The 127373-nt window shown below is 43.1% G+C and overlaps 2 protein-coding genes across 4 annotated transcripts; both read left to right on the top strand.

Annotated features, from left to right (window-relative positions):
* Positions 1 to 33119: 33119 nt before the first annotated feature.
* On the top strand, positions 33120 to 52629 carry ndufs8a (NADH:ubiquinone oxidoreductase core subunit S8a). The gene is made up of 8 exons (XM_006806791.3): positions 33120 to 33220; positions 33809 to 33863; positions 34988 to 35053; positions 36399 to 36488; positions 38041 to 38149; positions 40393 to 40456; positions 41933 to 42061; positions 52026 to 52629. Exons 2-8 carry the CDS (start codon positions 33821 to 33823, stop codon positions 52155 to 52157), a joined length of 633 nt encoding a protein of 210 aa, XP_006806854.1. The 5' UTR covers positions 33120 to 33220; positions 33809 to 33820; the 3' UTR covers positions 52158 to 52629.
* A 2701-nt stretch (positions 52630 to 55330) lies between these two features.
* Positions 55331 to 116542, top strand: LOC102782793 (glycine receptor subunit beta-like). Of its 3 annotated transcripts, none has more exons than XM_087841409.1 (11): positions 55331 to 56389; positions 66355 to 66484; positions 75358 to 75464; positions 90173 to 90240; positions 90664 to 90890; positions 93451 to 93533; positions 98073 to 98210; positions 99168 to 99320; positions 101193 to 101341; positions 110054 to 110227; positions 113972 to 116542. In XM_087841409.1, the coding sequence occupies exons 2-11, from the start codon at positions 66360 to 66362 to the stop codon at positions 114263 to 114265; spliced, it is 1518 nt and encodes a 505-aa protein (XP_087697535.1). In that variant the 5' UTR covers positions 55331 to 56389; positions 66355 to 66359; the 3' UTR covers positions 114266 to 116542. The 3 variants fall into 3 exon arrangements, with proteins under 3 accessions (XP_087697535.1, XP_087697533.1, XP_087697534.1); XM_087841407.1 differs by lacking the exon at positions 55331 to 56389 and adding an exon at positions 60322 to 60450; XM_087841408.1 differs by lacking the exon at positions 55331 to 56389 and adding an exon at positions 60322 to 60450 and having other exon boundaries at positions 110054 to 110212.
* The last annotated feature ends 10831 nt before the right edge of the window (positions 116543 to 127373 follow it).

Raw genomic sequence — 127373 nt, forward strand, 5'->3', positions numbered from 1 at the left:
AATTAGCAGCAGATGCCCTGTTGGGGTGAAGATGGCCTCACAGGAAGCACTGTCCCTGGTGTAATGTGGATGGTAGAAGCAGGCATCACAGTCCATGGTGAAATGTGGATGGCCTCAGCCAACAATAGTGGCCCTGGTGAAATGTGCATGATATCAGCCAGCACCACAGGCCCTAATGTGGATGGCATCAATGAGCAGCGGATGCCCTGGTGGGGTGAAGATGGCCTCACAGGAAGCACTGTCCCTCGTGTAATGTGGATTATATTAGCCAGCACCACAGGCCCTGGTGTAATGTGCTCTGTGCTGGTGCCTCAGGCCATCTTCAAAAATACAGAGCATGTGCTGCTAGTTAAAGTCTTATCTGAGTCTTTGGGTTAGGGTATTAGGCAAGCATGCAGGTATCGTTAACTCTGTAGTTCAATTGTAGGGTTGTGTTCGGATCTTCAGGTACTGGCCATCACACCAGGGCCTGTGCTGCTTGCTTCTTCCAAGTACAACACACCAGGGCTTGTGCTACCTTCTGAGGCCATCTCCACCACACCAGGGCTTGTACTGCTAGGAAAAACCAATTGAGCCACACCAGGCCTTCTGCTCCTGACATAGGCAAACTACAACACACTAGGGCTTTTGCTTCTGGCTGACGCAAACTAGAACACACCAGGGCCTGTGCTGGTGGCTGAAGCCATCTATAACACACCAGGGCCTGTGCTGTTGGCTGAGGCCATCTACAACACACCAGGTCTAGCCACAATAAATGGCTTATGCCAATCTACATTTCACCACCACAGGCCCTGGTGAAATGTAGATGGCCTTAGCCAGCAACATACACCCTGGTAAAATGTAGTTGGCCTCAGCCAGTAACACAGGTTCTGGTGAAATGTAATTGGCCTCAGACAGCTGAGGCCTCTCCACCACACCAGGGCTTGTACTGCTAGCAAAAACCAATTGAGCCACACCAGGCCTTCTGCTCGTGACATAGGCAAACTACAAAACACTAGGGCTTTTGCTTCTGGCTGATGCCAACTAGAACACACCAGGGCCTGTGCTGGTGGCTGAAGCCATCTATAACACACCAGGGCTTGTGCTACCTTCTGAGGCCATCTCCACCACACCAGGGCTTGTACTGCTAGGAAAAAACAATTGAGCCACACCAGGCATTCTGCTCCTGGCATAGGCCAACTACAACACATGAGGGCTTTTGCTTCTGGCGGGTGCCAACTAGAACACACCAGGGCCTGTGCTGTCGGCTGAGGCCATCTACAACACACCATGTCTAGCCACAATAAATGGCTTATGCCCACCTACATTTCACCACCACAGGCCCTGGTGAAATATAGATGGTCTTAGCCAGTAACACAGGTTCTGGTGAAATGTAGTTGGCCTCAGACTGTTGTACAGGCCCTGGTGTGGTGAAGATGGCCTCACAGGGAGCACAGGCCCTGGTGTAATGTGTATGGCATCAGCCAGCAACATACGCACTGGTGAAATGTAGCACAGGCCCTTTGGATGGGCTAATCGAACAACACTGGCCATGGTGAAATACGGATGGTATTAGTAAGCACCACAGGCACTGGTGTAATGTGAATGTCCTCAGCCAACACCACAGGCCCTGGTGTAATGTGGATGGGCCTTAGCTAACACCACTGGCTCTGGTGAAATGTGCATATCGGCCAGCACCACAGGCCCTAATGTGGATGGCATCAATTAGCAGCAGATGCCCTGGTGGGGTGAAGATGGCCTCACAGGAAGCACTGTCCCTGGTGTAATGTGGATGGTAGAAGCAGGCATCACAGTCCCTGGTGAAATGTGGATGGCCTCAGCCAACAACAGTGGCCCTGGTGAAATGTGCATGATATCGGCCAGCAACACAGGCCCTAATGTGGATGGCATCAATAAGCAGCAGATGCCCTGGTGGGGTTAAGATGGCCTCACAGGAAGTACTGTCCCTGGTGTAATGTGGTTGGTAGAAGCAGGCATCACAGTCCCTGGTGAAATGAGGATGGCCTCAGCCAACAACAGTGGCCCTGGTGAAATGTGCATGATATCGTCCAGCACCACAGGTAATGTGGATGGCATCAATGAGCAGCAGATGCCCTGGTGGGGTGAAGATGGCCTCACAGGAAGCACTGTCCCTCGTGTAATGTGGATTGTATTAGCCAGCACCACAGGCCCTGGTGTAATGTGAATGTCCTCAGCCAACACCACTGGCAGTGGTGTAATGTGAATGTCCTCAGCCAACACCACTGGCAGTGGTGTAATGTGGTTGGCCTCAGCCAACAACAGTGGCCCTGGTGAAATGTGGATGGTATTGGCCAGCACCACAGGCCCTGGTGTAATGTGCCCTGTGCTGGTGCCTGAGGCCATCTTCAAAAATACAGAGCATGTGCTGCTAGTTAAAGTCTTATCTGAGTCTTTGGGTTAGGGTATTAGGCAAGCATGCAGGTATCGTTAACTCTGTAGTTCAATTGTAGGGTTGTGTTCTGATCTTCAGGTAGTGGCCTCCACACCAGGGCCTGTGCTGCTTGCTTTTTCCAAGTACAACACACCAGGGCTTGTGCTACCTTCTGAGGCCATCTCCACCACACCAGGGCTTGTACTGCTAGGAAAAACCAATTGAGCCACACCAGGCCTTCTGCTCCTGGCATAGGCCAACTAGAACACACCAGGGCCTGTGCTGTTGGCTGAGGCTATCTACAACACACCAGGTCTAGCTACAATAAATGGATTATGCCCATCTACATTTCACCACCACAGGCCCTGGTGAAATGTAGAAGGCCTTTGCCAGCAACATACACCCTGGTAAAATGTAGTTGGCCTCAACCAGTAACACAGGTTCTAGTGAAAAGTAGTTGGCCTCAGACAGCTGAGGCCATCTTCACCACACCAGGGCTTGTACTGCTAGCAAAAACAAATTGAGCCACACCAGGCCTTCTGCTCCTGACATAGGCAAACTACAACACACTAGGGCTTTTGCTTCTGGCTGAAGCCAACTAGAACACACCAGGGCCTGTGCTGGTGGCTGAAGCCATCTATAACACACCAGGGCTTGTGCTACCTTCTTGAGCCATCTCTACCACACCAGGGCTTGTACTGCTAGGAAAAACCAATTGAGCCACACCAGGCATTCTGCTCCTAGCATAGGCCAACTACAACACACCACGGCTTTTGCTTCTGGCGGGTGCCAACTAGAACACACCAGGGCCTGTGCTGGTGACTGAGGCCATCTACAACACACCAGGACCTATGCTGGTGTCTGAGGCCATCTACATTACACCAGGTCTATCCACAATAAATGGCTTGTGCCCATCTACATTTCACCACCACAGGCCCTGGTGAAATATAGATGGCCTTAGCCAGCAACATACACCCTGGAAAAATTTAGTTGGCCTCAGCCAGTAACACAGGTTCTGGTGAAATGTAGTTGGCCTCAGACTGCTGTACAGGCCCTGGTGTGGTGAAGATGGCCTCACAGGGAGCACAGGCCCTGGTGTAGTGTGTATGGCATCAGCCAGAAATGCAGGCTCTGGTGAAATGTAGATGGCATCAGCCGGCAACATACGCACTGGTGAAATGTAGCACAGGCCCTTTGGATGGGCTAATCGAACAACGCTGGCCATGGTGAAATACGGATGGTATTGGTATGCACCACAGGCACTGGTGTAATGTGAATGTCCTCAGCCAACACCACAGGCCCTGGTGTAATGTTGATGGGCCTTAGCTAACACCACTGGCCCTGGTGAAATGTGCATGATATCGGCCAGCACCACAGGCCCTAATGTGGATGGCATCAATGAGCAGCAGATGCCCTGTTGGGGTGAAGATGGCCTCACAGGAAGCACTGTCCCTGGTGTAATGTGGATGGTAGAAGCAGGCATCACAGTCCATGGTGAAATGTGGATGGCCTCAGTCAATAATAGTGGCCCTGGTGAAATGTGCATGATATCAGCCAGCACCACAGGCCCTAATGTGGATGGCATCAATGAGCAGCGGATGCCCTGGTGGGGTGAAGATGGCCTCACAGGAAGCACTGTCCCTCGTGTAATGTGGATTATATTAGCCAGCACCACAGGCCCTGGTGTAATGTGCTCTGTGCTGGTGCCTCAGGCCATCTTCAAAAATACAGAGCATGTGCTGCTAGTTAAAGTCTTATCTGAGTCTTTGGGTTAGGGTATTAGGCAAGCATGCAGGTATCGTTAACTCTGTAGTTCAATTGTAGGGTTGTGTTCGGATCTTCAGGTACTGGCCATCACACCAGGGCCTGTGCTGCTTGCTTCTTCCAAGTACAACACACCAGGGCTTGTGCTACCTTCTGAGGCCATCTCCACCACACCAGGGCTTGTACTGCTAGGAAAAACCAATTGAGCCACACCAGGCCTTCTGCTCCTGACATAGGCAAACTACAACACACTAGGGCTTTTGCTTCTGGCTGACGCAAACTAGAACACACCAGGGCCTGTGCTGGTGGCTGAAGCCATCTATAACACACCAGGGCCTGTGCTGTTGGCTGAGGCCATCTACAACACACCAGGTCTAGCCACAATAAATGGCTTATGCCAATCTACATTTCACCACCACAGGCCCTGGTGAAATGTAGATGGCCTTAGCCAGCAACATACACCCTGGTAAAATGTAGTTGGCCTCAGCCAGTAACACAGGTTCTGGTGAAATGTAATTGGCCTCAGACAGCTGAGGCCTCTCCACCACACCAGGGCTTGTACTGCTAGCAAAAACCAATTGAGCCACACCAGGCCTTCTGCTCGTGACATAGGCAAACTACAAAACACTAGGGCTTTTGCTTCTGGCTGATGCCAACTAGAACACACCAGGGCCTGTGCTGGTGGCTGAAGCCATCTATAACACACCAGGGCTTGTGCTACCTTCTGAGGCCATCTCCACCACACCAGGGCTTGTACTGCTAGGAAAAAACAATTGAGCCACACCAGGCATTCTGCTCCTGGCATAGGCCAACTACAACACATGAGGGCTTTTGCTTCTGGCGGGTGCCAACTAGAACACACCAGGGCCTGTGCTGTCGGCTGAGGCCATCTACAACACACCATGTCTAGCCACAATAAATGGCTTATGCCCACCTACATTTCACCACCACAGGCCCTGGTGAAATATAGATGGTCTTAGCCAGTAACACAGGTTCTGGTGAAATGTAGTTGGCCTCAGACTGTTGTACAGGCCCTGGTGTGGTGAAGATGGCCTCACAGGGAGCACAGGCCCTGGTGTAATGTGTATGGCATCAGCCAGCAACATACGCACTGGTGAAATGTAGCACAGGCCCTTTGGATGGGCTAATCGAACAACACTGGCCATGGTGAAATACGGATGGTATTAGTAAGCACCACAGGCACTGGTGTAATGTGAATGTCCTCAGCCAACACCACAGGCCCTGGTGTAATGTGGATGGGCCTTAGCTAACACCACTGGCTCTGGTGAAATGTGCATATCGGCCAGCACCACAGGCCCTAATGTGGATGGCATCAATTAGCAGCAGATGCCCTGGTGGGGTGAAGATGGCCTCACAGGAAGCACTGTCCCTGGTGTAATGTGGATGGTAGAAGCAGGCATCACAGTCCCTGGTGAAATGTGGATGGCCTCAGCCAACAACAGTGGCCCTGGTGAAATGTGCATGATATCGGCCAGCAACACAGGCCCTAATGTGGATGGCATCAATAAGCAGCAGATGCCCTGGTGGGGTTAAGATGGCCTCACAGGAAGTACTGTCCCTGGTGTAATGTGGTTGGTAGAAGCAGGCATCACAGTCCCTGGTGAAATGAGGATGGCCTCAGCCAACAACAGTGGCCCTGGTGAAATGTGCATGATATCGTCCAGCACCACAGGTAATGTGGATGGCATCAATGAGCAGCAGATGCCCTGGTGGGGTGAAGATGGCCTCACAGGAAGCACTGTCCCTCGTGTAATGTGGATTGTATTAGCCAGCACCACAGGCCCTGGTGTAATGTGAATGTCCTCAGCCAACACCACTGGCAGTGGTGTAATGTGGTTGGCCTCAGCCAACAACAGTGGCCCTGGTGAAATGTGGATGGTATTGGCCAGCACCACAGGCCCTGGTGTAATGTGCCCTGTGCTGGTGCCTGAGGCCATCTTCAAAAATACAGAGCATGTGCTGCTAGTTAAAGTCTTATCTGAGTCTTTGGGTTAGGGTATTAGGCAAGCATGCAGGTATCGTTAACTCTGTAGTTCAATTGTAGGGTTGTGTTCTGATCTTCAGGTAGTGGCCTCCACACCAGGGCCTGTGCTGCTTGCTTTTTCCAAGTACAACACACCAGGGCTTGTGCTACCTTCTGAGGCCATCTCCACCACACCAGGGCTTGTACTGCTAGGAAAAACCAATTGAGCCACACCAGGCCTTCTGCTCCTGGCATAGGCCAACTAGAACACACCAGGGCCTGTGCTGTTGGCTGAGGCTATCTACAACACACCAGGTCTAGCTACAATAAATGGATTATGCCCATCTACATTTCACCACCACAGGCCCTGGTGAAATGTAGAAGGCCTTTGCCAGCAACATACACCCTGGTAAAATGTAGTTGGCCTCAACCAGTAACACAGGTTCTAGTGAAAAGTAGTTGGCCTCAGACAGCTGAGGCCATCTTCACCACACCAGGGCTTGTACTGCTAGCAAAAACAAATTGAGCCACACCAGGCCTTCTGCTCCTGACATAGGCAAACTACAACACACTAGGGCTTTTGCTTCTGGCTGATGCCAACTAGAACACACCAGGGCCTGTGCTGGTGGCTGAAGCCATCTATAACACACCAGGGCTTGTGCTACCTTCTTGAGCCATCTCTACCACACCAGGGCTTGTACTGCTAGGAAAAACCAATTGAGCCACACCAGGCATTCTGCTCCTAGCATAGGCCAACTACAACACACCACGGCTTTTGCTTCTGGCGGGTGCCAACTAGAACACACCAGGGCCTGTGCTGGTGACTGAGGCCATCTACAACACACCAGGACCTATGCTGGTGTCTGAGGCCATCTACATTACACCAGGTCTATCCACAATAAATGGCTTATGCCCATCTACATTTCACCACCACAGGCCCTGGTGAAATATAGATGGCCTTAGCCAGCAACATACACCCTGGAAAAATTTAGTTGGCCTCAGCCAGTAACACAGGTTCTGGTGAAATGTAGTTGGCCTCAGACTGCTGTACAGGCCCTGGTGTGGTGAAGATGGCCTCACAGGGAGCACAGGCCCTGGTGTAGTGTGTATGGCATCAGCCAGAAATGCAGGCTCTGGTGAAATGTAGATGGCATCAGCCGGCAACATACGCACTGGTGAAATGTAGCACAGGCCCTTTGGATGGGCTAATCGAACAACGCTGGCCATGGTGAAATACGGATGGTATTGGTATGCACCACAGGCACTGGTGTAATGTGAATGTCCTCAGCCAACACCACAGGCCCTGGTGTAATGTTGATGGGCCTTAGCTAACACCACTGGCCCTGGTGAAATGTGCATGATATCGGCCAGCACCACAGGCCCTAATGTGGATGGCATCAATGAGCAGCAGATGCCCTGTTGGGGTGAAGATGGCCTCACAGGAAGCACTGTCCCTGGTGTAATGTGGATGGTAGAAGCAGGCATCACAGTCCATGGTGAAATGTGGATGGCCTCAGCCAACAATAGTGGCCCTGGTGAAATGTGCATGATATCAGCCAGCACCACAGGCCCTAATGTGGATGGCATCAATGAGCAGCGGATGCCCTGGTGGGGTGAAGATGGCCTCACAGGAAGCACTGTCCCTCGTGTAATGTGGATTATATTAGCCAGCACCACAGGCCCTGGTGTAATGTGCTCTGTGCTGGTGCCTCAGGCCATCTTCAAAAATACAGAGCATGTGCTGCTAGTTAAAGTCTTATCTGAGTCTTTGGGTTAGGGTATTAGGCAAGCATGCAGGTATCGTTAACTCTGTAGTTCAATTGTAGGGTTGTGTTCGGATCTTCAGGTACTGGCCATCACACCAGGGCCTGTGCTGCTTGCTTCTTCCAAGTACAACACACCAGGGCTTGTGCTACCTTCTGAGGCCATCTCCACCACACCAGGGCTTGTACTGCTAGGAAAAACCAATTGAGCCACACCAGGCATTCTGCTCCTGACATAGGCAAACTACAACACACTAGGGCTTTTGCTTCTGGCTGACGCAAACTAGAACACACCAGGGCCTGTGCTGGTGGCTGAAGCCATCTATAACACACCAGGGCCTGTGCTGTTGGCTGAGGCCATCTACAACACACCAGGTCTAGCCACAATAAATGGCTTATGCCAATCTACATTTCACCACCACAGGCCCTGGTGAAATGTAGATGGCCTTAGCCAGCAACATACACCCTGGTAAAATGTAGTTGGCCTCAGCCAGTAACACAGGTTCTGGTGAAATGTAATTGGCCTCAGACAGCTGAGGCCTCTCCACCACACCAGGGCTTGTACTGCTAGCAAAAACCAATTGAGCCACACCAGGCCTTCTGCTCGTGACATAGGCAAACTACAAAACACTAGGGCTTTTGCTTCTGGCTGATGCCAACTAGAACACACCAGGGCCTGTGCTGGTGGCTGAAGCCATCTATAACACACCAGGGCTTGTGCTACCTTCTGAGGCCATCTCCACCACACCAGGGCTTGTACTGCTAGGAAAAAACAATTGAGCCACACCAGGCATTCTGCTCCTGGCATAGGCCAACTACAACACATGAGGGCTTTTGCTTCTGGCGGGTGCCAACTAGAACACACCAGGGCCTGTGCTGTCGGCTGAGGCCATCTACAACACACCATGTCTAGCCACAATAAATGGCTTATGCCCACCTACATTTCACCACCACAGGCCCTGGTGAAATATAGATGGTCTTAGCCAGTAACACAGGTTCTGGTGAAATGTAGTTGGCCTCAGACTGTTGTACAGGCCCTGGTGTGGTGAAGATGGCCTCACAGGGAGCACAGGCCCTGGTGTAATGTGTATGGCATCAGCCAGCAATGCAGGCTCTGGTGAAATGTAGATGGCATCAGCCGGCAACATACGCACTGGTGAAATGTAGCACCGGCCCTTTGGATGGGCTAATCGAACAACACTGGCCATGGTGAAATACGGATGGTATTGGTAAGCACCACAGGCACTGGTGTAATGTGAATGTCCTCAGCCAACACCACAGACCCTGGTGTAATGTGGATGGGCCTTAGCTAACACCACTGGCCCTGGTGAAATGTGCATGATATCGGCCAGCACCACAGGCCCTAATGTGGATTGCATCAATGAGCAGCAGATGCCCTGGTGGGGTGAAGATGGCCTCACAGGAAGCACTGTCCCTGGTGTAATGTGGATGGTAGAAGCAGGCATCACAGTCCCTGGTGAAATGTGGATGGCCTCAGCCAACAACAGTGGCCCTGGTGAAATGTGCATGATATCGTCCACCACCACAGGTAATGTGGATGGCATCAATGAGCAGCAGATGCCCTTGTGGGGTGAAGATGGCCTCACAGGAAGCACTGTCCCTCGTGTAATGTGGATTGTATTAGCCAGCACCACAGGCCCTGGTGTAATGTGAATGTCCTCAGCCAACACCACTGGCAGTGGTGTAATGTGGATGGCCTCAGCCAACAACAATGGCCCTGGTGAAATGTGGATGGTATTGGCCAGCACCACAGGCCCTGGTGTAATCTGCCCTGTGCTGGTGCCTGAGGCCATCTTCAAAAATACAGAGCATGTGCTGCTAGTTAAAGTCTTATCTGAGTCTTTGGGTTAGGGTATTAGGCAAGCATGCAGGTATCGTTAACTCTGTAGTTTAATTGTAGGTTTTTTTTTGGATCTTCAGGTACTGGCCACCACACCAGGGCCTGTGCTGCTTGCTTTTTCCAAGTACAACACACCAGGGCTTGTGCTACCTTCTGAGGCCATCTCCACCACACCAGGGCTTGTACTGCTAGGAAAAACCAATTGAGCCACACCAGGCCTTCTGCTCCTGACATAGGCAAACTACAAAACACTAGGGCTTTTGCTTCTGGCTGATGCCAACTAGAACACACCAGGGCCTGTGCTGGTGGCTGAAGCCATCTATAACACACCAGGGCCTGTGCTGACTGCTGACGCCTCTCCACCACACCAGGGCTTGTACTGCTAGGAAAAACCAATTGAGCCACACCAGGCATTCTTTTCCTGGCATAGGCCAACCACAACACACGAGGGCTCTTGCTTCTGGCGGGTGCCAACTAGAACACACCAGGGCCTGTGCTGTTGGCTGAGGCCATCTACAACACGCTACGTCTAGCCACAATAAATGGCTTATGCCTGTTATGGTAAGGACTAATTCAATGGTTCATGCAGCACCCTCTGGTGGTTGTGCCGTGTGTATTTGTTATTGCAGCTTGGCAACAAACAGAGTCGCCACGTTAAGACAGAGCTGTCCCAGTCTCGTTAATGGTGCTGCTAATATAAACCCGAGATCTACCAAAACATGGTGTCAGAAGTACTCTGGAGGGAAGGAGAACGTCACGAAAACGGAAGCTTTCTCACCGGAGAGAACTCGCCCTGCAAGTTTGCATTAACAGCCACAGTAAGAGCTAAGCTAACAAATTAGCAAACGCTAACTAGCATCTCGTGACTAGCAGCATGGCAGCCGCGCCGGCAGCCTTCCAAGTATCACCGCCGCCGAAGTTTGACTTTTCAAAGCCAGAAGAGTGGCCGAAATGGATCCGACGCTTTGAGAGGTTCAGGATAGCATCCGGACTCGAGCTACAATCGGACGAAAACCAGGTTAACACTCTGATATATACAATGGGCGATGAAGCTGAAGACGTGATCATTTCGTTGAACCTGACCGAAGAGGAGGCGAGTGAGTACCACACTCTCAAAGACAAACTTGAGGCACACTTTGTAGTCAGAAGAAATGTTATCTTCGAACGTGCAAAGTTCAACCAAAGGCAGCAAGAAGCAGGAGAGACTGCAGACAGTTTTATTACATCCCTATATGCCTTGGCTGAGCATTGTGGCTACGGGGCGCTGCACAGTGAAATGATAAGAGACAGACTCGTTGTCGGAATAAGAGACAAGAGGCAACTGCAAATGGACGCAGAGCTCACGTTAGAAAAAGCAGTGATACGGATTCGCCAAAGTGAGCTTGTTAAGAAGCAGCAGGATCTTCTTAAAAACAACTTCAAGCAAGAAAATCTTTGTAACGTGGACATCATTAAAGCAAAAATAAAACACTTTAAACCAAGAAAGACTGTGCCACAAACCACAGAGAGGAATGGGAAAAGCCAATGCAACCGATGTGGAAAGACACCCTTTCACAGCAAGAACATGTGCCCAGCCAAAGAGGTACTCTGCAATCAGTGTAAAAAGAAAGGTCACTATGCAAGAGTGTGCAGGTCTGGGGCAGTGGGAGAAATACGTGCAGCAGGTGGTGACAGTGAAGAAAGGGAGGTAGCATTTTTGGGAACAGTAGCCTCAGAGAGAAATGAGGATGCGTGGTTGACTAAAATAAAAGTTAACAATGTAGACTGCTGGCTCAAAATTGACACAGGAGCGGACGTAACCGTCTTGCCTGAAAAAGAGTACAACACTCTAGCACAAAAACCACAGCTGCAACCCACAGATCTGAAACTGTATGGGGCGGGAATGTCTCCATTAGCAGTCAGAGGGAAATTTACTGCTAACCTGAGCACTCCAAGCAAAACTACAGTACAGCCTGTGTATGTAGTGGCAGACCTGACGCAAGGGTTACTTAGCCGCTCAGCAAGTATAGCACTTGGGTTAGTGGCCAGAGTAGAAGCAGTGTCACTCACTTCGGTAGAGGCAGTAAAGCAGCAGTTTCCAAAACTATTCAGTGGGTTAGGCCGAATGGAGGGGGAATACAAAATTGAGCTTAAAGCAGACGCTAAACCATTTGCCCTGTCAACCCCAAGAAGGGTCCCACTTCCCCTGTTGCCCAAAGTCAAAAGAGAGCTTACTCATATGGAAGAGTTAGGGGTAATCTCCAGAGTAGAGCAGCCTACTGACTGGTGTGCAGGAATGGTTCCAGTACCCAAACCAAACAGAGATGAAGTGTGTGTGTGTGGACTTGACCAAACTGAACAGTTCAGTGAAAAGAGAAAGACACGTTGCCATCAGTTGAGCACACCCTAGGACAGCTAGAGGGCGCAAAGTTGTTCTCAAAACTCGATGCTAACTCAGGGTTTTGGCAAATACCTTTGTCCAAGCAGTCAGCTCTTCTCACAACCTTCATCACACCATTCGGAAGGTACTGTTTCAATAGACTCTGTTTCGGCATATCCTCAGCCCCTGAGCATTTTCAAAAACGAATGTCTCAGCTTTTGGAGGGGCTGGACAGAGTTGTCTGCCAGATGGATGACATTCTGGTTTATGCTGACACACAGGCCCAGCACGACAAGAGACTGGTCGCAGTCCTCGAACGGCTCACAAAAGCAGGGGTGACATTGAAAAGTGAGAAATGTGACTTTGCAAAGACCTCAATCAAGTTCCTCGGACAGATCATTGACACTACAGGAGTCAAAGCAGACCCAAAAAAAGTGAAAGCGGTCAGCAACATGGAGGCACCCACCGATGTGGGTGGAGTGAGACGATTCCTAGGAATGGTTAATCATCTAGGCAAGTACCTTCCCCACTTAGCAGAGAAAACACAGCCGTTGAGAGAGCTACTCAGTACCAAAAACATGTGGTGTTGGAGTGAGGCTCAACAAACAGCGTTTGACAACATTAAGACAGAACTGAGTAAACCACCCAACTTGGCACTCTACAACCCCAAAGCACAAACAACAGTATCAGCTGATGCATCCTCCTATGGACTAGGAGCGGTGCTACTTCAGAAACAAGAGGATGACACAACCAAGCCAGTGGCCTTCGCTTCAAGAGCATTAACCCCCACAGAACAAAGGTATGCTCAAATAGAGAAGGAAGCGTTAGCCATAACCTGGGCATGCGAGCGATTCTCTGATTTTCTTATAGGCATTGAGTTCCATGTTGAGACAGATCATAAGCCTTTAGTACCACTTTTGGGCTCCAAGAACTTAGACGAACTGCCACCACGAGTACAAAGACTGAGAATGAGATTAATGCGGTACTCTTTCACCATCTCACATGTCCCAGGCAAACACATCGCAACTGCAGACGTGCTGTCCAGAGCACCAGAAAGAACTGTTTGTGACGAGACATTAAGAGACGAAATGGATCTGTATGCACATCAGGTGATTTCAGGCCTTCCTGCAACAGAGGAGAGACTACAACAAATAAGAGAGCAGCAAGACAAAGACGAAACACTAAAACAAATCAAACTCTACTGCAAGAACGGCTGGCCGGACAAACTCAAAATACCAGGTCCATGTTTCCCATACCACCAGCATGCAGGGGACGTGACTGTTGAAAATGAACTTCTCCTAAAAGGTATGCGTATAGTTATTCCAAAGATATTACAAAAAGATGTTTTGACACGACTGCACACAGGTCACCAGGGCATTGTAAAGTCCAGGGAACGAGCCAAGCAGTCGGTATGGTGACCAGGACTGAGCTCTCAACTACAACAGCTGGTAGCAGAATGTGAGACCTGTGCAAATGTGAGACAGCAAACCAGAGAAACACTCATGCCAACTGAGTTTCCTACACGGCCGTGGGAGTTAGTTGGTGCTGATCTTTTTGGAGTGGAGTAACAGCCAGTACTTGGTTGCAGTGGACTATTTCTCACGATACATAGAAATAGCTAAGCTGTCCTCTACCACATCAGCAGCAGTGATTGACCACTTAAAGTCCATATTCGCACGCCACGGCATACCAACAGAGTTAAGGTCGGATAATGGCCCACAATTCTCCTCAGAACACTTCCAAAAGTTTGCTTCAGAGTGGGGCTTTGCCCACACCACTTCCAGCCCGAGATTCCCTCAGAGCAACGGTGAGGCTGAAAGAGCAGTGAGAACAGTAAAGAGCCTTCTACAGAAAGAAGGAGACCCATATCTCGCTCTCATGGCATATCGTGCCACACCACTTGCCAATGGACATAGCCCTGCCGAGCTTCTGATGGGGAGGAAACTTCGTACCGCAGTTCCCATACTTCCATCCTGCCTCAACCCAGGCTGGAAAAACATCACTAAACTGAGAGAGAGAGAAGGGAAGGAGAGAGAAAAACAGTGGAAATGGTTCAACAACAGACACAGAGCACAAGACCTCACTGGACTACACCCAGGAGATCAAGTTTGGATCACAGACATGAAAACAAATGGGACTATATCAGGCACAGCAGATACGCCACGGTCTTACCTTGTTGAGACCCCGAGGGGGCTTCTACGTCGAAACAGGAGCCATCTCATCACACTAAAAGGGACCAAGACTGAACCAACTGAACAACAAATCCCTGTCCTGCCAGAGAACAGCAGCCCTGTTTCAAACCAGGTTCAGCAGTGTCTTATACCACCAAGTAACCAGACTACTGAAAGAAGATATCCTAAAAGAGACAGAATCCCACCGAGGTACCTTAAGGACTTTGATTTAGGTAGAAGGTACTCTCAAGCACCTGAGTGACCAGCCCGGGGCAGAATAATGCCCTCACTCAGTTGAAGGACTGGGTTGTCTACCCCACCTTCATAGTTAGAATAAGTTCACACAGTTAAATAAAATAATTGTTATAAATAAAGGCAATAAATGTTTGTTACAGATTTGAGTTAATGTAACAGCCTTGGAGTATCCAGCTACAAGTTAAGTTGCAGTGATTGCAGTATTGACATAAAAGTGATTAATACAGAAAACATTATAGTTTACAATGTACTCAGAAGGGGGGATGTTATGGTAAGGACTAATTCAATGGTTCATGCAGCACCCTCTGGTGGTTGTGCCGTGTGTATTTGTTGTTGCAGCTTGGCAATAAACAGAGTCGCCACATTAAGACAGAGCTGTCCCAGTCTCGTTAATGGTGCTGCTAATATAAACCCGAGATCTACCAAAACAATGCCCATCTACATTTCACCACCACAGGCCCTGGTGAAATGTAGATGGCCTTAGCCAGCAACATACACCCTGGTAAAATGTAGTTGGCCTCAGCCAGTAACACAGGTTCTGGTGAAATGTAGTTGGCCTCAGACTGCTGTACAGGCCCTGGTGTGGTGAAGATGGTCTCACAGGGAGCACAGGCCCTGGTGTAATGTGTATGGCATAGGCCAGCAATGCAGGCTCTGGTGAAATGTAGATGGCATCAGCCGGCAACATACGCACTGGTGAAATGTAGCACCGGCCCTTTGGATGGGCTAATCGAACAACACTGGCCATGGTGAAATACGGATGGTATTGGTAAGCACCACAGGCACTGGTGTAATGTGAATGTCCTCAGCCAACACCACAGACCCTGGTGTAATGTGGATGGGCCTTAGCTAACACCACTGGCCCTGGTGAAATGTGCATGATATCGGCCAGCACCACAGGCCCTAATGTGGATTGCATCAATGAGCAGCAGATGCCCTGGTGGGGTGAAGATGGCCTCACAGGAAGCACTGTCCCTGGTGTAATGTGGATGGTAGAAGCAGGCATCACAGTCCCTGGTGAAATGTGGATGGCCTCAGCCAACAACAGTGGCCCTGGTGAAATGTGCATGATATCGTCCACCACCACAGGTAATGTGGATGGCATCAATGAGCAGCAGATGCCCTTGTGGGGTGAAGATGGCCTCACAGGAAGCACTGTCCCTCGTGTAATGTGGATTGTATTAGCCAGCACCACAGGCCCTGGTGTAATGTGAATGTCCTCAGCCAACACCACTGGCAGTGGTGTAATGTGGATGGCCTCAGCCAACAACAATGGCCCTGGTGAAATGTGGATGGTATTGGCCAGCACCACAGGCCCTGGTGTAATCTGCCCTGTGCTGGTGCCTGAGGCCATCTTCAAAAATACAGAGCATGTGCTGCTAGTTAAAGTCTTATCTGAGTCTTTGGGTTAGGGTATTAGGCAAGCATGCAGGTATCGTTAACTCTGTAGTTTAATTGTAGGTTTTTTTTTGGATCTTCAGGTACTGGCCACCACACCAGGGCCTGTGCTGCTTGCTTTTTCCAAGTACAACACACCAGGGCTTGTGCTACCTTCTGAGGCCATCTCCACCACACCAGGGCTTGTACTGCTAGGAAAAACCAATTGAGCCACACCAGGCCTTCTGCTCCTGACATAGGCAAACTACAAAACACTAGGGCTTTTGCTTCTGGCTGATGCCAACTAGAACACACCAGGGCCTGTGCTGGTGGCTGAAGCCATCTATAACACACCAGGGCCTGTGCTGACTGCTGACGCCTCTCCACCACACCAGGGCTTGTACTGCTAGGAAAAACCAATTGAGCCACACCAGGCATTCTTTTCCTGGCATAGGCCAACCACAACACACGAGGGCTCTTGCTTCTGGCGGGTGCCAACTAGAACACACCAGGGCCTGTGCTGTTGGCTGAGGCCATCTACAACACGCTACGTCTAGCCACAATAAATGGCTTATGCCTGTTATGGTAAGGACTAATTCAATGGTTCATGCAGCACCCTCTGGTGGTTGTGCCGTGTGTATTTGTTATTGCAGCTTGGCAACAAACAGAGTCGCCACGTTAAGACAGAGCTGTCCCAGTCTCGTTAATGGTGCTGCTAATATAAACCCGAGATCTACCAAAACATGGTGTCAGAAGTACTCTGGAGGGAAGGAGAACGTCACGAAAACGGAAGCTTTCTCACCGGAGAGAACTCGCCCTGCAAGTTTGCATTAACAGCCACAGTAAGAGCTAAGCTAACAAATTAGCAAACGCTAACTAGCATCTCGTGACTAGCAGCATGGCAGCCGCGCCGGCAGCCTTCCAAGTATCACCGCCGCCGAAGTTTGACTTTTCAAAGCCAGAAGAGTGGCCGAAATGGATCCGACGCTTTGAGAGGTTCAGGATAGCATCCGGACTCGAGCTACAATCGGACGAAAACCAGGTTAACACTCTGATATATACAATGGGCGATGAAGCTGAAGACGTGATCATTTCGTTGAACCTGACCGAAGAGGAGGCGAGTGAGTACCACACTCTCAAAGACAAACTTGAGGCACACTTTGTAGTCAGAAGAAATGTTATCTTCGAACGTGCAAAGTTCAACCAAAGGCAGCAAGAAGCAGGAGAGACTGCAGACAGTTTTATTACATCCCTATATGCCTTGGCTGAGCATTGTGGCTACGGGGCGCTGCACAGTGAAATGATAAGAGACAGACTCGTTGTCGGAATAAGAGACAAGAGGCAACTGCAAATGGACGCAGAGCTCACGTTAGAAAAAGCAGTGATACGGATTCGCCAAAGTGAGCTTGTTAAGAAGCAGCAGGATCTTCTTAAAAACAACTTCAAGCAAGAAAATCTTTGTAACGTGGACATCATTAAAGCAAAAATAAAACACTTTAAACCAAGAAAGACTGTGCCACAAACCACAGAGAGGAATGGGAAAAGCCAATGCAACCGATGTGGAAAGACACCCTTTCACAGCAAGAACATGTGCCCAGCCAAAGAGGTACTCTGCAATCAGTGTAAAAAGAAAGGTCACTATGCAAGAGTGTGCAGGTCTGGGGCAGTGGGAGAAATACGTGCAGCAGGTGGTGACAGTGAAGAAAGGGAGGTAGCATTTTTGGGAACAGTAGCCTCAGAGAGAAATGAGGATGCGTGGTTGACTAAAATAAAAGTTAACAATGTAGACTGCTGGCTCAAAATTGACACAGGAGCGGACGTAACCGTCTTGCCTGAAAAAGAGTACAACACTCTAGCACAAAAACCACAGCTGCAACCCACAGATCTGAAACTGTATGGGGCGGGAATGTCTCCATTAGCAGTCAGAGGGAAATTTACTGCTAACCTGAGCACTCCAAGCAAAACTACAGTACAGCCTGTGTATGTAGTGGCAGACCTGACGCAAGGGTTACTTAGCCGCTCAGCAAGTATAGCACTTGGGTTAGTGGCCAGAGTAGAAGCAGTGTCACTCACTTCGGTAGAGGCAGTAAAGCAGCAGTTTCCAAAACTATTCAGTGGGTTAGGCCGAATGGAGGGGGAATACAAAATTGAGCTTAAAGCAGACGCTAAACCATTTGCCCTGTCAACCCCAAGAAGGGTCCCACTTCCCCTGTTGCCCAAAGTCAAAAGAGAGCTTACTCATATGGAAGAGTTAGGGGTAATCTCCAGAGTAGAGCAGCCTACTGACTGGTGTGCAGGAATGGTTCCAGTACCCAAACCAAACAGAGATGAAGTGTGTGTGTGTGGACTTGACCAAACTGAACAGTTCAGTGAAAAGAGAAAGACACGTTGCCATCAGTTGAGCACACCCTAGGACAGCTAGAGGGCGCAAAGTTGTTCTCAAAACTCGATGCTAACTCAGGGTTTTGGCAAATACCTTTGTCCAAGCAGTCAGCTCTTCTCACAACCTTCATCACACCATTCGGAAGGTACTGTTTCAATAGACTCTGTTTCGGCATATCCTCAGCCCCTGAGCATTTTCAAAAACGAATGTCTCAGCTTTTGGAGGGGCTGGACAGAGTTGTCTGCCAGATGGATGACATTCTGGTTTATGCTGACACACAGGCCCAGCACGACAAGAGACTGGTCGCAGTCCTCGAACGGCTCACAAAAGCAGGGGTGACATTGAAAAGTGAGAAATGTGACTTTGCAAAGACCTCAATCAAGTTCCTCGGACAGATCATTGACACTACAGGAGTCAAAGCAGACCCAAAAAAAGTGAAAGCGGTCAGCAACATGGAGGCACCCACCGATGTGGGTGGAGTGAGACGATTCCTAGGAATGGTTAATCATCTAGGCAAGTACCTTCCCCACTTAGCAGAGAAAACACAGCCGTTGAGAGAGCTACTCAGTACCAAAAACATGTGGTGTTGGAGTGAGGCTCAACAAACAGCGTTTGACAACATTAAGACAGAACTGAGTAAACCACCCAACTTGGCACTCTACAACCCCAAAGCACAAACAACAGTATCAGCTGATGCATCCTCCTATGGACTAGGAGCGGTGCTACTTCAGAAACAAGAGGATGACACAACCAAGCCAGTGGCCTTCGCTTCAAGAGCATTAACCCCCACAGAACAAAGGTATGCTCAAATAGAGAAGGAAGCGTTAGCCATAACCTGGGCATGCGAGCGATTCTCTGATTTTCTTATAGGCATTGAGTTCCATGTTGAGACAGATCATAAGCCTTTAGTACCACTTTTGGGCTCCAAGAACTTAGACGAACTGCCACCACGAGTACAAAGACTGAGAATGAGATTAATGCGGTACTCTTTCACCATCTCACATGTCCCAGGCAAACACATCGCAACTGCAGACGTGCTGTCCAGAGCACCAGAAAGAACTGTTTGTGACGAGACATTAAGAGACGAAATGGATCTGTATGCACATCAGGTGATTTCAGGCCTTCCTGCAACAGAGGAGAGACTACAACAAATAAGAGAGCAGCAAGACAAAGACGAAACACTAAAACAAATCAAACTCTACTGCAAGAACGGCTGGCCGGACAAACTCAAAATACCAGGTCCATGTTTCCCATACCACCAGCATGCAGGGGACGTGACTGTTGAAAATGAACTTCTCCTAAAAGGTATGCGTATAGTTATTCCAAAGATATTACAAAAAGATGTTTTGACACGACTGCACACAGGTCACCAGGGCATTGTAAAGTCCAGGGAACGAGCCAAGCAGTCGGTATGGTGACCAGGACTGAGCTCTCAACTACAACAGCTGGTAGCAGAATGTGAGACCTGTGCAAATGTGAGACAGCAAACCAGAGAAACACTCATGCCAACTGAGTTTCCTACACGGCCGTGGGAGTTAGTTGGTGCTGATCTTTTTGGAGTGGAGTAACAGCCAGTACTTGGTTGCAGTGGACTATTTCTCACGATACATAGAAATAGCTAAGCTGTCCTCTACCACATCAGCAGCAGTGATTGACCACTTAAAGTCCATATTCGCACGCCACGGCATACCAACAGAGTTAAGGTCGGATAATGGCCCACAATTCTCCTCAGAACACTTCCAAAAGTTTGCTTCAGAGTGGGGCTTTGCCCACACCACTTCCAGCCCGAGATTCCCTCAGAGCAACGGTGAGGCTGAAAGAGCAGTGAGAACAGTAAAGAGCCTTCTACAGAAAGAAGGAGACCCATATCTCGCTCTCATGGCATATCGTGCCACACCACTTGCCAATGGACATAGCCCTGCCGAGCTTCTGATGGGGAGGAAACTTCGTACCGCAGTTCCCATACTTCCATCCTGCCTCAACCCAGGCTGGAAAAACATCACTAAACTGAGAGAGAGAGAAGGGAAGGAGAGAGAAAAACAGTGGAAATGGTTCAACAACAGACACAGAGCACAAGACCTCACTGGACTACACCCAGGAGATCAAGTTTGGATCACAGACATGAAAACAAATGGGACTATATCAGGCACAGCAGATACGCCACGGTCTTACCTTGTTGAGACCCCGAGGGGGCTTCTACGTCGAAACAGGAGCCATCTCATCACACTAAAAGGGACCAAGACTGAACCAACTGAACAACAAATCCCTGTCCTGCCAGAGAACAGCAGCCCTGTTTCAAACCAGGTTCAGCAGTGTCTTATACCACCAAGTAACCAGACTACTGAAAGAAGATATCCTAAAAGAGACAGAATCCCACCGAGGTACCTTAAGGACTTTGATTTAGGTAGAAGGTACTCTCAAGCACCTGAGTGACCAGCCCGGGGCAGAATAATGCCCTCACTCAGTTGAAGGACTGGGTTGTCTACCCCACCTTCATAGTTAGAATAAGTTCACACAGTTAAATAAAATAATTGTTATAAATAAAGGCAATAAATGTTTGTTACAGATTTGAGTTAATGTAACAGCCTTGGAGTATCCAGCTACAAGTTAAGTTGCAGTGATTGCAGTATTGACATAAAAGTGATTAATACAGAAAACATTATAGTTTACAATGTACTCAGAAGGGGGGATGTTATGGTAAGGACTAATTCAATGGTTCATGCAGCACCCTCTGGTGGTTGTGCCGTGTGTATTTGTTGTTGCAGCTTGGCAATAAACAGAGTCGCCACATTAAGACAGAGCTGTCCCAGTCTCGTTAATGGTGCTGCTAATATAAACCCGAGATCTACCAAAACAATGCCCATCTACATTTCACCACCACAGGCCCTGGTGAAATGTAGATGGCCTTAGCCAGCAACATACACCCTGGTAAAATGTAGTTGGCCTCAGCCAGTAACACAGGTTCTGGTGAAATGTAGTTGGCCTCAGACTGCTGTACAGGCCCTGGTGTGGTGAAGATGGTCTCACAGGGAGCACAGGCCCTGGTGTAATGTGTATGGCATAGGCCAGCAATGCAGGCTCTGGTGAAATGTAGATGGCATCAGCCGGCAACATACGCACTGGTGAAATGTAGCACAGGCCCTTTGGATGGGCTAATCGAACAACACTGGCCATGGTGAAATACGGATGGTATTGGTAAGCACCACAGGCACTGGTGTAATGTGAATGTCCTGAGCCAACACCACAGGCCCTGGTGAAATGTGCATGATATCGGCCAGCACCACAAGCCATAATGTGGATGGCATCAATGAGCAGCAGATGCCCTGGTGGGGTGAAGATGGCCTCACAGGGAGCTCTGGGTCTGGTGTAATGTGGATGGCCAAAGCCAACAACACTGGCCCTGGTGAAATGTAGATGGCCTCAGCCAGCAACACAGGCCCTGGTTTGGTGAAGATGGCCTCACAGGGTGCACAGGCCCTTATGTAATGTGCATGGAATCAGCCAGTAGCACAGGCCCTGGTGTGGGGTAGATGGCCTCACAGGAAGCACTGGCTTTGGTGTAATGTGGATGGCATCAGCCAATAGCATAGACCCTTGTCTGGTGAAGATGGTCTCAGCCAGCACCACAGGCCCTGGTGTGGTGATTATGGCCTCACAAGAAGCACTGTCCGTTGTGTAATGTGGATGGCCTCAGCCAACCAAAGTGGCCCTGGTGAAATGTGGATCATATTGGCCAGCACCACAGGCCCTGGTGTAATGTGAATGTCCTCAGCCAACACCGCAGGCCCTGGTGTAATGTGGATGGCATCAGCCAGTAGAAGAAACCCTGGTGAAATGTGGATGGTATTGGCCAGCAACGCAGGCCCTGGTGAAATGTGGATGGTATTGGCCAGCACCACAGGCCCTGGTGTAATGTGCATGGCATCAACAAGTAGCACAGGCCCTGGTGTAATGTGGATGGCATCAGCCAGTAGCAGAGACCCTGGTCAAATGTGGATGGTATTGGCCAGCAACGCAGGCCCTGGTGAAATGTGGATGGTTTCGGCCAGCACCACAGGCCCTGGGGTAATGTGGATGGCCAGCAGCACAGGCCTTTGTCTAATGTGGATGGCCAAAGCCAACAACATTGGCCCTGGTGAAATGTGGATGGTACCTGGTGTGGTGGAGATGGCCTCACAGGAATCATAGGCCCTGGTCTAATGTGCATGGCATCAGCCAGCAGCACAGACCCTGGTGTGGTGAAGATGGCCTCACAAGGAGCACTGGCCGTGTTGAAATGTGGATGGCATCAGCCACCAACACAGGCCCTGGTGTATTGTGGATGGCATCAGCCACCAACACAGGCCCTGGTGTATTGTGGATGGAATCAGCCAGCAGCACATGCCCTGGTGAAATGTAGATGGACTCAGACAGCAGCACAGGCCCTGTTGTAATGTAGATGGCCTCATCTAACAACACTATCCCTGGTGAAATATGGATGGTATTGGTCAGCACCACACACCCTGGTGTAATGTGAATGGCCTTAACCAACACCACTGGCCCTGGTGAAATGTGCATGATATCGGTCAGCACCACTTGCCCTGGTGTTATGTGGATGGCATCAGCCAGTAGCACCGGCCCTTGTGTATTGTGGATCGCATCAGCCAGCAACACAAGCCCTGGTGAAATGTGGATGGTTTCGGACAGCACTACAGGCCCTGGTGTAATGTGGATGGCATCAACGAGTAGTACAGGCCCTGGTGAAATGTAGTTGGCCTCAGCCAGTAGCACAGGCCCTGGTGTAATGTGGATGGCATCAGCCAGCAACGCAGGCCCTGGTGAAATGTGGATGGTATCAGCCAGAAGCACAGGCCCTGGTGTGGTGACGATGACCTCACAGGAAGCACTGTCCCTGGTGTAATGTTGATGGCCTCAGCCAACAACACTGGCCCTGGTGAAATGTTGATGGTAGAAGCCGGCATCACAGACCCTGGTGTAATGTGGACGGCCTCAGACAGCAGCACTGGCCCTGGTGAAATGTTGATGGTATTGGCCATCACCACAGGCCCTGGTGTAATGTGAATGTCCTCAGCCAGTAGCACAGGCCCTTGTGTATTGTGGATGGCATCAGCCAGCAACACAAGCCCTGGTGAAATGTGAATGGTTTCGGACAGCACTACAGGCTCTGGTGTAATGTGGATGGCATCAACGAGTAGTACAGGCCCTGGTGAATTGTAGTTGGCCTCAGCCAGTAGCACAGGCCGTGGTGTAATGTGGATGGCATCATCGAGTAGTAGAGGCCCTGGTGAATTGTAGTTGGCCTCAGCCAGTAGCACAGGCCCTGGTTTAATGTGGATGGCATCAGCCAGCAACACAGGCCCTGGTGTGGTGAACATGGCCTCACAGGGAGCAGTGGCCCTGGTGTAATGTGCATGATATTGGTCAACACCACAGGCTTAGGTGTAATGTGGATGGCGTCAACGAGCAGCAGAGGCCCTGGTTGGGTAGCGATGGCCTCACAGGAAGCACTGTCCCTGGTGTAATGTGGATGGTAGAAGCTGGCATCACAGTCAGTGGTGTAATGTGGATGGCCTCAGACAGCAACACAGGCCCTGGTGTAATGTGGATGGCCTCAGCCAACAAAAGTGGCCCTGGTGAAATGTGGATGGTATTGACCAGCACCAAAGGCCCTGGTGTAATGTGAATGCCTTCAGCCAACACCACTGGCCGTGGTGAAATGTGGATGGCATCAGCAACTAGCAGCAACACACTCCCTTGTGTATTGTGGATGGCAACAGCCATCAACACACTCCCTTCTGTATTGTGGATGGCCTTAGCTAACACCACTGGCCCTGGTGAAATGTGCATGATATCGGCCAGCACCACAGGCCCCAATGTGGATGGCATCAACGAGCAGCAGAGGCCCTGGTGGGGTGAAGATGGCCTCACAGGGAGCACTGGCCCTGGTGTAACGTGGATGGCATCAGCCAGTAGCACAGGCCTTTGTGTATTGTGAATGGGATCAGCCAGCAACGCAAGCCCTGGTGAAATGTGGATGGTATCAACGAGTAGCACAGGCCCTGGTGTAATGTGGATGGCATCAGCCAGCAGCACAGGCCCTGGTGTCGTGAAGATGACCTAAGCCAGAAGCACAGGCCCTGGTGTTGTGAAGATGGCATCACAGGGAGCACTGGACTTGGTGTAATGTGGATGGCCACAGCCAACAACACTGGCCCTGCTGCAATGTGGATTGCATCAGCCAGTAGCACAGGCCCTTGTGTATTGTGGATGGCATCAGCCAGCAACACAGGTCCTGGTGTAATGTGCATGGCATCAACGAGTAGCACTGGCCCTGGTGTAACGTGGATGGCATCAGCCAGTAGCACAGGCCTTTGTGTATTGTGGATGGGATCAGCCACCAACAAAGGCCCTGGTGAAATGTAGTTGGCCTCAGCCAGCAACACAGGCCCTGGTGAGGTGTAGGTGGCCTCAGCCAGAGCCACAGGCCCTGGTGTGGTGTCGGTGGCCTCAGCCAGCAGCACAGGGCCTGCTGTAGTGAATATAGCCTCGGCCAGAAGCACAGGCCCTGGTGTGGTGTAGGTGGCCTCAGCTGGAAACTAAGGCCCTGGTGTGGTGTAGATGGCCTCACCAAGCAACTAAGGCCCTGGTGTTGTGTAGATGGCCTCAGCCAGAGCCTCAGGCCCTGGTGTGGTGTAAGTGGCCTAAGCCGGCTTCTCAGGCCCTGGTGTGGTGTAGATGGCCTCAGCCAGATCCACAGGCCATGGTGTGGTGTAAGTTTCCTCAGCCGGCAACTCAGGCCCTGGTGTGGTGTAGGTGGCCTCAGCCAGAGCCAGAGGCCCTGGTGTGGTGTAGGTGGCCTAAGCCCGAGCCACAGGCCCTGGTGTGGTGTAGGTGGCCTCAGCCAGCAGCACTGGCCCTGGTGTGTTGTAGGCAGTGTTGGGTAAGTTACTTTAAAATAGTAACTTAGTTACATTACTAGTTACTTCTATCAAAAGTAACTCAGTTACTTCAAGTTACTCGTTACTTTCAAAGTAACTAGTTACTAGGGAAAGTAACTTTGGTTTTACTCAGAATTATCTTGTTAATGTGTTGCTTCCATAACTTTGCCAGTCTTCTAGCTTGCTTACTTGCCACAAGTGCACTGTGCCACCTACCAATAGAAAGGAAAATATAATGTGCATATTTCCACGAGAGAAATCCCACGCCTGGACCGTCATTGACTGCTGCCATAATTCTAGCCTACGTCACAGCGTCATGTGCGCCTTTTACATCCAACACAAAAACTGCAATCGTGGTGCTTTGATTGTACTCAGAACTTGGAAATTCTGCCTCCTGAATAGGAAGATGTAGGTAACACCAGACTGCAGATGAGCTGCTTACAGGGCTGGACTGGGACAAAAAATCAGCCCGGGCATTTTGACTAGAGACCAGCCCACCATTATAGGAAAAATCATAAAGCCTTTGAATGAAAACAAACGCTGTTGTGACAGTGATGTACATTGTTTTGATGGTATATATGCATCAATCTATCAATCGTTTGTTGTAAGATTCAGATAATTATTTTTTAAAAGCTAGACATTTTAAATGAGAATAAGAAAGATAAGTATTTCTTTGTGCCCACCTCTCCCTGTTAATGCCCCACCTGCCCCCCTGGCGAAACTTTGCTAGACCCGCACCTGCACAGTTACCAGCTGTCAGCTACCTAAAAAAGGATCCTGGGGTTATCTGTCTCTCAGAAACAGTTCATAACTTCCCTTCAACTCATTTATGTCACCTAAAAGGTAAACCCGTTTCTCCATCACCTGTTCAGCTCTGATGATTCAGTAAGGACGTCTCCTGGTTTCATTTTCATGTTTCCCTCTCACCAGATAACCAAACCGACATCATGACCAGCAGCTTTTTTGCAGCTGTGGCTCCAGCAAACATCAGCTGATACTAGAAATTAATATTAAATAAATTTTAACAACAGCTGATCAAGCTTAAACGTGCTGCTGCTGTTTAACGCGACATCCGGTGGTTTCTTTCTGGCGCAAAGTGGGCGATAAACAAACAAGAGAGCCAATCAGCTGATCATTGATCAGTTTTCATGATTGAAGTAGAAACGGGAGAGGGAGGGGGGAGAATGAAAGAAGAAGAGGCAGCTGTGCAGCAAAGACACAGAATAACTCCAGCTTTGTGTCTTTTTCATTGTAGGTCCGGGACAAACTGTTCCTTTTCACCTCAATAAGAAACGCGTAATATTTTCTCTGAATACCAGACGGGATCCCGTCTGGTATTCAGAGAAAATATTACGCGAGTTATTAGAGTTGCCAACCGTCGACGGTTGGCAACTCTAATAACTTATGAACTTATGAACAAAATAAAGTTCAACATCATTAACTTCATAGCACCCACCCAGCTGTATAGAAACGCTGTCATGCTAGCTAGTACGCACTACGGAAAAAGTCAGAATAACGAAAATAAACTCCACCTAAACTTGGTTTATATCTGACCCAGATAGACTGCAGGTCATAACTTCTTACCTGAAGTTCAGTTCACACTTGGACCGGCGGCCGCCTCGGGTCTCTTTTCCTTCTGCGTCCCCTTTCCCTCCTCCCCCTGCTGGCCTCCACCACTTGCTAATGTTACAGAATCTGTGGAAGCTCCGCGATAGCCACCACACGAAGTAACGAGTAACGACCCTATCTAAATCCCAGTAACGACTAACGCGTTCCTGATTTTGGCATAATAACTAGTTACCATGCTCGTTACCACAATAATAACGTAGTTACTGTAACGCGTTACTTAATAACGCGTTAGTCCCAACACTGGTTGTAGGTGGCCTCAGCTAGCAGCACAGGGCTCTGGTGTGGTGAAGATAGCCTCGGCCAGAAGCACAGGCCCTTTTGTGGTGTAGGTGGCCTCAACTGGCAACTAAGGCCCTGGTGGTGTGTAGATGGCCTTAGCCAGAGCCACAGGCCCTGGTGTGGTGTAGATGTAGCGAAAGACCCCCGCTCTTTCGCTACTCAGGTTAAACATGATATAAGTCACTCGGATAACTTAAAAATGCAATTGTTTTATTTGTTCCTGTTGCAAAATCAGTTTTGCCCCAGTTCTTTTTAATTCCTTGAGCATCCAGAGACGGCACCGGACTCATTAGTCATTTTCACAAAACTTTTATTCATCTTTATTCATCTTCATTTAAGCATGCACTTCTAGAAGGGAAGACGAGGCCGGTGTGTCCCTCTGCAAAATCTTCACCCCTTTGTTAGTTACAGCCAGCTTTATAGAGTCGACCCCATCATAAACGCCCCCCCCACAGTGTGCTGCAAACTCTGTGTCTGTGTCTATGTGAGTGCTCGTGTGTGACTGTGTACGCATACCTGTGTGTATGTATGTGCACGTGAGTGAGTGTGCGTGACAGTTAAAACACTGTGGGTGTAGGTGACTCCCTAGAGGTCATAAAACCCATTTCCCTTCCAGACCACAGTTATCCAGTTACAAATGTTGAGACCTTTCACAGTTCAACTGGGGGAGGGGTCTTCTACAATCTACTCCTAAGTTCATGACACAGTCAGGCCTTTATTACATTGAGGGCAGTGTCAGTGTCTCTACAATAATTCTACATTCTATGTTAACACATTTCTAAACTCTAAAATAAGCTAAACATTTCTACATTCCGGAGTAAATCGGTTTGGCTGAGATCAAAGTTATTAGATTATTATATTAAATAAAACTTTATTAATCCTTCGAGTGGGTTCCTGTGGGATTTTCACACAGCTGAATAAACGTGCCAGAAGCACGTGCCCACGAGCTGTGGGTAGTGACCGAAAGGACGAGATCGCGGATACAAGCGGCGGAAATGATGGTGAGGTGAGGTGAGGAAATGAGGTGGCTGGGGAGAGGGAGGTCTGGGCCTCTTTGCTTAGGCTGCTGCCCCCGCGACCCGGCCCCGGATAAAGCGGATGAAGATGGATGGATGGATGGATGAATAAACGTTAAACAGAAAACTGATTAAACAGAAGTGTGAGACGGTCGAGAATTTACGCCAGTGTCCTGTTATATTTTAGATAGCAAAGAGCAGACGGCCGAGTTTATTAAACTCCACCGACACAGTGGTGACGCAAATCTGAAGGCTAGACCGTCCCATTTCACAGCCTCACACTTCCGGCCTTCTCGGTCTTTGAAGGACCCGGCCCACGTAGACCGCGAAGGCCGGGTCCTCCGAAGGATGCAGCCGACGTTTTGGGACACAGCTATGGTCAGCATCCTGACAGCCCAATGGACGAAGCTGTCTCTCAGTCTGTGTGTTCTGGCCCGGAGGCTCTTCAGTATCCTTCCTGATGGCAGCAAACTGAAGGGATGAGTGGAGTCACCTGTAATAGAGAGGACCTTCCAGATGAGGCAGGTGCAGTAGATCTCCTGGGGAGGGAGGCAAGAGAGGTCCCCACAATGCTCTCGGCTGCTCTCGGCTGCTCTCACTACCCGTTGTCATTTTTTCCTGCAGAACCCAGTGCAGGAGTCATACCACACAGTGATGCAGCTGGTGAGGATACTCTCAACTGTGCCTCTGTAGAAGGTGCTCATAATGGGGGTTGAATCTTTTGTGCTTCTCAGTTTGCAGAGGAAGTAGAGTTGCTGTTGGTCTTCTCCACATTGAGGGACAGGTTGTTGTTGCTGTACTACTCTACCAGATGGTTAACTTCACCCCTGTAGTAGATCTTGTCGTGGGTCAGCAGAGTGAAGAGAAGGGGGCTCAACACACATCCTTGGGGAGCCCCCGTATTCAGTGTTCTTGGGCTGGAGGTGTTGCTGTCGACCCGTACGGTCTGCTGTTTTCCTGTCAAGAAATCTAGCAGCCCGTTATACAGCAAGGTTCTGATCCCCAGCAGATCCAGTTTGTGAATGAGTTGCTGGGGAATGATGGTGTTGAATGCTGAACTGAAGTCTATGAACAGCACTCTGACATATGAGTCTCTAGTGTTCAGATGTGTGAGGGCTGAGTGAGGGGCAGTTGAAATTCCATCATCAGTTGAGCGTTTTGTACCACCACTGGTTCGTATGCGAACTCAAAGGGATCCAGGTTGGGGGAAAGCGATAATTTGATTTGATGCATGACTAACCGTTCAAAGCACTTCATAATGATGGAGGTGAGTTTGACAGGATGGTAGTCCTTAAAGCAGGAGGTAGATGACTTCTTGGGTACAGTAATGATGGTGGAGGCTTTGAGGCATGTGGGAACGACGGCCTGACCCTAGTGATGTGTTAAAGATGTCTGTGAAGACATTTGTGAGTTCCACAGCATAGTCCGTCAGTGCTCGTCCAAGGATGTTATCAGCACCTGGAGCTTTGCGTGTACTAATTTTGGCAAGGGATCTCCACACACTGTCTGGGGATTGTGTCACCACGGTCTGTAGAGTGGGCTTGTAGTCTGTGATGGTTTGTATTCCTTACCACTGCCTCCAAGTATTTCTGCTGTCGCTGAAGCTTTGCTGTAGCTTATGCCACGTGACAGGTTTGCCCTTGCTGTTCTTAGGCTCACCTAATTCCCGGCTCTGAAGGCTTGCATTTTTCAACCTTTGGAGCATTTAAACCTGACCTGTGAGCCATGGTTTCTGATTGGCCCGGACAGTGATAGTCCTGGTCTCTGTGACATCATTGATGCATTTTGGGATGTAGGCAATGACAGTTTCTGTAGTCTGAAAGTCTGTGGTGTTGTCGTGTGTGGCAGCCTGTGGTGGAAAAGCAGTCTTGCAGTGCCTCTGAGGACCCTTCTGGCCACACCTGTACCTGCTTACGAACTGGTTTGGTGACTTTGACCAGGGGCCTGGGGGAACCCATGGCACACCTAGGTTTCCGCCTGTACTGACCCTTATGCAAAATAGGTGGAATTAAGACACAGTTCCGAAAGCAAACACAACTGATCAGTGCTGAGAGTGGTCCTGTTGCTGAGGTTGGGGTGATCCTGTAATCTCTTATGAACTACCTCCAACGCTTCCGTGACTGGGATGCAAGTGAAGACAGATGTAACATCTCTCTCTCACTGTACATGTACTGTGTATAAAATTAGAGAAACATAACCTGCACAAACAAAATAATTTGCAGGACATGTCTTTGACATCAATTTTGTTCGATTTGAAGAAGGTAGGGGGGCCAACTTCACTCACATGTGTTTATAAGGTTGGGAAAACCTGCAGTCAGCTGAGACTGAAGAAGTCACTTGGATGAGTGACGAAACGTTTCTCCAACTGAAAATGTCCAGATGAACAGAATCAACCTTTTGGGACTTACTTACCTGGATGATTAAACATGCATCAAGATGTTATTTTATTAATATCTTTAAAATGATAGCAGCACAAACAAAAATTTTTGCAGCACAAACGTAGCACAAACGTTTGATACCACTTTTCTTGGATTTGGGTAATGTGGGGAGGCTGGTTGACCTGTGATGACCTCTAGAATTTTTTTATTAATATCTTTAAAATTATAGCAGCACAAACAAAAGTTTTTGCAGCACAAACCAGCACAAACGTAGCACAAACGTTTGACATCAATTTTGTTTGATTTGGGTAATGTGGGGGGGGCTGGTTGACCTTTTGACCTTTACATTTTCATTAATATCTTTAAAACAGAAGCAGCACAAACAACAATTTTAGCAGCACAAACCAGCACAAACGTAGCACAGTTGATTGACACCCATTTTGTTTGATTTAATTAATGTGGGGGGGCTGGTTGACCTCTGATGACCTCTAGAAATTTTTATTAATATCTTTAAAATTATAGCAGCACAAACGAAAATTTTTGCAGCACAAACGTAGCACAAACGTAGCACAAACGTTTGATACCACTTTTGTTGGATTTGAAGAGGGGGGGGGGGGGGGGCAACTTCACTCACATCACACCCTGGGCGCTTACCTGGGAGTATATTGATTACTCCCAGGGGGAGTCTGCTGAGGCTCCACCCCTGTCTGCCACACCTGGATTCACATGACAATATGTGAATCTTTAATCAGCATTCACAATAATAGATTTGGATGTCAATACTGTGAATATTAAATTGGCATTCACGATAAGAAACTTTTTGTCCTACAAAACATATAGTGGGACTGTTTGCTTTGCAACAACCCCATCAATAAACACTGACACTGTTGTATTAGCACCTATACATCCACACCACAACATTGCCTCCAGACAGTGATTTGGTATGCTTCGGATCATGAACTTAGCAAGTTAATGTTGTTTTCATAAGTCCAAAGAAATTATTTCCCTTTTTTTTTTCTATTCTTTTGTTTTATTGAGATTTTTCCTGAAATCGTGTTCTTGTGTAACCACTGTTTTGAATATCTTTGTAAACCCCTCTCATCATGAAGGTATCTCTTGACTGTAGACTTGACAATGATACACCGACTTACTGAACACAGTTCTTCACAAGATGTTTTGGGTTTATTATGAGTTTTGAGGTTGGAGATCCGCCTTAACGCTCCTTAACCTGCAACAATCTCATATTGAGAATTCAGTGAAAGTTCAACATTTGGAATTAAATCTTGGGCTCCAGATCTTCTCAATGATTCATGATATCACATAGGAACAGGCTTGGTTCTCTCTCAATTACATTTGAGCCTTTGAAAATGGGATACTATGCATAATCAGAACCAAAATCAGAATTATGTTTATTGCCAAGTTTTTACACAGATGAGGATTTTTTTTCTCGATGATATGGTGCAAAAAAATAGCAATACAGAAAATTGAATATTTGGTATTTACAGTATATATAATATATGCATCTTTATATAAATACAATAAGAATATATAGTAACTTCTAGTTTTCCAATATCTCTGCTGCTCACGCTACATGTTAGTCTGACATGACATTAAAATGTTAGCTTTAGATTTCCAAATTGCCTTGGTCATGAGTGGATTAACCACCACTGGAGGGAGACAGAAGACTGCATTTCATTTAGTAGTCTTTGAAATTTTCTCAAAATTTCACTGAATTATTTTCATGTAATTTTTTACACATAGCAATTAACAAATGAAATGAAATATTTAAGTCAATGATCCAAGACACTGTGTCCATGATGATGTGTTAATTGATTTTTCCAGTACATATACTCCTGTAACATGTTGAAAAACTTGATCTTGATGAGATGGCACATTTTAAGCCTGAATTCTTTTTCTTTTTCTTTTGTAAAGAACCACATATCACACAAGGTTCATTCAAAGCTCATCTGAATGTTGGTGTTTGTATACATCTCAACAGATGAGCTGTTACTTACAGAGTTCAGGGTCTTATGGTGGAAAAGTTTGTAATTATGCGAGCTGCTCTGGATAAATCCTCTGCTCCATCTGAGTCTCAGTCCACAGAACCTCACAGTATTCCCAGCAAACAGATGACTTCACCTTATAGAAACCTTTTAGAACTATTAATTTATCTTAGCTGTCATGTTTTTTTCAGTAGGTAAGTTAACCAAAGTTATTATTACTGAATCTAAACCTAATTATCACAATAGTTTTTACCACAAACTTTGTCTTTATTAGCTTTATGACATAGTCCCAAGGGAACAACAGAATTTCAACCAATCAAGCTGTAAATAATTTATTTCCTCTAAATAAATAAAATAAAGTAATGATAATAACGCTAATAACGGCAGCCAAGTGTAATCCTCTGGAACACAACTCTGTTTCCATTATTACAGGGGTGGTTGTAGCTTAGGTGGTAGAGCAAGAGCAGGTCATCTAACCGGAACGTTAGTTAATGTCAGGTGCACCGACACTCTAGCGCCTCATGAGGGCAGCAATTCGTCTTTGCGAACGTATTTGTGACGTCATCCCGTGTAACTTCCTGTAATCTCGGGTCCGTTCCTCAAATCGTCCGCTGTTGTGGTTCAGAAGGCCAAGTACCGACGTGTCGGTCATTTCAAAAACCTTAAAGGTAGAGAAACAATTTCCAAGTTATTTTATGACAGTGAATTGTTGATTTGGCGTCATGCTCGGTTTATATAGGATGGGATATAGATACAGCAATTTAGCTAAATTGAAATGTGCAAAAGTCCTTGACAATGTGCGCTCCAAATCGGCTGCTATTCAGTGCTAGCTCAGTTTAAGAAACAGGTGAGCTTAGCAAGAATCGCTTACGTTCCGTTTGGAAGGCAAACCTAAACTCTGCTAGTATTTATTGTGTATTAAATGATGGGCAGTTGGTTGTCAATTTGTCATGACGTGTGTGTTTTAGTAGTCACCGTCACTATCGAGTTCTGCCGAAGTACTTTTATTTCCAAATGTTGATATTGTTATATAATCTAGAAAGGATATGTTGTATTGTACATTACATCTAATATTAGAAAGTAACAATACAGGATTAATAAACGTTTGCATGCATATTGTTTCATATGGCATAGCTTACCTGTGGCCCCCCCCATAAAAAAAAAATAAAAATGAACTTTAATCTGTTAATATTATCCACGTTGTGTTCTCTTTCAACTATTACACTTAATGCATAAACTTTGATGTCTGGTTTCAGATTTAAGACGTGATGGCTGCAACACTGCGTGTACTTTACTCTGCATCAAGGCCAGGTATGACGGCCTTACATTCTTATACACTCAACAATTCAGAGAGCCTTGTTTGCCACATATCCTTTCTTACTTCTCACCCCTGTCATGCATTTATGTATACCAGGGGTCCCCAACTCCAGGCCTCGAGGGCCGGTGTCCGCGATCCAACACAGCTGATTCAAATGGCTAAATTACCTCCTCAACATGTCTTGCCGTTCTCCAAAGGCCTGATAATGAACTAATCATTTGATTCAGGTGTGTAGACCCAGAGTGAAATCTAAAACCTGCAGGACACCGGCCCTCGAGGCCTGGAGTTGGGGACCCTTGATGTATACAGATGTCGGTAAAGTTGCAGCCTAGCCCTAGCACAGAATGAGAGTGAGCATTATCACATTAAATGCTTTTTTAAGCTTTAGAAGTAGCAGGTAATGTCAAACACCTCAATAAGGAAACTGTAGTTTTGAAGTTTAACTCTAACACAATATTTCTGCTACCTAAAGGTAACGTTTCTGTTTTTACAAGGAAGTTATTGTGTGATAAATTCATTCTTACAAGTAGAGAGAGATGTAAGAAAGAGGTGACAGGAGAGGAAACATTATTCTGTTGCTGATGTCATCTGGGTATTTACCATAAAGAGATGTCTTGAAAAGCAAAGTGATTTATAAACATTTCATTATTCAAAGTCAGTGTTGTATGACAACAATAGGCTGTTCACTTTATTGGAATGTAGACTAAGTTGGTTTGTTTGTAGTCTTGTTGTATTATTTAATGTAAGGGATTATATTTGACTGGTGTAGATTAGGTTGTGATATCCATAACTATTGCTAGGTTCAGTGAAGAGACAATAAAAGCTAGTTAGTTGTTGTTTAATGCTGATATTTAAAGCAAACAGTACAAGCTTAAAGTGCTTTTAGTGCTCAGTAGTAAGGCAAGAATAGAAAACAGCAATATGATTAGCAGTTCATTTACCATCACAAGAGTTTTAAATTTTTCTGGACAGAAGCTAAAAGTGAGAAAGATTTATACTGTGTGTTGATGGAAAATTATATTGTATTACTCCACTCTAGACTGGTTCCTGTAGTGTCAAGTTGACTGCATTGTAGTAGGTTTACTGTTTATCTTTTCTGAAATGTTTTTACCTTCAGGTTTTTTTGTGGCCAGCCAGAATCTAGCAAGGTCCTTCAGTCTGTCGGCACAAAGGGACGGATTCAGTAAGTGCTGCTACAACACAACTCAATTCAAGGGCTTTCAGAGGCTGTACCACGATATTTTCATTCACACATGGACTTCAGACAGTTTTAGAATTTAGTTCAGGATGTTTTCCTTAGTTGGGCTTTCCTCACATTCTTACATCCTGAAGAAGGATGTACTCAGCTTCAGAAAAGCTTGGACTACTGGAAATACTCTGTGTGTTTATGTGTTCTTTCAGCAAAAGCCGACATCACACAGATTTCTTTAGTAGGGTCAGGATTAGGGCTGTTCGATATAACAATATATATCGGATGACAATATAAAAACGTCTATCGTTTCTTTTTACACTATTGTTTGTTTCATGGTATCGCAAAATAAACTGTTTACGGCAATATTTTTTTCATGGTTTTGATGGTCACTGTAGTGGCTATATTAATTTCTTAAAGTTCTCTCTTTCTCTTATATTTAATATAACCACACTACGGACAGACAAGCGCCTGTTTTTATGCGTTGTCATTAGCAACAATGACGGTAAAACCATTGTGTGTCCGCTTGTTTATTTTCTACATAAACCTTTCACAATAAAGGTCAAGATCCTGTTGAGACTTTTCAAAATAAACTGAATCACATGAAAGAGTATGTAGAGTATTTACAGATGAGAAGCAACAAAGAGCCGTCAGGTGCTAAAAAATAAACCTTAGACTCAAACGTTAGAACAGGCTTTTCCCCACAGCACGCCGTGTAATAAATACTCACAAAGAAAACGGCGTCCGTTACAACTTGTGTCTAAAAATGTATCGTTTCATGCATTGGTTAAAACACTCGACTCCAGGTACACGACACCCAGCTGGAAACACTTCACACAAGTCGAGCTGCCCAAGATTCACAGAGTTTACAGAAAATGTTAAGTTTTTGTGATTTATATCGTTATCGGGACGATAGATGTCTTATATCGGGATATGAGATTTTGGTCATATCGCACAGCCCTAGTCAGGATTAAAGAACATTTAAAGTCCAATCTCACTGAGAGGTAAATGATGTCATTCTCACAGGTACCGCTGTCATGTCAGGTCCAAAAAAAGTTCAAGCCTGCACTGCCTTTGAAAACAGCTTTGGTGACTTTTAGGAGCTTTAGTTGTTGGACCTGTCATTTTAATTTTGATATGATACCTAAAGCCCAAATATGCCACAAATTGGTATATGAGGAACAGAACAGCCTGCACTTGACAAAAAAACAAAAAAGATTTATGAATTACACTGATATTTTACAGTTTACACTCATGTAAATTGGGCGTATTACCATTATTTTGTTTCGGCTGTGTGTGTGTGTGTGTGTGTGTGTGTTCCTTTCTTTTTCTACATAAGAGTATGTGAATGCTCAGGAGATCCCTGTCGACATGAAGTCCATCACAGACAGAGCAGCACAAACACTGCTGTGGACAGAGCTCTTCAGAGGTCAGTTGAATGTTTCTCTGTCCTGTACAAATAATTGGATGTTTGTGTTTTCCTTTACCAGTGGAAGTAGTTGGGGTACTGTCACTTCATGGAAAATGTTCTTTGTATTTGTTATCTTACAGATGAAGATAACATTAGTCCCCCATGATATTTTAATGTTTTTGTCCCAGTAAGTTGATTCTGTGCATCTGGATGTTACATTTCAATGGTAAATGGTTTGAAATAAAACCTCAAGCAGTTAGCAGCAAAACTGGGTCTGGAACGTCAATTTATCTTCCAACACGTCACCGACCTAAAACATAATTCAAAATAATAATTGGCAGGAATACCAGAGGAGCGAAAAACCAGCTGCTGGTAGACAGAGCAGTCTCCCGAGACTGCAAGACAGGGCTCACCAACCTGTGCACTGGCCTGGATTGACTACAAGAAGGCCCATGACTCCATTCCCCACACTTGGATCCTGGAATGCCTCAATCTGTACAAGATCAACAGGACCCTAAGAGCCTTCATCAGGAACGCAATGGAGATGTGGTGTCTGACTGACTACGGAATGGAGCAATTGTCAGCCACCTTCTCTACATGGATGACATCAAGCTGTTTGCCAAGAGTGAGTGAGACATTGATTCACTGATTCACCACCAAGATTTACAACAGTGACATCGGAATGTCATTCGAATTGGAGAAGTGTAGTCGGATGGTAACAGAAAAGAGAGGGAAGGTAGTCAGAACTGAGGGGATCAAACTACCAGAAGGCAACTTTGCAGACATTGAGGACAGCAAGTCCTGAGGAGTGAGGTGAACGGTAATAACAAGATCCGGGTTATCAACACCTACGCCCTGCCCATGATCGGGTACCCTGCTGGGATAATAAGCTGGCCAAAGGAGGAGATGCAAACTGGACCGAAAGACAGCACAGTGTAAAGATGCCCCTGAGACAATCCAGCACATAAGTAGGGTGCAAGATGCTGGCAGGCAGGGCACACATTGAACGCCATAACCAAGTGGCCGGCATAGTATACTGTGCCGAGTATGACCTGGAAGTCCCGAGGTCAAAATGGTGGTCCTGTAGGACTTCCAGATACAAACGGATAACCTGGTGATAGCTAACCAACTGGACGTAGTAGTGGTAGGGAAGCAGAGGAAGACAGCCGTACTGATAGATGTAGTGATACCAAATGACAGCAAATCAGGAAGAAGGAACACGAGAAGCTGGGCAAATACCAAGGGCTCAGAAAAGAGCTCGAGAAGATGTGGAGGGTGAAGGTAACAGTGGTCCCAGTGGTAACTGGAGCACTCGGTGCAATGACCCCCAAACTAGGCGAGTGTCTCCAGCAGATCCCAGGAACAACATCTGAGATCTCTGTCCAGAAGAGCGCCGTCCTAGGAACAGCAAAGGTGCATGACCTTCAAGTTCCAAGGCCACTGGCAGGGGACCTGAGCTTGAGAGATAAAAGATGGGGAATTTTTTTGATACAGATGCATAAAATTTTCATGGAGGTGTTAATAATTGTAAGTGTTCTCATTTGAAAATGTGGTTTTATTGTAATGCCAGGTCTAGGCATGACAATGAGCTACCTGTTCAGAGAGCCTGCCACCATTAACTACCCGTTTGAAAAAGGACCACTGTCGCCACGCTTCAGAGGAGAACATGCGTTGCGCAGGTGAGGATGATTATTTGACAAACACCAGTCAGTGTAATATGATTCGTAGCAATGATAAGATGTCAGAATAATAAATTGATTGGTGCTTTGAGATAGAGATATATATATATGTCTGTGTGTGTGTGTGTGTGTGTGTGTTTGTGTGTATGTATATATATTAGGGGTGCAACGATACTCGATGTCGATATTGAACCGTTCGATATAGTGCTTTCGGTTCGGTACGCATATGTATCGAACAATACAAAATTGTAATTTATTTTATCAACTTTTCTTCTGACGATGCTGTCTGTGTTGAGCGCTCAGTGGATCTGCGCTCGACAGTGCAGCCTAGGCGGAGTAGTCGAACGCAGATTCACTGAGCGCAGGGCAAGCTAGCGAGACAGAAGTTAAGCTCTCCTTGCAACATGGCAAATTGAACCTCCCCCACCCTCATTCAGATCTGGCGTTTGGAACTATTTTGGTTTTCATGTGAGGTATGACCCTGAAGGTAAGCGCGTCATGGACTAAAGTAAAACAGTATGTTGGATGTGCCACGCAATGCTCAATTACATTGGTGGGAACTAGTGTGTTAGTGCAGTTAGCTCGTTAACGTGTTGGCCGTCCAGCCCCACGCACGGGGCGATCCGCGGTAGCTTGTTAACGGAGATTTGCCGTGTTGTGGTGTTAACTTCATTTCAGATTAACGCTGACAGCACTAGTGGGAACACAACGAATATGACTGCACATTTACTCCGACATCATCCTAGTGCAAAGACAAGTGGAAGCAGACAAAAACAACAAGCACGCATGCTACAAACTTTACCCGAGTCATTTAGACAGCCGTTAGCACATGATTCTCCTTATGGGGACCTGATATGTTTAATATGCTGCTGAGAATATAGCCCAGAAGAAGCGTATAGTATAGCTTTTATTTTGGAAAGAGACATTTCTCTGTAATAAACTCTCTTTTCCAAAGATGAGTGATTCCTCAATCAGACACAGGGCTCGCAAAATCGCTAGCCCGACGTCCCGGGGCTAGCGATTTTTCCAGTCGGCCTGCCCTGCCCTGCCCGTCGGCCTATCGTAGGAAGGAAAAATATATGTCAATGCTTTTGCATTCTTTCGGAAATGTAGCTGGGTAATTATGTCATTGGCATCGGTGAGCCACTGTCAATATGTGACATATTGAAATCGCGTTTGAATTTGCGCTTGTTTTTTGCTTTCACTTTGCAATCGCGCGAACTGTGTATAGAGAGCGACAGCACTGATTGGTGAGTGATGATAATTTGCGCACCAATTCCTCTGACATCATCTTATCAATCGTTAGCTTACTATGCAAACATGACAAGTGAAATCTCCCGCAGCTTAAACATGTGAGAGGTTGATCGCTGAGCGTTATGTGAGTGCGTGTGTAAAAGCAGCAGGATATATATTTTAGTTCTGCTGAGCCAAATAAGACAGGTCAGGGTGAAGAAGTGACAGCCAAAGAAAAGCTTACCACAAAACGGAAAAGTTATGACAAATCAGACTATAAGGCAAAAAGAAAGTGCAGCTTTATGGTTTCATGGACAAAAGAATTTCTGTGGCTGCAATATGACGAGCTAAATAACCAGGGCTGCACATAAGTGGTCCGCAGGTGCATATGCGCTGTCAAAATAAAAAACGCGCACATGATAAGAAGTTGCAACGCGTGTTTGCGTACATAAGATTTTCTGGAGGATGACAGACATTTGTTTAGAACTCTTAAAGATGTTGAAGAAGCAAGCTCCTTTAAGCAATTACTTTGGTGTTCCTCCACCTCCAAAGAAATGTCAGAAGGAGTTCGAACCACAAAAGAAGCACGTATTCTCGGAAAAGTGGTTGCAGGAGGTGAGCTGGCTTCAAACAAATGATGAAAGCACAGAGATGTGGTGCAGAATGTGCCGTGAAAATTTAATAAATGACAAATTAATAAAAAGGCATGAACATCGCATCGTTGCACCCCTTATATATACACACACACACACACATATACACACACACACACACACACTACAGTGTGTTTGTGTGTGTTTAACAAATTGACCAGTAACTTCTTAGGATGGATCATATGCAATGCAAGAAAAACATTGTAACTTTTTAGATTTAACTTTTTTTCTAAACTATTAGCATCTTTGAATAGTATCTGAAAACACCTCCATACATCTGCGATTTTATAGGAGGCTCTGAGATAACACTGTATTAATAATCAAACCTCACCTAGTTTTTGGAATGTGTCAAAACAGGTATCCCTCAGGAGAAGAGCGTTGCATTGCTTGCAAGCTGTGTGAAGCAATCTGTCCTGCCCAGGTATAAACAAATAGTCATACCTATGTGAACAAATATGAATGAGATAAAAACAACTTTGGCTATAGATATGTTTGCAGCATAACTGTCCTCACAGGACCTCAACTGTATAACTGAACATGTATATGATACAGTGCAAAAGTCTTGAGCCACCTATCATTTCTTTGTAGTTTGCTGGGAAATTTGGAAATATGTGCAGAGATTTATTCAAACATGTTCAAGCATAAATGGAAATACAATAGATAAGTCAAAAACATAATTTGTACAATTCTAATGAGCTTGAAAATCAGTATTTGGTAGGAACAGCTTTGAATTCTCTTTGTGTAATTTCTTTAAGCAGTCTTCAGGAATGGTTCACCAGGCTTCTTGAAGGGCATTTAAAGCTCTTCTTTGGATGCCACCCTAGACTGAGAGCAATTCTGAGGCTTTGGCGAACAGTAGATAGGTGAACCATGGGAGCCAGATGCATCTGTCAGGTCATGTGTCAGGTCTATGCTGGATTTTTTTTATATGACTTTCAGATACCTGCCACTTTTTTTTTTGTTCCCTAATTGTCCAATTTCCTCAAATTAGCCCACTTAGCTGAGATATGCCAGGTTCTTGGTTAGCAGTTCTTAGAACTAATCTTGTTGCTGTAAAAATCGTATTTCATGCCTCTCAAACTGTTGTCTTTGAAATATAGGACTAAATAATGGATTTATGTGACAGGCTGAAAGGATGCAATCTAAAATTGTTTTGTTGCTAAGTTGTCTGTTATGTGTAGACACAACACTGGTTCATCCCAGGAGTTAGGTGCCTTTTTATTGCTTGAATGATTCAAAAATCAGTGTTAAAAGTGTCTTAAAAAACCTTTGTCCTCTGAAAGTCATTTTCAGTCAAGGACTGGACTGAAAAAGCGCACCTGAATATTAGCTGCACAAACTAAAATTAGGGAAAACTCCTGTTTTGTACATAGATTAGCCGCACCTGACTAAAAGCAGCAGGTGTTTTAATGTTTACTTACCATATGTAAGAGAATATGCACAAAGGGGATTGTCAGGAAAGAGATGGCTGTTTGGGACCACATCCCTTTTATTAATATTTTGAAAAACAAGTTACCGGTACATATTTGCATAACTTTTTACGTATATGCACAAGTACCGGTAATTACAAGTACGAAACATGTACTGTGCTTTATAAACGAGCTTTTTGCATAAAAGCTTGTGCAAAAAGTAGCGGCTTATACCCCGAAACTAACGGTAATGTCCAAAGAAACCCTGGAGAACTATTACTCAAGACCACTCATTAAGGATGCAATCAGAGTAGAGCCTTGATTTGAATGTATCACTCCATGGAAGCAAAAAAACAAACAAAAGAAAAGATAGGAGGGTCAAGACGTTTGCACAGTACTGTATACTGGGGAATGAATGTTTGTATTCATTATTAGTACAAATACCAGATAGCGCTGTTGATATCATCGCTAACAATTTTCCTTTCCAGGCCATCACCATAGAGGCAGAGACGCGTGCCGATGGCAGCAGGAGGACAACTCGCTACGACATTGACATGACCAAATGTATCTACTGCGGTTTCTGTCAGGAGGCATGTCCTGTGGATGCCATTGTAGAGGTGTGTCTTTTTCCACAGCATAGCACAGTCTTGGATAGTGTGGGTAGCCCCACTGCATGTTTGATTGACTGATTGATTGATTGTTTGAATGATTGAATCTTTATTTTGAACATGTTGAAAAAGTACAACAACATAGAATTAAAAAGAGATAAATAAACAAAGCAAAACAAAAGGAAAACGAGCAACCACAACTACAAATAACTTTGATGTTCAAAAAGGAGCAGGAAGAAGCATAAACTTATTTAATCCCACCCCTTTTCCACTATCTAGTAATCAATAGACTACAGAAGTACCTCCTTGCAATTAGTCAAAGGAGCTTGCAAAGAAAAGCGTCTGGACTTCTTTAAGTTGCTTGAAGACGTTTCACCTCTCATCCGAGAAGCTTCTTCAGTTCTAAGGTCAATTACATTATATGTTACGTGTATTTTTTAAAATATATATATCTATCTGGACAGAGATCTCCGATGTTGTTCCCGGGATCTGCTGGAGCCACTCGCCTAGCTTGGGAGTCACCGCACCTAGTGCTCCGATTACCACGGGGACCACCGTTACCTTCACTCTCCACATCCTCTCGAGCTCTTCAGAATCAGAATACTTTTTTAATCCCGAAGGAAATTAGGGTTACAGCAGGCAGCACGCTAATGGCGCATGCGCACTTACAAAGGAACCTTCTGACCAACTTTACACAAACATCACATTGGGGAGACATGTCAGAAAGGTCGGCTGATAGGAAAAAAACAACGAAAATACATAACATGAGGTAAGAGGAGGAGAAAAAAAAACTCCACTCAGACTAAGCTCCTAGTGTTTGATAACAGAACAGTTTGATAACAGAAAAAACACCTCAGCACAAAAAGCACATGACTATCAATACACCATAGAAACACAAGACAAGCAACAGGGGCGGGTAAAGGGTAAGAGAGAGCCGGTATAGACAGGGCATCCGGTCCTGCAGCATGTCTGCGCTGGTCCAGTCGACTGCCATCTTCCCTGGTAGGGCACAAGCATCGAAGGCGTTTGGAAAGGGAGGGGGGATCAGCTCTGTGTGTGTGTGTGTGTGTGTGTGTGTGTGTCTCCAGACTTCAGCTGAGACAGTGTCCTTAACCCCGCCAGGCTAAGTAAACAGTCTTCCAGCCAACCCAGGTGGCCTTGCATGGAATGGGGGGAACAGTCTAAACACAGTCGTTGTCAGGGTGTTTTGTTCAGCTCCAGCCTTGAGGCCGCAGCTAGCGCCGAAGGGGTCTCCGCATGAAGTGATGATGGTTTTTACTTTAGTGCAAACAACTCATATGAATTTCAAAGCTGTTCTAACAGTCCAACACTGGTCTCTCAATCTCCCGTTGGAGAGCCGTGAGCTTTCTATGATGTTATCCAAACTTACGCTCCGTGATGTTGTCATTCTTTTTGTTAAAAAGCAGGTTCTGAGAACTCACGACCGCAGTGCACTTCCCCAAGATGTGATCGAATTTGCGCTCAAAGGTGTTATTCGAGCTAGCCCCTCCAGATGTAATCGAGTTTTTCACTCAGAGGTCTTGTTCTGAGTATTCACGGCAGCCGTGCGTTCTCCAAGATCTTCTCCGTGCAGCACTCAATGAGCCCATGGTATTTCTCCAGCTTCTCGTGTTCCTTCTTTCTGATGTTGCTGTCATTTGTAACCGCTACATCGATCACTACAGCCGTCTTCTTCTGTTTGTCTACCACCACTATGTCCGGTTGGTTAGACACCACCATTTTGTCCGTCTGTATCTGGAAGTCCCACAGGATCTTAGCTCGGTCATTCTCCACCACCCTTGGGAGCGTCTCCCATTTTGACCTCGGAACTTCCAGGCCATATTCGGCACAGATGTTTCTGTATACTATGCCGGCCACTTGGTTATGGCGTTCCATGTATGCCCTGCCTACTAGCATCTTGCACCCTGCTGTGATGTGCTGGATTGTCTCAGGGGCATCTTTACACAGCCTGCACCTGGGGTCTTGCCTGGTGTGATAGACCCCAGCCTCTATGGATCTTGTACTCCGAGCTTGTTCTTGTGCTGCCATGATTAGTGCCTCTGTGCTGTCCTTCAGTCCAGCTTTGTCCAGCCACTGGTAGGATTTCTGGATATCAGCCACCTCCTCTATCTGCCGGTGGTACATACCGTGCAGGGGCCTGTCCTTCCATGATGGTTCCTCGTCTCCCTCCTCTTTCTTGGGTTTCTGCTGCCTGAGGTATTCACTGAGCACTCGGTCAGTTGGGGCCATCTTCCCAATGTGTTCTTGGATGTTCGTTGTCTCATTCTGGACTGTGGTGCTGACACTCACCAGTCCCTGGCCTCCTTCCTTAAACTTAGCCTCAGGGTGCTGGACTTGGGGTGAAACCCTCCATGCATGGTAAGGAGCTTTCTTGTCTTTATGTCAGTGGCTTCTATCTCCTCCTTTGGCCAACTTATTATACCAGCTGGGTACCTGATCACGGGCAGGGCGTAGGTGTTGATAGCCCGGATCTTGTTCTTACCGTTCAGCTGACTCCTCAGGACTTGCCTAACCCTCTGCAGGTACTTGGTGGTTGCAGCTTTCCTAGCTGCCTCTTCATGGTTCCCATTTGCCTGCGGGATCCGCAGGTACTTGTAACTGTCTTCTATGTCTGCAATGTTGCCTTCGAGTAGCTCGATCCCCTCAGTTCTGACTACCTTCCCTCTCTTTTTTGTTACCATCCGACTACACTTCTCCAGCCCGAATGACATCCTGATGTCATTGCTGTATATCCTGGTAGTGTGGATCAGTGAATCGATGTCTCGTTCACTCTTGGCATACAGCTTGATGTCATCCATGTACAGGAGGTGGCTGAGAACTGCTCCGTTCCGTAGTCTGTTTCCGTAGTCGGTATCCGTAGCCAGTCTTGTTAATGATCTCACTGAGGGGGTTCAGGCCTATGCAGAACAGCAGTGGGGACAGAGCATCTCCTTGGTAGATCCCGCACTTGATGGTGACTTGTGCTATGGGCTTGAAGTTGGCCTCTAGTGTTGTTCGCCACATCCCCATTGAGTTCCTAATGAAGGCTCTCAGGGTCCCATTGATCTTGTACAATTCTAGGCATTCCAGTATCCAGCTGTGGGGCATTGAGTCATAGGCCTTCTTGTAATCAATCCAGGCAGTGCACAGGTTGGTCAGTCTGGTCTTGCAGTCTCGGCTGACTGTTCTGTCTACCAGTAGCTGGTGTTTTGCGCCTCTGGTATTCTTGCCAATTCCTTTCTGTGTCCCGCTCATGTATTGACCCATGTGCCTGTTCATCTTAGCCGATATGATGCCTGACAGGAGCTTCCATGTAGTACTGAGGCAGGTTATTGGTCGGTAGTTGGATGGGACCGGTCCCTTCTTGGGGTCCTTGGGGATCAGGACCGTCCGACCTTCGGTTAGTCATTCCGGGTGTCTCTCGTCAACTAGCAGCTGGTTCATTTATGCTGCCAGACGCTCGTGGAGTGCAGTCAGCTTCTTCAGCCAGTAGGCGTGAACCATGTCGGGGCCTGGTGCTGTCCAACTCTTCATACTAGAGACCCTTGCTTGGATGTCTGCCACCGTGATGGTTACTGGACCCTGTTCAGGGAGGTTGCTATGGTCTGCCCTCAGATCCACTAGCCACTGAGCATTGCCGTTATGGGTTGCATCCTTCTCCCATATGCTCTTCCAGTATTGCTCCGTCTCCAGCCTTGGTGGTGCTGTTCTCTTATTGCTCCCTTGCCACTGAGAGTACACCTTTGCTGGTTCTGTGGAGAACAGCTGGTTTATTCTCCTGCCTTCTATCTCTCTGGTGTACCTCCTCAAGCGGCTGGCCAAGGCTGTGAGTCGTTGCTTGGCAGTTTCCAAGGCCTCAGGTATGGACAGCTTCCTGTACTTCTTAGGCACCTTCCTCATCACGCCTTTTTGCAACTCCGTTAGTTGGCTAACCTCCCTCCGTGCTACCTTGATCTTAGCCTCTAGCCTCCTTCTCCATGGAGGGTACTGCCCCTTATGGCTGTTCAACTTGTAGTCAAGCATCTCACTGATCACTGCTGCCGTATTGTAGATCAGCTTGTTAGTGTCGGTAATTGTGGCTGTAGGTATCGTCCGTAGTGCTGCATTAACATCATCTAGCAGACCTTCTGAGGGTACTTCACGTAATCTTGGTAACCGGCTACGGGGGGTCCAGGTTTCAAGCTTGGCCATGATCCTATCTTTCAGGTCAGTTTCTCTCGCACTCAACGATCCTTCTCCTATCGCACTTGGGGCTTGGTACCCAATCTCGGGTGGGGGTGATGATATTTCCCCCCTGACCTGGCGTCCTGGCTCCCCCTTGCCGTAGCATTTATGTTGTACCTCGTCAATCTCTAGCTGTGAGAGCAGTCCCTTCTTTCGAATGTTGGAACACTGAGCTACTAGTTCCGTCATTGTGGATGTTGGGTATCGAAGAATCCATAGGTCCCTCATCCTATTCATGTAACCCCTTCCGCCAGGGTTACTTGCGTAGTAGCATTCCAACAACGCCCTGTTTTCGTCTCTTGCCCACCGATACCTTCTTGCTCCAGTAGTCCACTTCTCGTCAGGGTGTCCTGGTTCCTCAACACCTGACTGGTGTGTACCTTGTAGATACACACACACACACACACCAGTTTTATGGATTATCCTTATGGCCCTTTTTTTGTAATATAAAGATTAATGGTAGCAAACATTTGTAAGTATTGCCCCAAACATCTGCAGAGTAATGTAAATACGGTGCAGTCAGGGAACAATGGAGAATGTGGAGTGATTTGTGGTCCAGAATGTGAAATTTTGTTATGTATATGATTTATATGAGACTTCCAGTTTAATTTATCATCTATAATCACACCTAGAAACATATGTCCAAGTACTCTTTCAATTTCCACACCATCTATATGAATCTGCACTTGTGCATTTCTAAGGGAATTCCCAAATAAGATTATTTTAGTTTTACTAAGGTTTAGCGATACTTTGTTCCTGCTAAACCATTTTTTAATTTTGCACATTTCTGAAGTAATTGTATCCAGCAGCTCCTTTAGATTCCCCCCAGAACAAAAAACATTTGTGTTGTCTGCAAATAATACTAATTTTAATATATCAGATACCTCGCAAATATCATTTATATAAATAATAAATAATTTTGGACCCAGTACAGAGCCTTGTGGAACACCACAAGCAATGTCCAAGCATGATGAGGAATGGACACCCAGCTTCACAAATTGTTTCCTGTCACTTAAATAATTTTTCACCCAGTGCAGTACAATTTATGCCAGAGATGTTGATCTTTTTGATCTGAATCCATATTGACTGTCAGAGAGTAATTTATATTTATTTAAGAATTTGTCTAATCGTCTATACAATTTTCATATCTTACATTTCATAGGTATTTAAACATTTATTTATTAATTTTTTCTGCTCGCTAGCGAGTATAAGCTCGGGGGAATATGGCGAGCAATGTCACCATTTTGACAAAGTCAAACAGTACAAAGTGCAGTTTGCTGTGCTGTAGACAGAGATTCAACTAATTATGTTTTTATCTTTTGTCTTTTTTCAAACTACTAGGAAGTTAAATCCAAGATGTATCTATATTGTTGTATGATCATTGTCTCTAAAATAATTAAGAAACTGTATTCTACCAGAAACATTCAGGCACAGAAATATTTGATAAGGAGCACTTTTAATAAAGTCCTTTACGAATAAAAATACAACTTCCTCTGTGGGGAATGCAAGGCATTAGGTGCCCATAATGATAGTCCATTTAGACCCCCTACAACTGTGGTGAGTCAAACTTGTTCACAGTAGTTTTTGGATTCTGCAGAGGCTGCTCATTGACATCAATTCAGTCTATAATTCTTACACACCAGGTGCAGAAGGTGTTAGGTTGTGTGGTCTCAGGGTCTTTTGTCTTTTGCAAGTGATGTGGTTCTGTTGGCTTTATCAAATGATGGCTGGGATGAAATTAGGACCTCAAAATATGAGGCCGTGGTTTTCAGCCAGCAAGGCAATTAGTGCCCACTCTAGCTGGGAATGAGTTGCTGCCTCAAAAGGGGGGTGTTCAAGGATCTCAAGGTCTTGTTCTTGTTCTTATGTGAAGGAAAAAGAAAGGGAGTGTATGATGGGAACTTCAGTTAGGTAGTTAGGCTTATGTGCATGTTATTGCTGTTTTGGGCTGAGCCAAAAATGTCATTAGGCATTAGATGTGGTTAAAAAAATGGAGTACATATGGACAGTATTAACATAGGGAAAAGGATATATATATATATATATATATATATATATATACACACACACACACAAAATATGGTAATATTACGTTGGAGCACAGTACGTATCACTCCGCGTGGCTCCGGACTACGGTAGCCGTAATGCTCCGACAATCCATCAAGCGGTGCAGCTCACCAAAGTCGAACTAAAGCATTTTTTGACAGATTGCTGAGGGCTGTGTACCACATAAAATCGGTTCGCGGTCAGTAAGCACAACCAGAATTCATACATAAGGCGCACTGTCGATTTTTGAGAAAATGAAAGGATTTTAGGTCATGCAGCCCCTGTGGGCTGCATGTCGTTAGCGCGGTTAGCTCGCTAACACGTTGACGCCATCCAGCCCCATGCACGGGGTGATCCGCGGTAACTCGTTAACGGAGATTTGCCGTGTTCGTCTTGTTGTTTCCTGCAGGTGAAGCTATGGGGGAGGAGGGGGAGTTGTGTTCAGTGAAGGAGAGGCGAGGCAGAGTAACGCAGCGTAGAGACAAAAGTGGACGAAAGAGAGGCAAACTTGCGGCTCCACAAGTATAATTATAACGTAACATATGCTATATCGATATAAACGATATTGTCACATCTTATATCTCGTATGAAAATATATCAATATTTTAAAAAAACTCGATATATCGCCCAGCCCTACTCTGAAGCCTCACTCTATCCGCCTTGGTGCAGCTGCCGTACCATACCGTGATGCAGTAGGTTAGCAGGCTCTCAATGGACGAGCGGTAGAGGGTCAGCAGCAGTTAGGCAGTTTTAATTGGCATGGAGTAGCTCTAATACTGTGCTGTCTGTAATGGGACAGTAAACATACTGTTATATAAACCATGCACAAAAAATGAGGAAATTTGGTTGATTATTTCTGGGATTTAAAAATGTTTCTTGGGAATACATCATGTCTGGTTGGAAAGCCTGTTTATTTCCTCTTAAATTTGTCACATTTGTAAACAATTGCATTTGTGGGTTCAGCTGCAGAGTTGAGTATATGGGTTGTACCCATGAAAAACCAACTAGTAAGCATAGACCCTGCACATTAGTCAATTGTGTCTGCAGTATTTAAAGGGAAAAACAGGTTGTCCAATGGTATACAAGTTATTGCTGAAAAACATTGTTACAACTAAGAACTATTCAAACAAACACAAATATTATCTGTATATCTATATCTACCCATCTCTATCTATATATCTGTCTCTCTCTATCATTCATGTATAAGTAACATGAACACGTCACATATACTTCTAAAGGTACTATTGACATGAAATTCTCATCAGATGTCGATAACGATCCATCCAATCCACATATACCAAGAAACCTTAGTTGTCCATAAATTATGTGTAATAATGAGAAATGACACGGTAAAATACTGAACACAAGAAGAAAGACAATAGGGCCAAATAATGTCAGCTGGTTCGGTCCCAACTGATGGCCTAAAAAAAGTGTCTCATTACCAGTGATTTACACAAGAAATAGCTCATGATAGATCAAACCAATGAGCTTTCTCAAGACCTTCACAAGATTATTGTTGCAAAACATACTGATGTCATGTTACAGAAGAATTTCTAAAGTCCTGAAGGTTCCAGTGACCACAGGCCCATAATCCAGAAGTGGAGACAACATAATTTCACTGTAAAGCAACCACAACCAGGTGCTCACTGCAATACTTCAGACAGAGAAGTGAAAAGAATTCTCAGTAATTGTTGTGCAAGAGCCAAGGACCACTTGTGAAGAGCTACAACAAGACCTGGCATCAGCAGGTACACTTGTTTCAAAGAAAACAATAAGCAATGCACTTAACTGCCATGGCCTGTATGAATACTCACCATGCAAGTATCTATTGCTTAAGAAAATGCATGTTGGAGAGTACTTAAAGTTTGCGGAACAACATTCAGACAAGCTTGTGAAATACTGGGGGAAAACAGTCCAAAACTGAACTCTTTGGATGCCATAATACAGACCCTGTTTGGAAGTTAAAAGGTACTGCATATCACCCCCAAAACCACAGTGACGTTTGGAGATGGGAATGTCATGATGTGGGCCTGTGTTCAGCATACAGTACTGAATGGATGCAATTAATGGAAAAATGTACAGAGACATTCTTGATAAAAATCTGTTGCTATTTACCAGAATGATGAAGATGAACGTAGGGTGGAAGCTATAGCAGGACAATGATCCCAAACACACAGCCGAGCCAGTTCCACAGGAAGAAAATAAAGCTGCTAGAAAGAGAGAGCATATTTCTCCTCTATTGGCTTCCCTTCATTGGCTCCCTGTTAAATCCAGAATTGAATTCAAAAGCCTGCTCCTCACATACAAGGGCTTAAATAATCAGGCCCCATCTTATTTTAATGACCTTGTAGTACCATATCACCCTATTAGAGCACTTCCCTCTCACACTGCAGGCCTACTTGTTGTTCCTAGAGTATTTAAAAGTAGAATGGGAGGCAGAGCCTTCAGTTTTCAGGCCCCTCTTCTGTGGAACCAGCTTCCAGTTTGGATTCAGGAGACAGACACTATCTCTACTTTTAAGATTAGGCTTAAAACTTTCCTTTTTGCTAAAGCATATAGTTAGGGCTGGACCAGGTGACCCTGAATCCTCCCTTAGTTATGCTGCAATAGACGTACGCTACCGGGGGATTCCCATGATGCATTGGGTTTTTCCTTTCCAGTCACCTTTCTCACTCACCATGTGTTAACAGACCTCTCTGCACTCAATCACACTTGTTATTAATCGCTCTCTCTCTTCCACAGCATGTATTTATCCTGTTTTCCTTCTCTCACCCCAACTGATCGTAGCAGATGGCCCCGCCCCTCCCTGAGCCTGGTTCTGTTGGAGGTTACTTCCTGTTAAAAGGGAGTTTTTCCTTCTCACTGTCGCCGAAGTGTTTGCTCATAGGGGGTCATATGATTGTTGGGTTTTTCTCTGTATTTATTATTGTACGATCTACTGTGCAATATAAAGCGCCTTGAGGCAACTGTTGTTGTGATTTGGCGCTATATAATTAAAATTGAATTGAATTGAATTGAATGGCCCAGCCAATCACATGACCTAAATCAAACTGAAAGTCTATGGAAAGAAGAATTCATAGAATGGGCCCACAGAACCGTCAGGATATATAAAATGGGCCAAAATCACCTTTGCAATGCCTGCGACTAGTTTCTCCATACAGAAGGAGCCTTGAAGCTGTTTTACCAACAAAGGCTTTTGCACAAAGTGTTAAAACAAATTTCAGTAAAGCATGTTTAATACTTTTTTCATTATTACACGTAATATATGAACATCTGTGGTTTGAGTTTTTTGCGTTTGCAGATTGGGATGGGTTGGTACTGATATCTAATGAGTATTTTATGTCAGTATCACCTTTAGAAATATATTCTGGGAGCGGCCGGCCCAGGTCTTCCCTTCCCTCTACCCCTACTTTCCTGTCCTCTCGTCACTGTGTCTATCGACTAAAGTCTCACTCCCCCCCCCCCCCCCCCCCAAAAAAGAAAATTAATTAGTTACACTTTGTGAAAAGGGCTGAAATACGGGCAGAGTCATAATAAAAGTTGGCAGTAATTTTTATTGCAAAGATCTTTATCTTTTTGTTTGTGCTTTCATTATTTTTATTCTTTGCAGTCTCTTTTCTCTGCGTTTTGTTTCTGTTATTTTCTTCTGTTCCTCTCCTCGTGTTTGCAGACCTGTTGTAATCCATTTTTCCTTTTTTTTCAGGGTCCTAACTTTGAATTTTCTACTGAAACTCATGAAGAACTGCTCTACAACAAGGAAAAACTCCTCAACAATGGAGACAAGTGGGAAGCAGAGATTGCTGCCAACATACAAGCTGATTACCTATATCGATAGACGTCACACACAGACATGCAGGTGTACAAATGTACAGTATACACGAACCATCTTTTGCGCCCCACACACATTTTGACTCAAACGCAGAGGAAATGGATGGTCAGTTTAGATTTCGTTTTGTTGTCCATTCTTATTTTAAACATAACATAAATATCCTCAGTATCATATTATTCGATATTTATTGTAGAACGATCAATACCTCACTGACTATTTGTGTAAGGAGTCTAAAGCTGTCACAGCCTGGTCTAGTATATTATCGTTCAATGAAGACTATACTTTGTGTGGAAATTGAATTTAATAACATGTAGACTGAGTCAAGCTATGACAGTGTGAGCATGTACCCCGAGGGTAGACTGCAATCTGGATTTCATCTTCACTGTCAGTGTAAGGGTGTATGGATTATCATCTAGTGAGTTGTATGTTCATCATGCTGCTTCCACTTTCAAGCAAATAAAGAACCTTCTGGGAGAAAGTTGTTTCAAGTGTGGAAAAACGATGTACAGAAAATGTTTCAATGCAATTTTTATTTATATAATGCCAAATACAACAACAGCCACCTCAAGGTGCTTTATATTGCAAGGTAAAGACCCTACAATATTGCAGAGAAAACCCCAGCAATCAGACGACCTCCAAGCAAGCACTTGGTGACTAGCTTTATGTTAAAAGCTTCCTTTTAGGCTACGTTCACACTGCAGGCGAAAGCGCATCAAATCCGATTTTTTTGACCCTATGCGACCCATATCCGATCATGGTATGACAGTGTGAACGGCCAAATCCGATATTTTCAAATCCGATCTGGGTCACTTTCTTTCTTTTTTTTATTTTATTTTCTTTTCTTTTATTTTTTTTTGCCTGTCCCGTTTGGCTCTTTTGCCATCAGAATTATTGTCTAAAGGCGAAGAAAGATGCCCAACGGATTTACTTTACCAAATTGACCATCCCAGCTTTGCCGTGATGGTCCATTTGATTCACCTTTTATTATTTATTTTATTTTCACTTGCTGAATACGGGACAGACTTGACTGGGGGAAAGAAAAGGGAGAAAGAAAGAGGGAAAGAAAAACAGCTGAGAAGAGGAACGGGGAGAAGGGCAAAAAACAAAAACCAACAGAATAAGCAGAAGAAAAAAAATACATATATCGATCACCTGTTGAGAAAGAAAAAAGAAAACAAGCAGAAGAAAACGAGAGTAATAGAATAAATAACATCACAATGATATATGGGAATAGGACAGTAAATACTAAATATTAAACATTATTGTGCAGCACGTAAGATCGACAGCACAGTGTGCTTTGAGGTAGGAGCCAAAAAGGGTATAGTTTGTGTGTGTGATCACCCGTGTGTACACCTGTGAGCATGGACGCGCTTGTTTGTTTGTTTGTTTGTTTTTTTAAAAAAAGGTTCCTTCATGTAATAATCTGCTAGAGGGTGTGGGGGAGCCACTGCCCCGTTCTCCAGGGCATGAAGCAGGTATGGAGGAGATCAAAACTCCAGACATCCAGAGGCCCCCAGAACACAAGAGACCAAGGAAGACCAACAGAGGGGCAGCCGTGCCACTGTCCCAGAAGGAGCTGAAGAGAGTCCCAGATGAGGGGTCATTCAGCAGCCACGGAGCAGAAGCCAGGGGGGGTTGCAGTGACGTACCCGTGAGCTCCGCCGGAAGCCAGCTGTGCCTGAGTGACCGAGCCCCAGGCCGAGAGGCCGGGGGCACCCCACCTCCGAAGTGGCCCGAGCGAGCCCCAGGCTCCAGGCCCCGATAAGCAGCCGCCAAGGAGTGAGCCGGTGTGTACCCGGACGCCCATCCCCGGACACAAAGAACCACCAACGCACCGATGTCTGAGGGAGTCCGCCCCCAGCAGGGGAAGTGGTGGGGGGAGATAGGCCTCCAAACCTTGGAGTGCCTGAGATGTCCTCAGAGAGGTGGCGTCTGATACCCAACCTGACATATAGATACAGACATACAGGCACACACAGATACAAACATCCATTCCCACCCTCATGCTCTCATAAAAGTGATCTGGGTCACTTTCGTATGTGGTACTGAATCCGATACATATCCGATGTTTTAGAAAGCGACTGCTGTTTGAATGGTCACATTAAATACGTCTTTTACGTCACTGACTCAAGACAGACGCCAATTATCAGCTCCGGAGAAGACATCGCGAATGCTTCCTGGCCATCCAGTGAAACTGTTGGGAAGACAACGTTGGAGAAACGTGAACATTTTATTTGTACTGTATAATCTGCAGATTCTGACAGAAATCTGCAACTATCCTTTGAAGCACCGCTCCTCTCTAAAACAGCAATAAGGATCATTATTAGGTTATCTACATTATTATGTAAATAACAAAATAACTTAAAGCAAAAATTGGGAAACGTGAAGTCCGAAGTCTTTATATTAAGGGCCATCAGTTAAACAATACTGTTTGCTCTGGGTCTAAACAGAGCGCGTTGTGTGTGACGTCTTCTTTTGCGCATGCGGGCCGCTTTGAGCGTTCACACTAGAGCACGTTTGATGTCGCATTTTATTTGTAGTGTGAACAACCAGACAAAAAAAATCGGATTTGATCAAAAAATCGGAATTGAGCATTAAGACCTGCAGTGTGAACGTAGCCTTAGAAGGAAAACTCTGGCAAAACCAGGCTCAGTGGAGGCCAGCCATCTGCTGCGATCAGCTAGGAATGAGGGCAGGGGAGATGGGACAAAAAAACACTGTGGAAAACAGCCAGAGATTAAAAATAACTGATTAAATGAACAGTAGTGTATACACACAGTGTGAAAAAAAAAGGTGCGTGAAGAAGAAGTAGTCCATCCATCCCCTGGGAATCCCCCAGCAGCCTTGATCTACTGCAGCATAAATAATCACCTGATTGAGCCCAGATTAGAAGCATTAACAAAACTGGCTGTGGTTACCAACTGCAGAACGGACGACATCAAGCATTATGCCACGAGTGAACGAGATATATATTGACTGACACGACTAGGATCTACAACAGGGGTGTCAAACGTACACCCCTGTTGTAGGGGTGTACCCGCAAACGGGTTTAATCTGGCCCGTGAGATGATTTTGTAAAGTATAAAAATGAGCAGCAATTTTTCAATAAAGAAACTGCTGTTCCAATTGTGTCCATTGGATGGCGCAATAGCAATTGTGAGCTACTTTGTTTTGCCCACGAAATTTAAACCTGATGTGCTTGGCACCCTCATTGCCCCAGTATGTCTCTGTTAAAAAAAGAGAAAAGTGGATGCAGAGTGCAGAGTGTTCCAAGAAAAATGGTCATCCTCCTATTTATTCACGGAAGTGACTGGGAAAGCTGTATGTTTGGTCTGTTCCTAGCATGTTGCAGTGCTGAAAGAATATAACCTCCGTCGCCACTATGTGAGTCTTCATGCCGACAAATATGACAACTTCCAAGGACAGCGGAGAAGAGAGAAGGTGAATGAACTGTTGGCGGGTCTGAAGAAACAGCAGTATGTGTTTACTCACAGCCCAGACATCAGTGATGCTGCAGTGAAAGCTAGCTACCTCATTGCTAACGAAATCGCACTAGCTTCAAAACCATTTAGTGAGGGTAAATTTGTAAAAACATGTATGATGAAGGCATCGGAGATTGTGTGCCCTGAAAAGCGCCAGGCCTTTGCAAATATCAGCCTGACAAGAAACACAGTTGCCGACAGGATTTCTGATCTTTCAGCGGATTTGGACAGCCAGTTGAAGCAAAAAAAATAGTCATTTATTGTGTTTTCAGTTGCAATTGATGAAGGCACGGACATTACAGATGTTGCACAACTGGCAATTTTCATCCGCGGAGTTGTTGATACATTGACCGTCACCGAGGAGTTCGTGGAGTTGGTACCGATAACAGATACAACGACCGCAGCTGATATTTTCACCGCACTCGTCGGCGCGCTGGACAGGGTCTGAGTGGACTGGTCCCGCGCTGCCAGCCTGGCTAGAGATGGTGCGCCCTCAATGATCGGGAAGAAAGCAGGCGTTGTAAAAAAAAGTTCAGAGATAAAGTGCAATCTGCAAATGGAGGACGTGATTTCTGTACTTTTCACTGTATTTTGCACCAGGAGGCTTTGTGTTGCAAGTCACTGAAAATGGATAACGTCATGAAGGTGGTCATCCAAACTGTTAATTTCATCCGATCCAGAAGCCTCAATCACCGTCAGTTTGACAGTCTTCTCAGAGAGAAAGACCACATCTATGGCCAGCCATACCACACTGAGGTAAGATGGTTGAGCCGAGGTGCTGTGCTGAGGCGTTTCTTTGATTTACGAGAAGAAATTGAACAGTTTATGGAAGGAAAGGGCAAACCAGTGTTAGAATTTCATCCCGCAGAATGGATGCAGGACCTTGCATTTATGGTGGATGTTACAGAGCACCTGAATAATTTGAACAAACAGCTGCAAGGACGCAACAAAGTTGTCACGCAGTATTATGACAGCATACGTTCTTACAAGTTGAAGCTGTTATTGTGGGAGACGCAGCTCGCTGGTGGTGATGCAGCTCACTTCCCCTGTCTGAAAAATGTGTGCACGATCCAAAGTGTGGCAGATATGAAGCGGTTTAAAGATAAAATAACGGGACTGTTACTAGAGTTTGAGCAACGATTTCAGATTTTTGGTGAACTGGAGAAAGACTTCAATGTTTTTTGCTCGCCGTTCACCGTGAATCCCTTTGATCTGCCCGTCAGGATCCAACTTGAAATAATAGACTTGCAGTGTGACTCGGATTTGAAGGGCAAATTTGCCGCAGCTGGCTTGAACACATTCTATCAGAATCTCTTGCCAGGTTACCCCAACTTGACAGCCCTCGCTGCAAAACTGTTGTGCATGTTCGGAACCACGTATCTTTGTGAGCAAGTTTTCTCTGTAATGAGCATAAATAAAACAAAAATGCGCTCAAGGCCAACGCACAGGCACTTGAGTCACATCCTGAAGTTAGCTGCCGCTCAGGATGTGAAGCCTGATATTGATGAGCTGGTGAAAGCTAAAAGATGCCAGGTATCAGGAGTCAAATAAACTATGCAACCCCACTGAAAGTGCTGCATGAGACACCCTGATGTAGTTCTGTGATCTGTGATATACTTCTGTGAATCACTGAGGCACTGTGTGCTTTTGTGTTCTTTGTCCTCAGAATTTTCAAATAACTTGAGGTGTTTTGTAATTAATAGCTATGTTGTGCTTTTGGACACACTGTCCTCAGGCTCCAGCTTTATGTTTATATACCTTTATGTTGATGGGCTACTGTTTCTAATTGATTATATTTGATTTATATATTTAACCTATTCTGTGGTTCTTGTACTTGTTTGGGGAACAGGATTTCATTATTTTTATCTACATTGCTGCCTGCCAAGTGACACCCTGATATAGTTCTGTGATCTGTGAAACAGTTCTGTGAATCACTGAGGCACTGTGTGTTTGTGTGTTCGTTGTCCTCAGAATTTTCAAATAACTTGAGATGTTTTATGATTAATAGCTATGTTGTGCTGAAGTTGTTGTTTTTAAGTTATATATACAATGATTTTACCAGTCCGGCCCACTTGAGAATAGACTTTTCTCCATGTGGCCCCTGAACTAAAATGAGTTTGACACCCCTGATCTACAACAATGACACTGGAATGTCATTCAGATTGGAGAAGTGTATTTGGATGGTAACAAAGAGAGGGAAGGTAGTCACAACTGAGGGGACTGCACTAGCAGAAGGCAACATTGCAAACATTGAGGATAGTCCTAAACAGTCAGGTAAATCTGAAGAACAAGATCTGGGAAATGAACACTGTCTTGGAATTTCCTGTTAGTAAAGTCTGCAATGCGGTCAGCTGTGGCCAAAGCTTTTTAATTACAGGATGCAAGAGAGCAAACAGACTGCAAACATCACAGTTATGCAGTCAGGATAGCTCTGCCCTTGAGACGTCACGCCGCCTCTTTTATACCTTCACACACAACTCCTGGTGCATCACTACAGTTACAACAGCTTCTTGTCTCAACCCCCGCTGTTGCTGGGCAGGGAGCAACTCCTGCTATCCATATTCCAGGAAGCACCTGGCACTGGTTTCCCTGGGAATTTCATCCTTCTATGCCCTAACAGTCAGCAGATAACATAGTGAAACGTAGTTAAGCATAGTTACACCAGGTCATATTGACACACAGACTCACCTAAGAAATACAAGAAGTTCTAAGCACCTACTAATAAATATAAGAATGAACTAGAAACTTTCCATCACAACACCTACCCTCTGATGGCTGTTGGATGCCCTGCTGGGATAATAAGGGACAACTGAATCTTTCTAATTGTGTGCAGTACTACTTTAATTAACCCTTGTGTTCGTTTTATGTTAAACTATTTTGTGTTCACAGTTAAAAATGACTGTTTCATTACGACTCATCATAAAAGCTATAATAATAGATGTATTTCCCTTCTTGTTGTGTTAGATTGTTTTATCAACTAAAGTTTTTGAACTTCTGTTATTTATGACCCCGTATGTCTCATTAATATGACTTTATATGCCTTATATTTGAGTCGAAACACATCATTTCTATTTTGACTATAATAACCAGATCAAACATAGTATACTGTTTATCACAGCTGTCAAAGTGACCAGGAATATTTTAGCTGTGTATGGACCAAATGATTCCAACATTACACTAAAATTACCTCTTTTCAGGAACACCATCTATGGGTTCCTGAAAGATGGGATATAGATGAGTGGCTGGCGCTCCACAAACCTGTCAACATGTAAAATTTATAGAGTAACATGGTGGCCCAAAAAACTGTCCGACTGAACTCTACATCCATAAACTGTTGATAGATTCATTCTCGGATCTCCACTGAAAATAAAAAAAAAACCCTAATGTATGCTTTGATGTCTTTCTGGCTTACCTCCATGTTTACCACTATAGTTTACCATTATTTTCAAATTAGAGTTTCAGCTAAAAGCCCAAGTTGATTCTCAGGTGGGGATAAGTTCCCATTCTTTGACTTGTTGACGTGACAACAGTCTCATCATGGCGATCCTCTTCATCACTGAATTTGTCCTCATCAGTTTTTTCTTGGTCTCGGTTGCATGGATTATATTCCATGCCATCTTCAGCCTCTGACACTTCCTCTCTAATCCATGCTCACCGTGAGTTTCCTGGTCTCTCTCTAATCATGGGGTAGGCTGTGTGGTGGGCAGTGTAGGACCAAAATACAATACTTGGCACACAGACGTTAGACTCAAAATGCAGCTTTATTGCTGGAAAAAAACAAAATAACTAAAGATATCAGGAAAAGACTCACTGGCAAAGAAGCATGGATATGGATAACGTAATCGGACAACATGACAAAGAATGAAGGAAAACAGGGCTTAAATACACATGGAGTAGCCTTTCCCTGGTGACAGTTCTGGGTGTTAAAACTCAAGCAGCTTGACAACATAAGAAGTGCAAGGGGTGTGTTTGTGGTCAGATATGTGGGCGGGGTTTGTTGCAGCAACTCCACCCCAAATCACTACTACACATACTGTGGCAGTAAAAATGCAAGATGGCAGTTTTCTTCACATTAGTACAGAGGGAGGAAGTGGAGCCAGGCCATCCCTCTTTTATATAAGCATAGGCAGAAATGCAGGAACCAACCCAAGCATTCGTTTTGGCTGTAGACAGTGACTGTTGTTCCTTGCTGACAACCTCCATTCATAATTCATATATATTACCAACAATCTGAACCAAAATTTTCACATTTGGATTCATCACGGCATCAAAGATTTTGACAAAGTTTTTTGTTGTTGTTGTGTTTACCTTAACCTTTTCACCCTATGTCTTTCCTTAAAAATGATTTCTTGACAACCACGCTCCCATCTGACTGTCCAGATGCATCTCTCAGGTGCTGTGTCAGGTCTTTGCTGGGTTTTCTTTCTGTTTTTAGGGATATAACTTTCAAATACTGTTAATCTGTTGTAGATAGAGTTTAGACTTCTTGCTTCCTCTTTTCTTCTCCATTTGTTAAATATGTTTTAAAAAAGGGAATAAATAAATAAGCAATTAGCACACAAGTAATGTAATATGTATAAAATTCCCTACTCATGAGCTGTTAATCAGTGACATTACTGTGCTACTTCCTCTAGCCAGACAGACAGGAACTTGGAATAGACGACAAGAGCAGTGCAGATAAAGGAACATGCACCAGAGAGTGCAGCAGAGAAGGAGAGGGAGAGAGGATGTAGCCTAGCTCTAGCCAGAGCAGCATCACCCTGACTAACCGCTGAATCTCAGTAATGCAGCAGAATCAATGGCCCAACTAAAGAAAGGTAAGAATCAAAGGAATGCTGAATATCTCTGACTGTTTTCTGTGGCTGCAGTTGTAGGGCAGATTGCATGCGCATAGTCGAGACAGAAAAAGAGAAGAGAGAACATAACAGATAGTTGTAAATCATATTATACCAAAAGGCTTTAGTACTGTCCTGTCCTTGAGACACTGTACATTTTGTTCCTGTGATGTATGAGTTTTTGCTACACTTGCAGTTTTCTTGCACCAGAGAGCAATTCCTATGTAAAACTACAGCAGCATCAGTGAGCTGTGTCATTGCATCTCGACAGTGTGATCTAACGCCGCAGTACCCACCCCCCACCTCCCCTACATGCTATGCTTCTCTCTGTCACTTCCCCTTTCTCTGTTCCACTAGTTTCTCTGAATGATTATTCTTCTAACTTAATCTTCTCAAGGTAAAACTTGTCAGATGCAGAGGGCTGGGTCACCAATAGATATAGTTCTGCTGTAAATAAATAATATATTACTTTGCTATGTATACATGGAAAGGGCATCTATTCAATCTAGATGGGCAAACAGATGACAAAAGGGGAGGGGGTGATATATTTTACCATGAACCTATTTACTGTTTTTGCTATATTTGCTGATGAACAAGGTGTTTGTCACCTTCAGTGTCAGTCTTGCAATATAACCAGAAAAATCTCTTTCCAAAAGTTCCTGAAGAAAATAACTTTTCTTAAAACAATAAAAGAATAGGAGTCACATTGCTAAACAAAAGTGATCCAACCAAGCCCTGAAAAATTTGAGACAAAGTCTGATATCACCACCGGGGGTGGGAGTTGTCACCATAGTAACAGTGGATGAAAAAGCTTTTTGCAGATTGAATGGAAGTAACATTTTAACTAACCAGCTCGAACTTTTAATACAAATCTATTGCTGTTTTGCTTTTATTCTGTACATTTGAAACATTTTACAATTCCATGAGTAATTTAGAATCACCGGTCATCTAACATGCATGTCTATGGACTGTGGGAGGAAACTAGAATGGCTAAAGGAAACCTATTACGTACAACCTCCACACAGAGGCCATGTGTGGTCTGAACAAGAAACCAACTTGCAGTAATGTTACCAATGTTAACTGCAGTTCCACTGTGCAGCCATTGTGTACTTTAGGTGCCAAATAGTTGTGTTGTTCAAACCTAATCAAACCATGAAAATTAAAGTCAGAATTTCTTGCCTAAACCTTATAAAACAGCTACAGAGAATAAAAGTCTTGTAGTTATAAAATAGGTCTAAAAGATCTGAAAAGATGTGACAGTTCAGATCCTGAGACTGACTCAAAGTCAGAGCTCTATTAAGATAAGCATTTGTTTAACCTTAACTAATAATTACTTTATGAATTTCTTCACAAATAAAATTTTAACCATTGAAGAGGAAAAAAAATACCCAGTTCAATTCAATTTTATTTATACTCACCATATCACAACAACAGTCGCCTCAAGGTGCTTTATACAGTATTTTAAGTTAAGTTTGAGAACCACTGCCTTAGGCAGTATCATAAGGGCTGGAACGCATTGTCACTGCTATGCAGACGACAACTTTATCTATTCACGAAGCCAGATAAAACACACCAATTAGTTAAACTGTAGGAATGTCTTAAAGACATAAAGACCTGGATGGCCTCTAACTTTCTGCTTCTTAATTCAGATAAAACTGAAGTTTTTGTACTCGGCCCAGAAAATCTTAGAAATATGGTATCTAACCAGATGCTTACTCTGAATGGCATTACCTTGGTCTCCAGTAACACTGTTGAGTCATTTTTGACTAGGATAAGTCATTCAATGCACATACTAAACAAATATGTAGAACTGCTTTCTTCCATTTTGCATATTATCTCTAAAATCATGTCTTGATGCATGCTCAATCATCCAGGTAAGGAAATCCCCAAAATTGATTCTGTTCATCTGGACGTAGTGTTCAGTGAGAGAAACGTTTCGTCATTCATCCAAGTGACTTCTTCAGTGTCTGTTCACTGCAGGTTTCCCCAACCTTATAAACGGTACTGTTTATAGTCTAAGGAGCTTGCAAAGAAAAGCGTCTGGACTTCTTTAAGTTGCTTGAAGACGTTTCACCTCTCATCCGAGAAGCTTCTTCAGTTCTAAGGTCAAATGGTGGAGAGTCCCAGATTTAAACCTAGTGGGAGTAGTAGACCCTAGTGGGTTTAAATCCCCCCCCTCCCCCCCCACCCCCGCCCCCTTGGGGGGGATACTCCCGCTAGGTTTAACTACGATGACCTGGATGACTGAGAACCTTCACAGACGGTACTGTTTATAAGGTCATTCAGCTCCTCGGGTAGGGAACCAGTCATCTCCACTGTGCTGTAGCTCTTCCCCTTGAAATGTGTTATGGTTTTTAGCCCACTCCACATGCGCCTGATGTTTGAGACAACATCAACCACACTGATTCATTTGTGGATGTATCCAGTAAGCAGTTTGTGTGGTTATTTACGTTATTGTTGGCAGCAGTTTGAAAAACTTCCCAGTACATAGTGTGGAAGCAGTGATGCAGGACCATGTGTGATTAGTTGGTTCAGCATTGAACCCGATCATTTCATTGTCGCTGGTTGCTCGTGCTTCAGCCTCTGCCTATTGGCTGGTAGCAGCAGGACTGAGGAGTAATCTGATTTGCTGAAAGGTGGGCTTTATAGGCACATGTGAAAGGGGTCTAAAGGTGATCCAGGATGTTATAGCCACTGTAGAACCACTGTTGAAATCAGCCACATATCTCACTGATCTAAACTGCACTACTATGCTTTATAGGCAATCATTCTGTACAATACAATAATTATAGTTCTTCAACTGTTTATAACATATTTCATATTTCTGTATAGTTTCATATTTCATATCTCCGTATAGTTTTCATATTTATATCCTGTTCATAGCTTGTACACTCTGTACAGCCTGTACATACTTATAGTTATAGCATATTCATAACATACCTTCATACCATGTACATTGTAACATACCCATAATAGACCCATTTTTGTAGTGTGTATATATATATATATATATATATATATATATATATTTATATATATATATCAATTTTATTGCTAATATATATTTTGTAATATATCTATTGCTAAAGCACTTTCTGGATGGATGCAAACTGCATATCGTTGCCTTGTACTTGTGACATGTGCAATGACAATAAAGTTGAATTCTATTCTAATTCATGTTGGAAAGCTTACATGGCAGAACTTTCTTCAGGCTGGCTTTGTCGCTTTGGGGTGTAGTACTTCTTGCCAGTGGTTGACATCATACAGCTTGGGCAGCACCCACACAGTGTCAGCGTAGGGGGAAAAAATATAAACAGCGGTACAGAACACATTTGATCATGAGGTGTTCAACATCAGGGGAGCACCTTGATGAAACACGCCATTGCTTGTTAGTCATTATAGACACGCCACCTCTCCTCAACTTACCCAACTCCTTTGTCCAGTCCTGACGATGAATGGAGAAGGAAGAATAGCCGATTCAGGGATTGAGGCATCCAACCATGCCTCCGTAAAAATATAGACATTGCAGTCCATAATATGCTGTGGAAAGCAGTTCATCCATTTTTTTTCCAAAATTTGGATGTTAGCTATAAGAATTTTGGAAAAAGGGGGAAAGTGTTGTCTGTTTCTCAGCCTGACCAGAACTCTGGCTCTTTTCTCCCTTTTCCTCCAGCGTTGTTCCTGCTCAGGTATCCAAGTTAAGCTACCAGTGTGGTCCCAGATTATGAATGTTGTAGGATGTCTAAAAGAGTCTGTCTGTCATAGGTGGTTAGTTGTTGCCAAAAAACTAGAAAATAGCACTTACAACACAAGAAAAATGCAAAATTGAGGAGGATGCTGAGTGGTAGTAGTCATCCTTACTGGCATAATCTTAGTGAGGGTGAAGTCTTCTGACATGGCCCACCAGGAGGAAGCCGACCCAGGAGGTTAATTCTCTCGTTTCATCTGGGAATGCCTTGGTGTTCTCCCCGGATAAGCTATAGGAGGTGGCTGGGGAGAGGGAAGTCTAGGCTTCTATACTTAGGCTACCGCCCCGTGACCAGGCCCTGGAAGAAAATGGATGAATAGATGAATGAATGAATGGATGGATGGATGGATGGATGCATGTTTAAAAAAATATGACACACAAACACACACGCTCCTATAAGCCACTATGACTAGGTAAATTAAGCCAGCATCCAGTTACTTAGCTTGTTATTGGCAGTGATGAGATTTGTGTAATAAAACAGTTATATAAGCCATCCGGTGCTATTAAAATCACTCCACTGATAATAAATGCCAATGGTGAAACAAGCTTGGATCTGCATGTTTGATGTATCAGAGGAGTTTGGAGAAATTTAAAATATTTCCTCAATTATCTGTCAGTCTATCATTATAAAAAAGAGGAGAATTTTGATGTACAGCATATAATGCTTTTGAATAGAAGAACCTTTCCTTTTGATTTGTGATTCTTTATATATTTATTGTATTCATGTTTTTTATTAAAGACAAACATTCAAATTGCTGGTAGAAAGGGCAAGAGAATCTTCGATCCCAGTAACTGGTCAGAAGTAAACAACAACAGAGTGTTTAATTTGGAAATTTTGCTTGTGCTTGGATAGCTCTTTTAAAGTGATGGGCAAGGGCAAGGAGTACAGAAATCTTGTTCATTTTATTGACTCATCATCTTCTGAATTTTAATAAGGCCAAAGACAAAGAAATGGTGATCAACTTCAGATGGAATGAGGAGGATGTATAAGGGCTATTATTAATTAAATAATTTTCCAAAAAGTTGCAAAATATTTTCCAAAAACCTTTGAATGAAAGTTGAACTTTAACCAAATATTAATTGTTTATATAGCAATAGCAAAAACATTCATAAACTTGAAATGTTGGAATTAGCATTACTATCCCAGAAAAAAACATTCTATGGACAGGCTCTATTTTCCGAGGAAGCTGAGGTCTTTCAACATGTGCCACAAAATTCTTCAGTTTATAGTGAAGAGGATGTTGTATTTTGATGTGGTCAGCTCGGGGAGCATCAGAGCCAGTGACACCTACAGATCAGGAAGGGCAATCACACTGAACATTTTTGATTGGCTGCAAACTGTGCACCTCTGACACAGTTTGTGCAACTGTGCACAAACTGTGTCAGAAAGGTCACTGAACATGTCATTATTATTGTTACTCATAGACAATCACGGCCATCCTACCAAAATGTACCAATGCTGCATTACTGAGTATACAGACTTTTAGTACATATACTTTAAGCTACATGTATAAAACCAAAGAATGTAAAAAGCGATTTATGTAGCTATGAATTTATTTCTTCTTAACATGATTTTTTGTCACATTAAATATCTTGATAAAATATAATGGTAAAATACTTCAAGTGAGGCATCTCAAAAACCTACATATACCATTTTCATGTAGAAAGTGGCATCCTGCTTTTAAAAAATATCCTTGACCGTAGATATATGGATTAATGAATTGAATAACTATATCCAATTTAGATGAGGCGAGTATAAATGGTGCTGCCACTCCTAGGTGTATAAGGGACACAGCAATAATAGATTTATTTATTTTCATTATTATTTCTGTCTGGCTTTATTATTATTATTTCCTTTCTGTTTTATACTCAGTGAACATTTCTAGGACAAATTTCAGTGAAGTATTTTTCAAGCTTTAAGCTGAATGTGATAGCATAGTCACAGATAAATACTGTAAAGAGTCTCAAACAAAGTGATGTATTTCCAAAACGTAATCACATCTATTATGATATGCATAAAAAATACATTCTAGTGGATTCCTACATGTGGTGAAATTTTGTGCTAAGTTTGCAACAATATTGTTCTTTTTTAAGCTATATGTTGTATGTACTGAGGCCAGTATTAAACTCTGTTTCAGGCACCATGGCTGTTGGATTGAGGCCAGTGATTTTGCTGCTTTTGCTGCTCTGCTGTTGGCAACTTGCCTCAAGTAAAGAAGGAAAATCCACAAAGAAAGGAAAAAAAGGAAAGCAAGTTGTCTGTCCATCGTGAGTAACATACAGTTGTCATATATATATATATATATATATATATATATACACACACACACACACACACACACACACACACACACATATATATATATATATTAGGGGTGCAACGATACACAAAATTCACGGTTCGGTTCGATACTTTGGTGTCACGGTTCAATATTTTTTCGATACAAAAAAAATGTTCATGCCTTTTTAATTTGTCATTTATTAAAATGATGAATATATATTTTAACTCAAAATTACAGTTTTTAAATTTAATGTTGCTGAAACAACAACGTAATAAAAAAATTAATCTATCTGATCGAGAAATCACTCATCTTTGGAAAAGAGAGTTTATTACAGAGAAATGTCTCTTTCCAAAATAAAAGCTATACTATACACTTCTTCTGGGCTATATTCTCAGCAGCATATTAAACATATCAGGTCCCCATAAGGAGAATCATGTGCTAACAGCTGTCTAAATGACTCGGGTAAAGTTTGTAGCATGCGTGCTTGTTGTTTTTGTCTGCTTCCACTTGTCTTTGCACAAGGATGATGTCGGAGTAAATGTGCAGTCATATTCATTGTGTTCCCACTAGTGCTGTCAGCGTTAATCGGAAATGACGTTAACGCCACAACACGGCAAATCTCCGTTAACGAGCTACCGCAAATCGCCCTGTGGGTGGGGCTGGACAGCGTCAACACGTTAACGAGCTAACTGCGCTAGTTCCCACCAATGTAATTGAGCATTGCGTGGCACATAGTGATGGGTCAGTCGCGAACAAAATGGCTCTTAGAGCCGGATCTTTGACGTGAACGACGCGAGCCGGCTCCTTATCGCGAGCTGTGGGTTTTTTTTCTTTCGCTCACCCTCTCTCTCTCGCACTTTTTTTCGCTTCACTCAGCATGCGAGCCTTGTGCTTTACGCTGGGAAGAGGGGGGAGGGGTGGTAGTTACAGTCAGTAGCAGAGGAACAGAGCGGGAGGGAGAGACAGAGAAAGAGCCAGGGACAACAACGTCACATTAGAAAGGTATAGAAATCATCCACAACTATTTTCAGTTGCAGATGATAAAGGATTCAGAAAGTTTATTCATGCAGGCCCATATGACAGAGAATATGCATCTTCTTTTTGTTTTCATATTATAATTTATATTTAATTGTGTTGTGGTTTGCAGTGTTTTGTGTTGTTTCACTTTAAATTTGTAAAAGGAAAAAGCTGAAAATTTAAATAGTTAAAAGTTGAAATGTGAATAGTTGATTTTTGTATTATATGATTTATTTATTACATTTTATGTGGAGTGAATAAATAAAAGTATATTTACGGTGGCCCCTACAGACAAAGCACGCACAAACTTCAAAACATGTAAAAACTCCAAAACACGTAAAAACTCCAAAACACGTAAAAACTCAAAAGCACATAAAAACTCAAAGCACGTACAAAAGACAACAGAAGTGCTCCAGGATGCTAGAGGCAGTGTTGAACTTTTGTTACCTAGTGGCTACACAAGCCAGGAAGTATCAACGACTGGATTTGGTGTGTGGTAATAACAGGTAAATGACCTTTTTTTAAAAAAATTATTTGACTATATATGAATGCTTGTGTATAAATACACAAACAATACACATATGCTTTCATGCTTTCAATTGTGTAATTTAAGTGATCTAGGTAGCTCTGTTTTGGAAGTTCAGTTCATGCTAGAAATGTGTTTTGGAGTTTGTACGTGTTTTGTCTCTAGGGGCCATATATAAACATATATAAATAAAACCACTGTTTTTTTACATTAGTTATTCCTTTTGTGCATAATTTTATATTATTGTTAATAATAAATTAATTAAAGCAACAAAACAACCTGAAGAGCCGGTTCGGAGCCGAAAGATCCGGATCTTTTTAGTGAGCCGAACCGAAAGAGCCGGTTCTCTAAAAAGAGCCGGAAATCCCATCACTAGTGGCACATCCAACATACTGTTTTACTTTTGTCCATGACGCGCTTACCTTCAGGGTCATACGTCACATGAAAACCAAAATAGTTCCAAACGCCACATCTGAATGAGGTTGGGGGAGGTTCAATTTGCCATGTTGCAACGACAGCTTAACTTCTGTCTCGCTAGCTTGCCCTGCGCTCAGTGAATCTGCGTTCGACTACTCCGCCTAGGCTGCACTGTCGAGCGCAGATCCACTGAGCGCTCAACACAGACAGCATCGTCAGAAGGAAAGTTGATAAAATAAATGAAAAATTTTGTATTGTTTGATACATATGCGTACCGAACCGAAAGCACTGTATCGAACGGTTCAATATCGATACGAGTATCGTTGCACCCCTAATATATATGTGTGTGTGTATATATATATATATATATATATATATATATATATGTATGTATATATACGTATATATACACATATACACATACATACACATGTATGTATGTATATATATATATATATATATATATATATATATTAGGGGTGCAACGATACACAAAATTCACGGTTCGGTTCGGTTCGATACTTTGGTGTCACGGTTCGATATTTTTTCGATACACAAAAAAATGTTGATGCCTTTTTATTAATTTGTCATTTATTAAATTTTCACGGCTCATTCTGCACCACATCTCTGTGCGTTCATCATTTGTTTAAAGCCAGCTCACCTCCTGCAACCACTTTTCTGAGAATACGCGCTTCTTTTGTGGTTCGGACTCCTGACATTTCTTTGGAGGTGGAGGAACATCACAGTAATTGCTTAAAGGAGCTTCTTCGACATCTTTAAGAGTTCTAAACAAATGTCTGTCCTCCTCCTGAAAATCTTATGTACGCAAACACGTGTTGCAACTTCTTATCTTGTGCGCGTTTTTTATTTTGACAGCGAATGCGCACCTGCGGACCACTTATGTGCAGCCCTGGTTATTTAGCTCATCATATTGCAGCCACAGAAATTCTTTTGTCCATGAAACCATAAAGCTGCACTTTCTTTTTGCCTTATAGTCTGATTTGTCATAACTTTTCCGTTTTGTGGTAAGCTTTTCTTTGGCTGTCACTTCTTCACCCTGACCTGTCTTATTTGGCTCAGCAGAACTAAAATATATATCCTGCTGCTTTTACACACGCACTCACATAAGCTCAGCGATTCTCTGCGCGATCAACCTCTCACATGTTTAAGCTGCAGGAGATTTCACTTGTCATGTTTGCATAGTAAGCTAATGATTGATAAGACGATGTCAGAGGAATTGGTGCGCAAATTATCATCACTCACCAATCAGTGCTATCGCTCTCTATACACAGTTCGCGCGATTGCAAAGTGAAAGCAAAAAACAAGCGCAAATTCAAACGCGATTTCAATATGTCACATATTGACAGTAGCTCACCGATGCCAATGACATAATTACCCAGCTACATTTCCGAAAGAATGCAAAAGCATTGACATATATTTTTCCTTATTACGATAGGCCGACGAGCAGAGCAGGGCAGCCCGACTGGAAAAATCGCTAGCCCCGGGACGTCGGGCTAGCGATTTTGCGAGCCCTGTATCTGATTGAGGAATCACTCATCTTTGGAAAAGAGAGTTTATTACAGAGAAATGTCTCTTTCCAAAATAAAAGCTATACTATACGCTTCTTCTGGGCTATATTCTCAGCAGCATATTAAACATATCAGGTCCCCATAAGGAGAATCATGTGCTAACGGCTGTCTAAATGACTCGGTAAAGTTTGTAGCATGCGTGCTTGTTGTTTTTGTCTGCTTCCACTTGTCTTTGCACTAGGATGCTATCGGGTAAATGTGCAGTCATATTCGTTGTGTTCCCACTAGTGCTGTCAGCCTTAATCTGAAATAAGGTTAACGCCACAACACGGCAAATCTCCGTTAACGAGCTACCGCGGATTGCCCCGTGTGTGGGGCTGGACAGCGTCAACACATTAACGAGCTAACTGCGCTAACACACTAGTTCCCACTCATGTAATTGAGCATTGCGTGGCACATCTGACATACTGTTTTACTTTAATCCATGACACCCTTACCTTCAGGGTCATACGTCACATGAAGACCAAAATAGTTCCAGACGCCAGATCTGAATGAGGGTGGGGGAGGTTCAATTTGCCATGTTGCAACGAGCTTAACTTCTGTCTAGCTAGCTTGCCCTGCGCTCAGTGAATCTGTGTTCGACTACTCCGCCTAGGCTGCACTGTCGAGTGCAGATCCACTGAGCGCTCAACACAGACAGCACCGTCAGAAGGAAAGTTGATAAAATAAATTAAAAATGTTGTATCGTTCGATACATATGTGTACCGAACCGAAAGCACTGTATCGAACGGTTCAATATCGATACGAGTATCGTTGCACCCCTAATATATATATATATATATATATATATATATATATATATATATATATATATATATATATATATATATATACACATATACATATATATACACATATACATACATATATACACATATACATACATATACATATATATATATATATATATATATACATATATACTAGGGGTGCAACAATACTCGTATCGATATTGAACCGTTCGATACAGTGCTTTCGGTTTGGTATGCATATGTATCAAACAATACAAAATTTTTCATTTATTTTATCAACTTTCCTTCTGACGATGCTGTCTGTGTTGAGCGCTCAGTGGATCTGCGCTCGACAGTGCAGCCTAGGCGGAGTAGTCGAACGCAGATTCACTGAGCGCAGGGCAAGCTAGCGAGACAGAAGTTAAGCTGTCGTTGCAACATGGCAAATTGAACCTCCCCCACCCTCATTCAGATGTGGCGTTTGGAACTATTTTGGTTTTCATGTGATGTATGACCCTGAAGGTAAGCGCGTCATGGACAAAAGTAAAACAGTACGTTGGATGTGCCACACAATGCTTGGTGGGAACTAGTGCGTTAGCGCAGTTAGCTCATTAACGTGTTGACGCCGTCCAGCCCCACACACGGGGCGATCCGCGGTAGCTCGTTAACGGAGATTTGCCGTGTTGTGGCGTTAACGTCTGAGTGAGTAGATCTGAGCAGATTTACAACATTAGGAAATTGCTGCGGTACTTTGTGCGAGACATATGATAAGAGAAACATTTAAATAAAAATAAAAAGTGCTAAGCAGATTGATATATACATGAATGCAGGTGATGATCAGTGCAAAAATGGAACAGGTACAGAGAACACAATACAGGGTCATGTGTTTGAGCAAGTGGTGGGAACAGTTAGTAGTTATTGTTCATGAGTCCAACAGCAGAGGGGAAGAGACTGTTCTTATGGCAGGCAGGAGTTGGACCCAAAATGCAGGCACTCAGGCACGAGGTTTAAACACAAAGAACTCAGCTTTATTTGCTGGCAGGAGAAAGTCATACAAAAGCAAACTAAACTAACCTGGAAACTCACAGTGAGACACAGGGAGCTCCACACAGCATGAGGGATGACGCGCCACTGACTCAGAGAAACACAGGGTTTAAATACACTGGGAAGTAACGAGGGGAATGAGACACAGAAGGAGGGCACAGCTGGGAGAAATCAGGACTGACGAGACAAGCAAAGCAGGACGCATTCACATAAGACACGGACCATCAAAGTAAAACGGAAGTATCACACAGAGACGCGAACTTGACACGGTGGAGACAGCAACTAAGAAACACAGAGACATAAACCATAAGGCAGAGGACTCTAAGAACCGAAAGACACAGAGGGAAACTCAAACATGCAGACACAGACTTACACAGAACAGAGGGGACACAGAGAAACATTTAGGGCAAGGGATCGAAACTAGAAACCATAGAATAACTCACACAAGTACAATAATACAAAAATCACAAAGAACTAAACATGCTGGGTCAGGAGACCCAGGACCCTGACAGCCTCAGGACATACATCCTCTGCTGGGCCTTCTTTATGACGGAGGGAATGGTGGGCTCCCACTTGAGGTCCTGGGTGATGATGGTACCCACAAAGCAGAATGTGTCCACAGTGGTGATGAGGGTGTCAGTCAGGATGATGAGGAGGAGTCGGGATGTTTGCTTCCTGAAGTCCACAATAATCTCCACTGTCTTCTCGGCATTCAGCACCAGGTTGTTGCGGCTGCACCAGGACACCCAAGTTCAGCCTCCATCCTGTAGGCAGACTCATCCCCGTCCGAGATGAGTCTGATAACTGTGGTGTCATCTGCAAACTTAATTATCTTGACAGACTGGTGGTTGGAGGTGCACTAGTTGGTGTACAGGGAGAAGAGCAGAGGAGAAAGAACACAGCTCTGAGGGGAGCCGGTGCTGATTGTCCGGGAATCCGGGACATTCTTCCCCAGCCTCACATGTTGCTTCCTGTCCGTCAGGAAGTCAGTGATCCACCGGCAGATGGGATCAGGCATATTCCCTTGGAGAAGGTCTGGTATGATGGTGTTGAAGGCAGAGCTGAAGTCCACAAACAGGATCCTGGCGTAGGTTCCCGGGGAGTCCAGATGCTGCAGGATGAAATGTAGAGCCATGTTGATAGCATCATCTGCAGACCTGTTTGCCCTCTGCAAACTGCAGAGGGTCCAGGAGGCGGGCCTTGAGTGTCTTGAGATAGGAGAGAACCAGGCGCTCAAAAGACTTTATGACCAGAGCCACAGGTCTGTAGTCATTTAGTCCAGTGATCCTTGGCTTCTTGGGGACAGGGACTATGGTGGAGGGCTTGAAGCAGGCAGGCACATAACATGCCTGCAGTGAGGATTTGAAAATGCCAGAAAACACTGGGGGCAGCTCGTTTGCACAGTGTCTGAGAGTGGCAGGAGACACACCGTCTGGGCCGGGAGCTTTACGAGCATTCAGGCTCTTAAACTGTTTCCTCACAGATACAGACAGACAACCTGTTGATGGCTAACCAACCGGACATAGTAGTGGTGGACAAGCAGAGGAAGACAGCCATAGTGATAGATGAACCACATCCAAGATCTCCGTCCAGAACAGCGCAGTCCTAGGAACAGCAGCGATACTGCGTAGGACTCTCAAGCTCCCAAGCCTCTGATGTGTGTGTGTGTGTGTGTGTGTGTGTGTGTGTGTGTGTGTGTGTGTGTGTGTGTGTGTGTGTGTGTGAACAAACAGCATGCTTTGGTTAGCATCATGGATGTTATTTCAGTACAGATATTATGTGTGTATGGCCTGTACAGATACCTGCTTGTCTGTCTGTATTGGCATACAGTGCTTCAACAGCGCCTAGCATAGGAGAAAAATTGGAACAGTCTGTGACCAGGGTGTGATGGGTCTGCACTGTTGTCTTGTCGTTTCCTGACTTCAAATTTCTACAAATCCTGAATCGAGAGCAAGTCGGCACTAATGATGTTTTCTACAAACCTATCTGGGCTTTTGAGAGTATTCAGGTCCATGTTGTTTTGACTGCATCACAGGACCAGTGCTCCAACTCCACATCTGTATTTAGATTCATCACAATACTTAATGAATCTGCATCCAGGATTACTATTCCATTTTGTTTTCTGTTCTGATTCTGGTTGTGATCCCTAGCCAGTGCATTGCTTGCAGATATATATATATGCTCACACGCTCACCTCGCAGTTGTCTCTGAGGTTAATGGTAGGGCAACCAGGGCCCTGGATTTTAACCTGAGAACCCTGTGGCATTCGCATCTGAGTTTGAGGAACCCACACAGTGTCGACCCTTGCAGATGGAGTTGCAGCCTCTGCCTGACTTAAAAGACCTGGTGTGAAGACAATATGAATCACCCGCTGTTTTGCACAGATGGTCCTCTCTATGTAGGAGAGGTTTGCTAACATGCACGACCAAGAACATTTCTCAGCCTGTCTCAGCAAAGCCACCCATGGCAGCAGGAACTGCAAGGTTATAGATGGCTTTCTAACTAATGCTGAACTGCCAGTTAACCCTTCAGATATTTTGGCCGACTAGGAGGCCAACTATTGCAGCAGACTTGGAAGACTTGACAGAAGAGATGTAAAGTAGCCTGTCCAGATGTACTAGGGGCTCAAGAATGGTCAGGTCCAGGGGGGCCTAGGATCTCCCTTCTTCTGTAAGGTGGCAACTGGGTTGTGGCAGTTGGCTCACCCCCTCTTCCACTCACTCAGAGCAGTTCATGTGCCAGGGCCCTTGCATGTGGTGGCAGACATGTTGAGAGGGGGCCTGAGTCCTCGAGAGTGGCGACATCCAGGGAGTTGACACACTGCCATCTGTTCCTCTCCCTGCAGAAAAACAATGTTCCACTCAGGTGGGGCAGAGTTCTCAGTTCCAAAGAGCCCCTTCAAGAGCAGAGGGACCCCCATTCTAACCCTGCATTCTGTCAAAGACTCTATCTGACTTCAACTTATCTCAGTTTATGGAGCTACAGTCACTTCCCACTGGTGGCTTAGACCAGGAGGTAGCTCACTGCCAGGATGCAGTATGCTCTGTCTGGGTTTTCACAGAGTATATCACATGCACTCAGACCATTAGGACAGGGGTGGCTGTAGCTCAGATGGCAGAGCATGTCATCCATTAATTGGAATGTCGGTGGTTTAATCCCTGACTGTTTTTTTGTCTGGTAAATACTAACCCCAAGTTGCGTCACAATGCATTAATCAGAGTATGAATGTTAGCTAGAAAGCACTTAAGCACAGAAAAAGTACTTGTCTGAATCGATGAGTGAACGTGTTATATGTAACTTTAAAATACTGAACCTGGTGGTCCTCAGCTTACAGATTACAAGGACACTGAATTAGCCGGAGCACTATCAGCCACTGCCTGCTTGTGGCACCCCCAGAAGTATGAAGTCATATGTATCCATCAAGAAACCATCATTTCTAACACTTTTAGTATTTTAGATTTAAATTATTTTATTTACATTACTTTTATCTGCTCAAATCATATTAATTATTGTCCAATATCATCCTCTTTAACAGGCAGTTGTCTCCAGAAGATTTGGCACAGGTTCCAGCTAACTCTACCTCCAACATTTTGAATCGTCTGATGGTCAGTTATGACCCAAGAATAAGACCTAACTTTCAAGGTAAAGTTCCAGTGTATACAACCACCATGCAGAATTACATTTGTCTTTTCATCAAGTCAAAACACATTTCCCAAAATACATGCAAAGTCTGCACTCATGACTTTTGTTTAGACAAACTTTGGTTTAAATATGTTGAAATGGTCATGACACTGACATTCCTGACATATAACACATGCATAATACATACCATAAATCTTTTCAACATTCTATTGCAGATGTGCATGGTGACATTGGTCAAATCCTATCAATCCTACCTGTTAATGATAGCTCCTCTATTGATTGTGGTACGATTGTATAAGCCTCTATTATAGTAAATTGGAATCATGCTTTTCCTTCCATATATGAAAAGTGTAGGGATTTCAAACAGTTTGTCAGTACAGACAGTGTCCCATTGTGTAATACCATATATTGATTATAAAATGATTATTAAATGGGATACCTTTAGCTAAAGGACCCCATTTTTCAAACAGGTATCATGAAAAGAAAGCTGAATGCAGACTGGACAGAATCTGGAAAGTATGTTAAATATATGATAAATAACACATACAAATCTATCGTTATAAATCTCTTTATGAAAGTTCAGGTAAATACTTTACATTTTTTGACTCTCTTATGTCTGATAACTACCATTAGTGTGATTTATGTCTTATGATATGCCATAAAATAATCATGAATTTGAGTGAATTTTGTTTGTATATATTCTTCATTTTTTATTCACTTATATGACACATTGAGATTAAAAACTATTTTTTGAAGAGAAACGTGAGCAAGAGGGCAGCAGAGGTTACAACAGATTATAGCAACTAACAAGATAACAAGTAAAAAAACAAACCCTAGCTTTCAAAGTACAGGGTGGGCCATTTATATGGATACACCGTAATAACATGGGAATGGTTGGTGATAATTAAGTCCTGTTTGTGGCACATTAGTATATGTGAGGGGGCAAACTCCTCAAGATGGGTGGTGACCATGGTGGCCATTTAGAAGTCGGCCATCTTGGATACAACTTTTGTTTTTTCAATAGGAAGAGGGCCATATGACACATCAAACTTATTGGTAATGGAACAAGAAAAACAATGGTGTGCTTGGTTTCAACGTAACTTTATTCTTTCATGAGTTATTTACAAGTTTCTGACCACTTATAAAATGTGTTCAATGTGCTGCCCATTGTGTTGGATTGTCAATGCAACCCTCTTCTCCCACTCTTCACACACTGATAGCAACACCGCAGGAGAAATGCCAGCACAGGCACCCAGTATCCGTAGTTTCAGGTGCTGCACATCTCGTATCTTCACACCATAGACAATTGCCTTCAGATGACCCCAAAGATAAAAGTCTAAGGGGGTCAGATCGGGAGACCTTGGGGGCCATTCAACTGGCCCATGACGACCAATCCACTTTCCAGGAAACTGTTCATCTAGGAATGCTCGGACCTGGCACCCATAATGTGGTGGTGCACCATCTTGCTGGAAAAGCTCAGGCAACGTGCCAGCTTCAGTGCATAAAGAGGGAAACACATCATCATGTAGCAATTTCAAATATCCAGTGGCCTTGAGGTTTCCATTGATGAAGAATGGACCCACTATTGTTGTACTCCATATACTACACCAAACCATCACTTTTGTTGTTCCAACAGTCTTGGAGGGATCCATCCAATGTGGGTTAGTATTAGACCAATAGCGGTGGTTTTGTTTGTTAACTTCACCATTCACATAAAAGTTTGCCTCATCACTGAACAAAATCTTCTGCGTGAACTGAGGATCCTGTTCCAATTTTTGTTTTGCCCATTCTGCAAATTCTGTGCGCCGATCTGGGTCATCCTCGTTGAGATGCTGCAGTAGCTGGAGTTTGTAAGGGTGCCATTTGTGAGTAGCTAATATCCGCCAAAGGGATGTTCGACTAATGCCACTCTCCAGTGACATGCAGTGAGTGCTACGCTGTGGGCTCTTGCTGAATGAGGCTAGGATAACCACTGATGTTTCTTCATTAGTGACAGTTTTCTTGCGTCCACATTTTGGAAAATCCAACACTGAACCAGTTTTACGAAACTTAGCAAGCAGTTTGCTAACTGTAGCATGGGAGATGGGTGGTCTCGTAGAGTGTCTGGCATTGAAATCTGCTGCAATGACCCAGTTACTGCGTTCACCAGATATCAACACAATTTAGATCCACTCCTCACGTCTTAACCTCTTTGACATGTCAATGGCTGTGAACAAAGAGAAACTTGTAAATAACTCATGAAAGAATACAGTTACGTTGAAACCAAGCACACCATTGTTGTTCTTGTGACATTACCAATAAGTTTGATGTGTCACATGGCCCTCTTCCTATTGAAAAAACAAAAGTTGTATCCAAGATGGCCGACTTCTAAATGGCCACCATGGTCACCACCCATCTTGAGGAGTTTGCCCCTTCACATATACTAATGTGCCACAAACAGGACTTTAATATCACCAACCATTCCCATGTTATTACGGTGTTTCCATATAAATGGCCCACCCTGTATATTAAAAAACAAAGCAGAAAAAAAGCTGGATATGAAATTTACCATTGAACTTAAATTGTTATTATGTCCAACAGTTCTGTGAAAAAAAGTTTTACTTTAATTTATAGGAAAAAGTCAATTTTTTTCCAGTCCAGTTTTTTTTAATTATTATTTTATTTTATTCATTTTTTTCTTTTTCTTTTTATGTTCTGTTTTGTTGATACTCTCTATCTCCCCTGTATAATGTTAAAAAAAACCCATAAAAATAAAGTATCAAAAAAAAGAAAAAAGTCCAACACTTTCAACTATTCATAGTGCAAACATCTTTCAGCTTTTTCCTGTAGGGGTCACCACTGCAGATCATCTTGCATTTTATCCTATCTCTGCATCTTCCTCTGTCACATCAGCCCTCTGTATGTATCCATGAGCCTCCTCTGAGGTCTCTTTCTTTTGTTCCTTCCTTCCATCCACTATCTCTTCTCTGTACTTGCCCAAACCATGTCAGCCTTGTCTTGATGCATGCTCAATCAGGTAAGTAAATCCCAAAAAGTTGATGCTGTTCACATGGATTTTTTAGTGGGAGAAACGTTTCATCACTCATCCAACTGAGTTCTTCAGTCTCAGCTGACTGCAGGTTTCCAACCTTATAAACTGTACATTTGCACAATGACTGAAACTACCACCACTGGCAAACAATGGGCTTTGAGGTCAGTTTCTTCATTAATATGGAAATTGTCATGACCATTGATCAAAGACCACTGATCAATGGCCATGAGTACCATTCACAGAGAGTTGGGGAATGGCTGCAATCACAGCATTGTGAGATGGTGACAGATGTACCCTTTGACCCCCTCCTCGATTCAGAGATGGTGTAGCCACATTGCCACAGGTGTATAAAATCAACCACCAAACACCATTACTAGCAATAAGGAATCCATTTTCAGAGTGGGAGAAAATGAAATAGTGGCTAAAAAGAAAATCCTTGCTCGAGTGACAGCTTTCCTATCAGGCACTGTAATTCAAGCACTCACTGAAAAGGGGTGGGGGTAGGGAGAGCGAATGTCCTGTCACTGCTATGAGTAAGTCTACCCTTTGAAAGCCACTACTGATAAAGACACGAGCCAGTGAAGAATGCAGGATATGACTTTAACATTAGCAGCTCTGTTCGTGCAAGCAAATCATTAAATAGGGCCAGAAAAGGAGGGAGGCTAAAGACAAGCTTTGAAAGATGGATACAGAAAAGAAGAGATGCTATCAAACTACTTATACTTAAAGTACTCTAGAATACGTGTATGGATTGCTAGCTGTTCAACAGTATTTACAGCCTGGCAATTTCTAATCTAGTTATCTAGATATGACATTGCTCACGAGATTGTTTTACTGTTTTTTTGGCAGTAAAATATTATATTGATAATGGATAGAGTTGGGCAGGTCAGTGGGAGGAATATACAAGTTTCTTGCTGAGTTGTGTCTTTTGGTAGACAGCATGTAGAAAACGTTGTGATCTGGGTGGGGTGGGCAAGACTGTGAAACATAAGCAAAGAGAAGGAAGGCTTTAGCTGTTTTATAACTAGTTTCATAACTTCCTTGATCTTCTGTTGAATAAAGTCATATGTCACCGTCAGTGGAGGAAGAAAAGGTTATTGTCTTTCAGTCCAATCAGCATTCTCTACACACCAACAACATCTTGACAAGTATCATCTTATGCAAATTTTATATAGATTTTTCAATCTAAATTTCATTAAATGTAAAGAAAGACTTTTGCCATGAGGATGAATTTCAAAGTCTTCAAAAGAAAAATCCCAAAACACAGCTTGCTCTGTCATTTTGATGTCGTCTGTCATCATTTACACAACACTAATACAATGATTAAGGCCAACTGAACAATCACAACTCTTGTATTGATATGCATCAAAACATCCCACCTTAAAAGTTGCCAGCAGTCGTAAGTTGCTTCTGAGTGAATGCATAATTACTGAAATGTAAATTTTCTGCGGAGGAGTTCACATGGTCACAAAAAACAGGCAGTTGTGTTTGCATGGATCCTCATACTTATCGTCTTATGATGATAATTTACGTCACTGGAACTCAAGCGGACCTTAGTGGAGACAGGAAGTATAATCCCTGATTTAGTCTGACAGCAGGATGATATATTGAGATGATATAATACTAGAAGACTTTTGAGTCCTCATTAATACAAGTGCTAGATAGTAAGGAATCACAATAATTCAGTAAGAAACAAATGCATGAACTAATTTGTCAGCATCACGGAGTCAGGATATTTCTAAATTTAGTGATGATTAAGTGAAAGAAGGCAGTCAGGGCCATTTGTTTAACATGGTCCCATCAATGCTTCTTATGGCAGTCAAAGTGTATAGAGTGATTTCTAAATAATAACATAAAACACACACCAGTGGTCATTATAACACTATAGTACTAAGTACTACATATACCTCTCACATATTACTTACTGCACAGGTAGATGGGTGTTTTCAATCACAATTTTTAGTGAAAAAGTTTATTGGTTTATAATACAAATAGTTATATATGAGTACATTAGTATGCACATGTCCATCATAATTGCTATTGTTAAGTCTGCCAATTTCATTAAATACATGTGGGTTGTGTTTTGTTTGCTTTTCCCCCTGAGAATGATAACCTAATTTTTATTTTTTAAGTTAAAGAGGTAAAAGTGCGACTGAGATTGTGCAAGAGATTAGTACAAATTGCATGAACAAATAATACACACACACACATAGGGATGCACCGATACTGGTATCGGGTATTGGGGCCGATACTGTAAAATGTGTGTGTACTCATACTCGTAAAAGTTAACCGATACCATGAACCGATACTAACTTATTTCATTAATCAGAGGGTGGCTTGTCATTTCTGTTGTAGTTTTTTAGATTGGCCACTAGGGGGACATCCCGCGCTAAAAAGGCACAGGGTTAGGCGAGTGAGACTGGCGGCTCCAGATAAAAAAGAGAAACTGGAGGCTGCTGTAGCTAGGCTAAACAAAATGTCAGCAGTGTGGACCGGAACAGCCAACTTTAACTCAGGTTTAGGAAAAGCGATGAAAAATGTCAAGAGAAAATCCACAAGCAGTTAAAATAACAGAGGCTCTGACTCATTTTATCGCTCTGGATGACCAGCCAATGCCGGTCGTGGAAAACATAGGATTCTTCTCAGCATACTCGAGCTGCGATATGAAATTCCCAACCGCCTATACATCAGGGAGATAATGGTGCCAAAACTTTATGAAGAGGTAAAGACAAGCAGTGTGTGCACGATATTAGTCCTTGATTTAACGGCACAGTGGACTGATGATCCACGGGCAGATGAGGAGTTTGTTTGTCAATGCCAAATACTTTTGTTATTTTGTTTGTTTGTTTACAATATGGACACTGCAATAATTTAAAAGTTTATTTTATTCTCAAACCTAATTTAATTTATTTTATTCCCAACAGAAGTGTTTATTTATTATTGTGAAAGCTCGGGACAGTGCCAATAGTTCAGTGATATTTTGTTAAATTACAATGAGGAGACTCTGCAATAATTTAACAGAAGTGCTTATTTTTCACTTCAAAATTTTTTGTGGTCATTTTTATTAAGATTTTATTTTTTATCGGCAGCGAATAAAATAAAACCTGTCTTCCAATTCATTGCATTTGTGTGTGGTAGAAGTATCGATTTTTGTACTCTGTATCGGCAAGTACTCAGATCCAAGTATCGGTATCGTATCGGTTTGAAAAAATTGGTATCGTATACACATGTATACACATACATATATACACATACATATACACATGATGATGTTAATGCAGCACTACGGACGATACCTACAGCCACGATTACCGACACTAACAAGCTGATCTACAATACGGCAGCAGTGATCAGTGAGATGCTTGACTACAAGTTGAACAGCCACAAGGGGCAGTACCCTCCATGGAGAAGGAGGCTAGAGGGCAAGATTAAAGTAGCACGGAGGGAGGTTAGCCAACTAACGGAGTTGCAGAAAGGTGCGACAAAGAAGGTGCATAAGAAATACAGCAAGCTGTCCATACCTGAGGCCTTGGAAACTGCCAAGCAAAGACTCACAGCCTTGGCCAGCCGCTTGAGGAGGTACACCAGAGAGATAGAAGGCAGGAGAATAAACCAGCTGTTCTCCACAGAACCAGCAAAGGTGTACTCTCAGTGGCAAGGGAGCAATAATAAGAGAACAGCACCACCAAGGCTGCAGACGGAGCAATACTGGAAGAGCATATGGGAGAAGGACGCAACCCATAACGGCAATGCTCAGTGGCTAGTGGATCTGAGGGCAGACCATAGCGACCTCCCTGAACAGGGTCCAGTAACCATCACAGTGGCAGATATCCAAGAAAGGGTCTCCAGTATGAAGAGTTGGACAGCACCAGGGCCCGACATGGTTCACGCCTACTGGCTGAAGAAGCTGACTGCACTCCACGAGCGTCTGGCAGCACAAATGAACCAGCTGCTAGTTGATGAGAGACACCCGGAATGGCTAACTGAAGGTCGGACGGTCCTGATCCCCAAGGACCCCAAGAAGGGACCAGTCCCCTCCAACTACCGACCAATAACCTGCCTCAGTACTACATGGAAGCTCCTGTCAGGCATCATGTCGGCTAAGATGAACAGGCACATGGGTCAATACATGAGCGGGACACAGAAAGGAATTGGCAAGAATACCAGAGGCGCAAAACACCAGCTACTGGTAGACAGAACAGTCAGCCGAGACTGCAAGACCAGGCAGACCAACCTGTGCACTGCCTGGATTGATTACAAGAAGGCCTATGACTCAATGCCCCACAGCTGGATACTGGAATGCCTTGAATTGTACAAAATCAATGGGACCCTAAGAGCCTTCATCAGGAACTCAATGGGGATGTGGTGTACAACACTAGAGGCCAACTCCAAGCCCATAGCACAAGTCACCATCAAGTGCGGGATCTACCAGGGAGATGCTCTGTCCCCACTGCTGTTCTGCATAGGCCTGAACTCCCTCAGTGAGATCATTAACAAGACTGGCTACGGATACCGACTACGGAACGGAGCAGTTGTCAGCCACCTCCTGTACATGGATGACATCAAGCTGTATGCCAAGAGTGAACGAGACACCGATTCACTGATCCACACTACCAGGCTATACAGCAATGACATTGGAATGTCGTTCGGGCTGGAGAAGTGTAGTCGCATGGTAACAAAGAGAGGGAAGGTAGTCAGAACTGAGGGATTGAACTACCAGAAGGCAACATTGCAGACATAGAGGACAGTTACAAGTACTTGGGGATCCCGCAGGCGAATGGGAACCATGAAGAGGCCGCTAGGAAAGCTACAACCACCAAGTACCTGCAGAGGGTCAGGCAAGTCCTGAGGAGTCAGTTGAACGGTAAGAACAAGATCCGGGCCATCAACACATACGCCCTGCCCGTGATCAGGTACCCTGCTGGGGTAATAGGCTGGCCAAAGGAGGAGATAGAAGCCACTGACATTCAATTCAATTCAATTCAATTCAATTTTATTTATATAGCGCCAAATCACAACAAATGTCGCCTCAAGGCGCTTCATAGATACAGAGAAAAGCCCAACAATCATATGACCCCCTATGAGCAAGCACTTTGGCGACAGTGGGAAGGAAAAACTCCCTTTTAACAGGAAGAAACCTCCGGCAGAACCAGGCTCAGGGAGTGGCGGGGCCATCTGCTGCGACCGGTTGGGGTGAGAGAAGGAAGACAGGATAAAGACATGCTGTGGAAGAGAGACAGAGATTAATAACAGATACGATTCAATACAGAGAGGTCTGTTAATACATAGTGAGTGAGAAAGGTGACTGGAAAGGAAAAACTCAATGCATCATGGGAATCCCCCGGCAGCCTACATCTATTGCAGCATAACTAAGGGAGGATTCAGGGTCACCTGGTCCAGCCCTAACTATATGCTTTAGCAAAAAGGAAAGTTTTAAGCCTAATCTTAAAAGTAGAGATAGTGTCTGTCTCCCGAATCCAAACTGGAAGCTGGTTCCACAGAAGAGGGGCCTGAAAACTGAAGGCTCTCCCTCCCATTCTACTTTTAAATACTCTAGGAACAACAAGTAGGCCTGCAGAGCGAGAGCGAAGTGCTCTAATAGGGTGATATGGTACTACAAGGTCATTAAGATAAGATGGGGCCTGATTATTTAAGACCTTGTATGTGAGGAGCAGGATTTTGAATTCAATTCTGGATTTAACAGGAAGCCAATGAAGGGAAGCCAAAACAGGAGAAATATGCTCTCTCTTTCTAGTCCCTGTCAGTACTCTTGCTGCAGCATTTTGGATTAACTGAAGGCTTTTCAGTGAGTTTTTTGGACATCCTGATAATAATGAATTGCAGTAGTCCAGCCTGGAAGTAATAAATGCATGAACTAGTTTTTCAGCGTCACTCTGAGACAGGATATTTCTAATTTTAGAGATGTTGCGCAAATGGAAGAACGCAGTCTTACATATTTGTTTGATATGTGCGTTGAAGGACATATCCTGGTCAAAAATGACTCCAAGGTTCCTCACAGTGTTACTGGAGGCCAAGGTAATGCCATCCAGAGTAAGAATCTGGTTAGATACCAAATTTCTAAGCTTTTCAGCGCCGAGTACAATGACCTCAGTTTTATCTGAGTTAAGAAGCAGAAAGTTAGTGGCCATCCAAGTCTTTATGTCTTTAAGACATTCCTGCAGTTTAACTAATTGGTGTGTGTTATCTGGCTTCATGGACAGATAGAGCTGGGTGTCATCTGCATAGCAGTGAAAATGTATGCTATGTCTTCTAATGATGCTGCCTAGGGGAAGCATGTATAATGTAAACAGAATTGGTCCTAGCACTGAACCCTGTGGAACTCCATAATTAACCTCAGTGTGTGAAGAGGACTCTCCATTTACATGCACAAATTGGAGTCTATTAGATAGATATGATACAAACCACTGCAGTGCAATACCTGTAATACCTACAGCATGTTCTAATCGCTCCAATAAAATATTATGGTCAACAGTATCGAATGCTGCACTAAGGTCAAGAAGGACAAGCACAGAGATGAGTCCACTGTCAGAGGCCATAAGAAGATCATTTGTAACCTTCACTAAAGCTGTTTCTGTGCTGTGATGAGCTCTGAAACCTGACTGAAACTCTTCAAATAAACCATTCCTCTGCAGATGATCTGTTAGCTGTTTGACAACTACTCTTTCAAGGATTTTTGATATGAAAGGAAGGTTGGAGATTGGCCTATAATTAGCTAAGACTGCTGGGTCTAGAGATGGCTTTTTGAGTAAAGGTTTAACTGCAGCCACCTTGAAGGCCTGTGGTACATAGCCGATTATTAGAGATAGGTTGATCATATATAAGATCGAAGAATTAATCAATGGCAGAACTTCTTTGAGCAGTTTTGTAGGAATGGGGTCTAAAAGACACGTTGATGGTTTGGAGGAAGTAATTATTGACGTTAACTCAGAAAGATCGATTGGAAAAAAAGAGTCTAACTTAACATCAATGGAACTACAAGTAGCTGTAGATAATATTACATCTGTGGGATGATTATTGGTAATTTTTTCTCTAATGATAAAAATTTTATTTGTGAAGAAGTTCATGAAGTCATCACTAGTTAACGTTAAAGGGATGGTTGGCTCAAAAGAGCTCTGGCTTTTTGTCAGCCTGGCTACAGTGCTGAAGAGAAACCTGGGGTTGTTCTTATTTTCTTCAATCAGTGACGAATAGTAAGCTGTTCTGGCTTTGCGGAGGGCTTTCTTATAAAGCAACAAACTATTTCTCCAGGCTAAATGATGATCCTCTAAATTTGTGACACGCCATTTCCTCTCCAGATTACGAGTCGTCTGCTTGAGGGTACGTGTTTGAGAATTATACCACGGGGTCATGTACTTCTGATTAGAGACCTTAGTTTTCACTGGAGCTACAGTATCCAGAGTCGTACGTAGTGAGGAGGTGAAATTATTAACAAGATAATCGACCTCTGTTGGGGTAGCGTTCAGATAGCTGCTCTGCTCTGTGTTGGTACAGGGCATTGACGATGATAACAGTGGCTGGATTATATTCTTAAACTTAGTTACAGCGCTTTCAGAAAGACACCTACTTTGATAAAGTCCACTCTCCACTGCTGCGTAATCAATTATTGTAAATGTAAATTTTATCAAGAAATGATCAGACAGGAGAGGGTTTTCAGGAAACACTGTTAAATGTTCAGTTTCTATGCCATATGTTAAAACCAGATCTAGAGTGTGATTAAAGTGGTGGGTGGGTTCTTTTACATTTTGAGAGAAACCAATTGAATCTAACAACAGATTAAATGCCATGTTGAGGCTGTCATTTTTAGCATCTACATGGATGTTAAAATCACCCACAATAATTATTTTATCTGAGCTCAGAACTAAATCAGATATAAAGTCTGAGAAATCAGACAGAAACTCTGTGTAAGGCCCAGGTGGACGATAGATGATAACAAGTAAGACTGGTTTCTGAGTTTCACAGCTGGGGTGGATAATGTTAAGCATCAGGCTTTCAAATGAATTAAAAGTCTGTCTTGGTCTTTCATTAATTAATAGACTGGTGTGAAAAATTGCTGCCACACCGCCCCCTCGACCTGTGCTTCGAGATTTCTGGTAGTTAGAATGACTCGGGGGTGTTGATTCATTTAAGCTAACATAATCATCCTGCTGCAACCAGGTTTCTGTAAGGCAGAGTAAATCAATTTGTTGATCATTTATTAAGTCATGTACTAACAGAGACTTGGAAGAGAGAGACCTAATATTTAATAATCCACATTTCACTGTTTTACTCTTTGGTTCAGATGTGGATACTGTATTGTTCTTTCTTTGTAAATGTTTAAGTTGTTTGTTGCTGGTTTTTAGTTTGTTTTTTGTCTTTTTGGAAGCAGACACAGTCTCTATGGAGATGGGTTTTTGGGGGGGGTAGCAGGAGGAGAGAAGCTGCAGAGAGGCGTGTAAGACTGCAACTCTGCTTCCTGGTCCCAACTCTGGATAGTCATGTTTTGAGGGGTTTAATAAATTTGTCCATATTTCTAGAAATGAGAGCTGCTCCATCCAAAGTGGGATGGATGCCATCTCTCCTAACAAGACCAGGTTTCCTCCAGAAGGTTTGCCAATTATCTATGAAGCCCACATCGTTTCTGGGACACCACTCAGACAGCCAGCAATTTAAGGAGAACATGCGGCTAAACATGTCACTCCTGGTCTGATTGGGGAGGGGACCAGAGAAAACTACAGAGTCCGACATTGTTTTGGCAAAGTTGCACACCGATTCAATATTGATTTTAGTGACCTCCGATTGGCGTAACCGGGTGTCATTACTGCCGACGTGAATTATGATTTTATTGAATTTACGTTTACCCTTAGCCAGCAGTTTTAAATTTCCTTCAATGTCGCCTGCTCTGGCCCCTGGAAGACAATTGACTATGGTTGCCGGTGTCTCTAGCTTCACATGTCTGAGAACAGAATCACCAATTACCAGAGTTTGACCCCCAGCGGGTGTGTCACCGAGTGGGGAAAAACGGTTAGACACATGAACGGGTTGGTGGTGTACCTGGGGCTTCTGTTTAGGACTACGCTTCCTCCTCACCGTTACCCAGCCTTTCCCCAGCTGCTTGGGGTCTGCCGGGGAACAGCTAGCGGGGCCTACGCTATCTTCGGCTGCACCAGCTACAGGGGCCTGGCTAGCTAAGGGTGAGTGCAAGGTGCGAAGCCGAGTCTCCAGATCAGTAATCCTGGCCTCCAGAGCTGCAAATATGCTACATTTGTTACAGATATCATTACCGCTAAAGGAGGCCGAGGAGTAACTAAACATCTGACACAATGAGCAAGAAAGTGCAGAAGGGACAGGTGAAGTAGCCATGGTGCTAACGGGTCGGCTACGAGCTAAGCTAGCGAAACAGTACAGAGACAGTGAGTGACAGTGAGTGAATACTTTGGCTATAAATTAGGTAGTGAGTACACAGAAAGTGTGCTTCGGATGAAGCACGTGAAGATTATACTGTGAAAAAAAGAATGTATTTAGAAGTTGTTAATTAAACTGTTAAGCAAATAAGCTACTCAGAAACACCACTGTGTTTGAGCAGGAACAGGAAGTGATACTATACCACAGAGCGAGCGAACACCAAGTGACAGCGCCACCGACATAAAGACAAGAAAGCTCCTTACCATGCATGGAGGGTTTCACCCCAAGTCCAGCACCCTGAGGCTGTACGCTAAGCGGAAGGAAGGGGGCCGGGGACTGGTGAGTGTCAGCACCACAGTCCAGGATGAGACAACGAACATCCAAGAATATATCACGAAGATGGCCCCAACTGACAGCGTGCTCAGTGAATACCTCAGGCAGCAGAAACCCAAGAAAGAGGAGGGAGACGAGGAACCATCATGGAAGGACAGGCCCCTGCACGGTATGTACCACTGGCAGATAGAGGAGGTGGCTGATATCCAGAAATCCTACCAGTGGCTGGACAAGGCTGGACTGAAAGATAGCACAGAGGCACTAATCATGGCAGCACAAGAACAAGCTCTGAGTACAAGATCCATAGAGGCTGGGGTCTATCACACCAGGCAAGACCCCAGGTGCAGGCTGTGTAAAGATGCCCCAGAGACAATCCAGCACATAACAGCAGGGTGCAAGATGCTAGCAGGCAAGGCATACATGGAATGCCATAACCAAGTGGCCGGCATAGTGTACAGGAACATCTGTGCTGAGTATAACCTGGAAGTCCCGAGGTCAAAATGGGAAATGCCCCCAATGGTGGTGGAGAATGACCGAGCTAAGATCCTGTGGGACTTCCAGATACAGACGGACAAAATGGTGGTGGCTAACCAACCGGACATAGTGGTAGTAGACAAACAGAAGAAGACGGCCGTAGTGATCGATGTAGCGGTTCCGAATGACAGCAATATCAGGAAGAAGGAACACGAGAAGCTGGAGAAATACCAAGGGCTCAGAGAAGAGCTCGAGAGGATGTGGAGGGTGAAGGTATCGGTGGTCCCCGTGGTAATCGGAGCACTAGGTGCGGTGACTCCCAAGCTAGGCGAGTGGCTCCAGCAGATCCCGGGAATAACATCGGAGATCTCTGTCCAGAAGAGCGCAGTCCTGGGAACAGCTAAGATACTGCGCAGGACCCTCAAGCTCCCAGGCCTCCGGTAGAGGACCCGAGCTTGAAGGATAAACCGCCCGCAGGGGCGTGCTGGGTGTTTTTTTTATATATATATATATATATACAGACACTCATGCAGTGCAGAGAAATACTATAGAGAAATTATAGGTAACTTAAGACTTTATACACAATATAACAGTTTAAATAAATCTAGAGAATTAGTGAAAATATTAAGCTGCAACCTAACAGAAAAAATGAAGGACATGCTCATAAGTCTCATAATGCTAAATGAAAAAAATTGTTCTACCACTCTCAGAAACCAGATCCCAAACCACATCTGTTTGCGATACATGTGAAAGCTTGTGTACAAGAATATTATTTTTCTATGAATTGTATGCATTTATTGGATTATATTGAAAGGGCTACATCAAGAACTGTTTACTGGAAATCGTTTTGGTGTAGTTTAGCAGTATAAAATGTCTGAATTGTCAAACTGACTTAATTTATTTTTAAATTTTCATTTTTTAATGGGTGAAGAGGTTTACAACGAAAGCTTTCATATCAATGTGAAATTCAGTTCAGTTTTATTTATTTAGCACCAAATCAAAACAGTGGCCTCGATGGGCTTTATATTATAAGGCAAAGACTTCACAATAATACTGAGGCTTTTTTTTTTTAAGTGTCACCACAATTGAGTGAAAGGAGTGTGCTTGTAGTAGAAAATAGATAAGCCTAAAGGGAAGGAGGAGGGACTGTTAGCTGACAGCTGGCTGGGTATTTATTGCTGTGCTGTGTCTTCTTATTTCTAAAAAGGCTGAATCTTATGTAAAATTCCAGTGTAGGTGTACTGTTTGGTACCAATGCAAAAGACAAAAAAATCCTTTTTTAAAGTTGTAAAAATGCACGTTTTTTTGTTTTGTTTTGTTTTGTTTTGTTTTTACCCGTGTTTGCATGATCACATGGGGTAACTTGCTGACCAGTAAAAGAATGTTTACTAATTTATTCAGTATGCACACCCTTCTTTTAGAATCATCTTACTTTATATTGCTTTGTGTCCTTGTGTCTATATCTCAGGTATCCCCGTTGAGTCCAGAGTGAACATCTTCATTAACAGCTTTGGGTCTATCCAGGAGACGACTATGGTAATACAGCTACAAACAATGGATATTAGATTAATGGAATTTGGCTCAAACTACTAAATGTTGGAGAGATGCAGATAAGATAAAGATGCAGATTGTATATTTTTACAAATACGCATTGCATTAATGATAGTCATTCACTGTATTCTGTTAAATAAATGAATCAACATAACTACATTAGTATTATTAATACTGAAGAATTGAGCAGACACTTGCTACATGTTACTGTTTTAGCCTGACTCAGGATACAGCTGTTTATTGGTGACATATGGAAAAAAATAGGATTGCACAAGTATGACCAGACTTAAGAAAAATAGCAGAATAAAAAAGAAGAAAAGTTTCACAATATGTTTCATTTTAAATATTATCCCTAACAAATAGGAGTTGATGTAGTGCAAATTATTAATACAATATTTGTCTTTGCAGGACTACAGAGTAAATATATTTCTTCGACAAAGATGGAATGACCCTCGTCTACAGCTTCCTACAGATTATAAGAGTGACGCACTAACTATTGATCCCAAAATGTTCCAGTGTTTATGGAAACCAGATCTTTTCTTTGCAAATGAAAAAAATGCAAACTTTCATGATGTCACACAAGACAATATACTGCTCTTCATCTTCAGGAATGGAGACGTCCTGATCAGCATGAGGTGTGCTTTTAAATCTGTTTTAATCTATCTATGGGACCCATAATCCATTTTTTGCCTCATTCTTTTTAAACAATGAATACCTTTTAATATTCTGAAGAAAATAACTTCTGGATGGATTGCCATGAATTGGACAATCACTGTGATTATCCTGTCATGACTTATGTTTAAGAAATCACATTTTGCTCTCTTAAAAAAAGTGAGTGATTCTCATGAGCCTCAGCCATACATATTTAGCCCTACAAAAAGTTAACATGTTAGTATGGTGCATGAAAAGGTGGCTTGTAGTGTGTAAATCGAGAAGGTGCAAACACTTAATGGGAGCAAGAGAGCTTTGTTTCTCTTGAAAGCTCTCATGAGTACCCGTTTGTTGTACACCCAAAGTGACCTGGAACAGTGTTATAGAAGTCATTAATACATGCAGAACTAATCAGTTGTCTGGAAAATAAAGTTATAATTTCCAGAAAAGCCCACTGACCTCAGTTTGTAGCAGAGTCTGTAGCCTTTAGAGACAGTTTAAAGTTTTTGTCTTTCTCTGAGGGTCATGGAGAAATTATTGATTCATAAAAGTGACTTTAATCTTGTCTTTTTTTCAGTGACTCTAAGCTGTTTTTAGAAAAAATTGGTTAACTTTTAGGTATTATATGGTGATATATCAACAAAGATTTCTATTTCTATTTTGAGGGATTAGAACAGTAACAGTGGCACTGTTGTAGCATTAAATAATTCACATGCATCACTATTAAGAACAGTGGTGGCAATATATGGTCTGGCATAGCCTATAAAATTGTCAAATGGTAGGTAACAAGTATTAGAAACTGACGGCTAGAGGCTTAAAATCAGAGGCATCTATCAATGTGACAGGTTTTACCATTAGCCTTTTTTTGCTATCTTGTATGAAATATGCTTTAGTCTTGATTGAATTTAAATTAGATCATGCAAAATATGAATATTTTATTTTGCTCACATTTGGGAAAAAGAGTGATTAGGCTTCATTCAATAGTATAGCACTACACACATGTTGTCAGTGTGCTGAGCACATCTGTGGTAACTGCAGGGTTATAGTATGTTTCTAATATAGGAGCACATGCTGTGGAGTTTTGTCTCTGTAAATATATATCATAGATGACAGGTCAGGGGGGAGATATCTTCACCCCCACCCGGGATTGAGTACGAAGCCCCAAGTGCGATGGAAGAAGGATCGTTGAGTGCAAGAGGAGCTCGCTACTGTAGCCGGTTACCAAGATTATGTGAGGTGCCCTCTGAAGGTCTACTAGATGATGTAAATGCAGCACTACTGACTATACCTACCGCCACCATTACAGAGACTAACAAGTTGATCTACACTACGGCAGCAGCAAACAGTGAGATGCTTGGCTACAAGTTGAGCAGCCACAAGGAGCAGTACCCTCCATGGAGAAGATGACTAGAGGCTAAGATCAAGGTAGCATGGAGGGAAGTAAGCCAACTATTGGAGCTGCAGAAATGGGCAGTGAAGAAGGTGCTTAAGAAGTACAGCAAGCTGTCCATATCTGAGGCCTTAGAAACTGTCAAGCAAAGACTCACAGCCTTGGTCAGCTGTTTGAAGAGGTACACCAGAGAGATCGAAGGCAGGAGAATAAACCAGCTGTTCTCCACAGAACCATCCAAGGTGTACTCTTAGTGGCAGGGGAACAATATGAGGACAGCACCACCAAGGCTGGAGATGGAGCAATACTGGAAGAGCATATGAGAGATGGATACAATCCATAACGGCAATGCTCGGTGGCTAGTGGATTTAAGAGCAGACCACAGCAACATCCCTGAAGAGTCCAGTAACAATCACAGTGGCAGAAATTCAAGAAACGGTCTCCAGTATGAAGAGTTGGTCAGAAATAGGTCCTGACATGGTTCATGCCTACTGGCTGAAGAAGCTGACTGCACTGCATGAGTGTCTTGCAGCAGAGGACCCGAGTTTGAAGGATGAATACTGTGAGAGAGGGGAATTTTTTTTTTACAAGCCACAAAATGTTTTAGCACTGATAAAAATCACAATGTAATTTCCCTTACAAAATGAATCTCTCCATAGAACATTTTTGTTCAAAAGTCAATTTTTGTATGTGTTTATTGATATTAATAGCTATTAATAAGCTATTAAGCTTTAATTTAATTTTAAGTTTTAAGTTTTAATTAAAACTCTAAGAACTTTTGTTTTTTTGTGAAATTTGTTTAGGCAGTATGGATGTTTGAACACGAAGTGGAGAGCAGGGAAAGAGGGGCAGAGCAACACATGAGGACATTTTTCTTCATACTTGAGAAAATTTCCACCTAACAACTTGTGTAAAATGTTGTGTTTTATTTGTGTTATTATTAGATAACATATTAAATATTATTTTTCATAGAATTTTAATTTTGCTATCTCGCTCTACATATCTCTGGAATCAGTAAGAAAGAGTTTAGGATGCGTTGTTAGCATAAAAAGCTGGTAAATTAACTTATTTTTTAAAAAAGGATTATACAGTAATAGGGCAATTTTTTCTTTGTCCTGTTGAGCCTGTTGTGTGTTTTCTGTTTACACATGCAGGCTGTCGGTGACACTGTCTTGTCCCTTGGATCTTACGCTTTTCCCAATGGACACACAGCTATGCAAGATGCAGCTGGAGAGTTGTGAGTATATTCCTGATCTAGCTGCTCTGTCCACCCTTGTTATTTCTTGAGCTTCTCGCCTTCCTTCCAGCTGATGTTGCTGACACTTGTTATAGTTACATCTATGGCTGTCTTCCTCTGCTTGTCCACCATTACTCCTCGAGTTCATTAACCATCTGAAGTTTGTCTGTCTGAATACAAAAAAACTATATATACCATAAGAGGAACTAGAGCTCCGATGCAGCCATGGGTATAGCTGCTTCTGAAGGACTTGGTCAGCTTTGTTCACTTATTGGGGTGAGGAGTGGAAGGTAAGTGAGCAGAGCTATGCTGTAGAGATGAGACGAAAAAATATATATCAGCAGCGTTGAACACAGCGTGCTACTAAATTGCATTTTAATTACTAACTCTCTGCCAATTTACTCTTTGACAACTTAAAAGGTATTAAAAATAAGAATTAATGATACATTTCAAAACTTCAGCACTCTGTAGGAATGTGAAGAAGACCTGGAAAGTTTGCAATATTTTAAAATTAAAACTACAATTAAATGAAATAATTAACGAGAGAACAAAATTTCTGATGCAAAGGCTGTGATTGGGGAACTTTGAACATGGTTATAAATCTGGAACATTCCTTGTTAACCAGCTAACGCTAAATAGCTAAAGCACTGTCAAACATATGCATATGGCGTTGTACTATATCATTATATTAATCCCTTTACTATAGTATTCTTTTGTTTTTATGTTTTAGTTTCACTTTGATTTAATGGTATGTAAAGTAAAGCATCGGGAGCTGGGATGCTACATCCTGACTCCTGTATTCTTTTGCATGGAGTTTGGCTTGCTACTGAATTGTGAACCTACGCACACATGCAGACACAAGGAGAGCAGTACAGTGAAAAGATGGATATGGAGCTGGATAAACTACAGGGTGGGCCATTTATATGGATACACCGTAATAACATGGGAATGGTTGGTGATATTAAAGTCCTGTTTGTGGCACATTAGTATATGTGAGGGGGCAAACTCCTCAAGATGGGTGGTGACCATGGTGGCCATTTAGAAGTCGGCCATCTTGGATACAACTTTTGTTTTTTCAATAGGAAGAGGGCCATGTGACACAAACTTATTGGTAATGTCACAAGAAAAACAATGGTGTGCTTGGTTTCAACGTAACTTTATTCTTTCATGAGTTATTTACAAGTTTCTGACCACTTATAAAATGTGTTCAATGTGCTGCCCATTGTGTTGGATTGTCAATGCAACCCTCTTCTCCCACTCTTCAACACCGCAGGAGAAATACCAGCACAGGCATCCAGTGTCCGTAGTTTCAGGTGCTGCACATCTCGTATCTTCACACCATAGACGATTGCCTTCAGATGACCCCAAAGATAAAAGTCTAAGGGGGTCAGATCGGGAGACCTTGGGGGCCATTCAACTGGCCCACGACGACCAATCCACTTTCCAGGAAACTGTTCATCTAGGAATGCTCGGACCTGGCACCCATAATGTGGTGGTTCACCATCTTGCTGGAAAAACTCAACAAACTCATGCCAGCTTCAGTGCATAAAGAGGGAAACACATCATCATGTAGCAATTTCAAATATCCAGTGGCCTTGAGGTTTCCATTGATGAAGAATGGACCCACTATCGTTGTACCCCATATACCACACCAAACTATCACTTTTGTTGTTCCAACAGTCTTGGAGGATCCATCCAATGTGGGTTAGTGTCAGACCAATAGCGGTGGTTTTGTTCACACCGTGGTTGTTATTCACATAAAAGTTTGCCTCATCACTGAACAAAATCTTCTGCGTGAACCGAGGGTCCTGTTCCAATTTTTGTTTTGCCCATTCTGCAAATTCTGTGCGCCGATCTGGGTCATCCTTGTTGAGATGCTGCAGTAGCTGGAGTTTGTAAGGGTGCCATTTGTGAGTAGCTAATATCCGCCGAAGGGATGTTCGACTAATGCCACTCTCCAGTGACATGCGGCGAGTGCTATGCTGTGGGCTCTTGCTGAATGAAGCTAGGACAGCCACTGATGTTTCTTCATTAGTAACAGTTTTCACTGTTAACACTGAACCAGTTTCACGACATTTAGCAAGCAGTTTGCTAATTGTAGCATGGGAGATGGGTGGTCTCGTAGGGTGTCTTGCATTGAAATCTGCTGCAATGACCCAGTTACTGCATTCACCAGATATCAACACAGTTTCGATCCGCTCCTCACGTGTTAACCTCTTCGACATGTCAATGGCTGTGAACAAAGAGAAACTTGTAAATAACTCATGAAAGAATAAACCAAGCACACCATTGTTGTTCTTGTGACATTACCAATAAGTTTGATGTGTCACATGGCCCTCTTCCTATTGAAAAAACAAAAGTTGTATCCAAGATGGCCGACTTCTAAATGGCCACCATGGTCACCACCCATCTTGAGGAGTTTGCCCCCTCACATATACTAATGTGCCACAAACAGGACTTTAATATCACCAACCATTCCCATGTTATTACGGTGTTTCCATATAAATGGCCCACCCTATACTTTTAAATACTCTTACAACAAGTAAGCCTGCAGTGTGAGAGCGAAGTGCTCTAATAGGGTGATATACTACAAGGTCTACAAGGTCATTAAGATAACTACAAGGTCATTAAGATAAGATGGGGCCTGATTATTTAAGACCTTGTGTGAGGAGCAGGATTTTGAATTAACTTCTGGATTAAACAGGAAGCCAATAAAGGGAAGCCAATACTGGAGAAATCTGCTCTCTCTTTCTAGTCCCTGTCTGTACTCTTGCTGCAGCATTTTGGATTAACTGAAGGCTTTTCAGGGAGTAAGACATTCCTGCAGTTTAACTAATTGGTGTGTGAGATCTGGTATCATGGATAGATAAAGCTGTATGTTATCTGCAAAGCATTGAAAATGTGTGAAGTCTATTAGTTAGATATGTATCATATGTGTGTGTGGTACCTGTAATGCCGACAGCGTGGTCTAATCACTCTAATAGGATATTTTGGTTGACAGCATCGAACGCTGCACTGAGGTCTAGCAGGACAAGCACAGAGATGAGTCCACTGTCAGAGGCCATAAGAAGATCATTTGTAACCTTCACTAAAGCTGTTTCTGTGCTGTGATGAGCTCTGAAACCTGACTCCTCTTTGGTTTGAAAGAGGAGTGAAAGAAGCCATCTATGTCCACTGTGAGTGACCGTCTTTGAACAGAGGCGGTGGTTTACGACACCAACTGTCTGCCATCTATAATCCAGTTTTGAGTTCCCTCCCCAGACGTCTTAACGCCCACTCACATCCTGGGCCATCTGACCTCAGGAATTCGCATGATAAGGTGGGACCAGGTTTCACAATGAACTCACCCGAAACTCTGGCTGATTGGGACCCACACCCAGTTTCACACCTTGTCTCAGGCAATTAGAGGATCATCAGGGGGTCCTTTTGTCCCTCTGCGGGGGGAAACTCCCACTAGGTTAAAATCTGGGACTCTCCACCATTTGACCTTAGAACTGAAGAAGCTTCTCGGATGAGAGGTGAAACGTCTTCAAGTAACTTAAAGAAGTCCAGACGCTTTTCTTTGCAAGCTCCTTTGACTACGATGACCTGGATGACTGAGAACCTTCACAGACATATCTGAAACCTGACTGAAACTCTTCAAATAAGCCATTCCTCTGCAGATGATCTGTTAGCTGTTTGACAACTACTTTTTCAAGGATGTTTGATATGAAAGGAAGGTTAGAGATTGGCCTATAATTAGCTAAGACTGCTGGGTCTAGAGATGGCTTTTTAAGTTTAATGACTGCCAGCTTGAAAGCCTTTAGTACATAGCTGATTATTAGAGATAGATTGATCATATTTAAGATCGAAGCTTAAATTCATGGCAGGAGTTCTCTGAGCAGTCTTATAGGAATGTGGTCTAAAAGACATTAGATGGATTGGAGAAATGAATTACTGAAGTTAACTCAGAAAGATCAATCGGAGAAAAAGAATCTAAAGGAATATCAATGGTGCTGTAGATAATGTTACATCTGTGAGATGATTATAAGTCATTTTTTTTCTCTAATGGTTAAAATTTTATTTGTGAAGAAGTTCATGAAGTCATTACTAGCTGTTAAAGGAATGGTTGGCTCAACAGTGCTCTGACTTTTTGTCAGCCTGGCTACAGTGCTGAGGAGAAACCAAAGCCCAATCAAGATGGTTTAGGAGCACAGAGTGAAGTCAAAGGGGCCAACAAGTGCTCAGTACTTTGTATGTTATATTTCATGAAAACTACCACATGTGCTGTAATATAAAGAGCTCTGTTCTTCTTCCAGTAGCTTCTGGAATCTTGATTTTAAATTACTTCCAGCAGATTTTTGGGCTGCTATCCCCATTTTAACATACTCATCTAATGGTATACTGCAGTGGGAGAAGGCAAAATTAGTTGAAACGAAGAAATTAAAAAATAAATTGAAGTCAAAATGTAAACTATTCATATTATGTATTATATTGTGTACTTTTTATGTCTATTATGCTGATGCTATAAAATTTATGATTCTAATTTTTATGTTTTAGTTGGCTACACCACCAGTGATCTTGTGTTCATGTGGCAGTCTGACCCAGTTCAAATGGATGAGATTGCTCTCCCACAGTTTGACATCAAGCAAGAGGATATAAAATATGGAAACTGCACAAAGTACTACCAAGGAACAGGTTAGTAATCTGTAATTGAATTAAAAGTCTATGTCCAATTTCTGTAAATTGAAATTTTATTATACTATGCAGGCAAAAACTAGTCTGTGCATGTATTACTTCTAGGCTAGGCTATAGTAACCCGTTATTATCAGGTCACTCTAAGAGCTTCTTGTAAAGCCTTCAGTTTGTTTAAAATGCTGCAGCAAGAGTTCTGACAGGGACTAGAAAGAGAGATGATATTTTCTCCTAATTCCATCGCTTACTCTCAGGCTACCTGTTAAATCTAGAATTTAAAATCCTTCTTAAATAAGGTCTTAAATAATCAAGTCCAATCTTATCTTAAATAAATAATAGTAGTATATTGTCACAGTAGGCCACTTCTATCAGACTGCAGAATTACCCGAGTTTCTCAAAGCAGAATGGGAGGAAGAGCCTTCAGTTATCAGGCCCCTTCTGCAGAACCAGCTTCCCTCTCTACTTTCAACATTAGGCTTAAAATTTTCCTTTTTGACAACTCTGGATCAGGTGAGCCTGAATCCTCCCATAGTTACGCTGCAATAGGCCTAGGCTCCTTGGGGCTTCCCATGATTCATTGATTGTTTCTTCTTCGCTCACCTCATTTTCGTGTTCTGTGCATTTATCTACCATTATTATTTTTAATCATTAGCAGTGATTAAACTCTATCGCTCTCTTCTGGTGTGTCTTTTGTCACTTCTACTCTCCCCTACCCCCAACCAGTGACAGAAAATGGCAAATAGTTTCTTCCTATTAAAGGCGAGTTATTTGTTCGCGTTGTCACCAAGTGATTGCTCATAGGAGTTGTCTGATTGTCTAAAAAGATAATTTGCCATTATTAACTACAATGAAAATAAGGTAGTCTGTCTCAAAGTAATGCAGAAAATATTGAATATGAACAGCTTATCTTATGTATTTAAGATCTGTGTGTTTGAGTATTTAATCATTCTCTGTTTCCAGGATACTACACCTGTGTCGAGGTTATATTTACGTTGCGACGGCAGGTCGGTTTTTACATGATGGGAGTTTACGCTCCAACACTGTTGATTGTTGTTTTGTCCTGGTTGTCATTCTGGATCAACCCTGATGCCTCAGCTGCAAGGGTGCCACTAGGTGAGTACCACATTTTGCATTCTTTGTTTGAATCACTTTACATTTAAGTAAACTGTAACCAAATGTTTGCATTTCAGCGCTGATTGATTATTTGTGTTTGCAGGTAACACAGCTGCTTCTTTATTCAAGACAGTTGGACACCTCAAAGAAAAAAAAAACATACAAATCACTTAATAATTGTTAATTTCCACTTAGGTCTTGCATTGACCATACTGGTTCATTGTCAATACCTACTGGTGCAATTAATGGAACAATGAATTACGTTCTATTACTGAGCTTCCCTTTAAAATCTCAGCTTTGAAATAGGTTTCTTGAAAACAGCAGCTGAATTCATGAAAAACTCTAAGTTTATGAAAAGCATTTGTCAAGAGTTTGTTAATTTTGACAGATGATTTTCGTTTAATATTGTCACCTAAATTCTTTTACTTTTAGTATAGTTTTACCTAACCAAAAGTCATAAGATTATAGTAGATTAAATCTAAAGTTGATTCAGTTGACTAAAATATAAAGTGTAGAGGTCCCATGTCTTTCCAGTGAGAGTAGCTCCAAGGGTCAACCTTTTGCTGTGTTTTCATGAGAAACAAGGAGCATGGGAGGAAGCTGTACCATGTACTGAAAAGAAAGAAAAAGCAGATGTAGATTAAATGTCTATGTCTAACCTTAATGCACAAGAATCATTTCTAAACTTGTCTCACCTGTCTCCCCAGCTTTATCGTTTCTGATTGAATCCAGTCTCCCCAGCATATTTTCATCTGGTTTTTATTTGTTGACGAACTGTCACCAGAGTTTCTGTCCTTGTGCATTAGTTTCTATTAAGTTATTGAAAGAAAAGATTTTTGTTGATACAATTTAACTTTTATTGAGACATATAGGATAAGTAAAGTTAGTTCTTTCATAGTTTTTATCTCAGCAATGCCTGATCTCATGTTACTTTATATAAAATGGACCCCATTAAGTTCCATAAAGCTTGCCATCCAGATTTTAGAATAGAGAAATGGTATGCCATCTTTGTGTGTACATGAGGATATTCTTATTTGTTGTGGCTACGACTGTTACTGGAAGACAAACTGATAAATTTGTCATTTATCTGTGTAGAGCCATATATTTTGTTTCTTACATTTCACCTTCACAAACCTACTGTAAAGCAATACTTATCAAACCTAGTTCAGTAATCAATTGCTATGAACATGTGGTTATTTCAGCATATATAGCATGTAATTTGGGCAAATATAAAGCAAATCTGACTATGCTGGCCTTTACAGAATTGTAATTGGATTAATAAGATATGACATCAACAAATTAAATAACAAGATGCATGTCTCAGAGGGGCTTTAACCAGGCCATTTTCTGAGAAACATCTTCCTGATGTTAAATTTGTTTTCAAGTCCTATTGAGAGCATTATTATACGCATGCATGAGATTTTTATTATGAATCACTAGATTCCTCGTTGCTCTGTTCCCACAAAGACAGATTGAATATTGAATGATGAGAAAAAAGTTCTAGCTGTAACTGTAGACTGATCATTCACTTCTTAAAACTTTACCTCACTAAAACATATTTTAATACTACTGTTTCCCTCTGCTCAGATTGACATACTGATGCAGCCATACATTTAATACTGTGCTTGATAAAGGATCATAATGTTCAATTTACAGAACTCTTAAAGAAGGCATTCAGATGTAACTGAGTTGTAGCAAATACGATGCTATATGTATATTCAATATGGTGTATTATAATGATCACTACTTTTAAAATTGAATCTCCTCTTTTTGATGTATCCAAGCAGAATTAAATGATCACAAATCTCAATTACCTGGAAATGATTATTATAAAATGGTAAAATTAACATGTTAACGTCTGTGCTTTTCTAGGTATTTTGTCAGTGCTTTCGCTATCCAGTGAGAGCATGTCCTTGGCTTCAGAGCTACCAAAGGTTTCCTATGTAAAGGCTATTGATATTTGGCTCATTGCCTGTCTGCTCTTTGGTTTTTCATCCCTTGTGGAATATGCTGTAGTCCAGGTCAGTTCTTGCAAACAACCACTCACACTGTACTGTAAAATACATCTTGCTATATATAAAATATCTGTGTACACATAGCTTAGTTGGAAAACCTACTTGGGGAACAAGCCTTGGGACAAGATAACAATAACTGCATCAGCAATTCAACAAAATATTTGCATACTATTTTGCAGTGTAGAGGTTTCTGTCAGAGTTTAGGGTCCAGATGCAGATGTGCAGAGATGGAACAAAAAGCAAGCCTTTATTTTGGCTGCTGTTTGCTGTTTTTGCATATTTCTCCATCTCTGAGTGAAGTCCCCTCACAGTCTTTTGAGACGCAGCACCAGGCTTATAGCCTGGTTTATAGCTTGGTGCTGCAGCAGACACACTGTCTATTAAACCGACCAGAATCTGTTTGTGTGTTTGCTGTTGGAGACTATCCCAGTTGCCATTGGTGAAGAGACAGGGTATACCTGGACAGATCGCCAGTCTCTAGGCTATAATAAAAATGAAATGTTTATTACTTAAATTCAAAAATAGTACCTAGGGCTAAATAAGTATATACTTCTGCCTACTCCTTTTCAAACAACTGCATGGAATGATTTTATGAAACGTTGGTGAATGTATATGTTTGAAATAAAAAAGAACTGACCTGAACTGAATTCATGTTTCCCATGGAAATAAGTTGACAGAACTTAAATGGAATCCTAGTCATGGTCAACAGTGGCTAACACAGAGCACTGCAGGCGAGCCGACATCAATTTTCTTACACTGACTACACTAAGCTTTACAGTAGCGCTTCTTCTTTGTTGCTGATTGAAAACACAGGCGCAAGCACACACACACACACACACACACACACACACACACACACACACACACAAATGAACACATTCACTTTTTTTCTCTTCAGGAAATTAAGAGAAATTAAGCTCCTGCACCATTGTTTTCCTGATTGGGTGTTCATTTATTCTTCTTTTCAATATCCCACAGAAAATAAAGGACAATTATGCTCAACTTCAAATTCTCATCAGATTCCTCTTCTTGGACATCTCATCGCAATCCACTGCACAAACATAAGGACATTTCTGTTCAAATTCAATATAACATTACATAAAAAATTTATCTGTGATTGTGGACATGAAATTGCCAGTTGACTCTTCCTCTGGGTTACCTTCTCTACATGTCTGCCAACAGGCTTATTTTAATAAATAAAAATGTACATAAACAATCATCTTCAATAGTTGACATGAAATTCAGTGGAAGAATGCTTATAAATCCCTCCCTCTTTGGGATTTGCTGACCATAACCCATCTATTAGACTGTCTTTTAGTCAATTTTAACTTTGTTTTATCGTTCTTCTATTGAGTCTGTTTTATCTCTTTGTTTGGTGGCATGGTTTGGTCAGACCTCTGTCACAGAGAAAAACTCACTAAATCAGATTTAGCCTCTCTGTACTCTAAACAGGTACAGAGGGTGGCTTTATCAGTTCTTTATAATGGTTGCCATGCTCTATGGGGTGAATTTCAGTGTCTTCCCTCTGGACGGAGGTTTCTAGTTACAAGATGCAGGACAAAGCATTAAAATAAAACAAAAATAAAATAAAAACAGCTTTGTCCCTGCTTCTCTCACTAAACCTAATAAGAACTGTTTTTGGTTTGAGTCATCTTGTCTATTTACCAAATATGTGTCTGTCAGGATTAAATACGTGTGTGTTTTGTGAAGGGATGCCATATGCTATCTTTTTTTCTGTAAAACAAATTTACCTAAAGGTATAAATACAGTAACCTTGAACCTTGGAGGGGCTGAACTGCTGATCTTTAATAATAATAATAATAATAATAATAATACATTTTATTTGAATGTGCCTTTCAGAACATTACATACATTTTTAACACAATGTTATCACATTCCTTTGATGTGATGTGATCATATTGCATTGACTGTATTGAGCAAAATTGTCCTTTAATTTTTGTGGAATATTGCAGCCAATAGAGATTAAACTTGGCACAGATTTACAGTAGTTGGATGACAGTAAGTTTCAGGTCAACTTTCAAGGATAATTTTTAATTTATTTTCGAATGTGCCTATGTGCTGTGTCTCAGTCCAGCTCTGTCCAGCGATTGATAGGATTTCAGCCACTTCTATCTGCCAGTGGTACATGCAGGGCCCGATCCTTCCATCATAATTCTTCTCCCTGCCTCCTCTTCTTTCTCAGGTTTCTGATGCCTGAGGTATTCACTAAGTACATGATCAGTTGTGGCTGTCTTTCTGATGTATTCATGGTTCTTTATTGTTTTTTCCTGAATCTTTTTTTGCTTTTATTTTTTGTGGCACTCAGGCCTCTACAGCTGAAGGTTTTGTTGTCTTGATGTCAGTGGCATCACCTCCTTTGGCCAGCTGATTATCCCAACAGGGTATCTCACAACTGGCAGGGTGATTACCTGGATCTTTTTCTCCCCATTCAGCTGACTCCTCAGCACCTACCTTCTCTCTGCAGGTATTTGGTGGTTGCGGTTTTCCTAGTGGCTTCTTCATGGTTTCCATTTGCCTGTGGGATTCCAAAGTACTTGTAGCCGTCCTCAATGTCTGCCTTCTGCTAGTGCAATCCCCACAGTTCTGACTACATTCCCTCTCTGCTTCTCTGAATGACATTTAGCTGTTGTTGCTTTATATCCTCGTGGTGTGGATGAGTGAATCGATGTCTCGCTCACCCCTGGCATACAACTTGATGTCATCCATTTAGAGGAAATGGCTAACAGTTGCTCCATTCCACTGTCAGTATCCATTTCAATCTTGTTAAAGGTATGGGTGATGGGTTTCATGACTATGAAGAACAGCAGTTGGGACAGAGCATCTCCTTGGTACTTGATGGTGACTTGTTCAGTTGTCTTGAATTTGGCCTATAGGTTATAGCATTGTTGTTCAAATTACAAGGACATGGATGTGAACAGCTGTCTGCCTCAGGATAACCCTGGTTTGGGCCGTACAGTTTTATACTACAACAATAACAAGATATCGTTGGGTATCTTCTTCCGGAAGCAACGTGGCAGTCCTGTTGTCTCCTTATGAGTCTTCACTCTGTCCCCACCTCCTATCTGCTCCTTTTTCCTGGAATCACAAAGACAGACACAAAAACACCTCCTGCCTAGCGCTGATCATTTTAATATTACTGATTCTACATATCTAGTTCAGGACATTCTGTTCAGACTCCCTTCGGTCCAGAGAATATCCTTCAAACCATTATCAAGTGTGATGTGTAAGCATGTTGCAAAACCCTCTGCGCTAAGTCAACTCTTCAATATTTCAGTCCAGACATGCCGCTGGATGAAGATTTTGACCTTCAAACATGGAGCGCTAACTTGTTTATGAGCACACTGCATTGTGTATATAAAAACAATAAAAACAGCTTTGTTTAATCATTTTAAACCCTAACACTCTTTTTTTTTTGCCAATTCCTTTCTGGGGCCTGCTCATGTATTGAGCTATGTGCCCGATCCTCTTAGCTGCTATGCGGCCTGACAGGAGCTTCCATGTTGTGCTTTGGCAGGTTATCATTCCCTTCTGGGGATCCTTGTGGATCAGGACTGTCTGGCCTTCTGTCCTATTCTGGGTGTTTTTTATCTATTAGCAGCTAGTTCATTTGTACTGGAAGCTGCTTATGGAGTGCAGTTAGCTTCTTTAGCCAATAGGTGTGAATATATGACACGTGAAGTAGGGATATACCGATACTGGTATCGGGTATCGGGGCCGATACTGTAAAATGTGTGTGTACTCATACTCGTAAAAGTTAACCGATACCATGAACCGATACCAACTTATTTCATTAATCAGAGGGTGGCTTGTCATTTCTGTTGTAGTTTTTTAGATTGGCCACTAGGGGGACATCCCGCACTAAACAGGCACAGGGTTAGACGAGTCAGACTGGCGGCTCCAGATAAAAAAGAGAAACTGGAGGCTGCTGTAGCTAGACTAAACAAAATGTCAGCAGTGTGGACCGGAACAGCCAACTTTAACTCAGGTTTTGGAAAAGCGATGAAAAATGTCAAGAGAAAATCCACGGGCAGTTAAAATAACAGAGGCTCTGACTCATTTTATCGCTCTGGATGACCAGCCACTGCCAGTCGTAGAAAACATAGGATTGCACCGTCTTCTCAGCATACTCGAGCCGCGATATGAAATATAATAAATGAACAGAAGTGTTTATTTATTATTCTGAAAGCTCGAGACAGTGCCAATAGTTCAGTGATATTTTGTTAAATTACAATGTGGAGACTCTGCAATAATTTAACAGAAGTGCTTATTTTTCACTTGAAATTTTTTTGTGGTCATTTTTATTAAGATTTTATTTTTTATCGACAGAGAATAAAATAAAACCTGTCTTCCAATTCATTGCATTTGTGTGTGTGTGTGGTAGAAGTATCGGTTTTTGTACTCTGTATCGGCAAGTACTCAGATCCAAGTATCGGTTTGAAAAAATTGGTATCGTTGCATCCCTAACGTGAAGGTCTGCCACTGTGACGGTTACTGGATCCTGTTCAAGGTGGTGCTGTGGTCCTAGCTTCCCTATCTACTGAGCATGGTTGTTATGTGCCCCACCCTTGATAATACTAATATTAATATTAATTATTATTAATAAATTGATTTGTATAGCACTTTTTAAAAGATAGGCTTGCAAAGTGCTTCACATTTTGAATAAAAGTCACACACTGCAGATAAGTATGCATGTTAAAACATACTGTCACACCTTCATTTCAGCCTACAGGCAATTATGGTCTATCCTTCAAGCTCCACCATGAACCACCGTTACCTTCACCCTCCACATCTTGTCGAGCTCTTCTCTGAGCCCTTGGTATTTCTCAAGCTTCTCGTGTTCCCTCTTTCTGATGTTGCTGCCATTGATGCCGCTACGTCTATCACTACAGCTGTCTTCTTCTGTTTGTCTACCACCACTATGTCTGGTTGGTTAGCCACCATCATTTTGTCCGTCTGTATCTGGAAGTCCCACAGGATCTTAGCACAGTCATTCTCTACCACCCTTGACCTCTCCCATTTTGACTCCGGGACTTCCAGGCCATATTCGGCACAGATGTTTCTGTATAGTATTCCGGCCACTTGGTTATGACATTCCATGTATGCCCTGCCTGCTAGCATCTTGCACCCTGCTGTTATGTGCTGGATTGTCTCAGGGGCATCTTTACACAGCCTGCACCTGGGGTCTTGCCTGGTGTGATAGACCCCAGCCTTTATGGATCTTGTACTCAAAGCTTGTTCCTGTGCTGCCATGATCAGTGCCTCTGTGCTGTCTTTCAGTCCAGCTTTGTCCAACCATTGATAGGATTTCTGGATGTCAGTCACCTCTGCTATCTGCCAGTGGTACATACCATGCAGGGGCCTGTCCTTCCATGATGGTGCCTCCTCTTCCTCCTCATTCTTGGGTTTCTGCAGCCTGAGGTATTCACTGAGCACACGGTCGGTTGGGGCCATCTTCCGGCTGTATTCGTGGATGTTTGTTGTCTCATCCTGGACCGTGGTGCTGACACTCACCAGTCCCTGGCCTCCTTCCTTAAACTTAGCATACAGCCAAAAAAATAAATAAAAAAAAATAAATCAAAACTGAGATGGCAGATTTGCCTTTTTCTGTTGCAGCTGGAAGCAAAAGGTAAAAATCTAGAAAAAAATAGACCAAAAATATTTATCACGATATACATTTGAAAATTTGCGATAACGATATAACTGACGATATAATTGACACTAGACAAAATACTTTACATCTCCACAACTTTATTAGTGCAAAAAAAAAAAAAATCAATGTATTTTCACTTAAACAAGCAGCTGTTTTTTATGTGCATTAAAGTTATATAAAAATTTAACAGTGCAAATGCAAATTCCTTACTGACAGTTTAACCAAAAGGTATTTCCAGTGGAAATTGGCCGACATATCCTCAGCATAACCATTTATTATATCTACAAAACTTAAAAAGAGGTTATACACACACAATACGGTAATATTATGTTGAAGAACAGTACGTATCACTCCGCGAGGCTCCTGCCTATGATAGCTGTAATGCTCCGACAATCCATCAAGCGGTGCGGGTTCATAGCTTAGCAAAGTCGTACTACAACATTTGACAGATTTTCGAGTGCCGTGTACATAAAATAATTTCGAGGTCAGTAAACACAACCAGAATTCATACATACATTCATACATAAGGCACACGGGATTATAAGGGGCACCAGTTCCACACCACTGAAGTTGCAGCATTTTTACAAACCAATTCTGGTTCATCCGTTTCAACCAGGGCCGTCACCGCCATGTTTTTTCCACCATGTGCGTATGAAAACAAAGGCACTGCGCATGTGCATTTTACCCATATTCTATCGCGATATTTTATTTTCTTATCGTTGCCCAACATTATACCGGTATTACCGTGAACGGTATGATATGGCCCAGCCCTACCTAGCAGGGTACCTGATCACGGGCAGGGCGTAGGTGTTGATAGCCCGGATCTTGTTCTTACCATTCAGCTGACTTCTCAGGACTTGCCTGACCCTCTGCAGGTATTTGGTGGTTGCAGCTTTTCTAGCGACCTCTTCATGGTTCCCATTTACCTGTGGGATCCCGAGGTACTTGTAGCTGTCCTCTATGTCTGCAATGTTGCATTCTGGTAGTTTTATCCCCTCAGTTCTGACTACCTTCTCTCTCTTTGTTATCATCCGACTGTATTTCTCCAGTCTAGTCTTGCAGTCTCGGCTGACTACTTGGTCTACCAGTATCTGGTGTTTTGCACCTCTGGTATTCTTGCCAATCCCTTTCTGTGCCCCACTCATGTATTGACCCATGTGGCTATTCATCTTAGCCGCTATGATGCCTGACAGGAGCTTCCACATGGTGCTGAGGCAGGTTATTGGTCCGTAGTTGGAGGGGACCTGGGGGTCCTTGAGGATCAGGACTGTCCGGTTAGCCATTCTGGGTGTCTCTCGTCAACTAGTAGCTGGTTCATTTGTGCTGCCAGGCACTCGTGGAGTGCAGTCAGCTTCTTTAGCCAGTAGGCGTGAACCATGTCAGTGCCTGGTGCTGTCCAGCTCTTCATACTGGAGACCCTTTCTTGGATGCCTGCCACGGTGATGGTTATGGACCCTGTTGAGGGAGTTTACTGTGGTCTGCCCTCAGATCCACTTGCCACTGAGCATTACCGTTATGGGTTGTGTCCTTCTTCCATATACTCTTCCAGTATTGTTCCCTGTCCAGCATCGGTGGTGCTGTTCTCATAGGCTACGTTCACACTGCAGGTCTTAATGCTCAATTCCGATTTTTTGATCAAATCCGATTTTTTTGTCTGCTTGTTCACACTACAAATAAAATGTGACAGCAAACGCGCTCTAGTGTGAACGCTCAAAGCGGCCCGCATGCGCAAAAGAAGACGTCACACACAACGCGCTCTGTTTAGACCCAGAGCAAACAGTATTGTTTGACTGATGGCCCTTAATATAAAGACTTCAGACTTTACGTTTTCCAATTTTTGCTTTAAGTTATTTTGTTATTTACTTAATAATGTAAATAACCTAATAATGATCCTTATTGCTGTTTTAGAGGAGCGGTGCTTCAAAGGATAGTTGCAGATTTCTGTCAGAATCTGCAGATTATACAGTACAAATAAAATGTTCACGTTGTCTTCCCAACAGTTTCATTGACATCTACACTGGATGGCCAGGAAGCGTCCACGATGTCTTCTCGGGCACTTCTCCGGCGCTGATAATTGGCGTCTGTCTTGTGTCAGTGACGTAAAAGACGGATTTAATGCGACATGACCGTTCAAACAGCAGTCGCTTTCTAAAACATCGGATATGTATCCGATTCAGTACCACATACAAAAGTGACCCAGATCGGATTTGTAAAATATCGGATTTGTGCCGTTCACACTGTCATACTATGATCAGATATGGGTCGCATAGGGTCAAAAAAATTGGATTTGATGCGCTTTCGCCTGCAGTGTGAACGTAGCCATATTGTTCCCCTGCCACTGAGAGTACACCTTGGCTGGTTCTGTGGAGAACAGCTCTCCTACCTTCGATCTCTCTGGTGTACCTCTTCAAGCGGCTGGCCAAGGCTGTGAGTTGTTTCCAAGGCCTCAGGTATGGACAGCTTGCTGTACTTCTTAGGCACCTTCTTTGTCTCACCTTTCTGCAGCTCTGATAGTTGGCTAACCTCCCTCCGTATACATACACACACACACACACACACACACACACACACACACACACATATATATATATATATATATATATATATATATATATATATGTGTGTGTGTGTGTGTGTGTGTGTGTGTGTATATATATATATATATATATATATATATATATGTATATATATATACACACACACACACACACACACACACACACACACACACACACACACACACATATATATATATTATATTTATATATATATGTATATATGTGTGTGTGTGTGTGTGTGTGTATATATATATATATATGTATGTATATATGCACATTCAATTCAATTTTGTTATATACAAATTTGTAGATATGATTTTCTCAAGTCAGACATTTGAGTTTGATTAGTTGGCATAATTTATATGTCAAGTGTTGAAATAAAAAGATTCCTTAATATATAGAGAACCCTAAGAAACTTTCAATTTTCTCTCTTTTCTTGTCTCTATTTCTCTTTTCTGTGCCTCACTCCTTTTTACTTTTGTTATAAAGGTGATGCTGAACAGTCCTAAACTGATCGAAGAGGAGAAAGCCAAAATGGCCACAAAAGAAAAAGCTTTGAAGGAGAAAGAAGGAAAGAAGCCTTTAACTAAACCTAACAACACCATCAATGGCACTGGTGGAACACCAATGCACGTCAACACTCTGCAGGTGATCACAACTTCGGTAACTGACTTCTAAAATCTGTAAATATAGTGTATTCTGCTCTTTTACATTGTTTGTCATAAGTGCACATCTATCCTTAAAAATCAATACAAGAAAAAAAGACAATTTTTGAGTCTAATAAAGAAAAATATGTGCAGGTCAATACTTAAATTGTCTAATGCATATAAAGGAAATGGCAGGTCAAGATCACCTCAGGCTTCATGCATGCAGCAGTGAGTGAAAAGCATACTAAAAGTATGGATGTGCACAAAAAGCAAAAAATGATCCAGGATTCTTTTTGATTTATAAAGCAATACATGAGCATGAGCATATATATATATGTATATATATATATATATATATATATATATATATATATATATATATACATACATATAGCGATTAGACATCATAGGATAACTGGATATACCACACTAATGAGAGTGCATGGTTACTTTGTAACCCTGGGATTCAGAGTAAGAGACTACAATATTCGACCCCCTTGAATTTCTCCACATTTTGTCACATTACAGCCACAAACATGAATCAATTTTATTGGAATTCCACGTGAAAGACCAACACAAAGTGGTGAACATGTGAGAAGTGGAACGAAAATCATACATGATTCCAAACATTTTTTACATATAAATAACTGCAAAGTGGGGTGTGCGTAATTATTCAGCCCCCTTTGGTCTGAGTGCAGACAGTTGCCCATAGACATTGCCTGATGAGTGCTAATGACTAAATAGAGTGCACCTGTATGTAATCTAATGTCAGTACAAATACAGCTGCTCTGTGACGGCCTCAGAGGTTGTCTAAGAAAATACTGGGAGCAACAACACCATGAAGTCCAAAGAACACACCAGACAGGTCAGGGATAAAGTTATTGAGAAATTTAAAGCAGGCTAAGGCTACAAAAAGATTTCCCAAGCCTTGAACATCCCACGGAGCACTGTTCAAGCGATCATTCAGAAATGGAAGGAGTATGGCACAACTGTAAACCTACCAAGACAAGGCCGTCCACCTAAACTCACAGGCCCAACAAGGAGAGCGCTGATCAGAAATGCAGCCAAGAGGCCCATGGTGACTCTGGACGAGCTGCAGAGATCTACAGCTCAGGTGGGGGAATCTGTCCATAGGACAACTATTAGTCGTGCACTGCACAAAGTTGGCCTTTATGGAAGAGTGGCAAGAAGAAAGCCATTGTTAACAGAAAACCATAAGAGGTCCCGTTTGCAGTTTGCCACAAGCCATGTGGGGGACACAGCAAACATGTGGAAGAAGGTGCTCTGGTCAGATGAGACCAAAATGGAACTTTTTGGCTAAAATGTAAAACGCTATGTGTGGCGGAAAACTAACACTGCACATCACTCTGAACACATCATCCCCAGAGCACACCCATGACTAGGCAAGGGTCTGCCCAAGACCCCACGTTAAGCAAACAAGAGCTTTTCCATCTTCCTAATTGTCTGAATGCACCTGCTATACACTGTGAAGACCCAGGGAGCAGCCTAGCATAGAGCTACGTTATGGTCCGACCCAAGAGGGAAGTAACCACAGCCCGAGTTAAATGGGAATACGCTAAAGCCCACCAAGGACCAGGTTCCATGGGGGAACTGGGCATCCAGGTCTACAAGTTGAAAGTCACTGGGAACCGCTAAGAAACGTCAAGATTAGGATGGAGTCAGTCCCACAAGTGCTGGGGGACCAATAAGAACTGCCTTGATTGCTGCCACCATACTTCCCATTGTAACTGTAACTGCAGAATTGCCCACATCCAGCTGGGATTGCAGGAACTGCAGAGTGATGTAAAATATGGCCTCGTGGGGGTCCAACTGGTGGACTGCACACCAGGAGGCAAACAGTCTTCAGTAGTAGGAGTAGCCATGAAACTCCTGCAGAGTTTGCACCACTGGCTCAGGCAGCCCTAGGGCACAGAGCCTCTCTCTCAAAAGGGTCGGGCCATCTGCCTGAGCCCTGCAGGGAAGAGATGGATGGTCCTGCTCTTATGAGACTGGAGGTCCTTTTGGACAGGAAGCACCCATGCGGTCCAGTTCAGGAGCGGTGGGATTGCTGAAAACCATGGCATGTGAGGCCAAGAGGAGCCACCAAGATCCACATCCTCTCTTCGTTCTGGACCTTTTTTCTGATATTTTTCTGAGTACATAAACCACTGACCGCAGACAATACCCCAGTAAGGTCCCCAATGCCACAGCAAGGTTTCACTGAGCGTGTCATGACCCCTTGACCAATGTGCCAATAAGCCTGGATGCCCTCCCAATATTGTGGCCCAACTCTGTTCTCTGGGAACTAGCTACTGGCTAAATACAAGACAAATTGTATTTATCAGGGGAGAAGCACAGTCAACCAGTCAACGGCTCCCCTGGAGCTAGGGCCAGAGAGGAGCTGCTAGAGGAGCTGAAGAGGCTAATCTGAAATAAGCCACAACCAGGGGGAGGTAGAGACACCTACCTAGGGCCTGCTCCCCCCTCACATGTGAGGCAGCCACTTTCCCAACTGCCCTAGGCATATCAGAAAGTGGAGGGCCAGTGCACTTTGCCCCCAAAAACAAGAATGGGTCTCTCCAGTTTATGCAGGCAAGACAGAACAGTCTATAAATGACTGAGGACTTTCTCTGGCCAGCATAGCATGCTGGCTTATCGCTTAAAGGCAGCACATAATAGCAGAAATAGCACTTAATGTGTAACTTCGCGGCACCATGAGCAATACACTGAGCTCTCTCTGCAGCCTGGAGACAAAACTCTCACTTGCTGGTCTGACAGTTTCAGACCTGAACCTGTGAGACCACAGGAAATACGCCAGAAGGATTACAGCAGGACACAGCGACACTGAGCGGGCAGCTCGTTAGACTGCGATAAATATACTAGAGATAACTTCAGTCCAGCACTTGACCAGTATGCATTGCCAATTTCCATTTTGAAAATGTTCCTTTTGATGGATCAGATTTTCTGTAGTAGTGCACAAATTCTCCTCTTTGTTGTAATAAATCCCAACTTACTTGGGAAGTGGTATATGCCTCTTCAGGTCTGGTTTTCTATGTCTATGTTTATTCATGAGACCCCTGGTCTTATTTCTCGAACGCTGTTTTTAAAAACTGTTTTCACACATGAATTATGGACACTTGGAGGAGAATCTGGACATGAACATTGTCTGAAGCCAAGTTTTGTCACTTGCTGCATATGCGTAACAGAGCATTCTATGCATTTAATGCATTCTCACTACTGCAAATGTTCTATTTGGTTTTAATAAAAGGTGGTGATTGCTCTATTTTCGCATTAGCTCATTCAGATATTATATGGATTAATTGTTGTCTAAGCCAACCAATTTGATTCTCATTCAAATGTTTAGAAAAGTTAAAGACTGTGGTACATGTGTGAAAATAGCTGAAAGGCTCCATGTAACACCCTAGAGGGAAATTTCATTTCAAATCATCAAATTTTTAGAACATTTGAATTCATTAATTCAAACAATGCCAGAGATTTCAGTGTGCAACAAAATGGCCTGAAACTGGCCATTTTTCAAAGAAAAAAATATCTTGATAAGTATTTTGAAATATAAAAATAAACCCCCACCGCACTCATTATATATGTTATGTATGTGTCATAAATTTTTTATGCAAATGAGAGACTATTTAGCAAAAGGCCTGTCTCTGTTTGAGATGGAATGACTTAATAGCAATATCTGTTTTATAAGAGCAAAAAGAAATCTATTAATGTTGTTCAGTCAGCATGTGTCTTTTACCAGGTCGTTGAAACTCGCTGTAAGAAAGTTTGCACTTCGAAGTCTGACCTTCGCTCCAGTGACTTCAGCATCGTGGGATCTTTACCTCGAGACTTTGAACTTTCTAACTTTGACTGTTATGGTAAACCAGTTGAAGTTACAGGGGCCCTCAAATCCCAAAACAAAGCCAACAAGAAACCACCACCACCTAAACCTGTCATACCGCAAGCTGCTAAGCGCATTGATCTTTATGCAAGAGCCCTTTTTCCCTTCTCTTTCCTCTTCTTCAATGTTGTCTACTGGTCAGTCTATCTGTAAGAGGAAGAAGAAGAAAGTGATTTGTATCTTGGGTACAGAGCGGACAGTGCTGACATTAAAAGTACACTTCATCCTGTCAATATTTTCCAAGGTACATGGATGCTTGAAATTTTATTTGTAAGTGTCAACTCACCATATGGGTTAGATATCGGGTTAAAGCAAGTTATATCATGGAAGGTCTCCTTTTAACCTACATTTTCAACCTGTTCACATCTTCTATACAGGTATACAACACAAAAACTGGTGGGTTGTTTGTTTGTTTGGTTTTTTAACAATGGATATGTGCCATAAAACAAGCTATTGCAGAAATCCACCATATGTGATGAAACTAGAAATGCCTGCAACTAGAACATTTTTCCAACAAACTAACAGTAATCTCTGAGCAGTCTTACTCGTTCAGCAGTGTTGATGCTCCAAGGAAACCATGCCTATCACAGCTTTATTGCAGTCGATCAAAACAGACTGGAAACTGTCAGTTTGTCTGGTGTCAAAAATACAACCATTATGAAGGCTGGATTTATTATTGCCAGAAGTTCCTACCCAAGATTGCACGTCGTTGCTAACTAACTCTTTTTTTCTGTTTAGAGCCATGTTTGCAAAGCTGCAAAAACCAGTGTGGTTCCCGGGTATAACTGCAAATATTCACAAATATAAAACTTAGCGTCCTTTTGCTTGAGTCCCCTTAAAGCCTGTATATTAAGTAGGCACTGCATGTTTGTCTTTGTGTAATACAGGACATTGTGCTAGTTATAACCTAAATTATGCAGTTTAAAATATAACTGTATTCTGTGCATTAGAAATAAATGCTTTTTATTGAGGGTAACATTACTGGTCACACTTCATGCTAAAGGTATAGTATTCTAGAGTGGCCAATGTGGATGAGAATCGAGAAAAAGAAGGTTCTCTACAAGAACCGGTTCCTAGTAGTCCAATTCCTTGGAATTGTTAGTCTGCCTGCCTGTCAATCCCGCTTATCAGTTCTGGCACGTATTCTACAATTAGCTGATTTCAGTTATGGAGGAGCAAATTGTAGGGCAGTTTTCAGCGTGGATACGAACATAATTTTTATTTTTATTGCACAAAAGGAAGTGCAAACTGCATCCAGGACAGAACAGGTTGTTGCTAATATAACTTCAGTTCTTGCAAAGAACAGCATGCTAATGCTAAGCTATCCAAGATCCCAGAGCGATGCTAAGCTGAGTGAATGCCATCACTTGTGAGCTGCCGTGAAGCCAGCTGCCACTGAACTTCATCCGGTAACAAACAGATGAGCATTTAGGCTGCAGGCTTCGTTTCTACCTGTTTTTATTTATATATTTATATTTATTTATATATTTATATAGCCCAAAATCACAACAACCTGTTCATGTTTCTGAAGTAGAATCAACATGGAGATCACTTTAAAGTCTCTTTGTGCTTGTTTTCTTTTTTTTTTGTGCTGTAGGCTTTGTGTTCATACCTAAATACTAAGAGAAATATTATATGTGTCCTCATTAGGGCAGGGATTTGTGTTGATGTGTGGGACTGTAAATTCAGGTTTATATTGGCAAATGGTAATTATGAGACAATATGATTTTGTTCATTTGACCGAGAAATGCAGTTGTAACATAACAAATAGTGTAACAAAGTACTTCCTCCTCCTTTTGAGTAATGACCCCTGATCATAACAAAGAGTGGAAATACCTCCAACATCCACAAATATTTGACCCAGCGGATGTAATTAATTTGCATGAAAGTAATGTCTTTGACATGGTGCTTAGAGATGTTGGTGACTCTGAAAATGAGATTGGATACGGGAATTGAATCGATAAGTGATATCAATCATGAAATCCCATCCCTAGTGGCGAATAATAAATAAAATAAATTCCATGATGAAAATATAATCCAAAGAGAATAAAAAATGTAAAAATATTCTTCTGCAATTTCCCTGTTGTTTCAAGTTTGACAATAGAAGCATGATTGAATTTATTTGTATTATAACAGTCTTAATTTAGACATTTTATTGGCACCATATTGAAAAAAAGATACATTTTAATGTTTTTAATTAGATGCCGTGTTTTCATATTAAGGTAAAAAAAAATGCAAGTCATATTAGATTCACAGCCTTTTTTTCATCACTGCGTCAGCGCAACAGAGCCAGACTGGAAGACTGACACTTGTTACTAAGACTAATCTTTTTAGCTTGTGATTGTGGAAGTCCTGTGATCCTTGTGCTTTTAGATCTTACTGCAGCGTTTGATACTCTTGACCACAATATTCTTACCTCTCGTTTGGAACACCTGGTTGGCATCATGGTTGTGTTTTACCCTTTTGTTTCTGTTCAGCACTTTGGGCAAACCTTCTGTTTTTAAATGTGCTATATAAACAAATTGGATTTGGATTTGGATTAGCATCAAGTCACTTAAACTTCTGGGAAATGGATCTGGTCATTTAAATAGCAGCAAGGGTTTTTAATCACTATCATCTGCTTTGGTGTTTATGAAAGTGAACCTGTTACCTAAAATTCCATTACCTTACATAAAATTTAACTTGGTACTGGGTACAGGGGGTAATCTACTAGTCGGACGATTGGTGTTTCGATTCCTGGCTGCACCATGTGTATGCCAAAGTGAGGAAGAAGAAACACCTCTATCATGGGAAGCTCCCAGCAGCCCAGGGCTATTGCAGTATAACTAAGTGAGGATCAGAGTCACCTGATTCAGCCTTAACTATATGCTATATGGTAGAGAGGGTGTCTTTCTCCCAAATCCGAACTGGAAGCTGGTTCCACAGAATAGGGGCCTGGAAAGTGAAAGGCACTGTCTCCCATTTTACTACCCTAGTAGTCAAAGGTAAACTAGCAGTCTGAGAACAAATGCTCTATTGTGGAGCCTGGGTACTCAAGACCTTGTATGTGAGGAGCAGGATTTTGAATTCAATTCTGGATTTAACAGGGAGCCAATGAAGGGAAGCCAATGTAGTCCCTGTCAGTACTCTTGCTGCAGCACTTTGGATTAACTGAAGGCTTTTCAGGGAGTTTTCAGGACATCCTGATAGTAATGAATTACAGTAGTCCAGCCTAGAAGTAATAAATGCATGAGCTAGCTTTTGAGCGTGACTCTAAGACAGAATCTTTCTAATTTCAGAGAGATTGCCAAATTCAAAGAAAGCAGTCCTACAAATTTGTTTAATATGTGCATTGAAGGACATATCCTGGTCAAAAACGACTCCAGTATTCCTCACAGTGTTAATGGTAGGTCCACCACTAGTGCCCTGTAATTTAATGCCATCCATAGCAAGAATCTGGTTAGCTACCATATTTCTAACATTATTTTAGGCCACAGTAGAGTAAAAGAAAATTAGAGGTCATCCAGGTCTTTACTTTTATAAGAAATTCCTGCAATCTAATTGGTGTGTGCTATCTAACTTACTACTACGGTTACTGCCAAAGGCAAGCATGGATAATGTAAACAGAATCGGTGTTAGTACACAAAGTGTGGCATCCATAACTAACGACTCTCCATTTACATAAACAAATTGGAGTCTGTTAGATAGCTATGATCCAAATCCCTGCAGTACAGAACTTTTAATATCTATAGCATGCTCTAATTGCTGTAATAAAATATTATGGTGAACAGTATCAAACTGCACTGAGGTCTAGCAGGACAAGCACAGAGATGAGTCCACTGTCAGAGGCCATAAGAAGATCATTTGTAACCTTCACTAAAGCTGTTTCTGTGCTGTGATGAGCTCTGAAACCTGACTGAAACTCTTCAAATAAGCCATTCTTCTGCAGATGATCTGTTAAATGTTTTACAACTACTCTTTGAAGAATCTCGTTAGGAACTGTCAGGAATGACAAGCGTGTGGGGCCTATATTGACTACTGAGTACCATGTTGAGTGGAAGGAACTAAATTCTGTCAAAATGAACTAGCCAGCACCATAATTTTTTTACAATTTTCAGGTTGCGTTCCATGATGCATTTTCAAAGTGGTGCTTTAATTTTTTGCGCAGTGTAACTATTAACTATTTATTCTAGTGTGATCTTTTTGATACCTCACTAGAGACTTGACATTTAGGCTTATTGTCCCGTGTGCATTCCTATTACAAAACAAGGAACAATTGCTGCTGCTGAATATTTCTCTGTTATTTTTAATACACACATACATATATTTTGTTCTTTTTTTTTCTTAATTTGAAAAACTGTATGCAAAATGCAAGGAGTTAATGTTACATAGCATAACATTACAGAAAAACTACTCCAAAGTTTAATTTAACAATTATTAGTTCTTATGACACCTTGCTTTTTATGAATAACTTCATGCTATCTATACTTTGTAACATAAAGTGTAATCAGCTCAGTCAGTAACATTCCAGTATGTAAAGATATAATCATACAAAAGGAAGAAACTCTTCACTTAAAATGCCAAATAGAAAACTGTGGAGATGTGATTTAAATGAATGGGCAAGAACAGGAAAAGAATCAGATATATTTCCATGTGGCTCTGACTCTGAATCAAATACATATATAGTAGACTGATAACTGACTGATGGCATTATGCAATATGTCAAATTTCACTAAAGATCGATGATATATCTTTTTGCTGGAGTGTTCTAACTGCTAGAGTACTTTGATGTTAGATTGCACAGTTTTAAGTACCAGCTAAGCTTGACTGCCAGTTGCTAAATTGTTTGCTATGCCCTTTCTTAAAATATATATTGCCATGATATATATTTCAGAAGTACTGTCTTCCCAGCACTGCAAAGAACTTGAATCATTTTCGTGGAAGTGAATAAAATTTTCTTTTCCCCAAGAAGAGATGTGCTGCATTTGTTTTTTGCTTGTTTTTTGTTTGTTTGTTTTATTTATTTTTAAACAAAAACAAAATAAACACAACATGAAGCAGTTCACATTCTCAAAGAAAATGTACCCATGGTAACAATGGCAATAAATTCAAGAGGACAGCAAAACCAATTAGGTCCCCTAAGCCTTTTCAGCACCTTTTGTTTGTCCTTCAGTATTTCTAGTATAAGATCTGAAATTGATCTCTCTTTACCTTATTTCTCTTTAATCTGTAGCATTTGGACTGAAGAGTGTTTTTGGCATTAGAAAACTGATGTTGTAATATTTTTATTCTTAAAACAAAGCCAAATCCAAAACACTTCAGGCAGTGTGTAAAATGTAAACTACAGAATGCAGTTTAAACTGAGGAACTGGTCCATTTTAAGAAAAAATAGAGCTGCTAATCAGGCCTGGGTCTTCTTTGTCAGGTTTTTTGGCTCATGATGGGCCAGATGTTTTCAGTTGCCAACAGGTCTGGAAGTAGGCAAACCAGTCCAACAACTTTTCTAATATGAAACCTTAGTGTTTTAGTGGATGCAGTATAGTGTTTAGCATTATCTTGCTGAATATCATGTATATGAATTATACATCTGAAAAAATAACCTGGATGGGCGCATATGTTGTTCTAAAACTGTATATGGATTTTAGGATTGGTGGAGCCACCTACTCCCTTCTTTCAAAATAGATTACAATGTCATCTGCAAACACTACAATCCTATATTATATCCTATATTCCTGCCCAACCACATCTGTCAGGCTTTCCATCAGCAGTGCAAACATAAAGGAGCTCAGAGCAGATCCCTGATGTTGTCCCACCCCCACATTGAACCCATCTGTAATTCCTCCCGCACACCTAAACACTGACTTTTTCTTTTCTTGGTACCCTAATATGTGCTTTCTCTAGACCCACAAAAATACAATGAAGCTCCTTCTGACCTTCTCTATACTTCTGCATCAACATTTTAACAGCAAACATTGCATCTGATCAGTGAGGAGTAATATAAAGCCTACTGCAGCTCACTGATCATAACCTTTCTTCTTAACCCAGCTTTAACAGCTAGGTTTAACAGTATGCTTCTTCTCCATTCCACATCCCAAATGTGTTCTGTTGGTCTGAGGTCAGGACTTTGTGCCAGTCAAATTCATTCACACCAAATCTGCTCATCCATGTCTTTATGGACCTTGCAGGTCCATGTTTAAACAGGAAGGGGCTATCTTCAAACATTTTCTGCAAAGTTGGGAGAATGAAGTTGTCCAAAATGTCTTGGTTAGAGATACTGGCCTAAATTACTGGATCGGATATCGGAGAGAAATAAAAAATGTAATCTGATCCATTAAATATCACGAAAGCACCTCACAAAACTTGTGACATGGCGTAACTCTGCTCATAACCGTAGCACGTCGAGCAGTATGCGTCACGTGATAGAGCGGCTGTGGCGTGCGAGACCTGTCGGCGGTCTGGTTGAGCATTTGGAGCCTCGCTACCAACCCGCATTTCATCTCCGACAAAGTTATCCCAGAGAGAAGTAAAGCAAGTGTGTAAGTTCATCTCTGAATGTTTGTAAAGCATTCCCACGTTAAACTTAACAACCGATATATGGAGCGACTGCTTCTGCTCTCTCCCTCCCTCTCCTGTTGCTACTTCAATCATGAAACTGCTTAATGATCAGCTGATCTGCTTTTCTGCCGCGACTCCATCTCTCTAGTTTGTTTTTGGCCCACTTTGTACCAGAAAGAGGAAACCAGCGGATAAACAACAGCAGCATGTTTAAGCTTGATAAGCTGTTGTTAGAATTTATTTAATATTACTTTCTACACCAGGATCCTTTTCTGCATAGCTGACGGCTGTAACTGTGCAGGGACGGATCTAGCAAAGTTTAGCCAGGGGGGCCGATAGGGCATTAACAGGGAAAAGGGGGCACAAAGACATACTTTTCTTTCTTATTCTCATTTAAAATGTCTAGCTTTTAATAAATAATTGTCTGAATCTTACACCCAAAGTTTTAATGTGATGTAAAATGTATAGAAGTCCATTACTGTATATAGTAACTATTAAGTCTAATATACCCTAGTAAGCTATAGTACTTTTTCCTTTGGGAAGGTACCATCTGTGCAGTCTGCAATTCTGTTGAAGAAAGATGTTGAACGTGGAGGTGGAGCGTGAGGGGTGGTTCCCTATTTTTTTGTTGTTGCTGGGAGTTGGAACCCTATTAGTTAGGTTGCTTAATATTTACGCTAAGTACTCTTTAAAATACCAGAATAGGGAGGATGGAGTAGGTTTAAGTTTATTAGATTGATCAGTATTGCTGAATTATGAAATATTTTGGGTGTAATGTATTTTTTGCATACAGGTATAACAGAATAGCTTTAGTGTTGTTGTTTTTTTAAAAACTTGAGTATGAACTTATACAAAATGCAGCAAGATATTAAAAAAACATTTTTTTTGATTAAAAAAACACTATATCAGATTCATATCGGTATCGGCAGATATCCAAATTTATGATATCGGTATCGGTATCGGACATAAAAAAGTGGTATCGTGCCATCTCTGGTCTTGGTATGCTGAAGCATTTAGAGTTCCTTTTACTGGACCTAAGGGCCTGAGCCAGGGCTGGACTTGTAATCTGACATACTAGGCATTTGCTCTTCTGGACAGAGATCACAGGTGTTGTTCCTTGGATCTGTTGGAGCCACTGGAACCACCGTTGCCTTCACCCTCCACATCTTCTCGAGCTCTTCTCTGCGTATGGTACTTCTCCAGGTTCTCGTGTTCCTTCTTCCTTTTTTTTTTTTTTCTTTCTGCCTGTCCCATTTGGTTCTTTAGCCGTCAGAATTGTTGTCTGAAGACCAACAAGGATACCCAATGGATTTATTTTGCCAAATGGATCATCATGGCATTGCCGTATTGGTCCATTTGATCGACCTTTGTTTTTATTATTTATTTTATTTTCAGTTGTTACAGACGGGACAGACATGAGTGAGGGATAGGAAAGGGAGAAAGAAAGAGGAAGGAAAAGAAAAACAGAAGGGGAGAGGGACAGTGAGAAAGGGGGGAAAAAAAATATCTCCGGGATCACCTGTTGAGAGAAAAAGAATAGAAAACAAGCAAAAAAAAACAAAACAAAACAAAGCAACATACTATACACAACACCATCGCATTAATCTACCTAAGTGTAAACAGCAGTAAATACTAAATATTGAATGTTGTTGTGCAGCACGCAGGACAGACAGCGCACAATGTGCTTTGAAGTAGCAGCCAAGAAAGGTGTGATTTAAGTCTACAAACAGTGAACACCTGTGTGCACACCTGTGTGGATCGGCGCGCTTGTATTCAAATGGTTTCCCCATGTAATGGTCTGCAAGAGGATGTAGAGAGCCATAGCCCTGTCCCTCAGGGCATGAAGCAGGCATGGAGGAGATCCAGGCCCCAGACATCCAGAGGTCCCAGAGTGCAAGAGCCCAAGGAGGACCACCGGAGGGGCATCCGTGCCACCTTCATGGGAAGGGCTGAGGATACCCAGGCGAGGGGTCACCCAGTAGCCACCGGGCAGAAACTAGAGGGGGCTGCACCGGCGTGCCCGCCGGCTCCGCCGGCAGCCAGCTGTGCCAGAGTGAACCGAGCCGCAGGCACAGAGGCCGGAGGCCCGAGGGCCCTCCGCGCCCCGGAAGAGGCCTGACTGAGCAGCAGGCGCCAGGCCCCGCCAAGTAGCCACCGGGAGTGAGCTGGCACATGACCTGAGCGCCCAGCCCCGGACACCAAGAACCAACAATGCACCGACCCCTGAGGGCATCAGTCACCGGCAGGGAGTGTGGTGAGGGGAGATAGGCCTCCACACTTGGAGGGCCTGGGAGTTCCCAGAGAGGTGGAGTCTAAGACCCGACCTGACATATAGACACAGACAAACAGGCACACACAGACACAGACATGCATTCCCACCCTCATGCACACATATACAAACACTCAGCACTCACCCAACGTAGGAATAAACGTAAATGGACATGTACACACAATCACACTCCCCAAACATACTCTATACCCCGGGTCCAGGTATCCTCGCCCCCAGAGGGGGAAATGGCACCCAGACCCAAGAGATGTTACCCTTCCCTCCGGGGTGGAGGCTAGCAGACCGCCCCAGGCTCCGCAGCAGCAGGGAGGCCAATCGGACAGCCAGCATCTCTTCCCAGCCCCCCCGCCCCGATGGCTAGCAGAGAACAGGGGTGTGTTAAGACCCCATACCCTCCTCCTCCCGCTCAAGTGTAGTGTTGCTGCGTGTTGCTCTAAAGTGTGTTTAAAACAAGGGAGAGCATGGTGCTGCTGCCAGAGAGCAGCAGGTGTTAGCACGGCCCCTCCCGAGAACCCTCAATGTCTACATGGATTTAAAATTGAGAGGTGGGCACCGGCGCCAGAGGTAGGTTTGAATACACAGACCGTCTACTGGACGCCGTTAACGTGCCCACCCTCAAGGCCCTATATATATATATATATATATATGTGTGTGTGTGTGTTATGAGAGTGTAAGTAATGTGGATGTCTAAGTTGTGAGATAAAATTGAGGCACAGGTGGCCAGAAGAGGACAGAGGGGGGGGGGAATGTCTCCCCTGCACCCTGGTGACACACCCGCACCCCAAAGCCCTACCTGTGTGGGTGGGTGTGGTGGAGCGGGAAGAGGGAGGCAGCCGGGGATGGGGAGGAAAAGAAGGGAGGGGAGGGTGTCCCTCCCTAGGGCCAGCTCCCCCGCTGACCCCAATAGGCACCCCCGTCCTCTGGTATCCACCAAGGCAAGGGAGCCCAGGCCCATCCAGACCGGGGCCTACGGCAGCAGCACCGCCAAGCCCCACAGGACCCGGGGCAGCCCACCCCACCCCACCGCAGAGGAAACTGTACCCACCCCAACATTCCTTCTTCCTGATGTTGCGGTCATTCGGTATAGCTACATCTATCATTACGGCCGTCTTCCTCTGCTTGTCCACCACTACTATGGTCCGTTGGTTAGCCATCACCAGTTTTTCCATCTGTATCTGGAAGTCCCACAGGATCTTAGCATCAGTGGATGTGAATGTGTGAATGAGCCATGTTGTATAAAGCCATTGAGTGCTCTGGGAGAGTAGAAAAAAATATAAGAACTGGTCCATTTACCATAAGGTAAATTATATATTTGAAACAAGATCTGCAGCTTGCCCTTTTTCCACTTTTTTTTTCAGCTTTTCAGTATTCATGTCTAACAGCATGAGTTGTGTCATTTAGCCAGGGCTCAGATTTAGTTTTAGGCTGGTTGTTAATGGGGCCACGGCATCTAATATAATTTGCAGGTGGAATGAAACCAGGAGCTGAGCGCCTATGAATCTGAAGATACAGACTCAGGAATGACAAAGTTCTGATTGACATAAGCAGAGAAATGCTCAGCCTCACCAGCTCACCAGCTTACCGCTGCGTTTCTGCCGCTCACACTGATGCTTCCTCCGAGGTGGAGGAACTGGAGTGCAGCAGAGGTGAAAACAGTTTGAGATTATTTGAGTTTTGTGACGTAGTGTGTTATTTTGCTGGAAACAGCCATCACAATTTCTGTGGTCACCAACAATACTTAGGTAGGATGTGGGACTTAAATGATGCTCATTTGGTAGCCGAGGACCCAAAGTGTGCTAGAAAAATATCTCATGCTATTACACCAGCAACAGCAGCCTAAACTGCTGATAGACAGCAGGATGAATCCATGTATCCATGTCATTTTTGGTTGTCTGTGACCTTGAAACTGTTTGGCCATTCTTCTCTGACCTTTACCATCAACAAAACATTTTCACCAAGAAACTTGGGCCCTCCTGGATTTTTTTTCAGACTATTCTCTGTAAGGCCTAGTTTGTGCAAATATTCAGTAGATCAGCACTTTTTGAAATATCCAGACCAGCCCATCTGGCACCAATAACTACTGTACTGGGTTGTACCAATAAAATTAAAATATTCCGTTTTGTTTGGGATCATTGTCCTGCTGCATCATTCAGTTTAGGCCAAGACTTAGCTGTTGAACAGATGGTTTCACATTTGACCCTAGAATACCTTGGCATTACAGAAGAGTTACAATGACAGCAAGGTGTGCAATTCCTTTGGTTACAGAATGTTATGAACAGGAGAAAGAGGGGAAAGGTGGTTGGTCCACACGGCATACATTGTTGGATACATTGGTATAAAGCACACCACCACTGGAGTCTGAAGCAACATTGTGGTGACTATCGTTGTGTGCTGTCTTTGGTCCAGACAGCACACAATGATCAGTAAAAAAAAAAAAAAAAAAATCACCACCCGTCCTGTGAGCCTGCAGAAGCCTGCAAGCTTGAAGGTCCTGTGCAGTATCTTGTCTGTTTCCAGGACTGCACTCTTCTGCACAGAGATCTTGGATATTGGTCCCTGGATCTTCTGGAACCACTCGCCCAGTTTGAAAGTTACTGCCCCAAGTGTTCCAATTATCACCTGAACCACTGTTGCCCTCCACCCTAGAGCTCCTCACTCAGCCCTTGTTATTTCACAAGCATCTTGTGTTCCTTTTCCTCATGTTGCCATCACTACATCTATCACTATAGCCTTCTTCCTCTGGTCATCCACCATCACCATTTGTCCATTTGTAAAAGTCCCACAGGATGGTAGCTCGATCATTCTCAACTGCCCTAGGGAACGGGACTTCCGGGCCATGTTCTGTACAGATAATCCTGTGCCGAATGTGTTTCACTAAAGGATAATAAGTGAATGTCCACAATTTAAACTTTAATTGCAGGGGATTATACTGAAGCAATTTAGCAAATAGTAATAATGACAAAACAATAATCAAATCACTTAATCTATACTTATATAACTTACCTACTCTGAGCTAATGCTGATTTTGTTCTTATCTTTGGTGAAGAGAGGTTGGAGAGAGAATGAGCACAACCAGACCTAAAGTTGCACTTATCCTTTTGTTTCCAAGTGGATGATCATCTCCAAACAGCTGGCTATCCAGTGGAGGTATAATGTAAACCAAAATCCTTGTGAATTAACCACATAACATGGAAAAAATGAGATGAGATGGAAAGACAAAAATTACAAGATCAATTCACAGGTTCACAGATTGTGCTGCTGTTTTCACACTCGCATCCCTGCTGGAATTTTAACTTGAACCTCTTAGATCCAATCTTCTGAACTGCTCATCTCACAGAAGACAAAAAGGAAAGAACCCAGATCTCTATTACAGCCCACTTTTCTCCCCCCTCTCATACTAGCCATCACATCTTCATATTTTAGTCATTCAGTCAGGCTGTTTACATCTAATCATCCAGTGTCCACCCACACCCTATCTATCAGTCTCTGTTTATCCAACTTTAACACAAAGTTTAACCTTTAAAACCACTTTATTACATATTCTTTGTTATTTCTAGTATAGAGAGTTCACATCACATTTAAATATTCAGTCACACATGGATATAATTTATTCTGTTTCATTCAGTTTATGTAATTCAGATTTGTTTTTAGCACATTTTCACATGAACATTTATTGTAACATAATTCCTTTATAATTCAAATACAGAAGATAATACTTTCTTTTCATAATGTTTGTCAATCAACGTTTATTTATTTTGAAAAAAATTTTTTTTAGTCAACTTCTTTTATAAAATCATACATTTTGTGAGTCAGACATTCACTGAAATTAGTGGCTCCAGTGTGTCATGTTGACCCATCCTGCACCAAACACACATCCACAAACACTCACACACACACACCAAGGTCAGACTCTGTACAGGCTCTCAGTGAGGCCGGTTATTAGAATCACATTTATTGATTTATTATACTAGTTAACTTAAACATTTTTATTTTTATTTATTTTATTTCGATTCAACATGCCAGTATTGACTAATTGAACATATTTACATTTGCTGTGTTACAGTTTGATCAGTTTTAAGCGATTGTAGTAGTAAAACCTCATATAAATCCTGGTTCTGTGTTTAACAACTACAACATTTAATGTTATTGTTCTGATTCAGGATTTTGTGTGACAACACAGTTATTGTCTTCCTGCATTCCTGGCTCATGTGCACACACGCACAATCACAGACACAATACTGAGCCATTAGAACATTTTCACTACTCAAACAACATTTCACATTTATATATAGAGCTAACTAATTTTGATTTATCTTTGAGTAAGAATCCAAATGCCTTATTATTAGGACATACAGAAAAGCTCTGTTTTTGCACTTGGATCATTTTCAGTCGCATAAGGCTGGATTTTAAGACCGTTTACCCTCCGTTAGCTGTGATATA

This window comes from Neolamprologus brichardi, chromosome 6, assembly GCF_056152115.1.
Source record: "Neolamprologus brichardi isolate AB-2024 chromosome 6, ASM5615211v1, whole genome shotgun sequence".
Taxonomy (NCBI): Eukaryota; Metazoa; Chordata; class Actinopteri; order Cichliformes; family Cichlidae; genus Neolamprologus; species Neolamprologus brichardi.

Excerpts from the sequence above, each read along its gene's own strand:
- ndufs8a (XM_006806791.3), top strand. The coding sequence starts at position 33,821 with ATGGCTGCAACACTGCGTGTACTTTACTCTGCATCAAGGCCAG. Across the intron at positions 35,054-36,398 it reads GGCACAAAGGGACGGATTCA|AGTATGTGAATGCTCAGGAG; the intron begins GTAAGTGCTGCT and ends TTTCTACATAAG. Across the intron at positions 40,457-41,932 it reads AAGCAATCTGTCCTGCCCAG|GCCATCACCATAGAGGCAGA; the intron begins GTATAAACAAAT and ends TTTCCTTTCCAG.
- LOC102782793 (XM_087841407.1), top strand. Across the intron at positions 90,241-90,663 it reads CTATCCAGGAGACGACTATG|GACTACAGAGTAAATATATT; the intron begins GTAATACAGCTA and ends TTGTCTTTGCAG. Across the intron at positions 93,534-98,072 it reads CAAGATGCAGCTGGAGAGTT|TTGGCTACACCACCAGTGAT; the intron begins GTGAGTATATTC and ends TTTATGTTTTAG.